The sequence below is a fragment of the Dromiciops gliroides genome, chromosome 2, assembly GCF_019393635.1.
Source record: "Dromiciops gliroides isolate mDroGli1 chromosome 2, mDroGli1.pri, whole genome shotgun sequence".
NCBI lineage: Eukaryota > Metazoa > Chordata > Mammalia > Microbiotheria > Microbiotheriidae > Dromiciops > Dromiciops gliroides.
Window position 1 is genome coordinate 73,546,459 of NC_057862.1, and position 126,067 is coordinate 73,672,525.

Consider the following 126,067-nt stretch of genomic DNA (forward strand, 5'->3'; position numbering starts at 1 on the left):
GGTCCCAGGTAGTATGATTTAAGGAGGAGCAGGTTCTTCACTCACCTGGCCTGTTCCCTGGTCTGTAGATGACCCCAGACCAACTTGCTAATCAACCAGCTTTGTGTGTTGTGGTTGTAGTTCCGATGAGCCTGTGACCCTCCCCTACCTGGGCCACTGCTACTCAAGCCTACCTCCTGGTTCCCAGCAGGGGTGAAAAACCTAAGTTCTGCCTCAGCACCAGCAGAGACCCCCATAATGTCCCCCCTGCAAAGAGCTCAGCCCACTCACCAGACTGTGAGCTTAGTTCTAGATGACACTGGCACTACAGAGGCTCTGGGGGTTTCTTTCTCTGGCAAGGCCTTCCTGGGACTGGATCTGTGTCAGTGTGACTGTGGGGTTGGGTTTCACTCCCATCTCAGCACAGCAGTTCCCTCCTTCTAACCTTCCAAGCCATCCTTGGTGGGAAATGATCTCAGCACATTCTTCTGTGGATTTTGCTGCTCAAGGAATTGTCCTATGGCATTATTTGGATATTTTTTGGAGTGATCATGTTGTGAGTTCAAGAGCTCACTGCCTGTTCTCTGCCATCTTGGCTCTGCCCTGGAAGTCCCCTCACTGATAAAATTTCAAGAACAATTTCAATACCCCTTAATAAAAAATCTAGTCTAACCTGCATGGGATGGAGACTGAGTATACCGTTCTTACCATACCACACCCCTTGGTGATGAGGTCCTAGAATCTTTGAAAGGATCTTTTATGACTTAAATGACTTTAGAACTGCTACTATATTACCCTGATCTTAGGGATGCAAGAAACTTGACATAGGCACCACAGGAGGAAAGAAAAAGGGGAAAAGAAACACAGCAAAACCAATAACAAAACACAACATAAAGGATGATAAGTAGTGTAATCGTTTCTTGAAAGAGTGCCCAGTTGTGGAAGGACAAAGACCAGAAATCCCAAGCTTCTCCTCACCCCTTTTGGTTGAATCTTGGATCTAAAGCATCTGGTCCATTTGGTGGGTGATGCCAAATCTTTGTAGGTCATAGTAGGTCTTCTAAAGTGGTGATGATGAATAGGAGAAGCCCCAGAAAACATTAGGGCTTCAGGTCAGACAAGAATATTCCCTACAAAGTCATCTAGCTGGGGGCAGCTAGGTGGCACAGTGAATAAAGCACTGGCCTTGGATTCAGGAGGACCTGAGTTCAAATCCGGCCTCAGACACTTAACACTTACTAGCTTTGTGACCTTGGGCAAATCACTTAACCCTCATTGCCCCACCAAAAACAAACCAAAAAACCCCCCAAAACAAAGTCATCTAGCCTCATCTTGGGTTAGGGACTTTCTAATAAGGTGGCTAAGAGATCATTTTCCTCCTGGGTGCATTCTGGTCCAAGCTCAGGGCTGATACCAAGAATCTCCCTGTACCATCTGCCAGAATGTCTTCTTCCCTCAAAGATACCTAGAAGGAATACCAGATATTTACCCTACTAGAGGTCTCTTCTGAGGGACTGCTTCACTTCTCCCATAGATGAGGGGAAGACAATTTTACCTCTTCCCTGTTGTCACAAATCAAGTTACCTTCCAACAACACTCCCCCTTGCTGCTCTAAGGGATAAATGTTGCCTTCCAACAGTAGGAGTTCTTCAATGACGAATGGATGTCACAGTGGAAGCATTATGGAAAGATACCATCAGTTCCAGATTCCAGTGAGCAAAGGGCTACACAGGACCTGTCTTTGTCACTGTTCTTAACAGTGAAAAAAAAATCATTCTCCAAAGCAAGGGAATAAATAAATTTTCAATTTGCTGTTCTTGTCTTGGGAAAAAACAAATCTCTCCCCCTCCCCACCACACACCTAAACTTACAAAAGGATCATGGTGAGGTTTGCACCAGTATAGCCATTTACCTACAGGTTAGAGAAGGGAAGGAAATTAAAATATGACTAATAAAGACTGAATAGACATGGACACATTCTGAGGCTAACTGAGGCTAATCTCTAAAGATTAACCAGAGTAGTAACATAACAAAGGAGCTTGCAAGAGAACTAACATTTAATTTGTCCTTTGCCTATGATGATGCAATCAAAAATAACTTAAAGCCCACATTCCACTTGCTTTTAGGATTGCAGACTTGCCATTGGCTGATTAGTCCCACCCCTTATTTGCTACCAGTCATGACTACTTTGGGGTTGTAACTTGGCATTTCATTAAGCCCACTGGCTTCCATGGATCCGTGGGGCTTCACCACTTTTGCCCTTGTGGCTGTTGTCTTTTTCCTGTTTTTCCAGTTAATATGGAGCAAAGGATACAAAGCAAGGCTCCCTCCAGGCCCAACTCCTCTTCCCATCCTTGGGAACATGATACAGTTGAACTCCAAGAATATCTTCACAGTTTTAGACAAGGTAAGGGGGCTTTATCCTGTGGTTCAATGGTAGCAGGTGGGCCATCCCTGGGTAACTCCCATGAGGATTAGAAGTCATGTTAAGGGTCTCAAATTTAATTATTTCAATTCAATTCAATTTCAATAGGGATTTAAGTGCCTTCTATGTGTCTGACACTACTCTGGACACTGGGGATACAAAGATAAAAAGCCTTCAAAGCCTTCTTGCCTTCAAAGACTCTACCTTCTATTAGAGAAAGACAACACAGAAAAGCAACTGCAAGTTGTATACTAAGTAAAAACAAAATCATATGGGGTGGAGGGTGAACTCTAACAATTAGGAGAATTAAAAAAAAGGTTCTATATCATTGAGCCAAATACTTAGAGCCAGAAATAATCTAAGCGCTTATGGAGTCTAATGTTCTCATTTTACAGATATAGAAACTGAGGCCTCAAAAGGTTAAATGAATTGCCCAAGGTTACAAAGATAACAAGTGGGGGGAGCAGTTAGGTGGCGCAGTGGTTAGAGCACTGGCCCTGGATTCAGGAGGACCTGAGTTCAAATCTGGTTTCAGACACTTAACACTTACTAGCTGTGTGACCCTGGGCAAGTCACTTAACCCCAATTGCCTCACCAAAAACAAACAAAAAACCAAAGATAACAAGTGGCACATTCAAAGCCAGTGTTCTTTCTACAATACCTCTCCTTAGAAGACTGTTTCAGCTGAACTTTGAAGGAAGGTAAAGGTTACAAGGAGCAAAGGTGATGACAGAGAACACTCAAGATATGGTAGATTGCCTATACAAAGATGGAATGTCAAGGATGGGGAACAGCAACAGGGATGCCAGAACACACCCTTGTGGCACATAAGGACAGAGTGCAGGAACCATTCTAGTGAGCAGTAGATCAAATACTTAGAGCCTCAATGGACACCTAGCCCAATCCTCTCATTTTACAGATGAGGAAACTGAGGCCAAGATAAATGAAGTAACAAAATGACCAGGGTGAGATAGTTCTTTCTACTCTCAGTGTTCTACAGAGCCAGGATTCCTCTAAGTTTCCTGGGAGGGAGAGATTATTTAACTTCTATTATATACAATAAAACTCAATACAGTTCCTCATGTAGCTTATTCCAAAGAATAAGTTTATGGTCAAAACAGCATGGCAGCATAAGATCCTGGAGGGCAGACACTGTCTCACTTTTGTCTTTGGATCCCAGCCTCTTGCACAGCAATTGGCACATAGTAGGTGCTTCATGGATCCTTGTTGATTGATTGATAGCAAGGGGAGTATTTTCCTAATCTCTGGATTTCCCCCCCCCCAAAAAAAAGATCAAACCTAATAACAGCAAAAAGATGGTTTCTTGATGTTTTTGCAGCATTCGTAGACAGAGCTACTCTACTGAAATTAATCAGTACCCCTCTTTTCATAACGTTTGACTCAGAAACTTTGCTGCTGGAGATACACCCCAAAGAGGTCAGAGTCTGAAAGAAAGGTTCTACATTGCCAAAGTATTCATTGTAGCATTTTTTTTTCATGTTCACATGAAACCTAGAAACAAAGTCAGTGGCCATAAGTTGAGTACTGGCTGAACAAATTGTGAACTTGATGGATTTTTTTTTTTTTGTCCTGTAGGAAATGACAAAGATAAGGAACTTAGAGAAATGTAGGAAGATTTGTAGGAACTGATAGAGAATGAAGTAACAGGACCTGAAAAGTAATACACAACTCTAATAATGGAATAAAAAGGCCAGTAAAGTGAACACTAGTGCTAGGTTATTTTAAGGACTAATCTGAGTCCTGAGAAGAGATGAGGAAATATACTTCGCTCCTTTCCTTGGATAAGTGTGGGGGAATGGGCTCGAAAGACTGCATGTACTGTCAGTCATGCTTACTGTGTCAGGTGGATATGTTTTGTTATCAAGGAAAGCCCACTGAGTGGATGAGAGTGGTGTATTTGGAACTAATGGCTATGTCAAAAAAAAAAAAGACATCAATAAATATAATTAAATGAATTAATGAGTAGACAGACGGGGCCAAAAAAAAAAGGGAGAAGTCAATCAATTACTCCCCATGCTATACAAGAAAAGAGTTTGGGGGGCAGCTAGGTGGTGCAATGGATAGAGCACCGGCCCTGGATTCAGGAGTTCCTGGGTTCAAATATGGCCTCAGACACTTGACACTTACCAGCTGTGTGACCCTGGGCAAGTCACTTAACCCTCGTTGCCCTTAAAAAAAAATGATAGCATCTCCCTCCCTCCAGGGTTGTTGTGAGGATCAAATGAGATAACATACTGAAAGCTGTTATATAAGAATAGAGCTTGAATCCCAATGGCTAATTTTGATATATGATTGTTTTCCAAAGTCTAACTATTAAGGGCATGAGGATGACTGGCAAGGACTAGGGAGGACAAATTCTTACCATCTCACTCTTTTTTTTTTTTTGGTGAGGCAATTGGGGTTAAGTGACTTGTGCAGGATCACACAGCCAGTAAGTGTTAAGTGTCTGAGGCCGGATTTGAACTCAGGTCCTCATGACTCCAGGGCCCTTGCTCTATCCACTGCGCCATCTAGCTGCCCCTACCATCTCACTCTTGCATCTCCAAATGTTAGTATACATGAGAAGCTTAGAGACATAAGAAGGTACCCACACTTTCTGTTTGTTTTATGTAATAGACTCTAGTCTCTCTAGTATACCTAGACATGTCTGAGATGGAATTTGATGATGATAAGCTAGCATTTATATAGTACCTACTATGTGCCAGATAGTATGCTAAGCATTTTTTACAAATATTATCTCACTTGAATATAACAACAAATTTGGAAGGTAAGTGCTACTATTATCCCTACTTCGTAGTTGAAGAAATTGAGGCACAGAGGAGTTCAGTGACTTGTCCAAGGTCATAGATTTAGTAAGTGTCTGAGGCCAGATTTGAACTCAGATCTCCCTGACTCCAGGCTCAGTGCTCCATCCACTGCGACACCTAGTGCTGCTCCAGGGCTTAAGATGCATTATGTTTTTTAACTAGCATCTGACAGGAGAATTGATTCTACTGGACCTCTTCTCCCATCTCAGGTCAAGAAGTTTACCTTTACTGCAGTCCATACTTATTCAAGATACGTAGTAACAGTCAAGTCCATCACTGGAATAGCCATAATTAAGACTCTGACAAAGTATATGCTTCTTCCTTAGGGGCTCCCCTAATCTCTTCTGACCAGCTCACCTGATTGATGGTGAAGCAAGTCTCAGGTTGAACTTTATGGCAGCAAGAAAGGTTTCTGTATGGATAAATCTCAAGAATACCAACTCCCTAGAGGTTGGGACTCTTATAATCCTAATCTTCTGACCCAATTTGATTCTTAGGACAGCCTCCTGGCTTCCTTAATGGGAAACCACACCACCTATATAAATAAAATCAATAAATCCTTTTCCTAGCATATACCATCTCCAAAACTGGAAAATATTACCCTGTTCTCCTGTGAAACAGATTTCTCTACCAGTATATTTAGGGGACTAGATAGTAGGAAAAGAGGAGAGAGTGGTAGGCTGGAAAAATTGGAAAGAAAGTCAGTAGTGTAGAAGCCTGGCTCCCCCAAGTCACCCCAAGTCATGACAGTGGATAAGACTGTGTGGGGCCAAACTTAATATATGGAGAGTTAATTGAGTGGCTCACCGTAATATTGGGGTCCCGGAAATAATGAGGCATCTCTAGGTCCAAAGCTCCCTCCCCTCTGAACTGCCTTTTTAGATATTTCTCCCAGGCCAATAAGAAAGGAGCCTAACAGCCTCTTTTCCACAAATGAATCAGGTTTTATTAATGGGAATGAAATAAACAGCAAAGGTGAAATTAATAAAATCAAAGATGAGGGAATAGGGAAAAAGAATATGGATAATCCTCCTAACTCTAACCTAAGTCTATACAATTCCCAAACTTGCTTCCAGTTCAGCTAATTCAAAAGAGCAGGGCTCTTATGTTAACTCACCACCTGGGTTCTGTAACTTCAATGGAAAATCAGCTTTGCCACCAGGGCCGCAGGACTCATCTACTCCTACTGCTCGCATTACCAGAAGAGAAATTCACTCCAGAAGAGACTGAGCTCCCCTCAGCGAGTGTTTACTTTTCCTCCCCCAAAAGGGGAAGTCCTTCAAAACTGCCTGTGGAGAGTGGTTTCTCCTGCTGACATCAGCAGCACATGTCACTCAGGGCAGGCCAGGTGTGGCTCATCCCAATCAGTCTGCCAAATTCCAATAATCTTACCACAACTGCTTGATATTATAGGATACTCTGAAAATACAGTTCAGACTGATTTCTGCCCATCAGTTGGCTGCCATCCCATATCTAGAAAGGAGTGTGTTCCTAAACCATGTGGCAGTGATTATTATTATTTTTTTTTGCAGGGCAATGGGGTTAAGTGACTTGCCCAGGGTCACACAGCTAGTAAGTGTCAAGTGTCTGAGGCCAGATTTGAACTCAGGTACTCCTGAATCCAGGGCCAGTGCTTTATCCACTGCGCCACCTAGCTGCCCCCAGCAGTGATGATTTTTAATAAAAGCTTTGTGAATTTCTATCCATGCTATGTGACTGGAAAACTACTTTTGGATCTCTTTTCAGCTGGCTGAAAAATATGGCTCTATTTACACTATACACCAGGGGCTGCAGAGAATTGTTATATTACATGGATATGAAGCAATAAAAGAAGCTCTGATTAACCAGGGAGATGAGTTTGTATACAGAGAACAACTACCAATATTTGAGGAAGCCTTCAAAGGAAAAGGTAGGTTTCAGCCCTGAAAGGTTACCTAAAGTTAACTTCCTCCTCCTTTTTTCTTCCTCTTCCTCTTCTTCTCTTCCTCCTCCTTATCCTCTTTCTCCTCTTTCTTCTCCCTCTTCTTCCAACAATCCCCCCCCTACATCCCTCCCCAACCAACAAAATCCCTTTCTTGTAAGAAACAGGTAATCAAGAAAAACAAATCTATGTAGTATTGATCATATTTGAAAGTGTATATTTCATTCTTTACCTACAGTCCTTCCCTTCTCTGCCAAGAGGCAGAATAAATACTTGTGGAGTTTTGATTGGTCATTTTATCAATCAGATTTCTTGTCTTCAAAATTGTTGTCCTTTACAATGTTGTAGTCAATATATAAATTGTTCTCCTGATTCTGTTCACTTTATTCTGTATCAGTTCATACAAATCTTCTAGGGTTTCTCTGAATCAGTCTTTTCCATCATTTTTAGGGCACAGTGATGTTGCATTATATTCTTCTGCTAATTATTTATCCATTGTTCAATTAATAGGCACCAATTTTATTTCTAATTCTTTGCTATAACAAAATAGTTGCTATTTAAAAAAACATTTAAGTCCATTCTCTCTATCTTTGGTCATGTACAGTCATGTATAAAGTCTGGTAGGGGTACCTCTGAGTCAAAGTATATGTACAGTTTAGTAACTTTGGGAGTAACAAATTGCTTTCCAGAGTGAATGTACCACTTCATAGGTCCAACAACAGTGCATAAGTAAGCTCTAAACAGATTCTATAACAATTTTCAATTTCCTTCTTTTTCTCTTTTTTTGCCAAGCTACTGAATATGGGTAGAACTATGGAAATATTTTAATTTTCATTTTTCATGTAACTGGTGATTTGGAGCCTTGCCCCTCCTCCATGTGCTTATTAATAACTTGTATTTTTCTTTTGAAAAGTGCCTGTTCATATCCTTTGACCATTTGTTAAATGGAGATAATTTATTTAGTTTAGAAATGCTATCTGGGGGCAGCTAGGTGGCGTAGTAGATAGAGCATCAGCCCTGGAGTCAGAAGGATCTGAGTTCAAATCCGGCCTCAGACACTTAACACTTACTAGCTGTGTGACCTTAGGTAAGTTACTTAACCCCAATTACCTCACCAAAAAAAAAAAAATGCTATCTGTAGGGGCAGCTGGGTGGTGCAGTGGATAAAGCACTGGCCCTGGATTCAGGAGGACCTGAGTTCAAATTTGACCTCAGACACTTGACACTTACTAGCTCTGTGATCCTGGGCATGTCACTTAACCCTCATTGCCACACCAAAAAAAAAAACCAACACCCCCCCCCCTTGAAATGCTATCTGTAGCAACAGGGTCAACAGAAGCAATGAAAAGAACAAGGAAAGGCAAAAGAGAATGGGAAAATATAACCATTTGTAAATGAATATATGATGGGCAGCTAGGTGGTAAAATGGATAGAGCACTGGACCTCAAGTCAGGAAGACTCATCTTCATGAGTTCAAATCTGACCTCAGACATTTACTAGCTGTGTGACCCTGGGCAAGTCACTTAACCCTGTTAGCCTCAGTTTCCTCATCTGTAAAATGATCTGGAGAAGAAAATGGCAAACCACTTCAGTATCTCTGCCAAGAAAACCCCAAATGAGGTCGCAAAGAGTTGGACATTACTGAAACAACTGAACAACAATAACATTAACAATTATGGCATATTTAGAAAACTTCAAAGATTCAAAATATATAATGATAATAGCCAGCATGTATATAGTGCCTGAAGATTATTAGCAAAGTGCTTTTAAAATGTTATTTAATTCTCCCAACAACCCTGTGAAGTGGGTGTTATTATTCCTATTTTACAGATAAGGAAACTGAGGTTAAGTGGCTTGCCAAGGGCCACAGAGCAAATAAATGTCAGAGGCAGAATATGAACTCAGATCTTCCTGTCTTGAAGCATCCCATGCACTGGACCACTTAGCTGAGACAATAAACGATTTTGGTAAAATAGCAAAATAGAAGCCATGCCCACCCCCCAAAAAAATCAGGAAAAAAGAAGATAGTAAAAGACCATTTGTAATAATGACAGAATGTTGGGGGCAGCTAGGTGGCGCAGTGGATAGAGCACCGGCCTTGGAGTCAGGAGCACCTGAGTTCAAATCTGGCCTCAGACACTTGACACTTACTAGTTGTGTGACCCTGGGCAAGTCATTTAACCCCAATTGCCTCACTAAAAAAAAAAACAAACAAACAAAACAAAAATAATGACAGAAGGTACCACGTTTTTAGGGGTTGAGCCACCACAACACTCACAGGACTTAAAGCAATAAAATTATGAAATAATGCTAGGGGGCAGCTAGGTGGCACAGTGGATAAAGCACTGGCCCTGGAATCAGGAGGACCTGAGTTCAAATTTGACCTCAGACACTTGACACTTACTAGCTGTGTGACCCTGGGTAAGTCACTTAACCCTCACTGCCATGCAAAAAACAAAAACAAACAAAAAGAAATAATGCTAGCAGAAGTGAAGGAATAATTGCTTAATTGGATAGAGGTGCACAGTATTTGATCTAGCTAACTAATACAAGGATGATAGCAATATTGTTGTTCAGTCCATTTCAGTCGTGTGAGACTCTTCATGATCCCTTTTGGGGTTTTCTTGGTGGAGGTACTAGAGTTGTTTGCCATTTCCTTCTCTAGCTCATTTTACAGATGAGGAAACTGAGGCAAGTAGAGTTAAATGACTTGCCCAGGATCACACAGCTAGTAAGTATCTGAGTTCCGTTTTGAACACAGATCTTCCTGACACCAGGTCTTGGCATTCTCTCCACTGGGCCACCTAGCTGCCCCATTTATTCGTAGATCTGATGCAATAAGCAATCAAAATCCCCATGGACAAATTTATAGAATTGGATAAAACAATATGTTTTATGTGTAGTAACAAATGATCAAAAATGCTGAGAGGAATCATGGGGAATTAGGGGAAAAAGGCAATTCTGTACAGTCAGATTTGAAAGCAGGTAATTAATTTTCTTTTTTTCCCCTTTTTAAAATTGATTTTCAAAACTCTTTGCTACTAGATAAAAAACGGAACAGCAGAGCAGGACGGGATACAGGGAGCAGTCCCAAAGTTCAGAACTCTACCCAGTAGAGAGGAAAATGACCATCCCTCTAGGGACCTTAGAGATCTGCTACCTCTAGCCTCCATTTACATCAGTGCTATAGAGAGCGAGATTATAGGTGTCTGAATTTCAAGAACACTTTCTGTGGCCTCTGGAAAAAGAATTTAGGTGTAACCTGAGCTCAGAACCTTTGGTGACCAGCCTGTTGAAGCAAGACATCCGTTACCAATGGACCAGTCATCAGAAGTTCTGGGCTCCTATTCCACATCAGCACTTTATCCCGTAGGAATTTTCAGGTCCATTCTACTGTCACTGAGGTCAATTGACACTTGGAGTACAATATCTCTTCTAGCCACCAGAGGGTACACTAGGATCTGAATAACCATCTTAGTACCTACAAGACATGAGTAGGATTAGGGAGAGCTAGGTTCTGAGTCCCTTTTCCAGGCCATTCACATATACATGGATAGGGTGGATCCTTTTCCTTTAGATGCTTTTGCTAGGGTTTCTTTCAGATATAAGGCTGCAATTTAATCCCATAAAAATTCATGACTTGGGACAGCTAGGTGGTGCAGTGGATAGAGCACCAGCCCTGGAGTCAGGAGTACCTGAGTTCAAATGCGGCCTCAGACATTTAACACTTACTAGCTGTGTGACCCTGGGCAAGTCACTTAACCCCAATTGCCTCACTTAAAAAAAAAATTCATGACTTACTTGGATCATGCCCCCATACCCAAAGAATTTCTGTCTCTTTCTCTGTCACATGACACCTGTGTGACCTTTGGTATTTAGGTTACTATAATCCTCTGAGACTACTCAGTCCCATAATCCTTTTCTCTTTAGTGCTCAAAGGGTATACAGAGCAAAGGTTGAACAAGGGCCCCTGTGGCTCATGAGAGACTGGATAGCAGGCAATATAAATGGGTGGTAGTGGCTTACCTCTGTAGTCCAGGGAAAATACTGTCAGAGTCTATTTGTCCAGTTAGAACTGTGGCCCCAGACCTTACCCAACAGGAAAATTCTGCCATGTTCCTCTGTTTGCTATGTTTCCGATGAATCCTAATCGGTAGACTTGGCATAATGGAGTTTATCACTAGCATGGGTTAATTATACAGTGTTTACAAATGACCAAAGAAATAGAAAGATTAGAATCAAAACATGTTTTTAAAAAAATTTCTGGGCAGCTAGGTGGCGCAGTGGATAGAGCACCGGCCCTGGAGTCAGGAGGACCTGAGTTCAAATCCGGCCTCAGACACTTGACACTTACTAGCTGTGTGACCCTGGGCAAGTCACTTAACCCCAATTGCCTCACTAAAAAAAAAAAAAAAAATTCTTACCATGCACCCACAGCTTCTTCCAGAATCACTCTGCTCACAATCAGTCTATAGGCAGGTCCACAAATGGGTTGTTTCCAGGCACAGTTCAGATGCCCAGATTCATTTGTATCACCAGGGGCAGCAGTCAACCCAAATGCTGAATTTGGCAAACATCCACAGCCTTTTCCATTCACAACCTGAACACTCCCTGGGTACTCCTCCACGTGGGGAGTCAAGTGACCCACTCAGTTCAGTCGCTGGCAGCAACCTCTGGTTCAAGGCTGCTAGTCATTAGGGCTATAAATTACTTTTTGTTTTTTTAATTACTAGTGGAGTGAGATAGTATACTCAAGGTCAGGCCAACTTTGGCCCCTTCCTCTTCACTTTGAGATACCACCCTTTAAAAGTTCCCGACAGGGGCAGCTAGATGGCGCAGTGGATAGAGCACCAGCCCTGGAGTCAGGAGTACCTGAGTTCAAATCTGGCCTCAGACACTTAACACTTACTAGCTGTGTGACCCTGGGCAAGTCTTAACCCCAATTGCCTCACTTTAAAAAAAAAAAGTAGTGAAAAGTTCCGGACAGCCCACATCTACCATCATTTCTATCTCCAGCACCTCTACTCTTGGGCCTTTGTTCTCTCTTCTCAAGATTTATAGGTAGGGCTGGCCCATAGCACAGGGGCCAAAGGTGAAAGCTGATCAAATTGGGAAAGGGTAGATATTACTCCACTAAACTCCCCCAAACCCTTGGAAATAGGTACTATTGTCCTTAGTGTACCAGCCAGGAAGTAAGATCTCATACATTAGCCTATTGTCACATATCTAGTAAGAGGAAGAGAAATGATTTGAACCTAGTCCTCTCCTTCCTCTAGGTCTAGTTCTCCTTTCATTACACTGTATTGCCTTTTTTTTCCCGGGGCAATGAGGGTTAGGTGACTTGTCCAGGGTCACACAGATAGTACGTGTGAAGTGTGTCTAAGGCTAGATTTGAACTCAGGTCCTCCTGAATCCAGGGCTAGTGCTTTATCCCCTGTGCCACCTAGCTGCCCCACACTGTATTGCCTCTTGATGTCCATGACCCAAACAGGCATAGCTCTGAGGAGGCATTTTATTAATGGAACAATTCTGATGGTTCACTGATTCCAGGTTTACCTTGGTTTTGCATCTAAAGAGCCAACCATGAGATCACCCAATTGATGGCTTAATCCCTACACCCATTGTCCTGGCATTACCATCATCATTATATAAATGACAAGCGGGAAAACAACTGTTATTTACATAGCACTTTAAAGAGCTCTATGTCTGTTATTTCATTTGAGCCCCTGCCACTCTGAGGAGTAGGCATATAGATGTTATTATCCCCCTTTTGTAGGTGAGAAAACTGAGGCTTTGGGAGGTGAAATGATTTGCCCCAGGTCATTTGGCTAACAAGTATATGAGGTAGAATTTGAATTCAGGTCTACTGGACTCAAAACCAGCATTTTACCTACCTTACTACCTTGCTGCCTAATGAGATAATTGCTAGGGGACATTAAATGTATGCTCTATATACATATATGGGGAATTTAATAGATATTATGTATGTGGAACCATTATGTAATATAAGGACTCACAGATTCCCTTCCATGTGTCCCATTCCCTATTTTCTCCCATCCAAAAAAACCTCTCCAAGCACTTGGATTTTGCCCTCCCTCAAGTTTCTCATCCTCTGAGATGTCACACCATGAAATTACTTCCTGCCTGCTCTATTGATTGTTTGTTTCCCCAGGTGTCCTTTCAAGCAATGGTGAAAAGTGGAAGCACATCCGACGTTTCTCACTCATGACCATGAAGAACTTTGGGATGGGGAAAAGAACTGTTGAGGAGAGAGTCCAGGAAGAAGCTCGGTATCTGGTGAAAGAGATCCAAAACACAAAGGGTTGGTTTACATTGTTCATCTGCTGGGAATATGGCACCTGCCCACTCAACCATCCCGAATTTCAAATCTCCGTGGTGGGAGGATCTCATTATCTGCCTAAAGCCACTGACTGCTATTATTCATTCATGCAATTATTCAATTCATCAAGCATTTTATAATGTAGGAGGGCAAGGTAGTTTCCTAGAGAGGTGCTGCTGATACAGTGCCCCAACATAAGATGGCCTTACCTTCAAAGAGCTTACAATATACTGGGGCAATAGAACATATACAGAAAAAAGTACATACTATGTGTAAATAAATACATGTTATAGACACACATTAATTTATTTGTGTGTATGTGTGTATAGAAGGTAATACAAAGTAATTTCAAGATGAAAGTGGGACACTAAATCATAAAAGCCTTTGTGTAGAGGTTGACACCAAAGCTGAGCCTTGAAAGGAGCTGCAAGAAATCTTATAACAACAAATGTTGAAAACGATCTCTACATGTAACTGGAAAATAATAAAATACTTTTATAATTAAAAAAAAGAAAGAAAGAAAGGAGCTGGAGATTACAAAAGACAGAGGGGAAAAGGAAGTAAATTCCAAGCATAGAAGCCAATGTGTACAAAGACACAGAGAGGTTAGAGATATAGGTGATGGACTGTTGTATATCAGGAATAGAAATTATTATCTAATGCTAATGTCCTAATTAAGACTAAAGGAGGGGCAGCTAGGTGGCACAGTGGATAGAACACTGGTCCTGGATTCAGGAGGACCTGAGTTCAAATTCGACCTCAGACACTTGACACTTACTAGCTGTGTGACCCTGGGCAAGTCACTTAACCCCAATTGCCTCACACACACACACACAAAAAAGACTAAGGAAACAGTCCTGGGGGAAATATTTGGTCAATCTTAAGAAATCTGTAACCAGTATTCAGAACTAAGGTGGAGAGAAGTTGAATCCTTGCCCTCTTGGTGCCAGATGATCAGGAACCATGACATTAAGGCTGTTTTTCCTTTGATGGCTTCCTGGCCCATTAGGTCAAGCCTTTGACCCCACCTTCATCCTCGGCTGTGCTCCCTGCAACGTGATCTGCTCTATCCTCTTCAATGATCGCTTTGACTATGATGATAAGAAATTTCTGCACCTGATGGAAATCTTAAATGAAAATTTTAGGCTCTTAAACACGCCATGGGTCCAGGTGAGGTCAAGGTTGCCTTGTGGTGAAATGACTGGGCAGTGCATTACTATAACTGTTTAAGTTGTGGGCTGGGGAGACATCAGCTCACTGAGAAGTACACTTACAGCCAGATCTCCATACCATTATGAAAAAGGAGTACATAAGAAGGGGGAAACTATATGAGCTTACTTCACCCCATAGAAGAGTGTCCTCCATTTCCTTCTCATTTATATGAGGAGCTGACAAGGGTGCTACGGATCAGTCACACAGTCTCAGTTTCCAATGACCTCTAGGGTCATCCTATGAATGGAGGCAATCCCAAAGCCCCCAAAGAGAAGGAGTCATCAAATCCCTGAATTTCAAAGTTTCAAGAGACTTGATTGTCTATCCACCAACCCTCTGTTAGGAGTGCTGATCAGCCTCCCTCTCTTGGCATGGGGTATCCTGTAGGATATAGCTTCTTAAACTGTGGGTTTCGACCCCATTATGAGGCTGTGCAACTGAATGTGGGAGTCACAAAAATTGGGCAACAGTAAAAGGTTATGTCTACTTATTTTATATGCCTATATATCTGGGGTCCCGTGAAAATTTCTCTGGCAAAAAGGAGTCATGAGTGGAAAAAGTTTCAGAAGCTCTGCTGTAGGACACCTTCAGAATGCCCAAGAGGACCATTTCCTTAGATGGTGGCTGAGGATGCATATTCGGGTGGTTGGTTTCAGACACTTATAAGGTGGATCCTCCACCTATAGCCTGAAACAAAGAAATGGGCTGGAAACAATTTCTGCCATGACAAGAAACAACTAATGGTGAACAATATATTTTTCTTTATTAAATCTTTTTTTGGGGGCGGGGGGTTTGGTGGGGTTGTGTTTTCTGCCCTTTTAGCTCTACAATTTTTACCCTTCGCTCATAAAGCATCTTCCTGGAAGTCACAGGACCATCATTAAAAATATCAAGCAAATCATGGATTTCATAATGGAGCAGGCGAAGAAGCACAAGGAAATCCTGGATCCAAACAACCCTCGGGACTACATCGACTCTTTCCTCATCAAAATGCAACAGGTACAGTAGAAGCAAGTAGAAGCAAGAACCCCACCTTTTGGCAATTCTGGGTCTTGGCTGAGCCTTCATAGAATAAGCTTGAGTTGTGAAACCATTATTTTCATTGAAGTCTTTTTAGAGATGGGGCAAGCCCATTGGAAACCACCATCAGGGCAGGAAACAGAGTCCCTGGAGCCCCAAGAGGGCCTGATAGGTAGGTTAGGATGGGTCAAGGGGAGGGCATTATTGGTCCAGGTCATTCCATAGCACAAGGCAACTATTTATTATAGTAAATAGTGTTAGACTTGGAGTTAGGAAGACCTGAGTTCAAATCTCACCTCAGATCTTGCTAGGTGACCCTGGGCAAGTTAACTAACATTCCTGAGCCTCAGTCTCCTTCATTATAAAATAGACATAATATTGAATTAACATGTTTGTTACAAAAATCAAATGAGGCAATCAATATTGGTAAAGTACTTTGCCAACCTTAAAAGAACTATATAAATATTAGGTAATCATAAACAAATTAAGAGAACATGGAATAGTTTATCTGTCATATTTATGGACAGGGGAAGAATTTAGGACCAAAGAAGATATAGAGAGCATTACAAAGTGTAAGATAGATTATTTTGATGATATAAAATTAAAATCTTTTGCACAAACAAAACCAATGCAACCACAATTATAAGGAAAGTAGAAAACTGGGAAAGATTTTTTGCAACAAGTATCTTTGATAAAGGCTTCACTTCTCAAATATATAGAAAATTAGTCCAATTTATAAAAATACAAGTTACTCCACCAATTAATAAATGGTCAAAGGTTATGAACAGGCAGTTTTCAGACACAGAAATCAAAGCTATCTATAGTCATATGAAAAAATGCTCTAAATCACTATTGTATTGATTAGAGAAATGTAACTTAAAAAGTTTCTGAGGTACCACCTCACACCTATTAGAGTGTTAGATGTTGGAGGGGATGTGGGAAAACTGGGACACTAATCCACTGTTGATGGAGTTGTAAATGAATCCAACCATTCTGGAGAGCAATTTGGAGCTGTGCCCAAAGGGCTATAAAACTGTGCATACACTTTGATCCAGCAATATCACTGCTAGGTTTATATCCCAAAGACATCCACAAAAAGAGAAAAAAGATCTATTTGTACAAAAATATTTATAGCAGCTCTTTTTGTGGTGGCTAAGAATTGGAAATCAAAGGAATGCCCATCAATTGGGGAAATGGCTAAACAAGCTGTGGTATGTAATTGTAATATAATATCATTGTGCTATTAGAAATGACAAGCAGGGGGACAGCTAGGTGGCACAGTGGATAAAGCACCAGCCCCGGATTCAGGAAGACCTAAGTTCAAATCCGACTTCAGACACTTGACATTTACTAGCTGTGTGACCCTGGGCAAGTCACTTAACCCTCATTGACCAGCCGAAAAGAAAAGAAAAGAAAAGATATATATATAGTAAAGTGAGCAGAACCAGGAGAACATTGTCACAGTGACAACAATATTGTTATCATAAAAAAACATAACTCCAAATGCCCTATGCCAGTGAGGAAAAGAGATGTAGATTAATGAATTCTGCAGAAGATCCTAAAACTTAATCTTCCCTAGTAATTTTGACCTTTTCTTCCCATTAATTATCTGTATATAAATCTTGACATAGTTATAAATATACAGTTGCATACACTTTTTATATTAATACACTAGGTTATGCTATTTATATAAACATGTACAAAACCTAATTTTATCACCATGTGTTCTTTTTAAAAAAATTATTTTTTTGTGATTTATTATATTTTATACATATATCAAACATATAGTATATGCATACGTACATATGACATATATAATGTAAAATTTCCACATTATTACATTTAGATATACCTACATATATTCTAATACATATAACTAAGTATTTAAAATCTTTAAGTAACTGTTGTATAAATAACAAAATATCAATTTATATAAATAATGTATATGACAAATTTGTTTAAATATAATTATTATGTAAATAAGACCTAAATAACTCATATATGTACAACATATATATTTATGTGTGTATATAAATACATATATACCTCCTGAACCCTTCCTAGTACACCCCTTCTCCACCTTAAAAATTTTTTTTTCCAGATTAAACATTTTTATTTAGATTTTTCTGTTCCAATCTCTATCTCTCCTTCCCTCCCTTCCTTCCCCCCTCCCCGAGGCAACAAACAATCGGATATGGGTTATACATATATGATCAATTAAAACATCATCATATTTGTCACTTAATGAAAGAATGTGAAAAATAGCATGCTTCAGTCTGTTCCATCAATATCAGTTCTTTCTTTGGAGGTGGATAGTATGTTTCATCAATATTCTTTTGGGATTGTCTTAGATTAATATGTTGTTGAGAATAGTCAAGTCATTCACAGTTCTTTACTGAACAATATTGTTGTCTCTGTGTACGGTGTTCTCTTGGTTCTGCTCACTTCCCAATACATAATTTCATACATGTCTTTCCAGGTTTTTTTAAAGTCACCCTGTTTGTCATTTCTTACCACACAGTAAAATTCCATTGCCATCGTATACCATAGTTTGTTTAGCCATTCCCCAATTGATGGGCATACCTTTGATTTCCAATTTTTAGCCACCATAGAAAGAGCTGCTATAAATATTTTTGTACAAATGTCTTTTTCTCTTTTTGGGGATGTCTTTGGGATATAAACCAAGTAATAGTATTGCTGGATCAAAGGGTATACACAATTCTATAGCCCTTTGGGAATAATTCCAAATTGCTCTCTAGAATGGTTGGATCTTTTCACAACTCCACCAACAATGGATTAGTGTCCCAGTTTTCCCATAATCCCTCCAACAACCAATATTTTCCATTTTTGTTATATTCGCCACTCTAATAGGTATAAGCTGATATCTCAGAGTTGTTTTAATTTGCATTTCTCTGATCAATAATGATCTAGAACATTTTTCATGATTATTGATAATTTTGATTTCTTTATCTGAAAACTGTTCAAATCCTTTGACCATTTATCAATTGTGGAATGACTTGTATTTTAAAAAAATTTTATGCAGTTCTTCATGTATTTGAGAAATAAGGCCTTTGTCAGAGATATTTGTTTCAAAATTTCTTTCCCAGTTTTCTACTTGCCTTATAATCTTGGTTATATTAGTTCTGCTTTTGCAAAATCTTTTTAATTTTATATAATCAAAATGATCTATTTTACAATATTTTACAATAATTCTTATATTATCTCTCTTGGTTCTGTTCTCTAGGTCAGTTGTTTTTTCAGTGAGAAATTTTACATTTTCTCCCATTTTTTTTCTTTTCTTATTTTGTTTTACTGTGTCTTATAAAGTTACTAGTTTCCATTTGTTCAATTAAAATTTTTTTCTTTTTTTAAATTTTAATTTTTAAAGAATTATTTTCTTCATTGACTTTTTGTAATTCTTTTTCCATTTGGCTAAATCTTTTTTAGGGAGCTATTTTCATCAGTAATTTTTTGTATTTTTGTTTCATGGTTTTCCTGCATCACTTCCAATCTTTTCTCAACCTCTCTAATTCTATTTTCAAAGTCCTTTTTAAGTTCTTCCAGGAATTTATTTTGGGCCTGAGACTAATTTGCACTTCTCTTTAAAGGTTCACCTGTAGTCATTTTGTTACTGTCCTCCTCTATGTCTGTGTCTTGATTTTTCCTATTATTTAAGTAGCTGTCAATAGTCAAACTCTTACTCATCTTTGTGGCAACAGCTTGCTGAGTTGCTAAAGGGGGCCTTGGAGGGTAATTTTGTTGCAATCTGCTGAATCCCTGTAGCTGACTTGCCCTGGAAATAGTCTCTCTGCTGGGAAATCACAGGGGTGGGAATCTGTTGCTGACCTGCTTGAGTGGGGCTTCACTACTGTTCAGCAGGCTCAGAGGTCTGCTGTAGGCTTCTACTGAGAGCCCAGAAGCTGTTGCTGTTGCTCTTGGACCTCTCCTCCCTCCCACCCAGGTAAGACAGACCTTTCCTGCAGGGCTGGTAGGTTGTTTCCCTGCACCTCGGTGAGTTCAGAGGCAGTTTTATGTCGGTTTAGAGGGGAAATCTGGAAGGGCTGCCATGGGTTGCTTCCTCATTTGGCCATCTTGGTTCAGTATCCGTTCTTGCAAAGCCCATTCATGAGGTGAACCATTATAACTTGACTTCCCTCCCCTACTCCCACCCAGGGACAATGCTATAACTGGGAATTTCCCCCCTGCCAAACATTCAGCATCATATAAATCAAAGATATGGTCAGAAGAACAAAAGATCCAACAACTATAATTCTCAAAAAATTATGCTGAAGGTCCTTTAAAAAGGGCAGTAATGTATTTCATATATTGATTATATAAGGGACCTCAGTTTGTATCCAAAGAAGAAAAAAAAATCTTGTCACCATAAGAAATTAGATTTAAAACTCATGAATTAATTACAATTAATAATGACCATTTCATTAATAATAATTTGTCTGTTATCTTAGATATAAAAAGCATTTTTGACAAATGACCTAGATGGGCTTTCCTCCACATAGATGTATGTAGACAGACAGATAGATGGATAGATGGAAAAATGGAATAGATAGAATTAGATGCATGAATGGATAGATATAGAGAGATACACACATATAGAAAAATGTTTATATGTATGTATAATGTTAAACATAAACATACATACAAAAGAAAATATCCAAGAAATACGGGTGGTCCAAAACATGGATAGCAGGAGAGAGGTCAAGTACAATGAGGACTGAGAAAAGGCCTTTGGATTTAGCAACTTAAATGTTTTTGCTCTCCTCAGAGAGAGCAGCCCCACCTGTCACCCAATAAAGTATAGTACATCACAGTCAATAGTTGTCCTGGTCCCAATGGGACCTACCTGGACACGAGATCATGAGAATTCCTCAACTTGTAGAGAGAAGAGTTGGGCTTCCATTACTCAACCTAGCTTCAGATTGGAGCAGAACCAAGGCAACAAAATTAGGGTTCTGCTCCCTCCTGGCTCCCTGGGAGAGCATGAAACAAAGACAAACCTGTCTTGAACTCCCAGGAGGGAAAGAAAGGACAGAAACAGTTCCTAGAGGCAAGTATTCTTGTCTACAGCCAGAGAAGAGAATGTAAGCCAAGTCAAAATCAAGACGTCAGAAATCCTGTCTGATACTTGTTGTTAAGTTAGGTTACATACTTGTAATCAAACTGACTCCTCGGCTCCTTTCCCCAAGGGTGAAACAGTGCCTACTGACATTGGAAACTGAACCAAGAAAAAAAGGGAATTTGGGAATGAGAGGGAGTCTCATACCCTTAAAGGAATATATTCTTACATCTCCTAATCCTTGTAGTTCCTACTATCCTCCCCTGTTTTACAAGGGGAAAATGGTCCCCTCAACCTGCATGATTCATTTATCTGCTAGTCTGATAGATAAGGAATTTAATGAGGTGAAGGTAGGACACAATCTTCCACACCTTTACTCAAAAGTCAGAGGATTGTAACTATTAATTCTGACATTGTTAGAGATAGCAAGGAGCTGAAATCACCTCATCGTACTTCTCTACTTAGTGGGCTGTTATGCCTCACATATAAAATCATGTTTCTACCATCTTTTCTATTATCCATAGGATTTGCAGGTTAAGTCTTCTGCAGATTAAATCAAGAGAAATTAGCTGGTAGTCTATAACTATACTAACATTGAGAAACATAAGCTATAGTCATTAATAATATGTATATATGTTCACATACACATGCATATATATACACATATACATATGTGTATGACATGCATAATCTCAGAATGTCTAGGTGGAGTGAGAAGTCTAGTTAATCTCATCAAAACATCTTGATAGGGCAGGGGGTCTCTATACTCTCAGAATGTCCAGATGTGACCATAGGCCTAGCTAATCTTATCAGAATGTCTAGGTGGGATCAAAGTCTAAGGCAATGGAGGATTTGACCTCTTTGAGACAGAATCAGACTAGAATATGTTGTTGTTGAATCATTTTTCAGTCATGTCCAACTCTTTGTGACCCCATTTGGGATTTTCTTAGCAAAGAAACTGGAGTGGTTTGCCATTCCCTTTTCCAGCTCATTTTACAGATGAGGAACTGAGGCAAACAGAGTTAAGTGACTTGCCCAGAGTCACAGCCAGTAAGTGTCTGAGGCCAGATTGGAACTTATGAATTTAAGATGTTCTAACTCCAGGCCTGGCACTCTATTCACTTCACCACCTAGTTGCCCAAGGCAGGACCAAGGAGGTCTCCCTTTGAGATCAAATCAGAATAGAATATAGACAGAGAATATGTCTTTATATATACAACACTGCAGGCTCCATTTCTTTGTCCTCTAAGAAGGTTACTTTTAAATATAGGAAGGGGGAGAGAAGATCGTTCCCTTAACCTCCAGCATACAGGCTCTATTAATTTCCTCCACATAGCCATTAGATCTTCTGTAGTTGAAATCTTTAGATCCATATGACCCATCATCTAAACATGTTCATAAGGGGCAGCTAGGTGGCACAGTGAATAAAGCACTGGCCCTGGAGTCAAGAGGACCTGAGTTCAAATCCAGCCTCAGACACTTGACACTTACAAGCTGTGTGACTCTGGGCAAGCCACTTAACCCCAATTGCCTCACCAAAAAACCAACCAACCAAACAAACAAACATTCATAAGGGTGCTCGTTAAGTCATATTACATGTAAAAGAGTCCCAAAGTGGAAGATCTTTGGGACTTCACATGTATGCTTCTTTGCTGCATTTAATAATGCTACTGTTTCAGGAGAAACTGAATCCACAGTCAGAATTCAGTTATCAGGAATTGGTGGCTACTGGATCCAATTTATTTGCCGCCGGCACAGGAACAACAGCCAGCACTCTGAGATACGGGCTTTTACTGCTCATGAAATACCCAGAGATACAAGGTAAGAGAAACAATTCACTGTGACCTCTACAATTGAGAGCACATCAAGATGGTAGAGAGAGAGCATGTTAAGCCCTGGCCTTGGTCCTGACTAATTACTGTGAGCCACAATACTACACCTGGTACAATGCCTTACGTATAGCAGGTGCTTAACATGTCCATGTTGTTGTCTCAGGGGAAATGTAACCAGTAAATAAAATGAGGTCATTTCTCTGAGCATAATCTATTTATTAATAGGGACACATAGGGGCAGCTAGGTGGCGCAGTGGATAAAAAGCATCGGCCTTGGATTCAGGAGTACCTGAGTTCAAATCCAGCCTCAGACACTTGACACTTACTAGCTGTGTGACCCTGGGCAAGTCACTTAACCCCCATTGCCCCACAAAAAAAAAATAGGGACACATGATCTATTAATAAAGCAAACATCAATGGCATCCCTCCATTTGTGCCAAAGACCCTGAATGAGAGCAGTGGGGTCTTTTATTCCCCTGGAAATCCCACATTGGTGGACATTTTAATGAGGAGGTTTGGACTAAGAGTGTTCTTTGTTGTTCTTTGGTCTTCCTTCCCCACCTAACCCCCAAGTCCTGTCCAACTTTTCTTGACTCAATTTAGGGTGGAGGGTTTTTTTTGGCAAAGACATTGGATTGGATTGCCATTTTCTTCTCTAGTTCATTTTACAGATAATGGAAACTGAGGCAAACAGGGCTAAGTGATTTGCTGAGGATCACACAGCTGGTAAGTGAATGAAGCCAGATTTGAGCTCAAGAAGAGGAGTCTTCCTGACTCCAGGTCCAGCACTCTATCACTGCACCACCTAGTTGCCCTAAGAGTTCTCAGCTCCTCCCTGACTTTGGGAGGAGGGGAGGCAGTGGGCTGGCTCGCAGATGTGACCAATTATGCCCTTCTCTAACTCCTAAGGAATGCAAGTTGCTCGAAATCTTAACTAGAAAAACATAAGCCATCTCAATCAGGTTTTCACTGGTTTGTTCTCCCCTTTGTAGACCAGGTCATGCCAAACTTTAATGAAGGGAGCAAGGACAAAGCTCATACTCCCTGGGGGTGGGTCTAACTCAAACTCTCAAACTGAGTCCTGTTTATAGAGCAAACAGATGGCAGTTTCCCATTTGGGTGGGGCCCAGACCAAACTACTTAAGGAGCAGTTGCCTCATGCCCTTCAAAGACAGCCCTGCCTTTTCAGGAGGGGGCTCTTGACAAAAATAGGAGGAAAAAAGGTGGATCCTAAATTAATAATTGGTTATTAATATGATAGTAGAATATTAATCACACTCATTATTGAGCTGATTACAACTCATACTTAAGGGTTTTTGTTGTTGATGGTCATGGTGGTGATGATGATGGTTTCAGCTGGCCTGTCAGAAGGTTAAGTAGTTGGTTAGCAAGGTTAACCAAAGTTGGTTAGCAGCAACTTAGAGTCACTGGACCTCAAACCAATTTTTCCCAAACACATAACAAAAGGTGATCAAGACTGAGAATCGGGGCAGCTAGGTGGCGCAGTGGATAGAGCACCAGCCCTGGATTCAGGAGAACCTGAGTTCAAATCTGGCCTCAGACATTTGACACTTACTGACTGTGTGACCCTGGGCAAGTCACTTAACCCCAATTGCCTCACCAAAAAAAAAAAATTTTTTTTAAAAGACTGAGAATCGTGAGATAGCAGTTGTAGTCTTTGCTCTGGCAGTAAAGAGCTGTGCTATTTGGACAATAAAGCCTTAGCTTTTTTTGGCCTCTTTATTCTCATCTATAAAATAAGCTTATCAACGAGGACTCTCCAAGGTTTAATTTCCTATGAAATAAGATTATGAATATAGAAGACCTGGGTTCTGATTAGTCATTCTCAACAAGTAAGCTTAAGGAAAACTGGCTCTAAAGCAGGAATTCTTAACCTTTTGGGGGTCAATGACCTTTTGGAAGCCTTAGTGAATCCTTGGGACTCTTCCTCCCTATAATGTTTTAAAATGCATGACATCAAACATAGAGGATTACAAAGGAAACCAATTTATATTCAAATGAAACTATCAAAATGTTTTTATAAATATTTTAAAACAAGTTCAAGTACTCTATGTTAAGAAACCCTACTCTAGAAGAATAGGTCATTCACAAAAGGATTTAGAAGAATGGGGTGGTAATTCCATCTCGTTAGAATGATTATTGATCATTTCTTGTACATTGATACTTTGCAAACAGTTTTGTAGAAGTTAGGAGCAAAAACCCAGTCCCTGACCAATACATATATACAGACCCACGCACATATAGATACACAATGGCATTTGTAAGAACAGAAATAAAAAATGAAGGGAGAAGAACCCATACTTTGGGGTTTCATAAAACACTACCACTTATTAATCAATGAAGAAGCCACTTTGTGTAGAGTTCATTATTTTTCTGGGCTAGTGGGAAATGCTAAGTTTGAATAAGGCTTAGTGCCTCTCCCTAGGGAGATTAAATTCTAATGTCCTTTGACTTAACACCAGCAAAGGTTGCTCAGTGCATAGAGTACCAGGCCTGGAGTCAGGAACTCCCGAGTTTAAATCTGGCCTTGGGAAGTTACTAGCTAGATGACCTTGGGCAAGTTATTTAAACTCCGCTTCAGTTTTCTCATCTGTAAAATGAGGGTAATGATAGCATCTACCTTGTAGGGTTGTTATGAGGATAAAATTAGATAATAATTGTAAAGCATTTAGCATAGTGCCTGGCATATAGGAAGCACTATATAAATGTTAGCTGTTGTCATCCTGTATTAACACCAATTCAGGGGGCAGCTAGGTGGTGCAGTGGATAGAGCACTGGCCCTGGAGTCAGGAGGACCTGAGTTCAAATCCAGCCTCAGACACTTAACACTTACTAGCTGTGTGACCCCGGGCAAGTCACTTAACCCCAACTGCCTCACCAAAAAAAACCCCCCAAAACACCAATTCAGTGCCTATCATGCCCATTCCACTAGCATCTCTCGTATCTCACCCCTTCCCTCCTTTAACTTTGCTATTACCTCAAAATAGGTCCTCATCACCTCATTTCCAGACTATTACAATAGCCTGCCAGTTGGTATCCCTACCTCGAGTCTCTCCTCACTCCAGTCTATAATCCAATTAGCTTTCAAATTGATCTTCCTAAAGCCCAGGTCATAGCACCCCAATTTAATCGAGATGAGTAGCTCCCTTTTTACCTCCAGGATCAAATATAAAATTCTCTATGTGGCTTTTAAAGCCTAGTAAAGCTTCAGGATTCATTAAGACTTTTGAGACATGCTATGCTGTATTTTGTTTATATATAGTTGTGTGCATTTTGTCTTCTTCATTAGACTGAGTTCCAGCAGAGTAAAAACTATATTCTTTCTTTGTACTCCCAGCACTTAAAACAGTGCCTAGTACATAGTAGGCACTTAATAAATGCTGCTGTCTGACTAATCAATAAACATGCTCATTAGACTTTGCCATCATCTGAGCTATTCATTATCATTTATCTCAATATAGCCAAAGTTCATGAAGAAATCGATCGAGTGGTTGGCTCAAGCAGAGCGCCCTCCATGCAGGATAGAGTCAAGATGCCCTACGTGGATGCTGTCGTGCATGAGATACAGAGATACATTAGTCTTCTCCCCTTCAGTCTTCCCCGATCAGCACCCTGGGACATCCATTTCAAAAACTATGTGATTCCCAAGGTCAGATGTGTTTATTTTCATTATGATTTTCACAAGACACAAAAATACCCTTGTTTGCAGTGAGCACAGAATGTCAGTTCTATTTGCTTACTATGTAATATGAAGATGCATAGAGAACCAGTTGAATCATAGAGAATAGAGGGCTGGCCTCTAGAGACAGGAAGAGCTGTGTTCAGGTTCTGCTTCTAACACGTACTGGCTGCGTTAACACATACTAGGCAAGCACCTTATCTCTCAGGGCCCTAGGCATCTGAGATTCTAAATTGTAGGGTAGGTGTCAAACTGCATTGGCAGAGGGAATTTTCTCAACTGTCTCAGTTCTGATTTCCCAAGGGAAATCCCAAGTCTACTTTTCTGCCAAATGGGGAAACCTTTCATTCTGTTTACTGATACAAGAAAAGCATTATGTTCTATTGGCTCTAGCCCAAATCTAAGAGTTAGGAGATCTGGGATATAATTCTGTTTTTACTACTCACTAGCAGTGGAACTGAGGGTAAGTCAAATCATCCCTCTGGGCCTTGAATTTATCTACAGGAGGAATGGCTTGGATAAATGGTCATTAGCATCCAATATAGCTCTCATAACCTGTATATGTGTAACTCAAGCTAAAGCAAGTCATTTTTAGCAAGAATGATATAGGAGGGGCAGCTAGGTGGTGCAGTAGATAAAGCACCATCCCTGGATTTAGGAGGACCTGAGTTCAAATCCGGCCTCAGACACTTGACACTTACTAGCTGTGTGACCCTGGGCAAATCACTTAACCCTCATTGCCCTGCCCCCCCCCAAATGGTATAGGAGCTAAGATCTGTTGTTTTCCTATGGCAGGAGGAAAAACAGGGATTAGGAAACCTATTATCAGCTCCAGTGGGTAGGGAAAGATGAGGTGAGCTTCAGAGTGAAATGGGCAAGGTCATGATTTTTTGTTGTTGTTTGTCCTTTATTCTCAAAGAGGACCATGACATTGGGGAGATGTCATGACTTTCAGTGAATTGGATTTAAGTGAAGGAGGACTGTGCAAGGTCACCAACCTCACTCTCTCCTCCAGAGCCATCTGAGTCCAGTGGCAAGATATCTATCTATCTATCTATCTATCTATCTATCTATCTATCTATCTATCTATCTATCTATCTATCTATCTATCTATCTATATCAGGATGACTGGAGATGGCCCTGGATGTTTAAGGCAATTGGGGTTAAGTGACTTGCCCAGGGTCACACAGCTAGTAAGTGTCTGAGGTGAGATTTAAACTCAGGTCATCATGACTCCCTGGCCAGAGCTCTATCTACTGTTCCACCTAGCTGTCATCTCTAAGCTTTAGTTTTATTACAAAAGAACTGACAAGAAAGATCTAGCATATGATGACTATTTCATGCCTGGAAGATATGAAACATTAATATTTAATTAACTTTAAAGTATCAATTGAATGTTAATATATTTTATGTTTTAAAAAAGACACATAACCCTTGGGATAGACCAATGCCCTAATATTGAAAGCAGACTCTTTTTTTTTTTGTGTGTGGGGCAATGAGGGTTAAGTGACTTGCCCAGGGTCACACAGCTAGTAAGTGTCAAGTGTCTGAGGCTGGATTTAAACTCAGGTCCTCCTGAATCCAGGGCCAGTGCTTTATCCACTGCCCTGAAAGCAGACTCTTAAAAAACATCAAGGGTATGTACAAAACTCGTCTCCATCTTCCGTGACCCTCATATGTCAATGTTGTATACAAACTATCAGTTACTACATATTTTATCAAAATCACCCTTTGAAGAACAGTGTGAGATTTAAAATTGGATATTAGATCATAAATCTCCCCTACTTAATCTTTCCCTTAATTTATCTCCCAGACTAGTAAATGGAAGAAGCTTTTGGTTTTCTAGATACACCTTTTATTGTTATGGTAGTCACAAGGTGATGTTGATTAGAAGGATAGGAAAGTAGAAGCACAATACAAATCATCTTAAGTCTAAGCTTAGTCTATATTCCTTACAAAAAACTCACCAAAACCGAAGGCCACCTTTGGAGAGAGAGACCGTCTGTGCAGCGCAGTCAGGAGACCAGCAGAGCAGGAAAAAACCTCACTTCCGTTCTCTCCTTGCCTTTTTTGCTTGCACCCCGGAAGTCTGTACGTAGCAGGCAGTCTGACGTGCGCAGCAAGCGGACTGTTGGTCTCCTCCCCAAAAGGGTGGTCCTTCAAAAACTGGAGTCTTTCAGTTATCCTAACCGACTGTTAAAAAACTTTCATATTTTTTTACCACAACAGAGACATCACCAGATAGAATGCTGGTCATATAAAGTCTTGATTTCAGTCATTTGCTCTCACAAAAGTGATTGAGGATAGAGCACTGGCCCTGGAGTCAGGAGGACCTGAGTTCAAATCCGACCTCAGACACTTAACACTTACTAGCCTTACCAAAAAAAACCAATTCATGTTAGACATTTTATAATACATGTATGTACATGACAATATCTCAGCTACAACCCTAATTTCTTGATTCCAGGGCACGACTATATTCCCTTTGCTCCACTCCATCTTGTATGATAGAAAAGCATTCCCCAATCCATACCAGTTTGACCCACAGAACTTCTTGGACAAATCCGGCAACTTTCAGAAGAATGACTACTTCACACCTTTCTCTTTGGGTAAAAAACAATGCGTGCTTCTTTCCATTTATCAATTTCATTGACTATACCATGATAGAGATATTGGTAATCAAACCCCAAAGGGGATTGATGTAATTATTGGAACCACAGAAATATTCAGACAGACTGAATACAACATGGGTTAGTGGAAAGCAGGCTACATTTAGAACGAGGGGATAATGGTTTGAATCTCAACTTTGATACTTTTAATGATGTGACCATGGTCAAATCATTTCATCTCTCAGCCTCAGTTTCCTCAGACCTCAGATGAAAAATAAGGATAATAATGCCTGCATCTTATAGTTGTTTGGGGAAGTGCATGGGAAATATTAGAGCATTATATAAAGTGAATTATTATTATTAGTTTATTCCATTCATTAAGAAAATTGCATCGATCAACTAACTACTATTCAGACATCAAGGTACTGTTTGGTGATTAACAGTTGTTCCAGTTTAAAGGCCAATGTAGGAGCTCAACACTTGCTGACTGATTGTTAAGAATGCTGAATTTGGAATCAGGAGAAACTGGGATTTTAATCCTATTTCATACATATATTAATTACATAACCATGTGCAAGAATGTCAGATTTTAATATGATCCAGCTGTTCTCAACACCCATATTCATAGAAGAGAGGTAGCAAGAGGCATAGTGAACAGAAGTCCTGCCTCAGAAACATAATCTCTATGTGTCTGTGCCTATGGAGAAAGTCACTTTTTCATGTCCCTAGGGAAGTCTTTAAGACTTTCCATTATGGGGGGCAGCTAGATGGCACAGTGGGTAGAGCACCAGCCCTGGATTCAGGAGGACCTGAGTTCAAATCTGACCTCAGACACCTGACAGGTATCAGCTGTGTGACCCTGGGCAAGTCACTTAACCCTCATTGCCCCACACCCCCTTCTTCTCTCCCCAAAAGACTTTCCATTATGGAGGATTTGCCCACCTGTACCTGTGAAGGGAGTCATGAAATCACAGGTCCAGCCCCTGCCTCCCTCCCCAAGGACATGACTAGATCACAAAGGAATTTGCCCATCTAGCTCCTTTTCCCTCAAGTGCTTCTTTCTAACTACTGCTTATTCTAAGAAGAAAAACTCACCAGATTTTCAGTTATTTTGAAAATATTGCATAGGAATGTCATTTCTCTGATTATGATACTTGAAACCCCCAGGAGCACCTCAGCCATCTGGATTAGCACCTATTTCCTTCCCTGCTTATCTGACAATAGGACCAACAGATAAGCTTGGCCTCTCTAGAATAAGACAGTTCACTGCTATCTCTACTGGCCATCAGTGAGAACCTAACATGAGATAACTCACCATGCCTCATCTCTCTCCTTGAAGTTTTCTTGATCAATATGTTTAAGTCTCTCTTGGTGGTACAGTTTAATGAAGCAGACTCTGGCTTCTTTTAGGAAAACGCATTTGTCTTGGAGAGAGCCTGGCTCGGATGGAGTTGTTTCTATTCCTGGCTACTATTCTGCAGAACTTTACCTTGAAGCCCTTGGTTAATCCAAAGGAACTTGACATCACCCCACTCAAGATTGGATTTCTCTGTGTCCCCCCAATTTTTAAATTATCTCTTCTTCCTAGATAAATGATGTTTTGTGGCCACACAAATCAGCTTCATTGCTTGGTTTCCACAACACATTCAATTTCTATTTTATATTAAATTCTTGGTGTTTGGTGTTGGGAAGACACTTCTACCCTCTCCAGGTTAAAAACAATGTCAGGACAGTTGCTGCAAAAGAGACATACACGAATAATGGAATCACCACAGCCTAATACTTGGACACTCTTCCTTGGCAGCAGCAAAGAACTGCATCAAAGGGAAATCATATGCTTGATTCAAGGCTTTATTTCTAATCTTAAGAAATTCTAAAAAGTTTGCAAATTGTCTTTCATGACCTGGAATTGTTAATAAATTTTGTTGGGGCAGCTAGGTGGCACAATGGATAGAGCACCGGCCCTGGAGTCAGGAGTACCTGAGTTCAAATCCAGCCTCAGACCCTTAATACTTACTAGCTATGTGGCCCTGGGCAAGTCGCTTAACCCCAATTGTCTCGCTAAAATTAAAAAAAATAATAAATAAATAAATTTTGTTATAGTGCTGTTTACAGAGAAATAAAGGAATTACATCTTAGAATTGTTTCTACCCCCCAAAAAAGCCTCATGTTTCTATAAGACTGTAAATATGTGTGTATATGTGTGCATATATGTGTGTGTGTACAATATGTAGATATGTATATATGTGTGTATACACACACATAAGCAGATGTAGCCTGACTAAGATGGTAGGCTAGTGTGTGTGTGTGTGTGTGTGTGTGTGTGTGTATTTAGTATAGCCTACTATCTCAGGTTGTAACATCTGCCTATCAGTGATGTAGGGTACCATGAGTGATCTGTGATGTGTCTCTTCTATTTTGCCTTTGTCTCAAGCCCTGACATAATGCATTCCCTCTCTACTTATTACTGTTAGCATCACTAATACACAGTCCCTGGCACATAGTAGGCACTTAATTAATACTTTTTCACTCTCTGTTTTGTGTTAGTGCTTAGCCCCGGTTTCATTTAATCACTTAAGATCAATTAATTTTCACAAAGGGTTATTAACGTCAAAGATATAGCAAGAATAAAGTACAAACTTGCCCCCCCAGTACAACCGGGATGTACTTTCTCCCACAGCACCTTGGTCTTTAGGTAAAGTAGGCTCACTCTTGGCATAGTTCCTACATACATATATATGAATTCATTCCCAGCAAAGCACCACATTACTCTAGAAGGAATGTTGTGAACAAGATGGAGAGATGGGTGCTATACAATAGCATATTTAGGTAGATTCAAAACTATTTGAATGACTGGAACCAAAGCATATAGATGCTAATTCTTCCACCTCAAGGGAAAAAGGCACCTCATGGAGTACCCCAGTTGAGAGAAAATGCTGATGTGTGGCTCTTCTCAGAGATAAGGAAAACAGGAACAAGAAGGGAAGACAGGGGGCAGCTAGGTGGCGCAGTGGATAGAGCACCAGCCCTGTAGTCAGGAGGACCTGAGTTCAAATTCGGCCTCAGACACTTAACAGTTACTAGCTATGTGACCCTAGGCAAGTCACTTAACCCCAATTGCCTCACCCCCCCAAAAAAGGGGGGGGAGACAGGCTTGATAGGTATCTAGAACCAGTTGAAAGTGGTCCAGGCCAGCAAAGTGGGCAAGTTTGAACTTTTGGTGAACCCAATGGCTACTGTGAAGGCTTAATCAGTATTAATGAGTTCATGAATATTATCTTCTCCACCTCTGCGCAGGATTTGACAGCCATTTTTTGAACATGCAATGTATGGAAATGTATGTAACAAGAGGGGGGAATTATATCAAGGGTGAACATAGGTAGATTCGAGGGAAGATTGTGAACCTCCTGTCTCGCATCCAATTGGAGAAAGGGGGGGGACCTTATTCAATAGCAGTAGGGATATAAACTTGTCTGTGCCTTTGTTCAAATACACTCCTCTGAGCATAAACAGGGGTGCCCCTTCTCTTGAGAATGCAATAAAAAGCCTTCATCCATACTGGTATGCAAGCCTGATTATCTGTAAGTATTCCCCACTTCCAACACAGGACAATCTGATTGACCATGTATTATTAACATTTTTGTCAATAACTTGGATAAAATCAAAGACAACATACTTACAAGGTTTGCACGAGACAGAAAGTGGGGAGGAACACCTAGTGACCACACTGGACGACAGAGTTAGGATTCCAAAAATCTTGGTCCGTTAGGACATTGGATTCTATCTAACAAGATGCAATGAATTAGGCATAAATGTAAAATCTTACAACTGAGTTTCAAAGAATCCAACTCCCCAAGGATAAGATGCAGAAGGCATGACTGGACAGCAGAAAAAAGGTCTAGGAGGTTTTAGTGCTTCATTAGGAAAGGCCTAGTGTTGTGGACCGAGGTGATAGTCCCATTGTATTCATCAGACTCCCACACACTAGGGGAAACTCCTTGATCTGTGGAACAGAGAAGGGCAGGCAGGAGTTCAGATGCTCTTGAGATCACGCGGTATGAGGGATCTGCTGAAGGAACAGGAGATGTTTAATCTAGAAAAAGATGGAGATGTGGAGAGGGCTAGGCCAGCCATCTTCCAGTATCTGAGAGGCTTTGCCAGGGATTAAGGGGTTGACTTGTTTGCAGGGCTCCAGAAGGCAGAATTAGAGGCAGGTCTCAGACTTGCCACCTTCCTTCAGGGAAAAGCTTCCAGACAGTTAGAGCTCTCTAGCCAACGCAGAAGGGGCTGTCTCTGAAGGGGGCAGGCACCCTTTTGAGTAGAGGCCTTCCAGCCAAAGACTAGGAACCCACTTGTCAGGGTGCAGGCGGGATTCTTCTCTGGGGAAGGATTGGACTAGATGGACACTGAGGGTTTGTTCAAGAGAATGGTTGTTGAAATCTCAGCATGTCCTTACTTGGAATTGTCTGGATTCTTTTTTTTTTTTTTTTTTTTTGGTGAGGCGATTGGGGTTAAGTAAGTGTCAAGTGTCTGAGGCCAGATTTGAACTCAGGTCCTCCTGAATCCAGGGCTGGTGCTCTATCCACTGTACCACCTAGCTGCCCCAATTGTCTGGATTCTTTGACCTATCCCTTTTTATCCTCCCAGTGAGAGGTGTGAGAAAGAGCTAGTGCCAAAGGGGTACCTAGGAATACCACCACCAATTGCCATCTCCACCAACACCAATGCCGACACCACCACTGTCACCACCACCACCACCACCACCAATGCCACCTCCACCCTTTCCAATGGGCACCTAGGTGGAACAGTGTGCTTGGGGGAGACTTGTGACCTGGTTTGGGGGGCTAGCTCACCCAAAGAATTGGAAGTTCATCATGAATCTTGTAAAATAAAAAGAGATTTATTAGGACAGAGAAATATGGCTGGAGGGGGAACAGATCACCTTGGTTACTGTCTAGCTCTGGAGTAAGGGTAGACTGGTCTTTTGTATTTTACCAGACAAAAAGGAGGGAAGGGCATTACGAAGAACTGGGAGGGAAATGTAACTACAGGGAGGGGATTTTTGGAATAATAGGGCATCAGTAAAATATGTAGCACCTATCCATATCATGCATATCATTGTACCAGGGTAGAGTACCAGGCCTGGAGTCAGGAGGACTCATCTTCCTGAGTTCAAATCTGGACTCAGACACTTACTAGCTGTGTGACCCTGGGCAGGTCAATTTCCTCATCTGTAAAAAATGAGCTGAATAGACAGTCAGTAATAATAACTGTGAATGTGAATGGGATGAACTCTGCTATAAAATGGAAGCAAATTGCAGAGTGGATTAAAAACCAGAATCCTACAATATGCTGTTTACAAGAAACACATTTGAAGCAGAGAGATACACACAGAGTAAAGGTAAAAGGCTGGAGTAGAATATATTATGCTTCAGCTAAAGTAAAAAAAGCAGGGGTAGCAATCCTTATCTTAGACAAAGTGCAGGCAAAAATAGATCTCATTAAAAGAGATAAGGAAGGAAATTACATCTTGCTTAAAGGTACTATAGATAATGAAGTAATATCAATATTGAATATGTATGCACCAAGTGGTATAGCATCCAAGTTCTTAAAGGAGAAGTTAAATGAGTTACAAGAGGAAATAGACAGTAATACTATACTAGTGGGGGATCTGAATCTCCCCCTCTCAGAATTAGATAAATCTAGCCAAAAAATAAATAAGAAAGAAGTGAAAGAGGTGAATAGATTACTAGAAAAGTTAGACATGATAGATGTCTGGAGAAAATTGAATGGGGATATAAAGGAATATACCTTTTTCAAAAATTGACCACGTATTAGGGCACAAAAACATCATAGTTAAATGTAGAAAGGCAGAAATAGTAAATGCATCCTTCTCAGATCATGATGCAATAAAAATTACATGTAAGAAAGAGCCAGGGAAAAGTAGAATGAAAATCAATTGGAAACTAAATAATTTCATTCTAAAGAATGAATGGGCCAAACAAGAAATCATAGAAACAATCAATAACTATATCCAAGAAAATGACAATAATGAGACAACATACCAAAATCTATGGGATGCAGCCAAAGCAGTGCTTAGGGGAAAATTTATAGCTCTAAATGCTTACATGAATAAAAAAGAGAAAGAGGAGATTAATGAATTGGGCATGCAACTTAAAAAGCTAGAAAAAGAACAAATTAGAAATCCCCAATTAGATACTAAATTAGAGATCCTGAAAATCAAAGGAGAAATTAATAAGATTGAAAGCAAAAAAACTATAGAATTAATCAATAAAACTAAGAGCTGGTTTTATGAAAAAAAAACAATAAAATAGATAAAATATTGGTTAATTTGATTAAAAAAAAGAAAGAAGAAAACCAAATTACCAGTATCAAAAATGAAAAGGGTGATGTTACCACCAAAGAAGTGGAAATTAAATCAATAATTAGGAATTATTTTGCCCAACTGTATGCCAATAAATTTGACAATCTAAATGAAATGGATGAATATTTACAAAAATACAAACTGCCCAGGTTAACTGAAGAAGAAATAAAATCCTTAAATAAACCCATATTAGAAAAAGAAATTGAACAAGCCATTAATGAACTCCCTAAGAAAAAATCCCCAGGGCCAGATGGGTTTACGGGTGAATTTTACCAAACATTTAAAGAACAATTAATTCCAATATTGTACAAATTATTTGGAAAAATAGGTGAAGAAGGAATTCTACCAAATTCATTTTATGACACAAATATGGTGGTGATACCAAAACCAGGCAAAGCAAAAACAGAGAAAGAAAATTATAGACCAATTTCCCTAATGAATATTGATGCTAAAATCTTAAATAAGACATTAGCAGGGAGATTACAGCAAGTGATCACCAGGATAATACACTATGACCAGGTGGGGTTTATACCAGGAATGCAGGGCTGGTTCAACATTAGGAAAACTATTAACATAATCAACCACATCAATAAGAAAACCAACCGAAATCATATGATTATCTCAATAGATGCAGAGAAAGCTTTTGACAAAATACAACACCCATTCCTAATAAAAACACTGGAGAGTTTAGGAATAGGGGAAGCTTTCCTTAAAATAATAAACAGTATCTACCTAAAGCCATCAGCAAGTATTATATGCAATGGAGATAAATTAGAGGCCTTCCCAATAAGATCAGGGGTGAAACAGGGATGTCCATTATCACCCCTATTATTTAATATTGTACTAGAAATGTTAGCTTTAGCAATCAGAGAAGAGAAAGGAATTAAAGGAATTAGAATAGGCAAGGAGGAAACAAAACTATCACTCTTTGCAGATGATATGATGGTATACTTAAGGAATCCTCGAGAATCAAGTCAAAAATTACTTGAAACAATTAACAACTTTAGCAAAGTAGCAGGATATAAAATAAATCCACATAAATCATCAGCATTTCTATACATGACCAACAAAGTCCAGCAGCAAGAGAGAGAAAGAGAAATTCCATTTAAAGTAACAGTAGATAATATAAAATACTTGGGAGTCTATTTGCCAAGTCAAACCCAGGAACTCTATGAACACAACTACCAAACACTCTTCACACAAATCAAATCAGATCTAAATAATTGGAAAGATATCAATTGCTCATGGATAGGCAGAGCTAATATAGTAAAAATGACAATACTGCCTAAATTAATTTACTTATTCAGTGCCATACCAATCAGACTACCTAAAAATTATTTTATAGAGCTAGAAAGAATAATAACAAAATTCATCTGGAAAAACAAAAAATCAAGAATATCCAGGGAAATAATGAAAAAAAATTCACAGGAAGGTGGGTTAGCAGTACCAAACCTGGAGCTCTACTATAAAGAGGCAGTCATCAAAACCATCTGGTACTGGCTAAAAAATAGAGTGGTAGATCAATGGAATAGGCTAGGCTCAGGAAATGCAGTAGTAAATGACACTAGTAATGTAGTGTTTGATAAACCCAAAGACTCCAGCTTCTGGGATAGGAACTCAGTATTTGACAAAAACTGCTGGGAAAACTGGAAGATAGTATGGCAGAAATTAGGCATAGACCAACATCTTACACCTTATACTAAAATAAGGTCAAAATGGATACATGATTTAGACATAAGAGGTGATACCATAGGTAAATTAGGAGAGAAAGGAATAGTCTACCTATCAGATCTTTGGAAAGGAAAACAGTTTTTGACCAAACAAGAGATAGAGTATATTATAAAGTGCAAAGTGGATGATTTTGATTACATTAAATTAAAAAATTTTTGTACAAATAGAAGCAATGCATCCAAAATTAGAAGGGAGGCAGAAAGCTGGGAAACAATTTTTGAGTCCAGTACTTCTGATAAAGGCCTCATCTCTAAAATATATAGGGAACTAAATCAAATTTATAAGAACCCAAGTCATTCCCCAATTGAGAAATGGTCAAAGGATATGAACAGGCAGTTTTCTGATGAAGAAACCAAAGCTATCTATTCCCATATGAAAAAATGCTCTAAATCTCTAATGATTAGAGAGATGCAAATAAAAACAACTCTGAGGTACCACCTGACACCTATCAGATTGGCTAAAATGACAAAAAAGGAAAATAATAAATGTTGGAGAAGCTGTGGGAAAATTGGAACACTAATGCATTGTTGGTGGAGTTGTGAACTGATCCAACCATTCTGGAGAGCAATTTGGAATTATGCCCAAAGGGCGATAAAGCTGTGCATACCCTTTGACCCAGCGATGCTACTTTTGGGTCTTTTTCCCAAAGAGATCATGGAAGGGGGAAAGGGACCCACATGTACAAAAATATTTATAGCTGCTCTTTACATGGTGGCAAAGAATTGGAAGTTGAGGGGGTGCCCATCAATTGGGGAATGGCTGAACATGTTGTGGTATAGGAATACAATGGAATACTATTGTGCTATAAGAAACGATGAGCAGGAGGAGTTCAGAGAAACCTGGAGGGTCTTGCGTGGGCTGATGATGAGTGAGATGAGCAGAACCAGAAAAACATTGTACACAGTATCATCAACACTGAGTGTTGATCTACTGTGATGGACTATATTCTTACCAATGCAATGGCACAGAAGAGTTCCAGGGAACTCATGATGGAAGAGGATCTCCAAATCTAAGAAAAAAAAAAAAGAACTGCGGAGTATAGATGCTAAATGAACCATACTATTTCTTTTGTTTTTGATGCTGTTGGGTTTTTTTTCTATTTTGAGGTTTTCCATCATTGCTCTGATTTTTTTCTCTTATAACATGACTAATGCAGAAATAGGATTAATGTTATTATGTGTATATATATATAACCTATATCAGATTACCTGCTGTCTAGGGGAGGGGAGAGGGAGGGGAGGGAGGGAGAAAAATCTGAAATTGTAAAGCTTGTATAAACAAAGGTTGAGATCTATCTTTACATGTAATGGAAAAAAAATACTTTATTAATTAAAAAAAAATCTTTTCAAGTCACCTAAAGGAATAAATAATTCTTTAGTGGATGAAAAAAAAAAATGAGCTGGAGAAGGAAATGGTAAACCACTCTAGTATTTTTTGCCAAGAAAACCCCCAATGTGGTTATGAAGAGTCAGACAACTCAGAAAAACTACTCAACAGCCACAAATACATACCTTAATGTTGGCAAAGCCATTTACATAGCTTATCTCATGGATCTTCACAACAAGCCTGAAAATTTGAGCTATTATTATCATCCCCATTTCACAGATGATGAAACTGAGGCTGAAAGTGCTTAAGTGGTTTGTGCAAGGTCATACAGCTAGTAAATGTCTGAGCCAGAACTGAAACAGTTTTTCTTTTCTCCAAGTCTAGCCATCTAGACTTAGATGCAAAGAAAAACCATTAAGATATACATAAGCTGGGGCAGCTAGGTGGCGCAGTAGATAAAGCATCGGCCCAGGAGTCAAGAGTACCTGAGTTCAAATCCAGCCTCAGACATTTAACACTTACTAGCTGTGTGACTCTGGGCAAGTCACTTAACCCTGTTTGCCTCACTTTCCTCATCTGTAAATGAGATGGAGAAGGAAATGGCAACCCCCTCCAGTATCTTGCCAAACCAATTCAAAATGCAGTAGGACCCCACTGAAAACAAGCTAACAACAACAAACTCAGGGATCTTACAGGTCCCGGTTATACAGGGTGTCAGGTAATAATTGAGGTCACTGAGTGCCTCTGAAAAGAGCATTTCTAAAGACAGTCTTCAGGACAGAAAGCTGGGAGGGATACTAAAAGATCAGAATTTTCCACATCCTGAGTCTCCTAGTCCAATCCTCTCACCAAAATTTTATTTGGCCTGTGTTCAGGCATAATAGCACTACTATTAGTAGGGGCAGACTTCTAGCTTTTAGCTCTTTCGTACTCCCCACCTTCTTCCTAAAGCTGAAAGTAGTTTAGCTGGAAAGTCTTGGATAGAAAAAGAGCATTTCCCTTATGTTAACCTGGAAATTAAGGAAACAATCAATATAGGAGAAATAAGGTCTTTAATCGGGGCAGAGGAACTATAGCTTGCGGTATCGCAAAGCTCGGAAGCTAGGAATACCCAAAGATGGGAACAGAGGACAGGGTTTTTAATGGGGTAACAGAACAAAAAGGGAACCAAAAGATTGCTCCAGAGTGACATATACCTAATTAATGTAAATGAACCTTTGACAAAAGAAATAATAGAACAGCTCCTAATTTAAGTATAGGCGTTACTGACTCTGAATAGAAGCTACTTTTTACATAATAACATAAAGTCCAGGGAGTAAGGTGGGGAACATTGGGTGGGGATAAATTGCTTGGGGGAAGGTCCATAAGTCCATCAAGAGTCTGGAAATGACAAAGACAGTCAGCCCCAGGCAATTCATTTGCCTGGGAAAGAGGGGACTGGGTGGGGAATCAGTTCTCAGTAAATTTTGCAGTTCTCACCTTATCTTTGTACGAGGCTGTGCTAAACTTCCAGAATTTCACACTAATACCTCAATTGAAAGGAAGTTGCGATAACAGCTGATAACAGCTGCAAAATCTGCCAGAACAATTTCCTTGAATGGAGTCCTGGGGTAGGGATTCTCATTCTAATCTCTGGAGAATGGGAACCAGCCCAAAGGACAGGTTCTTTAAGGGTGTGGTGAAAAAACAAATTCTTACTTCCTGGGAAATTGACCAAAGAGTCCCTCAACTTGGGGGGTGTGGGTGTGGGTGGGGAGGGAGAAGGGGAAGTTGGAAGAGAAGAAACCAAGGAATGGATTGGAAAACCACATCCTGGGAGCTGGAAGAGTTGGTCAGCGCCACACAATAGCCAGATCAGGCCATGAGCACTGACCGGAAAATGAGAACTGTCTGCCCTCTGTCCTCTCTGTAAACACCCACTCTGGACCGCTTAATGAGCGCTGTTCACCAGAGCCAGGCAGGGCTCTGTAGATGACTACTTTTTACTAAAGCTAATTCAGCTGGATTCAACAAACATTTATTAAGGGCCTTCTCTGTGCAAGACTCTGTTAGGCAGAGTCCTCTGCGTGTCCTCAGAATTCTAACAAAATCTTGAGGCAGTGAGGTGGTACAGTGATTACAGCCCTGGCCCTGGAGTCAGGAGAACCTGATTTCAAATCCAGCCCCAGACATTTACTAGCCAAGTGACTCTGGGCAAGTCACCTAATTCTGATAGTCTCCAAAACAGCCCAAACAATTCTAGCAAAATCTTAAATCCCATCTTCTGCAGTGGTAGATCACAAATTTAAAGGGACTTTAGAGGTCATCTAGTTCAATCCCCTTGTTGGGGGGACTTGCGACCTGGATGGGGGGTGGGGCTAGCTCACCTAAAGAATTGGAGGCTCATCATACATCTTGTAAAATAAAGAGATTTATTAGGAGAGAGGAATATAAGGCCAGGGATCCAATCACTATAGAAAGCTGTCCCACTTGAATGAGAGAAGACCTGGTCTTTTGCATGTTTACAAAACCAAGGGAGTGATGGGCATAATAACTGGTAGGGGATCTTTGAATAATAGTGATATAGTGGGAAAATGGGTACGGGTTGGGGTTGGGGTTCTTGGGAATTCCTCTTTAAAGAATTACACCCTCTTGCACACAAAACTTAGTTAGAACAAGGTGATAGTTTATTTAGGGCCAAGGGAAGGGAAGGGTGGGGGAAGGGAAACCATGAAAGAAATCCTTGGACTTTTCATGGGGAGATTTGGCATAAAGCACATGGCTCAGAGGTACCAAATCTCCTCGAACAGGAGACCGGAAGGTACTTTTATAGAGGACTGATGGGGGTGGACCATCTGCCCGTGAAAAGTTCCTTTAATGAAGGTGGACCATCCCCCACTGGTGGTAGCTGGGGGAATTGGGTGAGGAGTGGAGGACCATCCCCCACTAGTAGTGACTAGAGGAATTGGGTGAGGGGTGGCTACGGATCCCTCTTCAGAACACAAAGGCCGAAGCCACACCCAAACTTATCTCCCCAGGATAAGGGAGACCAGAATGAAGGGTAGGAATCCCAAGCTAGCTCAGTCCAATTTGGTTCCTCTAGGCCTTATCTGTCCTCTGGTTTAGTTTCTCAAGGAGAAGATTCCTCGGTGTGCCCCAGAGAAATTCTGGGGTGCTCTGCGCCCCATGACAATAGGGTATCAGTAGGTATGCAGCATCCATCCATATCTTGGATACCATCTTGCAGAGCTTGGTATAAGTTCACTTACTTTGGCAGTATACTTTTCAGGGATGTACACACTGATGAGGTTGACACACACATTGCCAAAGCTAGCTCAGTGTTTGGGAGGCTCAGAAGGAAAGTGTGGGAGAGAAGAGGTATTAGACTGCCAACCCAACTGATGGTCCACAGAGCCATTGTGCTGACCTCAATGCTGTACACCTGTGAAACCTGGAGAGTCTACCAGTGCCATGCCAGGACACTGAATTGTTTCTGTTTGAATTGTCTTAGGAAGATCCTGAAGATGACCTGGCAAGATAAAATACCAGACACTGAGGTCCTTTCTCTAGCTGAACTGTCAAGAATTCAAACTCTACTGAAGAGAATGCAAGTCCAATGGGCTGACCACATTGTTAGAATGCCAAACATAGGGGCAGCTAGGTGGCACAGTGGCCCTGGAGTCAGGAGGACCTGAGTTCAAATCCGGCCTCAGACACTTAACACTTACTAGCCGTGTGACCCTGGGCAAGTCACTTAACCCCAATTGCCTCACACACACACACACACACACACACACACACACACACACACACACACACACACACACAAAAAGAATGCCAAACATACATTTACCTAAAAGACTGTTTTATGGAGAACTCACACAAGGCAGGCCCTCACTTGGAGGTCAGAAGAAGGGATACAAGGACACTCTCAAGGTCTCTCTGAAGAACTTTGGAGCTGATCAAACATGGGAGACACTAGCACAGGTCTGCCCAGTGTGGTGTGCCTGCGTATAAGAAGGCCCTGTGCTCTGTGAACAAAGCAGAATTTGCAATAGCTCAAAGGAAACGTACAAATTTCCAAATGTTCATGTGATTTATTTGCCCTCAACCTGTGGCGGAACATTCCAAGCTTATATTGGTCTGATCAGCCAGAGTTGGACACACTATACCAGATTTGAACCTAGGTTCTATATATCCAGAGTCAGTTCTTGTTGCACTAGCTTCTGACTTGAAAATGCCTCATTGGGGGTGGCTAGATAGCACAGTGGATAGAGCACTGGCCCTGGATTCAGGAGTACCTGAGTTCAAATCCAGCCTCAGACACTTGACACTTACTAGCTGTGTGACCCTGGGCAAGTCACTTAACCCCCATTGCCCCGCAAAAAAAAAACCCCAAAAAAACAAAACAAAAAAAAAAAGAAAATGCCTCATTGCTGCTCCTCACCAGGAATAGTGACCTCTGGACTCCAGAATGACCTCCAGAGACCATTTCCTTCCTCCAATACAACCTCCCAGTAAATCCGCTCACCAGCCAAGTTGCCAGGATAGTATTGTCCTATTGGAATGCAATGCCACTTATGTGTTTGCGTTCCCAGTGCCTAGCATGGTACCTGAAACACAGGTACTTAATATGAAATTATTAATTCGCTCATCCATCCATTGATCCATCCACCTACCCACCTATCCATCCATCCATCCATCCATCCATCCATCCATCCATCCATCCATCCATCCATCCATCCATCATCCATCCATCCATCCATCCATCCATCCATCCATCCATCCATCCATCCATCCATCCATCCATCCATCCATCCATCCATCCATCCTTTGCTTCCTTCTGATGAAGAGAGGTATTTAGTGGTGGTGTGTGGTAGGTTACTCCAGCAGTAATTTGAACGTAATTTTTCAGAGCAGTGCACTATTCACCACCACCATTACTACTACTATTACTGCTATTGCTGTTGCTGTTGCTATTATTACTAACTAGTATTTATATATCTCTTTGGGGTTTGCAAGGCATTTTACATGTTGTTTCACTTGCTACAGTATATAGGGAGATCAGAGAAGAAAGCTAGCCAGTCTTAGTGAATAGAGGACTGGCCTTAGAGTCAGAAAGACCTGGGCACCTTTGTGGTATAGTGGGACTAGTAACAAGAACAATTAACTTCAAAACTGGCCTGGGGGGGGCATCGAGGTGGCACAGTGGATAAAGCACCAGCCCTGGATTCAGGAGGACCTGAATTCAAATCTGGCCTCAGACACTTGACACTTACTAGCTGTGTGACCCTGGGCAAGTCACTTAACCCTCATTGCCCCCCCAAAAATCCCCTAAAAACTGGCCTTGGACACTTACTGGCTGTGTAAGTAATCCTGGGCAAGTCATTTAATCTCTGGCTGCCTCAATTTCTTCAACTATAAAATGGGGGTAATAAGAGTACCCATCTCCCAGGGGAATCATATGAGATATTTGTAAGGCATTTAGAACATAATAAGAACTTAATAAATGGTTGTTTCTTTGCTCTCCTCTCCTTCCTTCCTTTCTTACTCCCTTCCTCACTTCCTTCCTTCCCTCCTTTCTTCTTTCTTTCTTCCTCCCTCCCTCCCCTTTTTCCTACCCTCTTCTTCCCTTCCTTCCTCACTTCTTTTCTTTTTTCTTTTGTGGGGCAATGAGGGTTAAGTGACTTGCCCAGGGTCACACAGCTAGCGTCAAGTGTCTGAGGCTGGATTTGAACTCAGGTACTCCTGAATCCAGAGCCGCTGCTTTATCCACTGTGCCATCTAGCTGCCCTCCTCACTTCTTTTCTTCCCTCCTTTCTTCTTCCCTTCCCTCCCTCACTCCTTCCTTCTTTTCTTTCTCTCTCCCTCCTCTTCCTCCTTACCTCCCTTCCATCCTTTCTTCTCTCTCTCTCCCTCCCTCCTCCCTTCTTTCTTTCTTTCCTTTCTCTCTCCATCCCTCCCTCTCTCCCTTCTATCCCCCTCTCCCTGTACAAGTTATGTGATCCCATATAGAAGACATGGAATCACAAAAAATTGGGTTCGAATCCTGGCTCTGACATTGAATTATTTCTGTGACCTTGAACCAGTCATTTACCTTCTCTGAGGCTCTATTCCTTCGGTGACAAAATAAAGATACTGTGAGATTTAAAATTGGATATTAGATCATAAATCTCCCCTACTTAACCCTTCCCTTAATTCATCTCCCAGACTAGTAAATGGAAGAAGCTTCTGGTTTTCTAGATAGAGCCTTTATTGTATATAAGGTGTTGTTGATTAGAAGGATAGGAAAACAGAAATACAGTACAAATCGTCTTAAATCTAGGCTGTCTATATTCCTTATAAAAACTCACCAAACCGATTTAGGCCACCTTTGGAGTGAGTCAGACCGTCTGTGCCGCGCCGCCCGGAGTCCCGCCAAGCCGGCAAAAAAAAGGCTACTCCCCTTCTCTCCACCCCGGAAGTCCAAAAAAAACCCGGCAGGCAGTCTGACATGCGCAGCAGGCGCACTGCACCCGGCAGGCAGTCTGACATGCGCAGCAGGCGGACTGCACCCGGCAGGCAGTCCGACATGCGCAGCAGGCAGACCGCTCATCTCCTCCCCAAAAGGGTGGTCCCTGAAAAACTGGCGTCTTTCACTTATCCTAACCGACTGTTAAAAACTTTCATATTTTACCACATTTCCCCCCTTTGCTTCCCCAAGAAACGGAATGTTTCCTTGATGGAACAGTAAAAAGAATATAATAACTTTTGCTGACTAATAATATGCGAACAACAATACAGAAAAGGAAGAGAGGAAAGTTTTGTCCAGAGGGGCGATTTTTTTTTTTTCCTCATGAACCGACGCTTTGACATTAGTCTTGCAAAGGGAGAGCCTCTGCAGAGAGTACATGCCACAGATAGTATATAACAGAAAGGAGATAGTAAAAGCTAATAAAGCAAAACAGTTCATATAAAGTCTCTGAGTTCTCTTGTCTTCTTGAAGTGGTAAGATGTCATCAGGAGGAAACTGGATTCTGGTCTGGAAAACTGGATTCTGGACTCTGGTCTGGAAAGCTGGATTATCTTCTTTAACTGTTTGAATTGCTGTATTTTTAAAACCTTAGCATAGCATTGTCAATGATCAAATTAATAAATTCCATTACATTCCCTCCTTTATATGGTTAGACTTGTAATAGAGGGTTGAGGTAGTTATGCAATGTGTAACACTTTTTACCACCATGTGTCTGGATCAAAGCCAAATTTAGTATGTGTTCATGACACCTGAAAATGTTATGGAAAGGTTATCATACCATATCTCATGGTTCTGAGACAGCCAGTGATTGTGCTAGGCCACAGGTGAATTCAACTGAGTGAGATAAAAAGATAAATAAGTTCAGTTAAATTAGGTTAAATTAGGAGGGAGAGAGGATGAATACTGGACTGTGCCTAGTAATTGTGCTCTACATAGTCACCATCATAAGCAAACCATGGACTTACGTATACCTGTCTCTCCTTTTGTTGCACATATATTCTCTCCAGGGCCTGCGTCAGAGTTCACAGCAAGTTAGTCTCTGAAATGATAAGTTTCCATATTTCTGAAATCTCATTAATTTCACCAAAGACAATATGATGGTAAAAATGTGTGCTATGCTGCATAACTGAGAATATATTAGTGATATATACAATAATTCCAAACCATACCCAGAGTATAATGACATATAAATAATAAACGAATGTAAATAGCTGATTATATTAGACATTGTTACATAATCTTCTTTTAGACATTATTACATAATCTTCTTTTAGCAAGTAGACCACATCATCTTATACATGAATTCTCTGGTATAACAGTAGCAGATACTTAAAGTGGTGATTAATTCATCAAAAAGAAATAAGACTTCAATTAGCAAGATTCAATATTCAATGTTTTCAGTGAGGTATCAAGCAATTTCTGGTACTTTTTAGTTAAACAGAACAACATACAAGAGAAAGGAGAAAAATAAATAAATAAAACAAAACTCATTAGAACTCATGGTTCTCTCAAAAAGAAAGAGTAAATAAAAAAAAAGAAGAATTCTGGTAGCTTCTGAGGCCCGATAGCCTCACCCACAGCATATACTTAAAATGTCTTTGAATAATCACTTAGTTTACAAAATTTAGTTTTAAAGAAAAGCAAAAGAAACAAAAGTAAAAAAAAAACCAAAGCAAAACCAAAAATAAAAAATAAAAAGCAAAAGATTCGCTAAGCACCCTTTTGTGCTCTTAAAGAACTTAAAGGTGCAGTCAATTCCAGGTCTTTTCAGTGCCTTTCAAAAGTCAAAACAAAAACAAAAAAAACCCAAAAATTAATAAAAAAAAAAATAGTTGAGGTAGGCCAGAAAACTAGGCCATGTACTTCAGTGCTTTTGCCTGTAGAAGGAAATGCTTGTTAAATTATAAGGTATTTAAGCTGCTAGAGTTTGGGGTATGCCACATTGTTTTAACTGGTTCCCCAATTCTCTGCATGCCAAAGTGGCAGGGGTTTCTGAATTGTCATTGATCTTTCTAATGCTGTCATAATGTTCTTTATGGTAGAAAATGTGGAGTTCTGTAGCATCAGTTTTGTCTGTGCCACTGATTTTCAATAAAGGCTGATTTAATTGATGAACCACAACATTCAGCTGATGCTGCTTAGCAAATGCTACAATTGTATCATTTCCTCCCCACTTTCCAAATTTCTTTAATTCATCAACATATTCTTCAAAAGGGGAGTCATTTACTATAAAAGACTCAAACTCTTGTCTATGGTTAATCATATAAGAAGCAGCTTCTTGTCTGTGTCTGAGATGATTTCTACAGTGACCTTCTAGCTGGTCTGCTAAAGCCCTAAAAAGGCAATTTCCGTCTCCTGATACTTTACGAAGACTGAGTCCCAAAGCATTTAACTGATCAGTGGGATTCTTAAATGGGAACTTCCTGTTTCCTCTGAACTTTCTTTGCTCTTTAACAGTTGCTATCGTTAGGGTTTTTACCTCTTTAGCGTCTACCTCAGGTCTATCTGAAATCTCTTCACCTATGAATGGTGCAGGCTTTATATGAGAGCAATGAATCCATGAGTCTTTTTCACCAATTTTAATGGCGGTAGGAGTTGTCAATAATACCTGAAAAGGTCCTTCCCAGGCAGGTTGAGTTCCACTGGTTCTCTGAAAATTCTTTACATATATTTTATCTCCTGGGTTGAAGTTATGCAATGAAAAGTCTAATGGTCCTGCCTGGACCACAGCTCCTGCCTCATGGAGTTCACGTAGCCTGGTCTGTAATTCCTGTATATAGGAAGCAACAGAAGTATCACCTCCCACCAGTGATGTATAAACTGGGGAAAAAGTTTTAGCTTGGATAGGAGGGTGACCAAAAAGCATTTCATAAGGAGATATATGAAGTTCTCCTCTTGGTCTACTTCGTAGATAGAATAATGCCAATGGTAGAACATCAGGCCATTTCAAATGGGTTTCAGTACATAATTTGCCAATCATACTCTTAAGCTCTTTATTCATACGTTCGACTTGGCCTGAACTTTGTGGATGGTAGGGCGTGTGGAATTTTGGAGTCACTCCCAAGAAAGAGTAGATTTGGGATAAAATCGAATCAGTGAAATGTGTGCCTTTGTCAGAATCGATGCGGGCTGGTGGGCCAAAACGAGGTACTATCTCTTTAAGAAGAATTTTGGCAACAAAGGCAGCTGTGGCTCGGGGGCTGGGAAAGGCCTCCACCCACCGAGTGAGCTGATCAACTATAACAAGGCAAAATTTATAATGTCCTGCTTTTGGCATAGTAATATAATCAATTTGTAAGTGCTCAAAAGGTGTATATGCTAGAGGACGCCCTCCATAAGCTTTGACCTTAAAAGCATACTGATTATAAGACTGACATGTGGAGCAGCCCGAGCAGATTCGAGATGCTGTATTAGTCACACCTGGTGCTATCCAGGTTCTCTTAATAGAGTCTACAATGCCTTGTGTACCAAAATGGCCTTTTCTGTGAACAGAGAGGCATACCTGGTGGTAGAATTTCCGGGGAAGAAATGGCTTACCTTCCGGAGACACCCAGATGCCATTGATCTGTTTCGCCTTAAATTTCTTTTTCCACTTTTCTACTTCAGAATCGTCATAGGTTAGGTTGGAAGGAATATCCTCAGAAGGTGAAAGGTTAAATACATGTTCAGGAGCTTCTAATGCAGCAAGCTTGGCTGCAGAATCGGCTCGTGCATTTCCCTTTGAAACAGGATCACTATTCCCTGTGTGGGCAGGGCAATGTACAACGGCTAGGGAAGAAGGCAGTTTTAGGGCATCTAAGAGGTCCTTGATAAGGTCCCCATTGGCAATAGCCTTGCCCGAGGATGTTAGAAAGCCTCGTTGACGCCAAATCATACCAATAAAGTGGCATATGCCAAAGCCATATTTCGAGTCAGTAAAAATGGTGGCACTCTTATCTTTAGCTATATTACAGGCCTGTGTAAGAGCCACAAGTTCAGCAGCCTGTGCACTAAAATGGGAAGGCAGAGAAGCTGCCCAGAGGGTGTCATAATCAGAAACTACAGCAGCTCCAGTAAAACGGGTTCCCTCTCTCATAAATGAGGAACCATCTGTATAGAGGACAAGATCAGGATTTTCTAAAGGTGTATCAAAAAGATCATCACGGGGTTTTTCAGCCATATCAACTAAAGAAGCACAGTCATGCAACGGTTCCCCCGAGAATGGTAAGTTAGGGAGTAGTGTTGCTGGATTAAGAACTGTGCAGCGTTTTAAAGTGATATTCTCATTACCTAACAGGGTTATTTCATACTTAGCCAGCCTTTGATCTGAAAAGGCTTGTGTCCTGTGACGTAGTAAGAGAGCCTCCACTTCGTGAGGGCATTGCACAGTTAGAGGGTTACCTAGGACCAAATCAGAGGCTTTTTCTACCAAAAGCGCTGTGGCCGCCACTGCTCTAAGGCAAGGTGGCGCTCCAGCCGCTACAGGGTCCAGCTGAATTGAATAGTAGGCTATAGGACGTTGGTTAGGCCCCAGTGACTGAGTCAGGACTCCAGAAGCCACCCCCCTTTGTTCATGCACAAAGAGAGTGAAAGGCTTACTATAATCTGGCAGTCCTAGGGCAGGTGCTGATAACAAGGCCCGTTTTAATTCTTTTATGGCTGAGAGATGCTGGGGATCCAACTGTAAACTGTCTGGAACAGAACTTTTTGTAAGAGCTATGAGGGGTTTAGTAATTTCACCAAAAGAGGGTATCCATTGTCTACAGTACCCAGCTGCTCCCAGAATGGCTCTCAACTGCCTCTTAGTAGTGGGGGCAGAGAGTTGTTGAATGGCCTGGACTCTCTTAGAAGAGACAGAGCGAGTTCCAGCAGCCAAAATAAATCCTAAATATTCTACCTGGGGCAAACACCATTGTACCTTTGTCTTGGAAACCTTGTGTCCTCTCTTGTGCAGCTCCAGCAGTAAGTGACGGCTATCTTCCTGACAAATTTCAGCATTAGGAGAGGCCAAAAGTAAGTCATCTACATATTGTACTAGTGTGGAGCCCTTAAAGGTAATAGAGGCCAGATCCTGCTGTAAAATTTGGGAAAATAATGTGGGACTGTCTACAAATCCCTGTGGGAGTCTAGTCCAGGTCCACTGTCTATTTTTCCAGGTAAAAGCAAATAAATATTGGAAGTCCTCATGTACTGGTATGGAGAAAAAGGCAGAGCAAAGGTCTACCACTGTGAAACATGTAGATTCATAGGGAATTGAGGAAATTATCATAGCCGGATTTGCGACTATAGAATGTCTAGGAATAACATAATTATTAATCGCTCTAAGATCTTGCACAAAGCGATAAACAGGTTTACCATCTGGCCCAGGCTTGGGTTTTTTAACTGGCAAAATGGGAGTATTGCATGGAGAGTGATGACATGGAATAATAATACCCTGGCTTTTCAAAGCCTCAATTATAGGGGTGATCCCTTCTATTGCTTCCCTAGACAATGGATACTGTGGAATGGAGGGGGGTGGTCCCCCCTTAACTTTAAAGGTAACAGGCATGGCAGACTTAAGGAGCCCCACCTCATTAGGGGATGAGGCCCATAAAGACTCAGGAATGTCAGAGGGGATTTTGGATACCTCCCCTGCTGTTCCTTGAGCTTCTGTAAGTAAAATTGGTAATAAATGAACAGTATCCTCTGGCAATTGTAAGGAGACAGCCCCATCTGGAGCACAAGATATGGTTGCTCTAAGCTTGCAAAGGAGATCACGACCTAATAAATTTACAGGGGCATCAGGCATGAGTAAAAATGAATGTTCCACTGTTAAGGGCCCCATAGATACCATGCGAGGATTCAATTTTGCCACTCTCTGGCTCTTTCCTGAGACTCCCACTACATTCAAAAATCCTACAGGTCTACACCCAGCATCTGGTTTGCTTACTAATACTGATTTAGAGGCTCCTGTGTCTAGCAGACAATCATAATAAGTCTCCCCCACTTTTAAGGTGACATGTGGTTCATTACTCTGGGGAGGTGAATGGACTGGCACAAGTGCATTCAAAAAATCTGGATCTGGGAATATATGGCTTTCATTATCTATGTTCCATTCCTCCCCAAGACACCATCATTCCTGTGTCCTCTTCTGAGGGGGGTCTTGGTTACCATTATTCTGGTACTGACTTTCTTTATTCCTCCAAAAAGATCTATTTCTATTTTGATTTCGCCTGTAATTAGAATTAGAATTTCTTCTCCAAGTCCTACATTCTCTCAATTCATGCCCCTCCTTACGACAGTAACAACACACCTTAGTGTCCTTGTTCCGGTGTCCACATGGCTGACTAGGAATCGCTGGTGCCAGAATGCTCTGTTTAGGGTGATCTGGATCTTCCTCACGTGAGTCAAAGACATAATTTGCAAGTTCCTTAATTCTATCTACTGAGAGATTTCTCCAGTCTGGACATTGTTTCAGAAAGTATCTGCGTATTTCTGGCAGTGAATTATAAACAAATGTGTTGAGAATGATACAGGAATCTCTTAAATCTACTGGATCCAATCTGGTGTACTGTCTAGCGGCCTCACAAAGTCTATCATAAAATCTGTTTGGTCTTTCATTAGCCTCCTGAGGTAGGCTTAAAAATTTCTGCCAGTTTTCCGGTTTTCTAGAGCAAGATTCCATTCCCTTCAGAAGTGTTTCTCTAGCATCTTTTAATCTTTGGAAATCCCTATCATCATTATAATTCCACTCTGGATCCTTTAGAGGCCATTCCACATCGGCCTTACCTTTCGCAACAAGGGCATTTCCTGCTGAGATAATATCTGTAATCTCAGTTGGGGACAGTAAAGTTTCCAAAAGGCAAGTAACATCAGCCCAACTGGGTTGATATGCATTAAATATAGTCCTTAACTGTGAAATTACAGTGTTTGGATTTTTCTCAAAACTAGGGATGATTGATTTCCATGCGCTCAAGTCACTTGGTCTAAAGGGGCTATATTTTCTGACTTGAATTGGCACTCCCTTCTTACTATGTTCTATAGCTTCCTGCAGAGGGAGTAGTTTCTGCTGATCTGATTCTGAACTTGGATCATCTCTAGTAGAAACAGCCATTTTGAGGTCTCTCTCCATATGTGAGAGTTTCCCCCACATCATAACAATGATAATAACAAAAACAATGATAATAACAAAAACAAAAAAAAAACAACAAAAAAAAATAAAATCCTTAGTCGTATGAACTATGGATGTGGTATTAAAAGGTATTTCAATTGCAGGCATAAAATTTCTACTTATATTAAACGTATTTTCCCAAAGATTCTCACGTATACTATTATACAAAAAACTTTTTGCTGCCTGAATGAGGAAAAAACCAATAATGTTATGAAGGACCATTGAATAAACTATTCCTCTAAGTCGGGATGTTATGCTGTCCCAATACATTCCGATGAGAAAAATCAAAGGGATGGTAGAATATTCGAGCATCTTGCCCTTTAAACTGGGCTGGCTTTTCTGTTTAAAGCAAGACTTTTAGAGGCTTAAAGTCTTTAAGGGAGATTAGACAAAGGGAAAGTCCGCGGGGGGGGGGGGGGGGGGGGGGGGTATTTGGAAAATCCACCGAATTAGCCGGCTTATGGCCAAACTAGGGAGGGTGGGAGGGTCCTTAAGGTCCCTTCGGGGTCGCCAAACTGTGAGATTTAAAATTGGATATTAGATCATAAATCTCCCCTACTTAACCCTTCCCTTAATTCATCTCCCAGACTAGTAAATGGAAGAAGCTTCTGGTTTTCTAGATAGAGCCTTTATTGTATATAAGGTGTTGTTGATTAGAAGGATAGGAAAACAGAAATACAGTACAAATCGTCTTAAATCTAGGCTGTCTATATTCCTTATAAAAACTCACCAAACCGATTTAGGCCACCTTTGGAGTGAGTCAGACCGTCTGTGCCGCGCCGCCCGGAGTCCCGCCAAGCCGGCAAAAAAAAGGCTACTCCCCTTCTCTCCACCCCGGAAGTCCAAAAAAAACCCGGCAGGCAGTCTGACATGCGCAGCAGGCGCACTGCACCCGGCAGGCAGTCTGACATGCGCAGCAGGCGGACTGCACCCGGCAGGCAGTCCGACATGCGCAGCAGGCAGACCGCTCATCTCCTCCCCAAAAGGGTGGTCCCTGAAAAACTGGCGTCTTTCACTTATCCTAACCGACTGTTAAAAACTTTCATATTTTACCACAATACTGAGGCAGCTGCCTGAAGATCTGGTTGAACCAGGCATTGATCTCGTGAAGGAAGGCATCATGCCCAGCCTGAGAGAAGACTCAGGGGAACCTGGGAGTCATGCTGCAGTATCTGTAGGGCTCTTCTATGGAGGAAGGATTGGACTTCTTCTGTTTGGTCCTAGGGGGCAGAACCAGGGGCAGTGGCTGGAAGCTGCAGAGACCAGTGTGAACAATGAAAGCCACCCCCAAATGGAATGGGCTGCCTCCTCGTGGGTTCCCCCTCCTAGGAGGTCTTCAGTTTAGATGACCGTTGGTTGGGTGTGTTAGGTTAAGGATCCCTGTATATGGTTTGGACCAGAGGACCACTGTGGTTCCAGGACCTCCCCAAAGTCCAAGAACCTGGAAAACTCCTGATAAATTGTTCAGTTACACCCAGAAAAGAATTTCCCACACGGGGAGTTCCCTACACCAATGGAATTACAAGCCTGATTCATCCCTTCACTTCCCATTCTTCCCCAAAGAGTCATTTTTTTTTTTTGTTTGTTTTTTTTAAGTGAGGCAATTGGGGTTAAGTGATTTGTCCAGGGTCACACAGCTAGTAAGTGTTAAGTGTCTGAGGCCGGATTTGAACTCAGGTACTCCTGACTCCAGGGCCGGTGCTCTATACAAAGAGTCATTTTTTAAAAGCCACTTTCCTGAGCTATTTTACTACAACTCACTGGAGCTGTAGGGTAGAGTACAGGGCGAATTCCCGCCCCTGCTCCCCCCCCCCCAACTTTCCAGAGTCAAAGGGTTATGAGCAGCTCCAAAAGCCTGTTTACAAGGCAGTTAATCAATGAACCAGAATCAGTGAAACCATCCAAGTCTGGGGAAATGTCTCTAAAAACCTTTCCGGAGATCTGGAGGGGGAGGAGATATTGTCAGGTCACTCCCATCTATCAGTCATCCCAAACCTGGAGTGGGGGAGGGATTAAAAGGCGGGCCCGAGCTCCCCTCCTGCCTTCAGTTAGGGCTGGGGCTTTCTCCAGGACCAGCCGGAGGAAACTGACTTGGGTGTCCTTGGATTCCAGCTGGAGAAGAAGGCCCTGGAAGATGTCAGAAGTGCTCTCAGCCCTCTTCCGGCTCCTGCTGCTGTTCTGTGGGGTGGCTTCTGTGACATTTCAACATCATCGGTATGATGATCTCATGAGGACCTTATACAAGGTGCACAATGAGTGCCCCCATATCACTAGAGTTTACAGTATCGGCCGCAGCGTCAAGGGAAGACATCTGTATGCCCTGGAATTCAGTGACTTCCCTGGAATGCACGAGCTCCGTGAGTACTGAACACTTATTGGACACGGTACCACTTGGGGGAGTTGGCCTGTGGGATTTCAGGGGCAGGAGCCTTGCCCAGAATAATACCTCTCTCCCACACATCATCACTAACATCTGAACTTCTCCCAGGTACTCCACCCAGGCCCATAATCTGGACCTTTCCCTCATTGCTTTTGCTCCTCAAAATCTCCCTGTCCCAGTTTTATTTCCTCTGGGCCTAGCTAGTCTCAGTCTACTCTAGTTTCTCTGGCTTTGCTCAAAAACTTTAGCTGCACTCAGATGTCTTGAGGGGAAATAGTGAAGGGGCTGGGTTTTGGGAAAGGGGAAATAGCAAGGGGGAATGTAAACAACCCTTTAGACTCCTGAAGAAAATTGGCTTTTTGATGCCTTCCCTGTGAGCTTAAGAACGAAGGTTCTTTTCTCTGTGCAGCCGTCAGTCACCCCGAGGTCAAGGAGTGATTTGGAAGTCTAAAGGGACAAACAAGCAAAGCACCAGCATGGGAGACCGTAGGAGTGGGGCCTGGTAGCAACTGGGCAAATGCCTCCTGCCCAGAGAGCCTCTTGGGCAGGCCATAACTGAAAATGACTTCAAAACTTGATAGTCCCACATGCAATCATTGGACCTGGAAGTGGTTTCTAGAGATCATTGGCCCAGTCCCCTGATTTTAGGCACGTTATATAGTTCATAACAGGAATAGGGGACTTTTTTCTCTTCAGGAAGCCCAGGGTGAAGATGGGGGTCACTACTACAGGTAAAGTATACCGGGGAGGGGGCAGCTAGGTGGTGCAGAGGATAAAGTACTGGCTCTGGATTCAGGAAGACCTGAGTTCAAATCCAGCCTCAGACATTTGACACTTACTAGTGTTAACCTGGAAATTAAGGAAACAATCAATATAGGAGAAATAAGGTCTTTAATTGGGGCAGAGGAACTATAGCTCCTGGTATCGCAAAGCTCTGAAACTAGGAATACCCAAAGATGGGAACAGAGAACAGGGTTTTTAATGGGGTAACAGAACAAAAAGGGAACCAAAAGATTGCTCCAGAGTGACATATAGCTAATTAATGTAAATGAACCTTTGACAAAAGAAATAATAGAACCGCTCCTAATTTAAGTATAGGCGTTACTGACTCTGAATAGAAGCTACTTTTTACATAATAACATAAAGTCCAGGGAGTATGGTGGGGAACATTGGGAGGGGATAAGTTGCTTGGGGGAAAGTCCTTAAGTCCATCAAGAGTCTGGAAATGACAAAGACAGTCAGCCCCAGGCAATTCACCTGCCTGGGAAAGAGGGGACTGGGTGGGGAATCAGTTCTCAGTAAATTTGGTAGTTCTCTAGCTGTGTGACCTTGGGCAAGCCACTTAACCCTCATTGACCCCCCAAAAACAAAACAAAAAAAAATATACCGGGGAGAGAGAAGAATAGAGAGGAAGAACTAGAGACCAGGCCAAGGAGTGGAAAATAAACAAAGTTTGGGGGTGGGAGAAGAAAGAAGAGAAATTGAAGAAAAGAGGGAGGGAAAGGAAGTGCTTAGGTTTTATAAATATTGACTTTAGAATCTTAAAAAGCACCATGTCCAGGGCAGCTAGATAGCCCTTGAGTCAGGAGAACCTGAATTCAAATGCAGCACACTTATTAGCTGCGTGACCCTGGTCAAGTCACTTAACTCCAATTTCCTTCAAAATAAAAAAAAGCACCATTTCCATATGTCCTTCTGAGGCACATTCTTAAGCCCTCACCTGCAGCTTGGCATAGAGGATAAAGTGCAAGGTATGCCCACTGAGAGAGATACCTTCCAATCCTGAGATTCTTTGGTTTTGAATTCTCTAAATCAGTGAGCCAACTCCATCTTTGGCACTTCTTAGCATATGATTTTAGGCATACGTGATCTATCTAAGCCTCAGTTTTCTCATGTGCAAAATGGGGATAAAATACCTATAGTCCCTCCCTTTCCTGGGGTTGTCCTGAAGTCCCACAGAGATCATGTATATATTATTTCTCTCTATTCAGATTCTAAAGCATTTACTCTAATCCCTACTTTGTCTCTTGGGTCTGGTCAGTCCCCGGAGCAGTGCTTGATATCTATCTGCCCACTCTGGAGGTTGGAGCAATCTGCTTAAGTCTCTTCTTCCCACTGTCATTCCACTGTGCTGAGTGCCCCAGTTTCATTTAACCAATTAACATCAATTAGCATTTACAAAGGGATAATTACTGAGAATAAAGATCTAGAAGTACAAACATACCTCCCCCTCCATGCTCTGCCTCTGTCAAATCCTGGTACGAACTCCAGTTCCTGGATTTGGGGGGCTTTGCTATTTCTGATTTATAGGCCATCTACTTGTGCTGATGGGGATGGGGATGGGGTGTGGGGTTGTAAAGGCCTGAGGCCCCTTTCTCCACCTGGAGGCTTAATGGCATTCCTCTGCAGAACGCTGCCCTGGAGGAAAGAGAAAATGCCCAGCTGAGGAAATTCCCTTTGAATACATTCTCAGTTCTGGCTCCACCTCTGATCCAAAAGGCTCCTCTCCTTCACTTGGGTCAGTGGATTGGAAATTGTCCGAATACTTGTGCTTTCTTTGAATTGTGAAGGTTGCTTGCCCTAGACTCCTATGTGGGCTGGCAACTAAGAGTGAGTCTCCATTAGCTATCCATTCATTACATATTTATTCAACGATCACTGTCATTTATGTTGATCATTCCCAAATCTAGATCTCCATTATGTAAATCTTACCCATTTATATTATTAAGACCTTTTCACTTGGATATCCTGCTATGCCTAACTCAATGTCTAAAATCAGATTCATCATTTCCCTCCTTCCTTCCCCAGAAAACAACTTGCCAATTTGTTTAGCAATAACACTTTTATTATAATCTCTTAAAATCCCTTATGCTTTTGTCATGGGGAAAATGGGGTAGGGAATTTGGGGTCCTTAGGAATTCCTCTTTAAAGAATTACACCCTCTTGCACACAAAAGCAGTTAGAATAAGATGGTAGTTTATTTAGGGGCAAGGGAAGGGAGGAGAAGGGAAACCATGAAAGAAATCCTTGGACTTCTCATGGGGAGAGCATGGCTCTGAGATACCAATCTCCTTGATCTGGAGACTAGCAGGTACTTTTTTGTTTTGTTTTGTTTTTTGTTTTTTTAGTGAGGCAATTGGGGTTAAGTGACTTGCCCAGGGTCACACAGCTAGTAAGTGTTAAGTGTCTGAGGCCGGATCTGAACTCAGGTACTCCTGACTCCAGAGCCCCTGCTCTATCCACTTCGCCACCTAGCTGCCCCACTGCGCCACCTAGCCGCCTCTGGCAGGTACTTTTATAGAGGACTGCTGGAGGTGACCATCTGACTGTGGAAAGTTCCTTTAGTGAAGGAGTACCATCCCCCACCAGTGGTGGCTGGAGGAGTTGGATGAGGGGTGGCTGCAAATCTCAAGCCATCTCCTCAGAACACAAAAAAAGCAGCCACACCTAATCTTATCTCCCCAGAGTTGAGGGAGACTAGAATGAAGGATGGGGGTCCCGGAGCTGGCTCAGTCCGAACTGGTTCAGCTTATCTCTCTAGGCTATCTGTCCTCTGGTTTAGTTTCTCTAGGAGAAGATTCTTCTTTTTTTTCTTTTTGTGAGGCAATTGGGGTTAAGTGACTTGCCCAGGGTCACACTGCTAGTGTGTGAGGTCAGATCCGAACTCAGGTCCTCCTGACTCCAGGGCTGGTGCTCTATCCACTGTGCCACCTAGCTCCCCAAGGAGAAGATTCTTTGATTTGCCCCAGAGAACTTCTGGGGTACTCTGGGCCCCATAACACTTTTTGTCTATTATTTCAAATTCAACCTTTATTTTACTCCTCCAGAATATTGGTCAGATCCTCTTCATTTCTTTTGCTACCACCTTAGTCTAATCCCCATTGAGTTATTTCCTGGTTTACTTTATTCTTTCCACCAGTCCACTGGTACTGAAATTACTTGTAGAGGTAGTTCCAAATCAGTGGTCTTTTCTCAATCTTCGCTCTCTTTGACCTCTGCAGCCTTTGACACTGTTGATCACCCTCTCATTTTGATACTCTCTTTTCTCTAGTTTTTTGGGACATGATTCTCCTGGTTTTTTACCTGCTCATCTGACTGCTCCTTCTCTGTTTCCTCTGCTGGTTCCTCCTCCAGATCATGCTCTCTAAACATAAGTATCCTTCAGGCTTCTTTCCTGGGCCCTTTTGTCTTCTTGAAACTCAAATCTTCAACTGCCTTTCAGATATCTTGAACTGGGTGTCTAGTAAACCTCTTAAACTCAATATGGACAAAACAGAACTCATGATTGTTCCCATTATCATGCTATCTCCCCAGTCACTCAGGCTCCCAACCTGGGATACATCTTCAATTTCTCTCCTCCCCACCTTCCATCCAATTTCTTCCCAAGGCGTCTCAATTTCACCTTTGTAACATCTCTTGACTATGCCCCCTTCTCTCCTCTTGATACCGCCACTCCTGTAGTACAGGACTTAATCACCTCACTCCTGGATTATATTTTAATAGTCTTCTGGTGGGTCTGCCTGCCTCAAGCCTGTCCCTACTCCAGTCCATGCTCCATTCAGCCACCAAAGTGATTTTCCTCAAGTGAAGATCCTATGATGTCACTCCCCCCCCCCCCAATAAACTCCAAAGGCTTTTTTTTGGGGGGGAGGGGCAATGAGGGTTGGGTGACTTGCCTAGGGTTATATAGCTAGTAAATATCAAGTGGTTTTTGAGGCTGGATTTGAACTCAGGTCATCCTGAATTCAGGGCTGGTGCTTTATCCACTGCACTACCTAGCTGCCCCCTCCAATGACTTTTTTTTTTGGTGAGGTAATTGGGGTTAAGTGACTTGGCCAGGGTCACACAGCTAGTAAGTGTTAAGTGTCTGAGGCTGGATTTGAACTCAGGTCCTTCTGACTCCAGGGCCAGTGCTCTATCCATTGCACCACCTAGCTGCCCCCTCCAATGACTTTCTATTGCATCCTGGAGCAAATACAAAATTGTTCTGTTTGGCATTCAGAGCCGTTTATCACCTAGCCCCTTCCTACCTTTCCAGTCCTCTTACAGCTTAATCCTTCATACATACCTTTCAGGCAAGTGGCACTGGCCTCTATGTTCTTTACAGGCATTTTCTCTGGCTGTCCCTCTTACCTAGAACACTCACTCTCCTTTGGCCAGACTACTGACTTCTCCCTGGCTTCCTTAAAATCTCAACTAAAATCCCATTTTCTTTTTTTTATATGCCAAAAATCCATTTATTTTGTTTTATTATTTATTTAGCATTTTATTTTCCCCCAATTACATGTAAAGAGAATTTTTAATGTCCATTTTTAAAACTTTGTGTTCCAAATTCTCTCCCTTCCTCCCTCTGCACCCCACTCTCCCAGCACTTTGAGAAGGCAAGTAATTCAACATAAGTTATACCTGTGTAGTCATTCAAAACACTTCCATATTAGTCATGTTGTGAAAGAAAACAGACCAAAAAAAACCTCAAGAAAAATAAAGTTAAAAAAGAAATTATGTTTCAATTTGTATTCAGATACCACCAGTTCTTTCTCTGGGGATTTTTAGCATTTTTTTTTTTTTTTAGTGAGGCAATTGGGGTTAAGTGACTTGCCCAGGGTCACACAGCTAGTAAGTGTTAAGCTTCTGAGGCCAGATTTGAACTAAAGTCCTCCTGAATCCAGGGCCGGTGCTTTATCCACTGTGCCACCTAGCTGCCCCCCCCCCCCATAAGGGCTCTTCTTATCCTTTCTCCCCCAGCCTCTAGCATATCACTTTGCTAGTAGTGGCACTTACTTAAGAATTGGATGTTGAATAAATGAAGAGAGCCTTACTGAAGGTCAGATTGTGACTCAGAGGTCACAAAAAGCTCTGAGTGGAAGATGGAGGTTTGGAGATTGAGCCCAATTGCAACCTTGATTCTTCCATGAGCTGACCTGCAGAGTGGGGCAGAGGAAATGAGAAATGACTTTTCCCCTTCCAGGAAGTTGCTATTTTATGCTCCAGGTACACTTAGCAGCTAACTACTGAAAAATCTAAACCAGAGGCAGCACTGTTTCTAAAACAAATAGAGAAAGTGATTGTGAATGGCTCCAAGATCATAGAGTATAAATTGCAGGAAAAAGATTTTGAGTTCCAAATTTTTCTCCCTTTCCTCCACCCTCCTCAAGATGGCAAGCAATCTGATAAAGGTTATATATGTGCAATCACATATAGAACTGATCCAGAGGAAGTTAGTTGGAGAAAGCTCTATGGAGGAAGTATGAGGGATGGCTGGAGTTTAGATTTAGGCATCATTGAAATTAAGGGAGGAGGGAATTTAAAGACGATGTGGCTGGTTGTGTCACCAGTAGGGGAGAAATCAAAATGTAAGAATTGAGAACAGTTTAGTGTGTTGGGCCAAGAGGAGATGAGAGGACCTTGATCTGTAAGGGGGGAGTCTATAAAATCTATCTGATCTCATGATTTTACTAATACCACAGAGGGCAAGTGACTTACCAAAGGTAATAAAGGTATAGAGAGAAATGTAATAATAATTTCTCAAATATATAGAGAAATGAGTCAAATTTATAAGAATACAAGTCATTTTCCAGTTGATAAGGGGCCAAAGGAAATGAACAGGCAGTTTTTGTTTGTTTTTTTAGTGAGGCAATTGGGGTTAAGTGACTTGTGCAGGGTCACACAGCTAGTAAGTGTTAAGCTTCTGAGGCCGGATTTGAACTCAGGTCCTCCTGACTCGGGCCGGTGCTCTATCCACTGCGCCACCTAGCTGCCCCAAGCAGGCAGTTTTTAGATGAAGAAATCAAAGCTATCAATAATCATATTTTTCATATGCTCTAAATCACTATTGATTAGAGAAATGAAAATTAAAACTATTCTGAGTACCATCTCACATCTATCAGACTGGCTAATATGACAGAAAAGGAAAATGACAAACGTTGGAGGGGATGTGGAAAAAATTGGGACATTAATGTACCAACAGAGAATTGTGAATTGGTCCAACTATTATTTAGCAATTTGGAACTATGCCCTTTGACCTGCAATACCACTACTAACTAGGTCTGTATCCCATAGAGATCAAAGAAAAGAGAAAAACAACCATTTGTAGTGTTGGAAAAATTTCTAAGTCTGATGAAGAAACGTAAAGCAAAGTCTCTAAGCCTTAAAGATAGGTTTATTGAGAGAGGGTACTGGTCTCACAATAAAGCTGGTCAGTCAGGGGTAGGACCTGAAAGACCCCAAGGTAAGGACTCAACAGGATTTTATACTCCTACAGGGCTTAAATGCTCAGCAAATATTATTTTTAGACAATTTTCTTAGAATATTAATTTTAAACAATCTTCTTAGAAAATATCGAAACTGCTTATGTGACAAAATCATCATTTTCCAATAATCTTATCAATCTTCTTGCATCAACAGATCACAACTTTATGGCATGATCCCTGGTCATAACTGATGCATGACCCCTTCGTCAAGTATATCACTTATGATTTCTAAAATATATTGCTGACTATGATATCCTATTGCTGACTTGCTGACTTGCCTATGATATCATCTGGTATTACTTATTGCTTAATATTGGAAAATATCATTTGACATTGTTAAGTGAGATAGAGACTTAATTTACAAGTACACTAAGATATCTAAATATAATAAATCACAATTTTTAGTTAATATGCTGATTATTATAATAATTAAATCCCTTTAAATCTCTTATAACTAAGTGGTGGGGAAAATCTCACTCACATTATAAAAATATTTATACTAGGTTTTTTTATGGTGGCAAAGAATTGGAATTGGAGGGGGTGCCCATCATTGGATAATGGCTAAACAAGTTGTGGTATATGAATTGTGATGTTTAAAATCTAATGTGTGTTCACCTTACCTGCCCCCCCCCCAGTGTGTGTGTGTGTGTGTGTGTGTGTGTGTGTGTGTGTGTGTGTGTGTGTGTGTGTGTGTGTGTGTGTGTGTGTGTGTTTAGGGGGGACTAGATAAGATTTACGGATAAATTCGGCAACAGTTTAGGCTTTTAAGTATTTATTAAAGTATATTAGAAGTTAATGAAAAAAAAGTTAATGAAGAGAGAGGGTGTGAGCATAGGTCTCTGAAAGAATGGAAAAACCTAGCTCAGATCTATGTGGGATAGAGAGAAAAACCAGACTACACCTAGCAGCTCAAGCTTTCAAAGAGACAGAATCCCCACCGGTTCTCCCTGAAGCCCCCTGTGGAACTGGAAGAGGGGCGGTCCCCATACACAACTCCAAGTTAATTGGCTGGTAGCATTCAAGTCCATTGATTGACATGACTTGAAGGTGGTCCATGAATTGTGACAGACTTCTGCACACTGCGATGACCTTAAGAAGGTCACCTCATGTATTTCTCAGCAGGAAGTGCCATCCTGGTTCTCACAGAATGTAATGGAATACTATTATACTATAAGAAATGATGAACATGATGCTTTCAGAAAAGCCTGGCAAGACCCACATGAACTGATGCAAAGTGAAGTGAGCAGAGCATTGTATTTGGTAATGGTGAAATTGTATGAAAATCAATTGTGAATACCGTAGCTATTCTCATCCTTCAAAGACAGTTCTGAAGGACTTATGACGAAAAATACTATCTACCTCCAGAGAAGGAACTGATGGGGTCTGAATGCAAATTGAAGCATACTTTTTAAACTTTCTTTATTTGGGGGTGGGGGGTGGTTGGTCTGTTTTTTTTGTTTAGTTTTTGTTTTTTGTTTTTAGTGAGGCAATTGGGGTTAAGCGACTTGCCCAGGGTCACACAGCTAGTAAGTATTAAGTGTCTGAGGCCAGATTTGAACTCAGGTACTCCTGAATCCAGAGCTGGTGCTCTATCCACTGCGCCATCTAGCTGCCCCCTGGTCTGTTTTCTTTTGAAATATAGCTAACGTTTCAGTAAGACTGTGAATGTATAATCTATTTCAAATTGCTTGTTTTCTCAAGGAGAAGAGAAGGAGGGAATGAATTTGGAACTCATTTTTTTAAAAATGTAAATTATTTTTATAGGTAATTGAGAAAAAAATCCATTTAAAAAAAGTAATGATCTTCATATGGAGCAGCAGAGTTAATTAGGAGAACAGAGAATTCCACAGAGAGAAATGGGAAAAGGTCTGGGTAGGGGGATGCATGTCCCTGTTGGAAGGTAGGGACTATCTATTGCTTTTTTTTTTTTAATCTAACACTTAGCACAGGGCCTAGCACATAGTAAGGAAATGATAAATCCTTGGTGACTGACTGGCTATTCCTATCTTGGGTGCATGGTCTATTCCCTCTTTCTCTGTATTTTTCCAGTCACCTGTCATCAACCTGATTAGATGGTAAGCTCCTTGAAGGCAAGGGAGTGGTTCAGTTTTGTCTTTGTATCCCCAGTGAATGAATGAATGAACTAAGAAAATGAAGTTAATAGTATTCATTTTTTCCTATTTTTAATCTATAAATTAATGAAACAATATAGGAGAAATAAGGTCTTTAACTGGGGCAGAGGAACTATAGCTCCTGGTATCTCCTAGCCTAGGGAGATGCTAGGAATACCCAAAGATGGGGGAAATAATTAAGAGAGGGAATGCACCTGAAATAACAGGGTTTGGGGAATGTTTCCTGTAGGAGGTAGAGATGAGAAAGAGCATTCCTAGTGAGGGAGACAGTGAAAATACCTTGTCTTGTTCAAAGGCCACTTGGATTAAATGTGTGGAAGTGGGGTGGGGCTAGTTTATGAAGGGCTTTGAATGTAAAACAGGATTTTGCATATTAGTTTACTTTAAGATCCTAATGACAGGTTTTGTTTTGTTTTTTGAGGAGCAATGAAGGTTAAGTGACTTGCCCAGGGTCACACAGCTAGTAAGTGTCAAGTGTCTGAGGCTGGATTTGAACTCAGGTCCTCCTGAATCCAGGGCCGTTTCTTTAAATACTGCAGCACCTAGCTGCCCCCTAATGACAGTTTTCAAGGAACTTTAGATACTTGAAGGGAAGCTAGGTGGCTTGGTGGATAGAATGCCCAGCCTGGAGCCAGGAAAACCTGAGTGCAAATCCTGGCTCAGACACTGGCTGTGTGACCCTGTTGGCCTCAGTTTCTTCATCTGTAAAATGTGCAGGAAAAGTAAACAGCAAGTTCATTTTTATATCCTTTTTTTTAAAATCTGTCCTTCATATCAATGCTTATGTAATCTAATTCTCTGCTTTGATTACATTATTCCAGTGTGACCTTCCCAGGTTCCCCAGTCCTCACTGAAGAGAAGATACACTCCTTAGCCAAGCATTCACAACCTTCCACAAACAGGTTCCAAGCAGTTTCCCAAACTTACTGCACACAATTCTTCATACATTCTATATTCTAGTCAACCATACCATGTCTTGATCCCTATTTTCTCTTCTCTCTGCCACTGCTCATGCCATTCTCTATGCCTTGCACCCCTAGCTCACCATCTCCCTGCCACTGATATTCAAGGCAATGAATTGGGAAACTTATAGGTGATGATGTGAAGAAAATCCCTCTGTTTGTGAGAATTTCATTTACCAAAAGTGAGGCAGATCATCCTCTTTGATTTATATCAGTCAAAGCCATATCCATTTCTTTCTTTCCTTCCTTCTTTCCTTTCTTCCATATCTTCAGGCAAATGGACTCCTTAGAGAGACCAAAAGTTTTTTAAGAAATTCATGATTCTGGGTCTTGGCAAGCCTCATGTGGATGTAAATCATTTGAGGCTAACTTTAGAACTTGTCATTAAACATTCGACTTTAGACTACATTCTGTAACCTGGACAGGAAATACAGTAATGAGAAATCAGGAAGATAGATGGGGGTGAGGGGTGGGGTCAAAACTTGTTGAAACTTAGCTTGAGAGGTTCCAGAAAACTTTCTCCTGAATTCCTGAAAAAATATCCAAGCCACAGTCGCCCTGACATAAAACACAAAGGCTGAGCTGGCTCTTTATTTTTTTAGGGACTGGATGAGGAATTTTATTAAGACAATTGGCTCAAGTAGTGGCTGGATGACCATTTATAGGAGATAATATAGAGGAGATACTTGGTTAGGTATGTGCTATACTGGACAGCATCTTATCCGGGGTCCTTTCTGAACTGAGATTTTATTATTCTCTGGAGATGGTAACCAGGAGGAGAGGAGGAGGAATAATTTTATATGGTTTTTACTATGTTCCCCAGGCACTGTTGACAAATACTGTCCCATTTAGTCCTCACCACAACCCTGGCTGGTAGGTACTATGCTGTATCATTTGATAATTGATATTTCTCTGTAATTCTTCCTTTTTCCCATTCTGTCAAAATGCTTCTTAGCCTAGCTATAGGAGCTCTCCCAGTCCAAAGGTGAGGAATGTGATCACCCCCTAGCCCCTGGGGCATCTGCTTGCTTACCAGTTTAAAGTAGGACCCTGGCTTTGTTTACCAGTAAAGTGAGCACCAGCTTGGGCCAGGCCCTTCCCCAGGGGACGACTCTCCTGTCCTTGGCTGTTCCTCATCAAAGTTAGGAGTGACCTGGTCTCCAAGGGGAAGGCTTACCTGGAGATCCAAATTGGAGTGGTTTTGTTTTTAGTCAAGATCACTACAGACAGCTGATGCCCATACTGCAATTAACATTCCTTAATTGCCAGAGAGGGGTGTGTGATCATCCACATCTAAAGGGCAACTCACCTACCAATGGGGATTGTCTTGCCTTTGTCAGGTTGAAATGATGTACTGTCAGGCCAGTCAGAAAGAAGATGCAGCCCCCCAGGTTGGAGAGAGATACAGATACAGATACAGAAACCGAGACGATTTCTCGTTTACTGCTAAACCAACCCAGCCTTTTCTGTTATTATAAGGATATCTTGGCCTTAGAAAACTATTTCAGCATCATTTTTACTCACTACTGTACTATTCCAGGAAACTGAGGCTAATGAGGGTTGAGTGAGTTTTCTGAGACTGGATTTAAACCAGTCTTCCTAACTCCAGACCCAGCATTTTATCCTTTGCTACACTTAGCTGCCAAGGGTGTTGCAGTTGGTTTGTTTTGGCAGGGCAGTGAAGGTTAAGTGACTTGCCTAGGGTCACACAACTAGTGAGTGTCAAGTGTCTGAGGCTGGATTTGAACTCAGGTCCTCCTGAATCCAGGGCCAGTGCTTTATCCACTGTGTCACCTAGCTGCCCCTCCAGATAGTTTTAGAAACAAAATCTAAGCCTAGAGTTTCCTCATTATAAATCCAGCACCCCATCCACTATGCCATGCTAAGGCTGGAATTCGAATCTTGCCTCAAACACTTCATAGCTGGGTTTTTTTGTTTGTTTGTTTGTTTGTTTTTTGCAGGGCAATGAGAGTTAAGTGACTTGCCCAGGGTTACACAGCTAGTATGTGTCAAGTGTCTGAGGCTGGATTTGAACTCAGGTCCTCCTGAATCCAGGGCTGGTGCTTTATCTACTCCACTACCTAGCTGCCCTCATTTCATAACTGTTTTGACTCTGCATGAATCATTTAATTACTCTTAGCCTCAGTTTCCTCATCTCTTCCCCTCCAGTCCTAGAAAGTGACAGCTAACTATTTTGTCTTTTTATCCCCCAATAACTGCATGTAGTAGGTGCTTAATAAATGTCTTTTGGACTAGATTTAATTCACTCTATGAAGGGAGTAGTAGGGATCTTCTTCTTCAGCTTGCTCAGCTAGTAGTAATTACAGCTAGCATTTATGTGTCAATTTAAGGTTTGCAAAGTGCTTTACAAATATTTCATTTGGTCCTCACAGAAACCCTGGGAGGTAGGTGCTATTATCACCCCCATCTTGCAGGTGATATAGCTGAAGTAGAGAGAGCCATCAACATTTCTTTATTTCATTGGGCAATAAACCTGGCCAAAGTGTAGTTTCATCAAATAAGGAAGTAGAGGCAAGTAATGTGTAGATAGATTAGGAATAAGGACACCCAGGTTCTAATCCTGACTGTACTGTGGAAACTCACTGTGCACCATTCATTAAGTATGTCATTTCACTGCTATGGGGCCTGCTTCTCTCCTCTTTTATTTAAGGATTTGCATCAAAACAGAGGTTCTTTAATATTTTGGAGAGGGCATGAAGCCCTTTGGCAATCTGGGGAAGCCTCTGGGCCTCTTCTCAGAATAATGGTTTATGGCCAACATTCATAATTAAATTTCAGTGAAAGGTTAGTGAAAATAAAGGTGTAAGCCCCCTTCCCCCATCCAAGTTCACAGACCCCTGAAACCTCCTTAGAGGTTAGGAACATATGTACTAGATGATGGCAATTTAAGGATCCTATAAATTCTAAGGCTCTTCCCCATCCTGGCAACAGTCCTGCCCTGATGGAAACAGGAGATTGAAGTGCCTTAAGTATTGGGGAAAGTTAAGCTTCTAATGGGGTGATCAACAGCCACCAGATTTTTAGGGAAAATTTTAGAGTGGGGATTTGGGACTGACCCTCCTTCTATTCTTACAGATCTATTATAATGTTAATAGTCTTTGATTACTGGCATAAAGGAAAAAAATCAGAAAGGGAAGGATTACAAATGGGTGAGAGGGGGCAGCTAGGTGGGAGTAAGATGTCCCAAAGGAGTATAAGGCATGATTTGATTTGACTTGTTTGAACAGCAAGAGTCAGCATGGCATAATGAATGGGGTGCTGGATTTATAATGAGGAAACTCTAGGCTTAGATTTTGTTTCTAAAACTATCTGGAGGGGCAGCTAGGTGACACAGTGGATAAAGCACCGGCCCTGGATTCAGGAGGACCTGAGTTCAAATCCAGCCTCAGACACTTGACACTCACTAGCTGTGTGACCCTGGGCAAGTCACCTAACCTTCACTGACCAAAAACCTATCTATCACATACCTGCTTGGAGCTTTAGGTAACCTTTGAAGATATAAGTTATAGATACTTAGGGCTAGAAAGGAACTAACTTAAAGGCTATCTGTTTAATCCTCCATTTTTCAGATGAGGAAATTGAGTCCCCAAGAGGTTAAATGACTTGGTCACACAAATAGAATCATAGCATCATTTTGAGCTGAAAGGGACCTTAAAGGTCATCTAGTACAATCCCTTCATTTTTTTTTTTTTTTTAGTGAGGCAATTGGGGTTAAGTGACTTGCCCAGGGTCACACAGCTAGTAAGTGTTAAATATCTAAGGCCAGATTTGAACTCAGGTACTCCTGACTCCAGGGCCGGTGCTCCATCCACTGCGCCACCTAGCTGCCCCTGAACTCAGGCCTTCTGACTCCAGGCCCCATGGTCTATCCGCTACACTACCTAGTTGCCTCTATTTGTAGCCTACCCATAGAGCATGTTATTTCTAAAATAAGATTGTATTTAACAAAATTTTCTGTTTGGCTTTTGCTAAACATTTATAATGTGTTCAGTGCTGTAGAGCTTAAGTATAAATCTCTAGTCTATCTAACCCAGCAGCTCTTAACATGATGTCTCTCTCTCTAGTTGCCCCCAATCCCTTCATTTTTAAAGGTGAGGAAACTGGGACCCAGACAGATGAAGTGACTTTATCCAAAGTCACTCAGATGGTAAATGGCAGACTTGGGGTTTTTGATCTTAAGTCTGCTGCCTTAAAAATCAGAATTACTGTGATCTGCCCATTGAAACCCCCCCCCCCCCAAAACCAAACTGCTTTTGTAAGATTGAGTGTTTATCCGGGAAGATCCCATGTCAATTGAATCTCTTTTCTTGCTTTCTCAGCTTTAAGAGTAATGTAGTTTTATTACAATTACAGTGGAGCCAGAATTTAAATATGTGGGAAACATGCACGGCAATGAAGTGCTGGGGAGAGAGCTGCTGCTCCAACTCTGCGAATTCCTTTGTGAAGAGTACCGCCAGAGGAATGAACGCATAGTCCGGCTGATTCACAACACCAGGATTCACATCCTGCCCTCCATGAACCCGGACGGCTATGAGATAGCTGCAGAGCAGGTACTGGGTCTTCATAATAGCAAACATTTATTTACATGGTGTCTGATGCTTATCAAAGGGTTCCACTGTGTCAAATCTTTGAACTTTGAAAGGCAAAACAGATCCTAAAATTCTCCTGACAGGTTAGAGCATTGGACTGAATCTGATGAGGTAAAATTCAGTAGGGATTACTAGTCCTACCCTGGGGTACAAAAATATTAACTCTACAAACAGGCGGCAGAGGCATGGATATATAATTATCCTTTCTACATCTTGATTTTCCCTATCTCGGTTTCAATATACTGCGGGTCTACATACTAAATTAAATGGGAAATTTGGGGAAAGTTTTGCAGAAACTGCAGACAACATAAGAAGGCCAACAGATGATGGGGTCTAGGGCCAAATACTTAACCCAAATTGTGCAGAGGTACTGTAAACACCCCATAAAAGAAAAGGGAAAAAAATTCAGACTTCTGGTATGAAAGGAAGGCCAAAAATTTTACACATTTTTCACATCGTGGAGGTGCTATCCCCCTAACTCCCATGATGTGGAGGGGAGAACTGTAATAACTAATGTTTATATGGCACAAATTATGTGCCAGGCATGGTCCTAGGCATTTATTATACAATTGTCTCAGAAGAAGACTGTGACTTTGTTTACCTTAGACTTGTGCATTTAGGTTGTTCCTGTGTCTTAGTGATTAGATATACATTTCTTGGATACATAAGCCCTGATGCTTTGATCATAGGTTGTCCTTAGAATCATATAACAGAATATTAGAGCTGGGAGGGAACTTAAATTTCATCTAGTCCAGTGCCTTCATTTTATGACTTAAAAAACCCCACCCTAAAATGAAAAGTGACTTGCCTGAAGCTTCTGCACAACAGCACAACAGTAATGGATGGATCTTTGTTGTGAAGTATAAAATCATATGGTTCAAGAATTCTAGTGGCCATCCATACATTTTAATTTCTTCATGGCAGTAAGTCTTTTTTCTTGTTTTGTTTTGGTTTTTGGTGTGGCAATTGGGGTTAAGTGACTTGCCCAGGGTCACACAGCTAGTAAGTGTTAAGTGTCTGAGGCCAGATTTGAACTCAGGTCCTCCTGAATCCAGGGCCAGTGCTCTATCCACTGTGCCACCTAGCTGCCCCGAAGTAAATCTTTTAATTAACTGGAGTTGATTGTGGCATTGCTTTGAATTGAGGCTGCTCCTGAATAGGCCTTATCCTAAAAAGGGTTAATGGATTCAACATACAATTTTTAAAAAAATAGAAATGTTAGGGCAGCTAGGTGGCACAGTGGATAAAGCACCGGATTCAGGAGTACTTGAGTTCAAATCCGGCCTCAGACACTTGACACTTACTAGCTGTGTGACCCTGGGCAAGTCACTTAACCCTCATTAACCTGGAGGGGGGGAATAGAAATGTCAACAGACAACAAATGTAAATAGATCACTGATTCATCAATTTTCTACTTATTCTTTCCTGCTGGAAGAATTAGAAATTATTTCTATTTATCTTTTAAAGAGATAACATCCCAGAACCCATTCCTTTATGGTAGAGAGTGATCTGTTTCTTTTGTATCATTCTCAGTAGAAAGGAAACTGACCCACATTTTGGGTTGTTGTTTTTTAAATTGCTTAATTAGGATTTGTGCTAGGGTGAATATAAAAGAATATGTCAAAGTCAAACTTTAACAGTTTGACTTGGCTGTTGCCCATGAAGGAGACACAGAGAATCACAGAATAGCAGAATTTTTTCAATCTGGAAGAAGAGTCTTACTTGATCCCTCCTTGACTCTCCCTGTCACAATTTAGAGGAGGTCATCATTATGAGGATCAATGAGGGTGGGCACAGTGGGAGGTTGAGGCAGAATAGTATAGTGGAAAGCACGTTGGGTTTAGACTCAGAGGACCTTTGTTCAAATCCCAGCTCTGCCACTTACCAGCATGATATTGAATAAGTAATTTAACCTCTCTGGACCCCAGTTTCTTAATCTGTAAAATAAGTCAGACTAGATTGCCTCTAAGGTTCTTTCCAGCTCTGAATCTATGATTTTAACGATTCAATCCAGCTCAAAAAAATCAAAGGACTCTGGAAGGCCAGCTTTTCTACACCTGGCCAGGTTTAAAAACAAAGTATGTGCCCATAGAACATGAGGGCATGAGGTTTTTTCAGATTGGTTGAAATTTATTATTCTCAATCTCTCCTTCATATCCTTGATACTGGATAACCTGAAGCCTGAAACTGGATATATTGCCTCTTGGATGTCCCATCAGGTCAAGCCTGATGCCTGATGGGACCATGCTTATTCTTGGATGCCACTTTCTACTTCTGTCCCTTAAGGTCTAAGGCCTGTATCCCAGTTATTATAACTTGGCATAAAGTTAATAAACTTGGCATAGGGTGTGTCAGGCTGTACTTAGATAGAAATTTCTTATCTTCGGTCTCCCCCCACCTACCCCCCACCCAAATACACACCCCAATACCCAAACAAAGAAAGTATCAACCAGGCCTGTGGAACCTGTTCTTCAGCAAGTCATGATGGATAATGATCCCAGCCCTGCCTCTTCTCTCCTACTCATTCTTTCACCTGAGTTGAGTGTCTATATCCCCAAACCTACCTTTTTTTTTTTTTTTTTTTGGTGAGGCAATTGGGGTTAAGTGATTTGCCCAGGGTCACACAGCTAGTAAGTGTCAAGTGTCTGAGGCCGGATTTGAACTCAGGTCCTCCTGAATTCAGGGCCGGTGCTCTATCCATTGTGCCACTTAGCTGCCCCCCCCCTTTTTTTTTTTCCCTAAACCTACTTTTAAAAGGCAAATTTCAACTCCTCCCCTTCTGGAAACTCAAGGTCTTGGGGGAGGGGGATTGGTTCTTAAAGATTTCTTTAAAAGCTAGTAATACATAGAGGCAGGATGGCATAGTGGATAGAGAGCTGGTCTTGGAGACCGAAAGATCTGGGTTCAAGTCTTGTCTCTGACTAATACTATGCCAACTGGGTAACTCACTAAGACTGTCAAGTTGCTCATTTTAATTGATAGAAGGAATTTCCTAATCTGGAATTCCCAATGAAATCACAGTCCCCTTCTTCACTCCTTCCTTCTCCAGTAAATAAATTCAGGGACAGGAATGGGGATAAAAACAAGTGAAAAGAAAATGTTACAAGGATTGTATTTTGCACTTTTTTTCCCCTAATTTGAAGGAGATGAAGTGGTACCTTGTTCTGAGGAGAGCATTCAAATAGTCGTTTTGTTCTACAAAATCAAACAACTTCTTTAAACCAATTAAGTACAATGGAATCTTACATTCTCCATACTTCTCAGTTAGTTGGGTGACCCATAAGAATGTAGTTTGGTTTAGGGAAATGGCTGTGAAATCCCGCTCTCTTTCCATTCCACCACTGAGAAGAAACTTATGCATGCTTAGACTATTCTCAGACTATAGAAGTGAGAGCCAAGAATGAAGGCTGAGGCTGCTGGGATAGCTTGAGCTCCTGTGCCAAGGCTTGAAGAGAGAGAAAAAAGTTTGGAAAAGCCACTCTGGTGAGTGGAGAGTGAGTTCATTAGGGAGGTGCCAAATTGTTGGCCTTATTGCCATTAAGGGCTCTTGAGATGTTGCAAAATAAATCTGTAGTGGATCCAGTTGGTATGGTTTTGTGATTTTTCTTCAGCTTCATTCAGTAGCAGGTGAAGAAAAAACTAAGGGATGGAGGGATTGTGGAGGTCATGGTGAAGATAAAGAACAGAGTTGGGGTAGCAAGGCAGAGAGAGAGGTGGAATAAAAACAGGTTATAATCAGATAAAGGTAATTTTTTACACTTCATAAATACAGAAGGGAAGCGTGTCCATTATACACATGAAATCATGCAAAACATTTCCACATTTGCCATGTTGGGGAGGGGGAGCAAGAAAAATAAAAAAAATGCTTCAATCTGTACTCAAAGTCCATCAATTCCCTATCTGGAAGGGGATAATATCATCACGAGTCCTTTGGAATTGTCTTGGATCACTGTATTTATCAGAGTAGCTAAGTCTTTCATAGTCAATCATCATTACTATATGGCTGTTACTGTGTACAATGTTCTCCTCCATGAGTGAGGGAAGAAACTCTTTACTAAGGCAGGTTGGCCAGCTTCTCTGTAATTTAAAGATCTGGCTTAGAGCACCAAGAGGTTATGTTCGCCACAATCAAAAAATTCCCAATTTATGGGCATCCCTTCAGTTTCCAATTCCTTGCCACTACAAAAAGCTACTGTAGCTATTTTTGTATATATAGTACCTTTTCCCTTTTCTTTGATCTCTTTGAGGGTACAGACTTATTAATGGTATTGTTGGATCAAAGGGTATGCAGTTTTATAGTCCTTTAGGTATGGTTTCAAATTATTCTTTAGAATGGTTGGAACAGTTCATAGTTCCACCAAAAGTATATCAGTGTACCTATTTTTTCACAGCTTTTCCGGTATTTTCATTTTTCCTTTTCTATTACAAATCTGATGGCCATGAGGTATTATCTCAGAGTTGTTTTAATTTATAATTCTCTAACTATTAGCAATTTAAGGTATTCTTAGTTTTTATTTCTTCTGAAAACTGCCTGTTCATATCCTTTGATCTTTTGTCAGGTGGAGAATGACTCTTGTTTGTTTTTGTTTTTTTACAAATTTGATTCATTTCTATATCTATATACCTCTATCTGAATTGAGACCTTTATCAGATAAACATTGTAAAATTTTTAGTTTTGTTTGTGCAAGACCTTTTAAATTTATGTAATCAAAATTATACATTTTATATATATCCATTTTTTTTTTGTGGGGCAGTGAGGGTTAAATGACTTGCCCATGGTCACACAGCTAGTAAGTGTTAAGAGTCTGAGGCCAGATTTGAACTCAGGTACTCCTGAATCCAGGGCCGGTGCTTTATCCACTGCACCACCTAGCTCTTATTTGTTCACGAACTCTTCCCTTATCTATAGATCTGATGTATTTTTTCCATACTGCCCTGATTTGCTTTTGACTTCATCCCTTAAATCTAAATCATGTATGTCTAAGTCATTTTGATCTTTCTTTGGTACATGGTGTGAGATGTTGGTCTATGTCTAGTTTCTGCCAGATTGTTTTCCTGCTTTTCCCAGAAGTTTTTGTCAAGTGAGTTCTTGATCCAATAACTGGGATCTTTGGATTATCAAACACTAGGTTATTGTGGTCATTTGCTTCTGTATATTGTGTACCTAGTCTATTCCACTATTCCATCAGTACCAGATTGTTTTGAAGAATACCACCTTGTCATATACCATAGTTTGAAATCTGGTACAGCTAAACCACTCTCTTTCATTTTTATTTTCATTCATTTCCTTGATATTCTTGACTTTTTGTTCTTCCAAATGAATTTTGATATTTTTTCTAGCTCTATAAAATAATTCTTTGGCAGCTTGGTTGGTTTGGCACTGAATAAGTAATTTAGGTAGTATTGTCATTTTTATTTGTCATCAACATCATCTTTGAATGAATACCAATTGAAGGCTACAGAAGCAGAACGTGAAAAGTGAGTTTTTCAAATGTAAACTTTTATTTGAAACTTACATTTCTATCTCTTCCTTTTCCCTCTAGGGCCCAGACACCAATGGGTATCTTACTGGTCGGAACAATGCCAATGGAATAGACCTAAACCGAAACTTTCCAGATCTTAACACCTACATGTACTACAATGAGAAGAGTGGGGGAGCCAACCACCACATACCCCTTCCAGACAACTGGAGAAATCAGGTACAGAGCTGAAATATTTATCCACAAAAATACTTTGTGGGGGGAAGGGGAAGAATTACATCTTCTCCTATCTACCTTTATTCTAACTCAATTCAGCAAGTATTTAATAAGCATTAACTCTATTATATTTATATCCCCCATAGGGCAAGGTTTTTGTTTTATACCTTTTTGGTATCCCTAGAACCTGCCCCAGCACCCCACACTTAGTAGTGGATAGAGATAGGAACTAGACCTATAATTTCATTAGTAGTGGGATGAATGAGGAAAGAACCTCTTTACTAAGGCAGGTTGGCACCTTCCCTGTGACTTAGAGATCTTGTTTAGAGCACTAAGAGGTTCTGTTCTGCCCAGGATCACACAGTCAGTATGTATTAGACCTAGGTCTTCCTGGCTTCCAGGCCAACGATTCCATCTCTTCCCACCCCTTAGCTGAGAATTCCATGTTTAGTTAGATTCCATAAATATTTGGTGATGGTGATGATAATAGTTATCCAAAAATCTACAGATAACACCCTTTCACATTTATTTATTTATGAACACATGTCCCCTAAGTGGAATGCAAACTACTTGAGAACATGGATTGTTTCACTTTTGTATGTGTATTCTCAGTTCCCAGTTCAATGCCTGGCACCTATTAGGTGATTAATAAATTCTTATACATTGATTGACTGATTGGAGTCATAACTTACATCTGTCAGAGAGAATACATGGCTTCTAGTCTTGTTCCTTCCATCTTTGCATGCTGTTCAAATCAGTTAGTTAGTCAACAAGTATGGAAATAAGTCATCAGTACAGCCTAGAAAGGGATGAAGACATCTTTGGCCTGGATCTCCTCCTTAAACTGAATGCTTTGGGAGGACCCAGTCAATTAGAAAGTAAGGTCTCAGGGATAGAGAGAAGTCTTGTGTCTCTCTCAATTCCAATGTAATAGTAGTCCAGGGTGGAGTGAGCTTCTATGATGAAGAGGTTTGTATGGCATGATAGAAAAAGCCCCATGGAGGGGCAGCTAGGTGTCACAGTGGCTAAAGCACTGGCCTTGGATTCAGGAGGTCCTGAGTTCAAATCCAGCCTCAGACACTTGACACTTACTAGCTGTGTGACCCTGGGCAAGTCACTTAACCCTCATTGCCCCGCCAAAAAAAAAGAAAAAAAAAGAAAAAGTTCCATGGAGATGGGTTAGCAGGTTAGCCTCGAAAGGGACACAGGGTTGCCTAGTCGTGCCTTACCTCACCTACTCGGTTTCATTCCCCTTGGTCTAATTAAAGGGTTGGAGACTGAGAAAACAGTAGTACAGAACACAATCATGCAGCCTTCCTTTCTTCATCTTCCCCCTTGAACTTTTCATCATTAGGATGGGGAACCTTTAGATGCCTATTTGTGTGAATTTTGTAATTTCTTTTGTATGAATGTAGCTAATGAGTAGTTTGGCACCTGGCATCCCCTTGGGTCCCTGCTAACTCTTTGCCCCCATATAGGTGGAACCAGAGACGGAGGCTATCATACTGTGGATGGAATCCATCAACTTTGTTCTTTCTGCCAATCTTCATGGAGGTGCAGTGGTAGCCAATTACCCATATGACAAGTCCCGTGAGCATCGGGTTCGGGGTTTCCGTCGTACTGCTGAGACTCCCACTCCAGATGATAAGCTTTTCAGAAAGGTGAGGAGAAAGGCGAAGTGAAATGTCTAGCAGAGAGTGGGGCCTATAGAGTATGGGAGGTCCCAGAGGTGGGAGCATCAAATCAAGTCAAGAAATCCTTGTTAAGATGTTACCAGGTACAGAGTACTATGTGAGGTGCTACAGGGGATCCAAGCATTCCTTTCCTTGTAGGAGGCAGCATAATAACCATGGGAGGGAAAATGGGCTCTGAAGTCAGAGGATGTGGGTTCATATACCACTTCTTTTGTTTGCTATCTACATGACCTTGGTAAAGTCACTTAACCTTCAAGGGCCTCAGTTTCCTCACTGGACTAGACGGCTGCCAAGGTCCTCCCAGCTCTAGATCTATGAGCCTATAATCTTTCTATGAGCTTACAATAGTCCAGTAAAGAAACAAAAAATTAACCCACAAAAAGGTTAAATAGCATACAATGTCAGAATACCTGAGGTTTTTTTTGTTTTTGTTTTGCCAGGCAATGAGGGTTAAGTGACTTGCCCAGGGTCATACAGCTAGTAAGTGTCAAGTGTCTGAGGCCAAATTTGAACTCAGGTCCTCCTGAATCCAGGACCAGTGCTTTATCCACTGCTCCACCTAGCTCCCCCAGAAGACCTGAGTTTGAATCCTGCCTCAGATACCCTGGACCAGTCAGTTAACCTCTCTTGGCCTCAGTTTCCTCATCTGTAAAATGAAGATAATAAAAATAGCATCTATCTGACAGGGTTGTAGTGAGGATCAAATGACATAGCACATGTTAAGTCCTTTGTAAACCTTAAAATGCTATATAAATGCTAGGTATTATTATTTATTTACTTTTGTTTTGTTCAATTAAGGTTAAGTGACCTGCCCAGAGTCACACAGTTAGTAATTGTCTGAGGCCAGATTTGAACTTGGGTCCTCCTGATTTCAGGGCTAGTGCTCTATCCGCTGCACTAACTGCTCCTTTACTTTTTTTTTTTTAAAAACATATAGAATAACATTGTATGTTGTGCTACAGCAAGTCTGCTACACAGTCATTTAATAGTTTAAGACAGGGGCGGCTAGGTGGCGCAGTGGATAGAGCACCGGCCCTGGAGTCAGGAGTACCTGAGTTCAAATCCGGCCTTAGACACTTAACACTTACTAGCTGTGTGACCCTGGGCAAGTCACTTGACCCCAATTGCCTCACTAAAAAAAAAAAATAGTTTAAGACAAAGAAAGATGTCAAGAAATTGTCCATAACTGATTTCCCAATGCAGTATCCAATTGAAGAATTCAGAGGAAGGAGTGGTTGTATCAGGTGAGGGTGGTTACTAAGATTTCACAGAGATAAGTTTGATGCCAGAGCTGTAAGACTGGATAGGTATATATATCCAGTATACCAGAAAGATGCATCACACATATTCACTTTGCCTTAAATGGCATGCATAAATTCCTGTTAAGGTATTATATATGTGATGATATTGGATTATAAGTACTTGTTAAGGTATTTATGGCATGCATATATTAAGGAAGACTTTGCTTTCCTTTTGAGCTGCCCCAAGGGACAGAGAATACCTCTAAGAACTCTTCATTTGCTACTAACCTATAAGACAAGAGAAAAATAGATTTAGAGCTATGGGTCATCTGGTCCAACCCCTTCACTTTACAGATGAGGTAAGTGAGGACTAGAGAGGTTAAGTGACTTGCCTGAGGACACACAGATTATTGGTAGCAGAACTGAAATTCAAACCAAGGTCCTCTAATTCCAGGCCTCCCTATTAAAATATACTCTGATAGATCTGTGAACTGATCAGTGGGGGTACTCATTCATTGGTTCAAAGAGTAATCTATGCCTTCTCATCTTGTTTGTGCAATTCTTTTTTTTTTTAAACATAAAAGTATTTTATTATTTTCTAGTTACATGTAGAGATAGTTTTCAACATTTGTTTTTATAAGATTTCTAGTTCCAAATTTTTCTCTGTCCCTCCCCTCCCTCCCCCCTCCCCAAGGCAGCAAGCAATCTGATATAGGTTATATATGTGCAATCACATTGTTTGTTTATTTATTTATTTGTTTATTTATTTATTTTTGAGGGGAAATGGGGGTTAAATGACTTACCCAGGGTCACACAGCTAGTAAGTGTCAAGTGTCTGAGGTCAAATTTGAACTCAGGTACTCCTGAATCCAGGGCCGGTGCTTTATCCACTGTGCCACCTAGCCTCCCCCTGTACAATCACATTAAACATTTCTACATTAGTAATGCAGTGAAAGAAGAATCAGAACAAAAGAGGAAAACCTCAAAAAAGAAAAACAAAGAAAGTAGAAATAGTATGTTTCAATTTGCATCAAGATTCCACAGTTCTTTTTTCTGGATTTGGAGACCATTTTCCACCATGAATCAAGTCTATCACAGTTGATCAAAACATAATGTTGTTGATACTGTGTACAGTGTTCTCCTGGTTCTGCTCATCTCACTCAGCATCAGTTCATGTTAAGTCCTTCCAGGTTTCTCTGAAATCTGTCTGCTCATTGTTTCTTACAGCACAATAGTATTCCATTACATTCATATACCACAACTTGTTCAGCCATTTCCCAATTGATGGGCATCCCCTCAATTTCCAATGCTTTGCCACCACAAAAAGAGCAGCTATAAATATTTTTGTACATATGTGTCCTTTTCCATTTTTATGATCTCTTTGGGAAAAAGGCCTAATAGTGGTATTGTTGGATCAAAGGGTATGCATAGCTTTATAGCCCTTTGGGCATAGTTCCAAATTGTTCTCCAGAATGGTTGGATCAGTTCACAGCTCCACCAACAATGCATTAGTGTTCTAATTTTTCCACAGCTTCTCCAACATTTATTATTTTCCTTTTTTGTCATATTAGTCAATCTGATAGGTGTGAGGTGGTGCAATTCTTTCTTTTCCATATCTTTCTGTAAGTCATCCAGAGAGTATCTAGCCAATGCTTTGGATGCCTTCCTTGGAGCCATTTAGTATTTCACTAGTAACTACAAAACTTTGTGTGTATGTCTCTCTCTTTTTAAAAATTAAAAAAAAAATTTTTGTTGTTTCTTTTATGTGGGCCAATGAGGGCTAAGTGACTTCCCCAGAGTCACACAGCTAGTGAGTGTCAAGTTTCTGAGGCCAGATTTGAACTCAGGTCCTGCTGAATCCAAGGCCAGTGCTTTTATCCACTGCGGCACCTACCTGCCCCATATGTCTCTTATCACTAACTCTCACCACATAACCAGTGCACATCCTTTTTTTATTTTTAAAGTTGTCTTCTATGCTATTTTTAGTGCAAATCATTCTAGATTACATACATCCACCATGCATTTTTCTACTGTCCTTTAAGGCACAATCTAATTAAAATATTTTACCAATGGAATGTAATATTTAGCCTAGTGGAACACTTTGAGAGGTGGTAGATTCCTTCTCAGTGGAGTACTTAAGGTAGAGGCCAGAAGGTCATTTTTCAAGTTATTTTAGAGTGGAGATTCCTTCCAGATACGGGCCATTGAACTTCCTTCCAGTTCTCCAATTCTGTGTATACAACTGCCAATCAAATATTACCCCAAGTGTTATCATCCTTACCAGAATCATGAAAACAAAATGATACACCAATGTTGAGTTTCCATTAAGTAACATCAAAGTAACATCAGTTCATTCTGATGCTTTCTTTGCTGTGAGAGCCTATGGCATTCTCTTTTGAATATTTTCAGTAGCAGTAGCTTGGTTTTAAGGAGACAACTAAAGGTTGCTGAGCCATAGGTAATCTTGTTTATGGTGTGAATATAGTGATGGGAGAGGTTCTCTACTGTGGTTAATGAATGGTCCTGATGGTGAATTTTAGTCTCTCTCTCTCCCCACCCCTCACTCCAGGAGTGAGCTGGAGTTGTTTCAAGTAATAGTTTGTATCACTTGGTCTAGCCTCTAAAGAACATCAACACTTGAAAGCAATGTTCTCACTTGGATATGTGAACATCCAACAAGGTTGGTTGTTTTTTAATGGTTTCATCACTTTATGTTTACATCCCTCATCTTTTCTTTCTAGCTAGACTATCAGCTAGGGGGTAGGAACTGTGTTAATGGGTGGTTTGTTTTTTTTAGTCTTCCTACTTATTCCATAAGTATTTGCCATATAAGTTCGAGGCTATGGCCAAAACTGAAAGATAATTACCTGGAATAGCAGGAGACAGGCAGGAAATTTCCTATGCTCTTAGTCTTTGTGAATAAAGTGCCCCAAATAAGCTTGGTTCACAGGCAGGGAGAGATGGATGTATAGGTATCAGTGAGTAAGCAAGCCTCTATGAATGTTCCATGCATTGTGCTAAGCTTTGGGAATACAAATATGAAAAAGATAGTCCCTGCCTTCAAAGAGCTTACAATGTAATGGAGAAAGACAACACAGAAAAGGAAGCTGAAAAAGGGGAGGAGAGGAAGGTACACAACTGCTGGAGAAGACCAGAGAAATGCAGCTGGGTATAAAATGAAGAGAAGGTTGGCTTGAGTCTTCTACTTTTTTTTTTTTTGGTGAGGCAATTGGGGTTAAGTGACTTGCCCAGGGTCACACAGCTAGTGAGTGTCAAGTGTCTGAGGTCAGATTTGAACTCAGGTCCTCCTGAATCCAGGGCTGGTGCTCTATCCACTTCGTCACCTAGCTGCCCCAGAGTCTTCTACTTAAATGGACGTTTTGGGGAAGAACCTTCTACCCTCCAATCAGAAGGAGGGGCTCCAGGAGCTCAACTATGATGGTTAACATTGTAATGTACTTATAGTAAGCCAGTATAATATATTAAAGCCTTCTGCCTTTAATTTAGTAATTTTTAACATAGTAATTTTGTAATGAATAATTTTTGTCCTTGAGGCCAATTTATTGGGGGATATGGATGGTGATAGCATGGAGAATGGTTTGATCATGAGGGCACTTATGACAGGAGAGTAGGTGGCTTGTCCCGCAGAGAAGAAGATGGATGCCAATTGTCTTCTGCTAATCCTTCCTCCAACTAGGGAGTTAGGAAGCCAGGATTCTAGTCCAGGTTCTGACAGGCATACTCCATGAATTTGGACTTAAGTGACCTAGCCTTTCCAGGCTTCCGTTCCTTCATTAGTAAAATGACCGGGCCCCTTCCAGCTCTAGAATTCTATGTTTCTAAAAGTTTAAGAAACCTCAGATCAGAGTCATTTTGTGCTTGCTTGTTCCAAAAAGCCTTTTCTGATAGAATACTTCTCTGCCCTGTCCTAGGGAGAGCAGCAGAACCCCAGGAGGCACAGTACTGTTTGAGTTGCCATTAACCACAAAGATGAGTTTACACAAGTTAGTTTAGCACAGAGTAAGTAGGTTTGGTTTGATCCCTGTATCTGGAAGTTCTCTCAGTTAGAGGTGTAGCATCAGCAGTTTGGCAGGCAGGCTGCTTCAGCAGGAAGAGGAAGGAAGCTTATCTCTGGACAGCTGAGAGCTGTTCATTCAGCCTCGCCCCCAGACAATACCTCCGAGCTGTTGAAACACCTGGATCAGCTAAAGTTCATCAGATTTCTTTAAAGGGCAAGGCTCGTCCTCAACCAATACGTCTTAGTGTCTATATCCAAGAGGTCATTTTCTTGCCCACTTTGGGTTCTGCTTGGCTGTGTGCCTTCCATAAGGGGATAGTTAAGTCATCCTCCAGGTCAGGGATGGACCTATTCTTCTGAGTGTCAATCCTCTCTCATCTTTTCTGCTCCACTTACCTTTGCTCCACTCTCCTTTGTTTGGGTTCAGGCCACTGGAATTCTGATACTTTGGGGGCTTCTCACAATTCCCAATAAGCCATTTCCAATAAGCTTTTATTAAGCCCTACTATGTGAAGAGGGGGCATCCAGGTGGTGAAGTGATAGAGCACCAGGCTTGGAGTCAGGAAGATCTGAGTTCAAAGCTGGCCTCAGAAACTTATAAGCTGTGTGACTCTGGGCAAATCAATTAAGCTCTGTTTGCTTCAGTTCCTAATTTGTAAAAAGAGGACACACTGGAGAAGGAAATCACAGACCACTCCAGTATCTTTGCCAAGAAAAACCCAGGGACAAAAGTCCTTGAGGTCACATAGAGTGGGACAGTTGAATGACTAAACAAGAACAATTGTGTACCCAGATGGTGGCTAGATGTGTGGATAATACAAACGTGATTTCTGCCCTTAAGGAGTTTACAGTATAGTAGGAGAGTAAGCCACTAATATATGAAATTGTAATGTACAATGCCAAATAATGAATGCTTTATAGAATTGAAAGACAAAGTGCTATGTACCGGCTGAGAGTGAAGGGGGGGCTCAGGGAAAGCTGAGTGGAGGAGGTGGCATGTGAGTTGGGCTTTAAAGAGTGGGAAGGAGACTGTGCTGGCTGGTTAACTAGCAAGTTGGCTTTGAGGTAACCTTTGGACCAGAGAACAGGCCGGGTAGAGAAAAACTTGCCTTCCCTCAAACCAAAACACCTGGGACCCTCTAAAGCTTGGAACAGTGTAGCTTGGAAGTAGTGCCCCACTGTAAGAGGGAGGTAAAAGTCAAGTAAAAAACGGCAAAATGAGCAAGCATAGAAAGTTGAGAACCATAGAAAGTTTCCTTAGCAACAAGAAAGATCAAGGTACACTCTCAGAAGAGGATAGCAACCTCAGGGCCCCTACATCCAAAGCTTCCAAGAAAAATATGAATTGGTCTCAGGCCATGGAAGCATTCAAAAGGGACTTTGAAGAGAAAAGTAGGAGAGATGAAAGATTTAGAGAGGTGGAGGAAAGAATGGAAAGAGAAATGAGAGCAATGCAGGAGAGCTATGAGAAAAAGTCAACAGCTTGAAAAGTCAAATGGAAAGGGAGATAAAAAAAAGCTGTCTGATGAAAACTAATCACCTAAGAACTAGGATTGAACAAATAGAAGCTAGTGACTTTATGAGAAACAGACACAGTAAAACAAATACAAATGAATAAAAAAAATAGAGGGCAATATGAAATATTTCCTTTGGAAAACAACTGACCTAGAAAATAGATCCAGGAGAGAGATAATTTGAAAACCATGACCAAAATAAGAGTTTAGACAGCATCTTCTAAGAGATTGTAAGGGAAAATTGCCCTGATATTCTAGAAGCAGAAGACCAAATAGAAATCGAAAGAATCCACTGATCACCTCCTGAAAGATCCTAAAAGGAAAACCTCTAGGAATGTTATAGCCAAATTCCAGAGTTCCCAGGTCAAGGAGAAAATATTGCAAGCAGCTAGAAAAAAGGAATTAAAATACTATGGAGCTACAATAAGGATAAGACAAGGTTTAGCAGCATCTACATTAAAGGACTGAAAGGCTTGGAATATGATATTCCAGAGGGCAAAAGAACTGGGACTACAGCCAAAAATCACAAACCCAGCAAAACTAAGTATAATCTTTCAGAGGAAAAAATGGGACTTTAATGAAAAAGGGTTTTCAGGCATTTGTGATGAAAAGACCTGAACTGAATAGAAAATTTGACTTTCAAAAACAAGACCCTGGAGAAACATAAAAAGGTAAGCAGGAAAAAGAATTCATGAGGGATATTAAAAGATTAAATTGTTTACATTCCTACATGGGAAGATAATACTTTGAACTCAGTCAGGAATTCAGAGGACACAGGTCTGAACTGAATATGAAGGGATGATATCTGTAAAGCATTTATGTTTTGTTCTTTGTGAGGCAAACAGGGTGCAGTGTCTTATATCTGGGGCTGGATTTGAGTTTGAGGCCTCCTGGGTCCAGGGCTGGTGCTTTGTCCACTGTGCCACCTAGCTAACCCATGATGGGGTTTTTTTTTTGTTTTTTGTTTTTTGCGGGGCAATGGGGGTTAAGTGACTTGCCCAGGGTCACACAGCTAGTAAGTGTTAAATGTCTGAGGCTGGATTTGAACTCAGGTACTCCTGAATCCAGGGCCAGCGCTTTAACCACTGCACCATCTAGCTGCCCCCGCTAACCCATGATGACATCTTTTTTTTTTTTTTTTTTGCTGGGCAATGGGGGTTAAGTGACTTGCCCAGGGTCACACAGCTAGTAAGTCAAGTGTCTGAGGCCGGATTTGAACTCAGGTACTCCTGAATCCAAGGCTGGTGCTTTATCCACTGCACCACCTAGCTGCCCCAATGACATCTTTAAAATAGGGTTGAGGGGTAGGAGGAATAGATTGGGGGAGGAAGGGAAGTATATAAAAGTTATGATGAACAGTTTGCTATCAGAAAAGCCTGGAAAGAGCTACATGAACTTAAGCAGAGTGAAATGTACTGTATACAAAATAACAGAAATAGTGTAAGATGATCTGCTGGGAAGCATGTGGTTATTTCCAGCAAGGCAATGATCCAATATAACCCTGAAGGACTAACAAAAAAGAAAAAAATAAAGAATGGGAAGGAATTCAATAAGAGAAGAAAAAGAGGGAGGGAATTCCAGGTATATCGAACAGCCTAAACAAAAGTATGGAGGCAAGAGATTATAGACTGTTTGGGGAACAATGCATGAAGTAAGCATCTGTGGGCTCTTTCTACTTTTATTTCTACTATCCTTACTCTAGAGGTCTCTACCCTCTCCAACCCACCTTTTATATCCCTGTCAGGATAATGCTTCTTATACATAGAACTGGTCATGTTGCTTCTCTATTCAAAACCTTTTAGTGACTCCCTGTCACCTTTTGAGCAAACTTAAAACACCTCGGCCTGGCCTGCATGGCTTCTACAACATAGAAAGCCACCCCTTTGCAAATGAAAAAAGTCAAAACCAAGATACTAAATGAAGGCGGTACTGCAGGTAGAGATGGTGGAATCAGAAGGAAGGACAGATGCAGGTAGAGAGGTCATGGGCTTGGATCAAGACATGTAGAAGTTTAGATTCAAGTGGGACATCTATGTAGCTGAAGACACAGGTCTAAGCTGCAAATGAGATTTGAGCATAGAACTCATGACTGAGGAGCAGCTAGGTGGCTCAGTGGATAAAGCACCAGTCCTGGATTCAGGAGGACCTGAGTTCAAATCCATCCTCAAACACTTAACACTTATTAGCTGTGTGACCTTGGGCAAGTCACTTAACCTTCACTGCCCCTCCCTCCCCCAAAAGAGTCATGATTGAAGTTGTGAAAATGGGCAACACTTCTAAGGGTAGAGCCAATACCTTTATTAAAAGGTCCAGCAGAAAATTAGGACTCAGTCACAATGACAGAGGAGAACTATGAAAGACCAATGTCTCTAAGGTCAAGGTTTAGAGCGTGAGCCGGGGACTAAAAGTGTCAGAAGCTTCAGAAGGCAATAGGAGAATTTATTCAGAGATACTCATTGTATCTGGTGACAAGAGGTCATGGGTGACCTTAGAAAAACGTTCATGTCAATCTTGACTCCTTGGTCTCCTCCTCACATAGACAGTCAGTTGCCAGATTTTATTGTTTCTATTGCCACAACATGTCACATACATCTCCGCTCTATGTATACAGTGACCCTGATCAAGCCTCATCACCTTCTGTCTTTACTATTGCAGTAGCTTCCTACTTGGTCTCCTGGGCTCATCTCTCGCCTAATTCCAATATGTTCTCCACAAAGCCACCAAAATGATTCCTAAAGAGCAGCTCTGATTACGTCACTCCCTTACTCAATGAAGTCATATGAACAGACACAAACTACTCTGTTGGGTATTTAAAGTTCTTGACAACCTGGTGCCCTCTTGCCTTTCCAGTGTATTTTTTTTTTAAACAGGGCAATGAGGGTTAAGTGACTTGCCCAGGGTCACACATCTAGTGTCAAGTATCTGAGGCAAGATTCGAACTCAGGTACTTCTGAATCCAAGGCCAGTGCTTTATCCATCTAGCTCCAGTGTATTTTTTTGTTTGTTTGGGTTTTTTAGTGAGGCAATTGGGGTTAAGTGACTTGCCCAGGGTCACTCAACTAGTAAGTGTTAAGTGTCTGAGGCCGGATTTGAACTCAGGTACTCCTGACTCCAGGGCCCGTGCTCTATCCACTGCGCCACCTAGCTGCCCCTCCAGTGTATTTTTTAAAAAATTATTTTTAATTTATGGAATAAAACAAGCACTTGCATGCATAACATGGTATGATAAAAAAGACGATTGCATGAAACTGCAAATCTATTATGTATAACCTCCTATTCCTTTTAAATATATAATGAAGTTAGGTAATTTTTTTCTCTCCCCCCCCTTAGAGATAGGCTACCATTAGGCACAAATAGGTGCGTATGGAAGGGGAGTTTATACATACACACAGACACACATTTCTTTTTTATCAGTTCTTTCTCTGGATGCAGAAAACATCTTCCTTTATAGTTAGTTTGGGTATTTATAATAGTCAAAATTACCTATTTGCTCAAAGTAATTTTGTGTGTGTGTGTGTGTGGGGGGTGGGCAATGAGGATTAAGTGACTTGCCCAGGGTCACACAGCCAGTAAGTATTAAGTGTCTGAAGCTGGATTTGAACTCAGGAATTCAGGTCCTCCTGTATCCAGTGCTGGTGCTTTATCTACTGAGTCACCTAGCTGCCCTGAAAGTCATTCTTAAAACAATATTGCTGTTACTGTATACAATGTTCTCTTGGTTCTGCTCATTTTGTTCTTCGTTATTTCATGCAATTTCCACATTTTTCCAAGATCTTCGAGCTCAACATTTCTTATAGGACAGTAGTATTGTGTCACAACTTGTCCAGTCTATTTACATGTCAATCCCTTCTGCATCCTCTGGTTCATCTATACTGGCCTTTTGTCTTTTCCTTGATACCCAGTTGACTCTGACTTTATACTGAATGTTCTGTAAGTCTTCTTCCATACCTCTAATGCTTGGAATCATTGGCTTTCTTTGAGACTCAGCTCAGGTACCATAAGTGACCTTTTCTGGTTCCCTCCACCCCAGGAGCTCCTCCAAGATTACCTTTAATTTGACTTGTATGTCTTATAATATGTCTCAAAAAGCGTTATTTCAGTTTTAAAGTATTGAAGCTTAATAGACTGGGGGGCAGCTAGATGGCCCAGTGGATAAAGCGCTGGTCCTGGATTCAGGAGGACCTGAGTTCAAATCTAGCCTAAGACACTTGACACTCACTAGCTGTGTGACCCTGGGCAAGTCACTTCACTCCCATTGCTCTGAAAAAAAAAAGCATAAGAGACTTGGGTATGGGCTCTCTCTATCTAGCTATCTATCAATCAATCATCTCTTTCTCTATCTTAGACTGGATTAGAACCTAAGTCCTAGGGGCAGCTAGGTGGCGAAGTGGATAAAGCACTGGCTCTGGATTCAGGAGGACCTGAGTTCAAATCTGGCCTCAGACACTTGACACTTACTATAAAATAAAGAGGTTGAACTAAATGATCTTGAAGAAGATCCTTTAACCTCTGAACACTATGCTTCTATAGGTTGCAAGGGGTGGTGGAGAGAGTGAATAGTGAGGAAGTGGTAATGTTTTACACAACCCATGTATAACCCATATCTGATTGCTTACCACTGGAGTTTATTGAATGGGAGGGTGACATGGTCAGATCTATACTTTAGGGGGACAGCCAAGTGAGTGGTGGAGAGACGTGTCAGGGAGACCCACCAGCAGGCTATTGCAATAGTGCAGGTATGAATTAATGAAGGCCTGCACCAGGGTGTCAGAGAAAGGGGGAGAGGCCTGGAATTCAAATGAATATGGGGTTGGTGAGAGAGAGTAAGGTAAGTGGGAAGATGGTTGTACCCTTTGATAGTAACAGAGAAGTTATGAAGAAGAGAGGTCCTGGAGAGGGAAAGATAATGAGTTCTGTTTTGGACTTACTGAGTTTACCTACGGGACATCCAGTTTTGTTTTTTGTTTTTTTCATCATCAATTAATTAATTTAGGATTTCCCCCACTTTGCAGGTAAAAACCCCAAATTTATAACATTGATTTTTAAAAAACTTTGTGTTCCAAATTCTCTTCTTCCCTCCCTCCCCCGGTTAGGAACTCAAGCCATTCAATGTTATACATGTGCAGTCATGCAAAGCATTGCAGACCAAAAAAAAAAAAAAAAAACTTGAACTAACAACAACTGTACTGTATTCAGATACCATCAGTTCTTTCTCTGTAGATGGACTGCATTTTTCATAAGTCCTTCAGAGTTGTCTTGGATCATTGCATTGCTGAAACTAACTAAGTCATTCACAGCAGATCATCTTAAGATATTGCTGCTATTTTGTATACAGTACATTTCACTTTGCATCAGCTCATGTAAGTAAGTCTTTCCAGGTTTTCCTAATAGCGTTCTGCTCATCATTTTTAAAAAATAGTAAACTACACTTATATAGTACTTTAAAGAGATTTCCTTACAACACACCCATGAGACAACCATGCATTTTATTTTATTTTTTTGGTGAGGCAGTTAGGGTTAAGTGACTTGCCCAGGGTCACACAGCTAGTAAGTGTTAAGTGTCTGAGGCCGGATTTGAACTCAGGTCCTCCTGACTCCAGGGCTAGTGCTCTATCCACTGCGCCACCTAGCTGCCCCAACCATGCATTTTAAACTTACAAAGAGATGAGGGAGTTAACAAAGTTCATAGAAGGAATGTTTAAATATCTTTTCCCAAAAATCTCCTGGAATGTCCCTGTGTTATGAAGAACAGAGAAGAACAACAACCAGCACATTCCTTCTCCTTCTCTCCCTCCTTCCTTTGTTCTAGTAATAACCTTAATCTTCCTGGATAAACTATTTTTTTTCACCTTTGGTGGACTCTGTAACTCCTACCCCATAAGACATCCCCACTGGGAACCATTTTCTTCCTTTGTGTGTCCCTGAAGACTATGCTTTTTTTACCCCCCCCCCCCCCAGCCTTTCTCAAAAGGCTTAGTATTAGCCTCAGGCACTGGGGCCCTGGCAAATTCTCTCATGTTGAGAAATATGGAAATGGTTCTATGAAAATTAATCAATGGGTCGAAGAATTTCTTGACTAAAAAAAAACAAAGGCGTCACCTTGTTATCCATATGCATGTTTCAGTTATTACTATTTTTATGTTGTTTTAAGCAGTCTGCTATTTGTTATGTCCATGTATGTCTGATCTCTACAGCACAACATAAATGCTATGTTACCCCCAAAATTGACCATCAGAGTAAATGAAATCACATCATAGAAGAAGGATGGAATAGAGAGCTTAATGAACTTGGAGGCAGGAAAGCTTAGGTTCTGGTCCCTCCTGCTAGTTATTTATTAGCTGTGTGACCCTAATCACTTAACTTTCCTGAACCTCAGTTTCTTCATCTGAAAATTATAGTTAATAAGTTCTGCAGTGCCTGCCTCACAAAGTGATGTTATTGTGAGGCTCAACTGTGAGCACCATGACCACATGAACATGCTGTATGTTAAAACATGGCGTCCAAAAAAGGTTATTGTTACACTGTTTCAAAAATCCTGCTTCCAGGGTGTGTCAATTTAAGACTAGTAACCTATATTGGAAACATGAATATTATCATCTCTTCCTAAGTTCAGTGCCAAAGTAAATAAAGACTGATAAAGCTGAAAGGTGGAGACCACCTAGTCCAGAGAAGCGATTTACTCTAGTTTACAAAGTGGGGTTAATAGCAGAGCCAATACTAGAACGCAGGGCTCTTTATTTCTCCACCCATGATTTTCCCACTATCTTGCTTCAACCCTGCTGATTAACACAGCTAATTGAGTGACTTTTGGCTTCACCCCCAATTCTAGGTGTGAACATTCCCACATAAATTTGGTATATTCTGGGTCATGTTTCCTACCGTGCTTTCCCCTCAGCTGGCCAAAGTCTATTCCTATGCACATGGATGGATGCACCTGGGCTGGAACTGTGGCGATTACTTTCCTGATGGCATCACCAATGGGGCTTCCTGGTATTCTGTCAGCAAGGGTAAGGGGCTTTCAAGGAAGAGCTGGAAGCGGAAACAGGGGCTTCATTATCCTGACAAACAGGCAGTGTTATTCACAGAGAGGGAAGGCAAAAGGATGCAACAGATGGTAAGCCTAGAGACTTGGAAAGCAAGTCTTGGGGGTGGGGGAATGGTTAAGGGAGTCACTTGTTAAACATCTACCAGCACACCACTGCTTGATCTCCACTTTTGATAAGGACTGAGCTGATGGCAAGGATAACCTTTGTGGGAAAAGGGGTGAAGGGAAAAGAATGGTGAATTTAAGGTTAAATGCGCTACATTTAGCTGTCTCCTTGCCATCTAATAGCAGGTTTTCCACTAGATGAACTTTCTCAGGGCTTTCTATGCTTTAAAAAACACTGAATTAGATTTTTATGAATTTAAATAATTATGTTGTTACTAAAAGACTTTGAAAAAATAACAGTTTTGAATGAGGGTTTATTAATACCTAAAAATACCATCATAATATAAGAATTATAAGTGCTAATTTCACACTATTTGAAATCATTTCAATGTAACCTTTTAAGAAGCATTATAAGTAATGCAAAATAGGTCACGGTTAGGGACCCAATATCATAGAATTCCTTCAAGTTCCTCCTAAATAGATTATTTAAAAACTTTAAAGACAATTTATACTTAGCAGAATCAGAATTAAGGAAGAGTGACTGGGGCTCTTCTCTAGGATGCTAAAATTTACAGGGCTGTATCCTGAATGAATTCCCTCAAGTACAACCTACCCACATGCCCCGCCCTGATCCCAGGTACAAAAATTTCTAGTTATGTCTTTGGCTTAGTACCCAAGAAGTCTAGAACATCTCATTTAGCATCTAAGAAGTGATGAATACCTATTAACTGAGACCAACAGAATATTAGAGGATAAGAGATTTAGAACTTGAAGGGACCGTAGAGGTTGTTGAATCTAACCTCCCCTTCATTTTACAGATGAGGAAACTGAGGCCCAGGGACCAGGGACCTTATGTGACTTGCCCAGGGTCACATAGCTAGTGAGTGTCTGAGGCAGATTTGAATCCTGGAGCCATCCTGACTCCCAAGTCCAGTATGATCCCTATTATATCACTCCATAGTGGAGATGACAGAGAAAATCAATCTTGTTATTTTTGAAAATGCAGCAGACATAATTTCACCTCTACAAATATATCTTTTCAAGAAGATAAATATAAAGAGTACTCCATATTGCTCATTTGAGATGGTCCTATTGCCTCCCTTGTTTCTTCTAAGAGGTAGAGCTGGGACTTCTAGCAGTGTAGGATACTACCTTTTCCTATGCTTAGACTTTATGTGACTTGTCCATAGTCCCCCAGCTAAAAACTGTCAGAAGTGGGATAGTTTAGCTCATTGGGTCATTGATATAGTGCTTGAAGGGACCTCAAAGGTCATTTAATCCAACTCCTATGTTTTATATATGAGAATATTGAGGTCCAGGTGGTTCTAATTCTGGTACCTTTCTACTGTGCCAGGTCACTTTTACAGAGTCATATAATTCAACTAAAAAGATATAAAAATAAATTGATACTTTTTGGGGTGGTGGGGCTATCAGCGTTAAGTGACTTGCCCAGTTACACAGTTAGTGTCAAGCATCTGAGGCCAGATTTGAACTATCCACTGTGCCACCTAGCTGCCCCCTAAATTGATACTTTTTAAGATGTATATTGTTGGGCGGCTAGGTGGCGCAATGGATGAAGCACCAGCCCTGGATTCAGGAGGACCTGAGTTCAAATCCGGCCTCAGACATGTGACACTTACTAGCTATGTGACCCTGGGCAAGTCACTTAACCCCCATTGCCCCGCAAAAAAAAAAAAAAAAAAAAAAAAAAGATGTATATTGTTTGTCTTCCTGATATTAGGCCTTTCCAATAAGGAAAGGTAGTATGATATCATAAAGCACCCAAATAATGAAGAAAAGAACTGGATTCTAGTCTCAGTTCTGTTAAACTCTGTTTTGTTACTTTATCTTCTTGGGGCTCAGGTCCCTAATCTTTAAAATAAAGGGGTTGGATGAGACTTTATTTAAAGCATTTTCTAGTTCTAAGATTCAACAAACAAGAATTTGCTTTTTGTAGAAAGAAATAATTCTATCTAGCATGATTCCCAATAATGCATGACTCCAGGACTACATTGTAGGTTCTACTTAGTGAAACTAATTCATCAAAAACCATCTCTGAAAGCCAGTTCATTATGGTTGGTTTCCTCTGTTCACAATCACCACATTTGCTTGGATTTTCCATCCCAAAGCAAATCTGTTCCACTAAAAGTGATATGCAAATGATCATCTTATTTCTAAGCAGGGGTTTAGTGGAGCCAGATTTTACTGACTGCCAATTGTTAAATTTTCAGTGTGAGCATTTACACCTCAGAAATTGGCAAATGCTATAAATCAGAGCTTCATTTATTGCATTGTTCATTGTCTAGACTTAAGAAAGTGGTGAAAAAAGTAGAATAATGCTGATTAAAAACAACATGTGTGACGAGAACTCTTCCCCCCCTCCCTCCAACAACCTCCCACTACCACTTGGGCCCCAGAAACCAATTGTTAAACATTAACCAGTAAACTCCTGGTTCTAAGGCACTGGTATTAAGGAGATTTGGAGAATGATTAGGAAAGAGTAAATTTTAAGTCAGTGCAATGGAAAAGAAATATTAGGCCATTTCATGGTGATGGGTGTTGCTTTAGAAGGATAAAAAGAGGGAAAGACATTGGAAATTGGGGGAGAGGAGAATATTTTGTGAGGAAAAAATACTTTAGAGGCCAAGATGTAGAAGAGAAAGCATTAGGGGATGGAAGAATTTCAGTTAAGGAGAGGTAGGATAGGGTGTTCAGATGTACAAATCTACTACTGCCCCCTTTCTTTCATAGGAATGCAAGACTTCAATTACCTGCATACCAACTGCTTTGATATCACTCTGGAATTGAGCTGCAATAAGTTTCCACGCCAGGAGGAGCTGCAGAGAGAGTGGCTTGGCAATCGCGAGGCACTGATTAGTTTCCTGGAAGAGGTAAAATCAGTATTTCTGAGCAGTCCCAACTTTTAATTTCCATATTTGTACCACATAAAGGAGAGATTTCTTAGTTCTAAACAGCGTAGGATTTTTTTGGGCGCCCAAACACACCTTGTCTCTCCGTTTGCGGATTTCTTAAAGTGTAGAAGATGTTTCCAATGTGATGTCCTTAGCCCTTAGATCTTCCCTCTACTTTTTCTTAAGTTTCCCATCGATATTAATTCATTTATTCATCATGTTTTTGTCTACTGTGTCCACAACAACATTTTCTTCCCAGTTTTATGACTTTGGAGATGTCTCTGCCTTTTATTCATGCATATTTACCCCCTTCCCACTACTAAATCCCACATCTGATGGTTAATCATCATCAAGTCCTAATAATTACTCCTTTGTGAAACTGATTTGATCCACGCTTTCTTCTTCATTCCCATAGCTACTGCCCATATTCTTTTCTCCAGTCTCCTTATTTACAATCCTACACACAGCAAGCAACCAGGCATCATTTTCTTTCTTAGGAATCATTCTTTCTTCCTCATCACCTCAAATATTTTAAGCACCTAATGGCATGTGATGTTTCTAAGTACTCTGCAGAAAGATTTGGTTGGCCTTGGAAGCTGATAGTCAATGTCAGAGTGAAGGGGCATAAGGAAACCTACTTGCCTTGGGGTTTCAGGATCAGAACACAATGATTCTAGCTTTTTGCACCAAATAGAAATAAGGCTGGCTATTGCCACTTGGGATCTTTGGTTGTAGAAAGAATAAAACAAAGAGAGAATTTGTGGAAGTTCTTTATGGAAGAGCTCTCTTACTCTCCTTTTCTTCCAAGTTAGACCCCCCCCATGGGTGTGGCTTAAATGAATGGGCAGTAGTTCTTACCCCACTGTGACTTCTTCTGGCAGGTTCACCATGGCATCAAGGGAATGATACTTGATGAAAATAACAATGGCATTGCAGAAGCAGTCATTTCTATTGATGGGATTGCTCATGATGTCACTTCAGGTAGGTATCCACTGCTCCATTTTGTCAGTACTCTCCAATCCCCTCACCTCCATCATGGGTATGTCAGCAAGGGAGATTGTGAATTGAAAAGCTGAATGAGGTAATCATAATTTTCCTTTAAAAAAAGAAAAATCAAGCACACACATATTGCTGCTAAGGCAAGTGTCCAAAGACATGGGTATTGGAAAAGCAGCAATTCTATGCAATGAGAGTTTGGAGCTTTTTTTTGCAATAATGTTTTCATTATTTCACCTACTAGATTTTATAGTCCTCAAGAACAAGGAAAACATAAAGCAAAGTGACATCCTCTCACCCAAAGGTATTTGACACCATCATGGAGGAGGTCTAGCCTGGAATGCAAATGGAATAGATGCCCTATAGATGATGGGGTCCTTCAAATGTTTCTATGTGAGGGTGACAATTGTGCTGATTACATCAAGAACTGCAAGGAATTCATGAAAAGGCATTTATTAAGCACCTACTACCTTGTGCTAGGCACTGGGAATACAAATACAAAAGATATCCCTTCCCTCCAAGAACTTTTGGTCCTAATAGGGGAATATATCATATAAGAAGTGGTGGATATGGGAAGAACTTTTAGTCTGGAGAGTCAAAGGGATTGTCAAGGAAGCCATAGGGCAATTGGATTTAGCAGTGGTGATAGTATTCTTAGTTACAATTCTCAGAGAGCAAATGAAGGACAGGTTGAGGATAGGGAAGGGCCTAGATTGGTGGCAGAGCAGATGGTCCCTGGTTCCATGGCAGATGACTGAATGGTATGTGAAGTGTGGTCTGGGAGTAAAGACATGGTCTTTGGAGGTTCTGGTCCGGAGATTTGATATTCCAGGTGATAAGGTAGACAAAGTCATGGCAGATGGCAAGGTTCCCAGATAGGCCCAGGTTTTCTGGTGGGTGGCTAGATAATAAAGGAACATTTCAGAGTCTCCTAAATGAGACCCATAATCGAGGAGTACAGCTAAACTAGCTACATAGGATTAAAACCAAAGGGATAATGAATGTCTACCATGGTAAATGAATGTCCAGACCACTAGCTGTATAACCTATAGAGCTGAGCCACCAGTACATACATATTGCTTGATGCTACAGATGGACAATGATTTTAACCCAGAATTAAAGAGACAGAAAATGGTGTGATGGATAGTCTTTTAATGGTCTCAAACATCTCCCTGAAATACAGGTCTATTCATTTAATATCATACTTCTGGTACTTTGGATATAAAGCATGAAACTACATAGTTTCTGACGAACTTATACTGTGGACCACCCAAAGGACAAATTCATGACTAGAAAAGGGGGTGGATCAAAAATAGCCACTGAATAACTTACATGCTCAGTTAATATCTATGTAATGTCAAGAAATTTAGAGGAAGACATTAGCATAGTGGTTGGTCTCCTCACAAGGAACTATGGGAAGACACAGATACATGGATAAGACTGAAAACAATGTTCATAGTATCACCCATGTCAATGAGATCCTAGCACCAATGCTTTTCATGTAGTAGATGTTTAGTAAAATGTTTAATTAGTTTGAATGTTGTTTATAGGAAATAAACAACTTCTATCATCAGGTATTCAGAATCTTGTGAACATAAAAATTCTTAATTAACTATAATTTCTGGATTATAAGCATTAGAATCTTAAATATTGAGATAAAGATGGAGCAAAGAAGAATTTTTGCATCTAGATTTTGCAAATACTACAGTCAGTATGGAGCAGATTCTTAGTGGGGAGATAGGGTGGGAAAGAAGAGCAGAGTAGGGAGGAGTTCACTACAGCTTCCCATTTTAACTAATTATTTTTGCTAATTAGGTTCTAAATTCAATTGTTTCTCTATGGTTGAACTGAAAGTGCTATTAGAACCCTCTAATTTAAAGTCTCAGTCACCTCACTCTAATTATGACGTATTAGAGAGACAAGAAGGTTAGTTAAATGAAAGGTTGTTCATGCCTCAGAGAGAAAGATTTGGTCAGGAAAAGAGACAATTAGAACTAGCATAAAGAAAAACAATTAGGGGAGGCAGGTTGGCATAATGGAAGCCTAGATTTGAAATCATCAGGTTTGACTTCAGATTTCAGCTCTGAATCTTACAACCTAAGTGATCCCTTAAGGAAGTGATTATCTATAAAATGAAGAGCTGGATTAGATCAGAGGTTCTTAACCTTTTTATGTCATGGACCCCTTTGGTACAGTATGGTGAAGCCTATGACCCCTTCTCAGAATAATTTTTTAAACGCATAAAATAAAATACATATGATTATCAAGGTAACCAATTAAAATACAGTTATCGAAATATTTTTAAACACAACAAATTCAGGGACCCAGGTTAAAATCCCTCCCTGAGCCAGATAATTTCCAACTTCTTTTCTAGCATTAAATATATAGTCACTTGCTAATGGCATAGAATGACCTACATAACTGCTTCAGGGTAGAGTGCAAGGTGTTGATGTAATAAAGCAATACATTGTTTTGGAGGGAGAAAGCAAAAAAGGAAAAAGACAAACAGAAGAATAAATAAAATATATCATTCAGATATATCAGTATAACAATTTCATATTATCAGAAAACCAAAACAAAAGGTAGGAAAAAGAAAGTTGAGAAGGGAAAGGGTCTTGGTCAACCCCCCCCCAAAACCCTGCTGTAGCAGGGTTCACAAAGGTGGGGGGAGAGTCAAGCTCTAGGGAAACATAAATTGAATAATACTTAACTATGAGTAACAAAGCAGAGCTAGACATATATCAAGGACTCAATAAATGCCTGTTAATTTGATAATAAAACAGGATAGTTGATACTTTTTTTTTGAACAAAATAAAAATCATTATAGAAAACAATTCCTAACAGATAGCCATTTGCCTCTGCTTGAATATTTTTTGGTTTTGTTTTTAGTTATTTATTTAGTATTTTATTTTCCCCCAATTACATGTAAAAACAATTTTTTTTTAACATTTGTTTTTGAAATGTTGAATTCCAAATTCTTTCCTTCCCTGCTCCCCTCATTGAGAAGGCAAACAGTTTAATATGTTATACATGTTTAGTCATGTAAAACATTTCCATATTAGTAATGTTGTAAAAGAAAACATCTCCCCCCCCCAAAAAAAAATACCACCACCACCCAAGCAAAACAGCTTGCTTGAATATTTTGTCAGTCATTCGGTCAACAAGAATTTATGAAGGGCCTACTATGTATGTGTCAGGTGCTGTGCTAAGCCCAGGGGCTAAGAAGAACAGTTTTCAAGGAGCTGCTAGTCTAATGGGGGGATACAACATCCACACGCCTGTGTACAAAAAGATACAGACAGGAGAAATTGAAGATAATCAACAGGGGGAAAATGTTTGTGTTAAGGGGTGTTAGGAAAAGGTTATTGCCAAGATGGTATTTTAGCTGATACCTGAAGTAAGTCAGAGAGGGAAAGAGGCAGATGAGGATGGAGAGAATTCCAGGCATGGGGAACAGCCAGGGAAAATGCCTTCCTTGGCAGATGGAGTATCTTGTGAGAGGTGCAGAAGGAAGGCCAGTGTTACTGCATCCAGAGTATGTGGGGGTCAGTAAGGTAGATGGAGCCTGGAAAGGCAGGAGGGGGCCAGCTTATGAAGGGTTTTAAATGCTAAACAGAGGATTTAATGTTTGATCCTGTAGAAAATTAAAATATTTTTTTAAATTAAGAAAAAAGATGCCCAGAATGGAAACTTTTGCTTCTCATATGGTTTGACCATTGCAGAGTATAGCGGAATTAATATTCATCTCTGTGATTGGTGCTTTCTTTTAATGTCCTTAATTTGCATTGTTATGACAGCTATGCTACCTTTCTCGAGGCATACATTTTGTGGTCAACGAAGACCTTCAAGTTTTTCTGGCTCTGTGTTTACATTTGGGTCACTGGGTCACTGTATAAGTAGGTTTCTAATTTACAGGTTGAATCTTACCCTTGTGATTTTTAGGTAAGCAAGGTGATTACTTTCGGCTGCTACTCCCAGGTACTTATGCTGTCACTGCCACAGCACCTGGGTATGGGTCAGAGACAACGACTGTGACGGTTGGACCTGCAGAGGCAAAGCAGGTGAGTTGGGTAAATGTTTTGCAATGTCTTTTTTGTTGTTGTATAAATTTTACTGATTAAAGTTCTAATTAAGTTCATGACCCTAATTTTTGCCAACCTCCTATTTTACCTCTTTCTAACTTACTTTCTTCACATCCTATTTTTCTTCTGTACCTCCTTCTCCAAACTATCTCTTCCCTGCTTCCTTAACACCTTTTTGACTATGGAAGGGAACACAAGTCCAAGTTTAAATGGTACCTTTCCCTAAGTCCATTTTGGCTCTGATATGAACTATATGTTTTGGGGCAAACCACCACCTTTACCTTTCACTGTAAGGAGGGATAAAATTCCCACTACCTATTTTATGGGGATGTTATGAGGAAAGCATTTTATATAGTAAAGTGCTATGAATAACTTCTATCAGATTGCTTGCTATCTTCAGGGGTGGGGAGAAAAATTTGGAACTCAGTCTTATAAAAATGAATGTTGGAGGGGGCGGATAGGTGGCACAGTGGATAAAACACCGGCCCTGGATTCAGGAGTTCCTGAGTTCAAATCCGGCCTTAGACACTTGACACTTATTAGCTGTGTGACCCTGGGCAAGTCACTTAACCCCCACTGACCTGCCAAAAAAAAAAAAATTAATGTTGGGACAGCTAGGTGGCACAGTAGATAAAGCACTGGCCCTGGATTCAGGAGGACCTGAGTTCAAATCCAGCCTCAAACACTTGACACTTACTAGCTTGTGACCCTGGGCAAGTCACTTAATCCTCATTGTCCCACAATAAAAAAAAAATAAATGTTGGATATTTTTTGGTTTTGTTTTTAGTTATTTATTTAAAAAAATAAAATGCCACTTACCATAAAAAACTCCAAAACAAACCCCAATTCACTGAAAATTAATTTTAAAAACCAAAATTAAATAAAATGCTATAGAAATGTTAGGTGATATTTATTTTTGTATCATCCCATAGCCTCTAAGGATCCCTTCCAGTCCTAAACCTATGATCGGTGGTCATTATGATTACTATCACTGGGAAATTTTACTTCATGGCTTTACCAAGAAGATCCACCAGGTGGCTCCACCAGTGCTCCCTTTATCCTGGCACTGGGCATCCTTTGGCCACGCCTATTATCTGCACAACTGAGGACACATTTGGCACTCTGAGCCCAGTTGAATGCTATAAACGACTTTTATTTTTTCATCTAGTAAGAATTATAGGGAATATAGCCAGTCAAGGTTCAGTTTTAGCCACAGAATCATAGAAACAGAACTGAAAGGGACTTGAGAATTCCTATAGTCCAATACCCTACATTACCCCATTTCCATTATACAGATAAGCAAACTGGGGGTGCAGCCCCATATGTACCACCTGCTCTGCAGCCCACCAATGAAGTCTACAGTCTCCTTAGCTTCTCCTAGCCCACCTCATCCCCAGATAGGCTTTCTCCCCTGACTATACTCACCTTACATTATATTTTACCATCCCTTAGTCCAGGGTAAAGGTTAAAGAATTTTTTTGCAGGGCAATGGGGGTTAAGTGACTTGCCCAGGGTCACACAGCTAGTAAGTGTCAAGTGTCTGAGGCTGGCTTTGAACTCAGGTCCTCCTGAATCCAGGGCCAGTGCTTTATCCACTGCGCCACCTAGCTGCCCCAAGGTTAAAGAATTTTGTACTAAGGTCTTTGACTTGGACAACACTAAGCTCTTTATATATATAATTTTATTTTTTATTTTTTTTAAATTAAAAAAAATTTTTTTAAATTAGTGAACTAGCTGGGTGGGATCAGAACTTTGGCTTGGTCATCTTCTTTCCTTCCTTCTCTTCTTTCCTTTTCTTTTTTTATAAATTTGTTTCTTTGCTTCATACCAAATTCCCCGAATAACCTTCTATAGAGTATGGTTCCTAAAAACAAGTAAATAAAACAGTGAGAAATGAATCCTAAGAAGAAAATGTGAGACCACTTTCCTCATCTGTAAAATGTGGGGGTTGGATAAGGTAATGTGGAAGGCTCCTTTCCAGCTCTCTGTGTAGATGTTCTACACTGATAAACTTACCACATTTTCTCCTACCAATCCTCCCGCCACCAAACTGCTTCTACTGCCACATCAGAGACCATTTTTTGAGACTATTTTTAAAAAGTCTTATTTTCTTGTAGCTTATCATTCCCTCTCTTTTTTTTTCTACCTTCCATTGACACTTTATGCATCTTATGAACTGATTTTATATACATAATATCTCTCCCACTTGAATGTAAACTGCATGAGAACAGGGACCATTGTTTGCCTTTCTTAGAAAACCAGTGCCTGGTACAGAATAAGTGCCTAATAAATACTTGTTGATTGATTGATTCTCTAAGCCTCTCGTGTTGTTTCTCTTATTAACTCCTATTTTATTCTCATTTTTCTTGTTTCTTTTCATATCAATAAATAATTTATAGAGAGTACAGTGTGATATAATCCTGACTCTCAAACATCTTACAGTTTGGCCAAGTATACAAAACATTTCTATTGTACAGGGTTACAATCAAATAATAGACTTTATAGATGATATTGTGTAATTTAAGATTCTAAATGTGGATTCTAATCTGTTCCCCCAGTTTTTGGGGAAACTGACTAAAATCATTGATAAAACAAGTTTAGGTTTTTAAGGGTTTATTGGAAAATAGAAAGAAAAAGATTGAGAACAGAATTCCAACAGCCTGGCATTCCTATCTTTCCTCAAATTTCCTGTGAAGTCCTCTGCCGCCACCACCATCAAGTCAGGAACCCAAAAAGCCCCCAGAGCTCTCCGCACAGGCTCCCTTTCCTCCTTCCTGTCTCCTCCCAGAAAATAGGAGGCTCCTCAAGTTGATTGGCTGGTAGCCTTGATAGACAGCACCCATGAGCAAACGTCATTTCCTGACGCCAAGGAAAAGCCACAATGTCTCTGAGGCATTTTCCTCATGGTGGAGCTTTCCCACAGCAAGTCTCCAGTAGGTGGCATCATTCCAATCATTACAATATAGACTAGGGGTCAAGAAATTACATTCTATGGGCCAAATTCTGCTTGCCACACCTGTTTGTGTATGGGCAGGATTGGGTCTTCAGTGATAGTTTTCTGACCCCTGGTATAGACTATAGAAATGAGTCAGAGCCATGTAAACTAGAGAAGGGAGAAAGAGAACACTGCAGGCTACAACAGTCAGAGAACGTTTTTGAAGGATGGAAGATCTCAAGTGAGCCTTAGAGAAATCTGTAAGAGTTGGAATGTTAGCAAGAGGAGAGAAAGGGATGAACTTTCTAATGGAAGAAAACTCCAATGAGCAATTACTGGGTCCCTCTTTTCTCATCATAGCCACATAGGTCTGGAATTAGAAGGGACCTTAGAACTCATCTTTTTTCCAGAGGCTCAGAGGGGCTACGGTCCAATGGTCAAAGAAGTAATAAAGGGCAGAGTTGGATTGGAATTCAGTCCCTATGACTTCAAATTCAGCCTTCTTTCTACCACAAGGATAGATAAGAATCAAGAGCAAGGATTTAAAACTGGAAGGCACTTTAGAGATCACTGAATCCTCACCCACTGATAAGTAGTCCATCAGAAGCCACTTTACTTTGCTCAAAAAAAATATCATTGAGGGGCAGCTAGGTGGCGCAGTGGATAGAGCACCGGCCCTGGAGTCAGGAGGACCTGAGTTCAAATGCAGCCTCAGACACTTGACACTTACTAGCTGTGTGATCCTGTGCAAGTCACTTAACCCCATTTGCCTCACTTAAAAAAAAATCATTGAATGTTAGGTAGCTTAGGATAGAGTATGAGGCTAGAGTCAGGAATACTTAACTTTCTTCAGTTCAAATACAGCCTTAGACACTTACTAGCTATGTGACCCTGACCCGGTCATCTAACCCTGTTTACCTTAGTTCCCTCATCTGTAAAATGAGCTGGAGAAGTAAATGGCAAACCAATTCAGTATCTTTGCCAAGAAAATTCCAAATGGGGTCATGAAGAATCAGACACAAATGTAATGACAGAACAATGACAACAAAAACAATATCAATGCCTATTTAGGCAACAAAACAGACAGTCAAGTCCATGTTTGAAATAAAAAATGTGATCCTATTTTCAAGTGACTTCCTCCTCCTCTACCTCATTTGGACTTCTGTTTGATAAATTGATAGGTGGTTAGAGATATAAATGGGTAAATAGATAAAGCTCTGGAGTACAGTACAGAGCCGTCTCTGGAAGAGATGCATCTAGAACTGTGTCACCGATCTTTTTGAAATGCAATCGGGTAGACTTAGGGAATGGTTGAGTCTCCTTTTCCTCTCCTCTCATTTGCTGGGACGGTTATCTACTTTCTTCACACCTAGATGGCAGCATGATATGTTCACCTGGCACTGGAGCCAGCTCTCCCTTTGAACTAATGGTTCTTCTCATTCACCTGCCCCAAGACCCAACACCCTGAAGGGGGCAAAGAAGAATACAAACACTCCCACAAGATTTCTGGACTGGTTGGTACAATGTTGATGTAGACGCTTTCCTGGCTCTATTTTCTTTCTCTTCCAGGTTAACTTTCAGCTCAGGAAAGATACCAGTAAAGAAGCCACTGAGCAAAAAGCCCCAGTCAAGGCTCCCAGTGGCAAAACCCTACTAAAGAAGGTGGCATCCCGAGAAGCTGGCAAAGAGTCACGAAGAGGCAGGCCTTGATCATGCAGCAAGGTGCAGCTAAATCCTGCCTTAAAAACCAGTCACCTAGGCACGATGAGTAAGGAGGCCAAGAGGCACACTTGATAAGAACCTGTTATATCTGATATTAAATAAGATGAAGCTATCTATTTTGTTACCTGTGAGGTATTTAAATACAAAACAAATTCAGAAAGAATGTGGGGTGTTCTTATTTTGTCTCAATGGTAACCATTTCTAAAATTGTTACTAACATTATCAGGACCTATTTAATTAGCATGGTGTCATAAGGATCTATCAGATGGTTCCAATTCTTCAGAGTTTGATTCTTTTTTTTTCATTCTAGGACATCCCCAGAAATGAATTAAGCTCTACAAGGGTTACAAGCCAAGGGATAGTTATAAAGTAACTAAAATCAGCAGACAGGTTTGATATCCCTTACACAAGGAGTATCAACATTCCATGCTGTCAACAATAATGTTTCCACATAAAGACTCCCAGAGGTAGCAAATTCAATATTCCCAGAGAACTAGTTTAACAGTTCGTTCAATTCAATCAGCATTTATTAAGCACCTGCTATTTGCAAAGCACTGTACTAGGACCTGGGAATACAAAAGCAAAGATTGAAAAAGTCCCTGTTCCACAAGGAGCTTTTAGTCTACCAGTTTCAGAATATACCCTTGTATCCTTTAAGCCTGTTTAATCCAAACTTCTGGGAACTGATCAAATGCAAAACAATGGCTATTAGAGTTCTTGTCAGTTCATTTAAGAATGATCAGTTTCTGAGGAATTTATGCATGCTGACCAGACTCCATAGAAGATTGACTCATAAAATAGTGCCAATTTACTTTGTAGCTTTATAAACTCTGAATCCTCCTTCAACTCACACACACCTTGATGAATCATATCCCCCAGTGCAAGGTTAAAATCCATTCTTCAAGGTTCTAAGAGTACCACTGAGGGGGTCTGAGTGTCTGTTGTAAGTCCCCAGTATCAATTACTAGTGATCATCATCCCACATTCATTTAATCAGTGAGCTTTCACAAAGGGATACTTATTGCAAGGGACAGCTAGGTGGCACAATGTATAGAATGTCAGGTTAGGAAGACTCCCTGAGGTCAAATCTTGCCTCAGACATTTACTAGTTGTGTGACCTTGGGCAAGTCACTTAACTCTTTGCCTCAGTTTCCTCATCTGTAAAACGAGCTGGAAAAGGAAATGGCAAACTATTCCAGTATCTTTGTCAAGAAAACCCCAAACAAGATCACAAAGTTGGAAACAACCCGAAAATGACTAAACAACATTTACTGCAAAAATATAGCAAGAAGAGGGCAGCTAGGTGGCAAAGTGGATAAAAGCCCTGGCCTTGGATTCAGGAGGTCCTGAGTTCAAATCCAGCCTCAGACACTTGACATTTACTAGCTGTGTGACCTTGGACAAGTCACTTAACCCTCATTGTCCCACAAAAAGAAAAATATATAGCAAGAACAGAAATTACAAAGCATTTTCTCCTACCTGCATCTCCCTTTCCCCACTAACTAGGAATCACTCTGTCCTATCTATCATCTAAGGCTCTGGGAAGAGTAGATTCACACTTAAAGTAGTTGCTACAAAACATTTGTCCTACCAAGTTCACTTCCAAAGGCAGCAGAGCTGATGGATGACTATGAGTCTCTTATTATGTCTGAGATGTATCAAGAAGATCCCTCTTCAAGACCTCAGGTACTAGCTCACCTGTGCTCATCTTTTATCAAAGTGGAGCATGAACCCTGGAGTCATTGATACTGATTACTCTCTTCTTGATACATTCTAGCTTTTCATAACATTACTCTTTTCTAGTTCTCCCTATCTGACCATCCCTTCTCAGTCCTCTTTGGTAGTTCTTCATCCAAGTCATGCTCAGTAACTATGGGTGTCTCACAGAGCTCGGCCTAGGGCCCTCTTCTCACTCTATACTATCTCACATGGAGAAAATCCTGTTTGGCATTCAAAGCCTGCCCTTCTCCCCCCACCACTTTCCAATCTTATTACACCTCCCCCCCTCCCCCCACATACACACACACAAACACATAATCTTCCTTGTTTTCTGTTTTTCCAAGAAACTTCGATATATTTTACATGATTGCACAGTATAACCTATATTTAAATGGATTGCCATCTTATAGGGAAGGGAGGGAGGGAGAAAAATTTGGTCCCTATAAAAATAAGTGTTGAAAATTTTCTTTACATATGATTGGAAGAAGAAAATAAGTTTTAAAAAATTAAAAAGAAACTTAAGGGGGCAGCTAGGTGGCCCAGTGGATAGAGCACTGGCCCTGGATTCAGGAGGACCTGAGTTCAAATCCGGCCTCAGACACTTTACATACTTACTAGCTCTGTGACCCTGGGCAAGTCACTTAACCCCAAATGCCTCATCCAAAAAAAGAAAGAAACTTCAACTCCCAATTGTGGGCATTTTCACTGGCTATCCCTGTGCTTGAAATGTTCTTCCTTTTCATTTCCACCTCCTGGCTTCCCTGACTTCCTTTAAGTCCCAGCTAAAATCTTACCTTCTACAGGAAGCCTTTCACACACACACACCCTTAATTCTAGTGCCTTCCTTCAGTTTCTTATTTCCACTTTCCTGTATATAGTTTGTTTACATAGTTGCTTGCATGTTGTCTCTGTCAGACTGAACCCCTTGAGAATAGATTATTGACATTCTTTTGCCTTTCTTGGTATCTTTTGCATTTAGCATAGAATCTCCCTTATAGAAGGCACTTCTTACTATGTTTATTGACTCACTGATGGGCACTCACTAATCTAACCTTTTAAAGCTCATAAGGGGGCAGCTAGGTGGCACAGTGGATAGAGCACTGGCCCTGGATTCAAGAGTACCTGAGTTCAAATCTGGCTTCAGACACTTGACACTTAGTAGCTGTGTGACCCTGGGCATGTCCCTTAACCCCCATTGCCCTGCAAAAAAAAAAAAAAAAAGCTCATAAGGTTGTATCTACCTCCAGTACTCTGCCTAAAAGCCAGAGGTATAGAAACAACAGGGCCATGCATTCACAGGCCATGTGACAGCAGTCCCAGTGGGGAAACCTCAGGCCTCTCCACCAGTCATTTATAACAGTCTTGCTTCCTCATTCCAACACATCCAGGCAGCAAAGAAAAAGAGATTCATTTTGACCAGTTAGTCTTTTGAATACCTCTCATTCCCAACTCAGAAGCCAATTCAAAGTCTGACTCTTCCCTGCTGGAAAAGACGAATCAGTTGCAGAATGTATGCTCCAAAGTCCATGTGGAAATTGTATCAGTTGAACACATTGTACATACTATAAAGGCTGAGTTTGCCAAATTTCCTGTTACAATTAATTGACAATGTAAGGAATTCCTGTCATGACAGCTGACATTTTTCTGGGAGGCAATGTGGAAAAGTATAAAGAGTACTGGGTTTGGTATTAGGGCATATGTCACTTAGTGCCCATGTGAAACATTCCTTGACCTCTAATCCTCAATTTTCTCTTTTGTAAAATGAAGGGATTAAGGAGACTAAATGACAGTTAAAGTCCCTTTGACCTTTCACAAAAGGTAACCCATTCTTATTTCTGCCAAGAAGACAAAATTACAAAAATCTATAATTTTTTAATAAAAGGAGTTATGTTTTTCATGATTCTCTTGTATCACTCTCATTTCTTTTCCCAGTTTTTCCTCTCCCTCTCTTATTTGATTTTGGTGGGGAGTTTTTGTGTGTGGAGGACTGAGGGTTAAGTGACTTGCCCAGGGTCACACAGCTAGTAAGTGTCAAGTGTCTGAGGCTGGATTTGAACTCAGGTCCTCCTGAATCCAGAGCTAGTGCTTTATCCACTGTGCCACCTAGCTGCCCCCTGGATTTTTAAAATCAAATAAGAGGGGCAGCTAGATGGCGCAGTGAATAGAGCACCGGCTCTGGAGTCAGGAGGACCTGAGTTCAATTCCAGCCTCAGACACTTAACACTTACTAGCTGTATGACCCTGGGCAAGTCACTTAACCCCAACTGCCTCACTAAAGAAAAAATCAAATAAGAGAGGTTGGGGGCAGACACTTGACACTTACTAGCTGTGTGACCCTGGGCAAGTCACTTAACCCTCATTGCCCTGCAAAAACAAAAAACAAAAATCCATTACTTTTGGGTCTGACACCAATTCATACTTTTTCTTTGAGGCTTTGTATATAGCCATCTGGACACTATTGTCCTGAGTTTGTGTTTTGATTTTCCCCATCACCATTGTAACTTCTTATGGTCACATTCTTTTTTTGTTGTCATTTCTTTTACTCACTTTATTATTTTTTTCTTTTTTTTTTTTTTCAGTGAGGCAATTGGGGTTAAGTGATTTGCTCAGGGTCACACAGCTAGTAAGTGTTAAGTGTCTGAGGCTGGATTTGAACTCAGGTTCTCCTGACTCCAGGGCCGGTGCTCCATCCCTCCTTTCCTTCCCCCACTTCCCTTTGAGGCAGTAAGCAATCTATAGGTGATGCATGGGTCACATTCTTTTTGTTCTTTGCTCATTTTTTTCCAGACTATTTCTTGTCTTTTAAATTTATGTCAAAGTTGGGCTCTGATCCCAGGGTAAAGGGGGCATGGTACCAAGCTTCAGGTTTTTCTTGCTGCTGTTTTCAGAGCTAATTCTAGGAACCTGTAAGGTTTTAGTTTTTCCAAGGTGGTATGATCTAAGGAGAGGTGTGTTTACTGCTCTTATTGGCCTCTGCTCCAGTTTTTGAATAACCACAAGCACTCTTTTCCACCCTGTAACTGTGACTAGGGTCCCTCCCAGCTCCCCTGTGGCTTTGAACTCTAATGTGTTAGTGCTCCTCACCCTGAGCCTGCAACACAGAACTCTATGGGCAATGCAACAGAGTCCTGCACCCAGTGCCATCAGGTGTCCCCTGTAAACTCCTGGTCAATTGTTCAAACCTCTTACTGTCAGTGGACTGAGAGCTCTGGAAGGCCTGTGCTGGACTATGCTCTACTTTCACCCCAATAAGACTTTTCCTATCTACCTTCTATGTTGTCTTGGGCTAGAAAATTGTTTCATTCTTTCACTCCAGATTTAATTTTAAGGTATTATTTTAAAGTTGTTTGGAGGGGAATTTCGGAGAGTTCAGGCAAGTTCCTGTCCATACTCCACCATTTTGACTCCACCTCCAATATATCTTGGGTGTTCTTAAGTCATATTCTGATCAAGCTAAGTAGTCTGATGGATTGCCCTCTACTCAGGGAAATCCATCTTTGTCTAAGGAGCTTATATCAGTTACCAGAATTGATATGCCTTCTCTACTTGTCAGTATTGGACAAATCCTGACCGTTTCATTTCCTTGTAATAGGAGAAGGATCTATAATTTAATCAGTATGGAGAATTCTGTGTGTTGCAACTTCCACAAATAGCAGATCCCAACATTCAGGCTATTACAAGAAAAGTCCTATGGAGTGAGTTACCTGTGGCACCAAGATGTTACTTGACTTACCCAAGGTAAGCTAATAAGAGCTTCCTGTCTCCAAACTTGACAGTCTCTACTTTCCCACACTGCCTCTATGCAATAATCCTTACCAGCTACCAAAAATTTGGTAGGACCATGTGAGCTGGAATCAAGCTTAGAAATTGTCTAATTCAAACCTCCCATTTTACAGATGAGAAAATGAGGCCTGGAAAAGTTATCTAAGTCACTTCAAGGTCACATGGGGAAAAAAGCATGACCAGGGATTCAAGCCCAGATCTTCTGACTCCAGATAATGTACTTTTTCATATACACACATGCATATATACATATATAGATGGATATCTATCAATCTATCTATCTAGATATACACATATATAGCTAGGTACATGTTTATCTAGATATATATATATATATATATATGTGCATACATATGTATATTTAGATACACAGGTGTATATGTATACACACACATAAATTCCCACTATCTTTCCCCATCTGAGCAAATAAGATAAAGTCCATGATATATAGCTGCATAGTACAACAAATGTCCATATTAGCTGTGTCTAAAACTGCATTTTCCCTCCTGAATTTTAAGCTAATCACTTTTCTTTCTGAAGGTGTAAGTGGTATAATTCATCCTCATTAACTGAGACTTATGGCTTACTGTTTTCATCAGATGCTAGAGTCTTTCCAAGTTATTTTTCTCCACAATGTTATTGTACAAATTGTTCTCCTAGTGTTCTGCTTACTTCCCTCTATATCAGTTCATTGGGGTCTTCTCAGTTTCCTCTGAAACCGTTTGTGTCATCATTTGTTATGGTACAATAATAAATGTGTTCTTTCCATAGCACCACATGGCTTCCTATGTCACTAGAGCATTCATAACAGATGTTACAATTGCCAAAATAATAATTTATCATACATAAATTAAACATTCAGTCATATGTTCCTCTTTAGTGAAACAAACTAGGCCCATTTAGGAACTAACGCCCAAATTTATCAGCAACACCTTTAGAAAATGGGGGTGGGGGGTATGCAGAGAAGAGCAAAGATACTTCAGAGAGTGACATTTTCTGACTTTGTCTCCAATTTCTGGGGTTATACCCTATTTGAGCTGTATAGCACTTGCTAACTACACTTATTTTTCCCCTTTTTTTGCTTTTTTAAATAACATTTTATTTTCCTAATTACATATAAGGACAATTAAAAAATTTTTTTTTTAATTTATTTATTTATTTTTGTGGGGCAATGGGGGTTAAGTGACTTGCCCAGGGTCACACAGCTAGTAAGTGTCATGTGTCTGAAGTCAGATTTGAACTCAGGTACTCCTGACTCCAGGGCCGGTGCTTTATCCACTACACCACCTAGCTACCCACTAAGACAATTTTTAACATTTAAAATTTTGAGTTCGGAATTCTCTCCTTCCTTTCCTCCTTCCTTCCCTCCCCTCCCAGAGATGGTAAGCAGTTTTATATAGGTTATACACGTGCAATCATGCAAAACATATTTCCATATTAGTCATATTGTGAAAGAAGACACAGACTAGAAAAACACCCCCCCAAAAAAAGAAAAATACTATTTCTGGATAGTGCATTCAGACTCCAGTTCTTTTTCTGGAAGTGGATAGCATTTCTCATCGTGAGTTCTTTGGAATTGTGTTGGATCATTATATTGTCGTGAACAGCAAAGTCATTCACAGTTGATAATCATACGATATTGCTGTTACTATATATAATATTCCTGGTTCTACTCACTTCACTCTGCATCATTTCACATGTCTTCCCAGATTTTTCTGAAATAATCCTGCTTTTCATTTCTTTTTTTTTTGTTTTTCTTTTTTTTTGGGTGAGGCAATTGGGGTTAAGTGACTTGCCCAGGGTCACACAGCTAGTAAGTGTTAAGTGTCTGAGGCCGGATTTGAACTCAGGTCCTCCTGAATCCAGGGCCAATGCTCTATCTACTGCGCCACCTAGCTGCCCCCTGCTCTTCATTTCTTATAGGACAACAGTATTCCATTACAATTATATACCACAGCTTGTTTAGTCATGTCTCAATTAATTGCACCCCTTCAATTTCCAATATTTTTCCTGGCTACACTTATTGCTACAGCAACTCATTTAAGAATTCCTGTGCTCACCATGGTACTAGCATGGTATAACAGACAGAGAGCTGGCCTCTAAGGCAGAAAGACCTGGGTTCAAGCCCAGCCTCTCATAATATCTTTTGGCTGTGTGACTCTGGGCAAGTAACATAACCTCTACATGCTCTAGTTATCTCTCTGATTTTTTAAGTTTTTAAGTTTAAGAGAAAGTAATGCACACAGACTATTTTGCAAACCTTAAAGTACCATATAAGTGGTGGTTATAATTATTGCTAGGAAGGGGAGTTTCTTCATCTGGGACTCCTCTACACCAGTAAAATCATAGGTCCGGTCCCTATGAGGTCACTTTAAGCAGTTTCATAGCATATGAGGTCATATGAAGTCTATCTAGTTATCTCCATCAAAGTCTCTTTATACCTTGGAGGTAAGCTTGGGTTCTCAGGCTAGGTCAACAAAGGCAATCTCTAGCATGTCCTACCATGCTGGAAACATGTCAGATACAGCTCTGCTTTGAGCAACAGCTTAGCTACATGCAGAAAGGCCCCTTAACATCAGATTGGCTACTATCACAGCAACGCATAAAATTGCTTCACTTGGGAGGGAATACTCATGGATAAAGTCACACGTGTTTTGAAGTATTGCTCATTTCTCTATCAGTGGGTAGAAGGCAAAGAAGATGTAAACCCCGAAAATAAAACCTGATGGAAGCTTGATAATCTCAAAGTTTATCAATATTCATCTTGTCCCAGTTAGCCCAAATGAGGGTTCCTCCCTTTCCCAGTGCCCTTTCTCCTGTATTTCCTTTCATCATCAGCTTATCTATGTTGGAGAATATAGCAAGCTCTTTTCCCAGCCCAGCCCCCAAAGCTCCACCTACCACCCTGTCTTCATTGTTTCTACTGAGCATTTTAAGGGGGAAAGAGAGGGGAAGATAGAGCATTGCTTTCTGAAATAGGATTTTTTTTTTTTTGCTAAGCCTTGAAACATGAAAGAACCTTAGGAAAACTTTCAAACTAGACTTCAACTGTACTTTAAAAAAACAACAACAGGGCAATAAAGATTAAGTGACTTGCCCGGGGTCACACAGCTAGTAAGTGTTAAGTTTCTGAGGCCACATTTGAACTCAGGTCCTCCTGAATCCAGGGCCAGTGCTTTATCCACTGCACCACCTAGCTACCCCCCAAATGTACTACTTTTTTTTTAGTGAGGCAATTGTGGTTAAATGACTTGCCCAGGGTCACATAGCTAGTAAGTGAAAATGTATTTCTTTATGCAGTACTTTGGACAGCTAGGTGATAAAGTGGATAGAGCCCTGGGCTTGGAATCAGAAAGACTTATCTTCAGGAGTTCAAATCTGACCTCAAGCACTTACTGACTGTGTAACATTGGGCAAGTCACTTAACCCTGTTTGCCTCAGTTTCCTCATTTATAAATGAGCTGAAGAAGGAAATGGCAAACTACTCTAGGATCTTTGCCACAAAACCCCAAATGGGGTCATGTAGAGTTGGGCCCAACTGAACTGAATCAACAACAACAAAAACAAAAGCAGTACTTTGTGGTTTGTAAAGCACTTTAAAGACATCTCATTTGATCCTCAGGACAAGCCAGTGAAATAGATGCTGTGATGATGGTGACTATGATCATTTCCATTTTAGAGGAGAGGACTCCTCTGGTTACATCCATCCATAGTATCTGAATGTATTCAGCACAGTGCCTAGTACATAGTAGATCATAAATAGATGTTTGTTGATTAATTGATCCAAGCTCAGGGCTAATTTACTCTAAGACGTGATGCCCCTCTGCTTATATCACATTAATGATTGTTAATCCTTTTTTTGTGTCATGGTCCCTTTTGGCAATATCTGTTGAAACCTAGAGACCCATACTCAGAAAAATGTTTTTAAATGCATAAAATAAAATACATGAGATTAAGAAAATTATATTGAAACACATTATTAACATATTTTTAAAACGTTCTAATGACCTCAGGTTAAGAAACTTTGTTATAGAGAGAATAGAATGTCAGTCAAAATGGACCTATTGAGCTCTTCACAGTCTACCCAAAAAAATCATGTGGATCTAGTGTCAACAGGGGAAAAATAAGTAGGAAGAACTCCCGACCTCAGACTCATCATTTTTCAGAGCAGAATTCTCTATTTACAACATGACATTTTAGGTGCGTGTCAAAGACAAGGGGGAAAAATCTGTAAAGGAAATGAAACTAGCAAGTATTTCCTGTGAAAGACTGCTTGGTCAAATTCAAAGAGAAACAGATTGCTGCAGATGGTATACTGACTTAGAAAGCCACTCTATGTCCTATTGTATTTTTAATTTATTTTGTTAAACATTTCCCCATTATACTTTCATCTGGTTCTGGTGAGGGTTTTTTGTTTGTTTTGGTTTTTTTTGTGGGCAAGGAGTTTGACACCTCTGTGTAGAGAAAGGTAGAATAAATACAGTTATCCCTTTCCCATAGCTGGAGTTAGGGGTGTGGCTATCTCCACAATGTGGAAAATCTGAGTCAAATTTTTTGGCCCTCCCTTAATACCAGAGAAAAAGTCTGATTTTTTTTTTTCTTTTTTGGGTTGTTTGCAGTACCTCATTGTAAAATTTGGCATAAGTATTTGGTCATAGGCTCTGTGTCATCTGCTAACCATCGTCTCTTGTCTGAAACTTCTGCAAAATTCCCATTTAATTTCTTATGCCAATCTGTGATATATGGAAACTGATGGGAAAGTCACATGTGGAAGGGATAACTGTATTCTTTTTGAGAGGGAGCACAAGTTAGTGGATTGAATAGACTTGCTATCAAGAGACCTGGATTTGAACCCCACTTCATTTGTGAGCAAGTCATTTCCAATAAGTGAATGAATAAATGAGTGAATAGGGGAAGCTAGGTGGCATAGAGGATAAAGCACCAGCCCTGGATTCAGGAGGACCTGAGTTCAAATTTGACCTCGGACACTTGACACTTACTAGCTGTGTGACCCTAGGCAAGTCACTTAACTCTCATTGCCCCACAAAATAAAATTAAATTAAAAAAATAAATGAATGAATGAATTAAAAAGAATGTTAATAGCATACCACGTACAAAGTACTGTGCAGTGGGGATATGGATAGAAAAATCAGACAGTACCTGCTCTCAAGGAGCTCATGTTATAATAGGGGAAGATGATATATAGCAGAGGTTCCAGCTGCCAACCAGTTTGGAAAATCCCAGTGATCCATGCTGAGTAGTGGCAAGGAAAGAAATCCCAACAAAAAGGCATATATCAATTAGGCACCTGCTACATGTTAAGCACTTTACAAATATCATCTCACTTGATCCTCACAACTACACTGTGAGGTATGTGCTGTTATTACCCCCCATTTTACTTATGGAGAAACTGAGGTAAAAGGGTTTAATGACTTACCCAGGGTCACACAGCTAGTAAGTGTTTGGGGGTCACATTTGAACCCAGTCTTCCTGCCTAAATCCAGGCCCAGTGCACCACTCAGACAGATGGGAGTGCATCATTAGCGTCATTTTTATTAACAAAACCATTAGTTATTTCTGATGTCCAACCATTGGATGGTGGCAAGAACTTTGGTGAGGACTTTCTTTTCTGGGTCTTCAGTTGCTTTGGCTTCTGAGAAGGGGGTGTGTGTGTGTGTGTGTGTGTGTGTGTGAGAGAGAGAGAGAGACAGAGACAGAAAGACAGACAGACAGAGAGAGACAGAGCGCACCTGCAGTGGCTGTTGCCAGGTTGTGTTTCCTCAAAAGGGAGCAGGAGCAGGTCAGATGGTTTGGCTGTTACCAGGGGTCTTGGGCTTCCCTGTCCACCAATGGTACTTGGTGGCAGGCCTCTTCTTCCCAGGGGCTGCTTCTGATCGAACAAGCATTTAGCCAATAGTATCATAGTAAAGAGAAGAATGATGTCAACCTGGAGTCGGGGAGTCTTGGGCTAAATTCTACCTGCCACACAAATGCTGTGTGGCCTTGGGTATATCATCCAGCCTCTCAGGGTTGCCAGGTAACTCCTTTAAGACTCACTTAATAGTTGCTGATTTGCATTAATGGAGTGAGTTTCCTTCCCGGGAGCTCTCACAGCAAAGAAATGACACGTTGAGTCCATGTGTGATGTCCAGGGGAATGCAAAGATAAAAATGAGAAAGTGCCTGCTTTAAAGAAGCTTACATTCCTCTGCTGGGAGAGAGGGGAAGCGGGATAAATGGGGAAGATGGAGTGGATAGAACATGTGCATAGATAGATATAAGTAACACCCTGTCCTGTAAGTTAGCTCATTTTAAGTATGAGGGCGATATAATTGTTCCAAAGGTCAACTTGTTTCCCCTCTATTTTCCTTTAGAGAGTTTATTTTAGATGAAAAATTTTGACTTCAGTTACTGTCTCTCTGAGGCCCCACTTCGGAAAATTCCTAACACCTAGGTAGAGGCTGGGCTCTCTGCCTAACCTAATATCTCTATCTATCTCTAGTTAGCCCCTGGCCTCTTTGTGGTTGAGGTAAAATCCAGTTTACTGGAAACATTTGGGTAATGAAACAGCAGATTATTTTACAGTGTCAGATACACAGGCATCAGGAGGGGAAGTTGAGGAAAGAGTACACCTACACTTGGTACTTCCACTCTGAGATTCCTGTAGGACCAGTGACTCTCCTGGATGTCTCCCTTCTCTGACACAGCTCAGATCTCCTCCCTTTGCTCCTCAAAGCTGTGTGCAAAAGCAGGCTCCAACCTCTGGAACCCATACCCAGAATCTACTCAGCTCCTTTCCAGTTCTCAGATAGTTTATCTAATTAGATAATTATTATTATCATAGTATATATGCAAGCCTACCTTGGAGATAAGGCAGGTTAGGTTCCAGACCACTGTAATCAAGCAAATAAAGGGAGTCACATGATTTTTTTTGGTTGTTTTCCAGTGTATATGACTTATGTTTACACTATGCTGTAGTCTATTAAGTGTGCAATAGTATTATGTCTAGAAAACCACACATACCTTAATTTAAAAATACTTTATTGATAAAAAAACAAATGCTGACCATCAGCTGACCCTTCAGTGAATCATAATCTTTGCTGGTGGAGGATCTTGCCTCAATGTCGATAGCTGCTAACTGTGGATCAGGGTGGTAGCTACTGAAGGTTGAAGTGGCTTTGGTAATTTCTTCAAATAAGACAATGAAGTCATCGCATCAGTTGAATCTTGCTTTCACTTGAACACTTAGAAGTCATTGTGGGGTTATTAATCAGCCTAATTTTAATATTGTTATGTCTCAGGGAATAGGGAGCCCCAAGGAAAAGTAAAGAGACAGGGACAGACGGTTAATGGAGCAGTCAAAACACACACACACACATTTATCGATTAAGTCTCATATGGGTGCAGTGGTGCCCTGAAACAATTACAATAATAACATCAAAGATCACTGATCACAGATCTCCATTACAGATATAATAATTAAAAAGTTTGAAATATTCCAACAATTACCAAAATGTGACACAGAGACATGATGTGAACATATCCTACTTGAAAAAATGGCACTGATAGACTTGCTCAATGCTGGGTTGCCACAAACCTTCAATTTGTAAAAAAATTCAATATCTGCAAAGTGAAATAAAGCAAAGCACAATAAGGCACAGTATACATATAGCATATTTAAATATTTGTTACTTATAAAAATTAGAACTTCACCTGGCTGTCTTTTTTGGGGGGGTGGGGTGGGGCAATGAGGGTTAAGTGACTTGCCCACGATCACACAGCTAGTAAATGCCAAGTGTCTGAGGCTGGATTTGAACTTAGGTCCTCCTGAATCCAGGGTTGGTGATTTATCCACTTTGCCACTTAGCTGCCCTGATCCATCTGTCTTGATTGTTTGATTCAATCTAAATGTGCTCTCTCCTAATTAAGGTTATCAGAGTTAACATGGGGTGGTTTCAACCCTGTGCTTACATATATAAGGGGCAATTTTTTTTAAACACTTTTTTTTTTGGTGAGGCCATTGTGGTTAAGTGACTTGCCCAGGGTCACACAGCTAGTGTCAAGTGTCTGAGGCCAGATCTGAACTCAGGTCCTCTTGAATCCAGGGCTGGTGCTCCATCCACTGTGCCACCTAGCTGCCCCTATAAGGGGTGATTTTAGTAGGGAAAGGCTTCCTGTGGTGGCATATGAACTAAGCCTTGAATGAAGCTAGATAGTCTAAGAGCAGAGCTGAAGAAGTACATTTCAGGCAATGACACTGTATGCAAAATATATGCTGAATTTAGAGAACACAAGCAAGTCACTTTGCCTCTGACACAGATTGTGAAAGAAGCCTGGAATGATGGGGTGGAGTCAGACTGTGAAGAGCTCTAAATACTAAACTGAAAAAGAGTTATTTTGTGTGAAGAGACAATAGGGAATCATAAAAGGTTTTTGAGCAGGAGAGCGATATAACAACTAATATTTACATAACCAGGGAGGAGATATAACTGCTTTTACTCCACTCATCTGGACAAATGAAGAAACTGGGATTGACAAGAGATTAAGTGACTTGCCTATTGTCATACCTTATACTTATATTAAGTATCAGAAATTTGAATCCAAATGTTGACTCTTAAGTCTAACAATCTTTTCATGATTATCTCTTTATCCCTTGGGGTCAGTTCTGTTCTTTAGAAGTTATGTGAAGGATTGATTGGAAAGAAAGACTAAAAGCAGAACTATTTTAAACAACCCACTGCAAAAGTGATTAAGGTAGAGTGAACAGAGAGGGATGACTAGGAGAAAGATTAATTCCCTTTAGTTAGTCACTCATTGAACATTTATTGTTCAATCATGTTCAACTCTTCGTGACCCATTTGGGGTTTTCTTGGCAAAGATACTGGAGCAGTTTTCCATTTCCTTTTCCACTTCATTTTACAAATGCGGAAATGGAGGCAAACAGAGTTAAGTGACTTGCTCAGGGTCACACAGGTAGTAAGTGTCTGAAGCCAGATTTGAACTCAGAAAGATGAGTCTTCCTGACTCCGGGTCTGACACTACCCACCTTAATTCCTAGTTGCTCCCAAACATTTATTAAGCTCCTACTATGTGCCAGGTGCACTGTGTTAAGTGTTAGGGATACCAAAAACCCCTACCTTCAAGGACCTGTCAAGCTAATGGGGGAGATAACAATCAAACAAATATGATTAAACAAGTTATATGCAAGATAAATAGGAAGTAATTAAAAGAGGAAAGGCATTAGAATTTTACAGAGGTTGGAAAATACTTTTTATAGAATATGGGATTTTATTTGGTACTTAAAGGAAGGCAGGAGGCAGAGATGAGGAGGGGGGAGCATTATAGGCATGGGGGCCAGCCAGAGATAAGAACCAAAGCCAAGATACAGTGTCTTCACAGTATCACTGGACTGAAGAAGCCTAGAAAGGTAGGAGGGGGCTAGGTTATGAAGGGTTTTGAATGACAAACAGCACTTTGAATTTGATCCTGAAAGTGATAGGGAGCCACTGGAGTTTGTTTGTTTAGGTTGAGGCAATTGGGGTTAAGTGACTTGCCCAGGGTCACACAGGTAGTGCCAAGTATCTGAGGTCGAATTTGAACTCAGGTCCTCCTGAATGCAGGGCCCATGCTCTATCCACTGTGCCACCTAGCTGCCCCAACTCACTGGAGTTTATTGAGTAGGGATGGGAGTGGGAGTAATCAGACCTGCACTTGGGGAAAATTAGTTCTGTGGCTGTATTGGATTGGAATGGGGAGAGATCCGAGGCAGGCTGACCCACCAGCAGGCTATTGCAACAGTCCAGGCCAATGCAATGAGGGCTTGCACTGGAGTGGTGGCTGTCAGAGGAGGAAAGAGATGTTGCTCAGTCTCTTGATTGTAAGAGCACAGGTTCCTCTCTCTCTCCTACATAGTGAAATTGACAGGTCTTGGCAATTCCATTCCACTAAATCCTTCCCTATTGCTCACAAGACTAGCCTCATACAGCCAATTTAGGATTTGAACACACTTCTCCCACCCACTCCAGGGCTCCTTCCACTATACCACAATGTCTTTTTATTGTTGTCTACATCCTGATAGCAACTGGCTTTGCAAATCATTCAACCAGTAAGAGCCTCAGTTTCCTCATCTATAAAATGGGGTTATTGTGAAGATCAAATGAGATAGTGTCGGTTATTGATGTTATCCCCTTGCTCAAGTGATTCTCCAGTCGCTTAAGGTGACTCTAATAGTTGGTTTGACATAAGACCTCTTGAAACTGAAAATAAGAAAGGGTATATAGATCATGTGTTCCTCCCACTCCTACAAGATCACAAACAGTAAAGGAAACAGACCTGGAGACTTACGTGGCAAATAAGAAAGGAAATATGACCTCTTAGTATCTTTGACATAAGCTAGTTGGTGTCATTTCCTTTTCTGGATGGATTTAATGTTTTCATATTAAGCACAATAAACTTTTTCTTACAAAGGAAATACAGTAATATCTGTAACAAGGACACATCAGATAGAATTTCATTCCTAGGACATTTAATACTGGTCTAGATAAGATAATAGAAACAGTATATGGGGAACAGTTCCCATGTGAAGGTATAACTAAATTCTAACAACTCTAATTTATATTTCTACCGACCTTCATCTTTTAATTTTTGTAAATGAGACTGGGTCTCCCAAACTTGCTCAAGAAGGAAGTGCAGCAGTCACTCGGGGACCTGATCCCACTATTGATCAGCACTTTGATCTGCTCATTTCTGAGCTGGGCTGATTTGTCTCTCCTTAGGGAGCCTGGAGACAGCCCTCCTTCCCTCCCTGCTCCCCCACTCTGGACCCCACCCCACCTCCCAACTCCCAGGAGCTCATCATACCAGTGTCAGACTTAGTGTGGACACTGAATCAGCTATATCCTTTCTGCACTTCAGAATTCCTCAAGTATCCTTAAACCTCAGCTGACCTGGTTGCTGGGATTATAAACATGAACCGCTATGCCTGGTCATTTTTTCTGCTTTTAACTCCATCTTGGGCAATGCGATGGTATCTCAGTTTTATTGGTTAGAGAAAAGCATTTCAGTCCTTTAAAAATCACAATATTTTTTTTAAAGTAGAAACTTGACCACTTGGTCAATTGCTTAAAATCTTTTATTGATGTATTTGCTTTTTCCATCACCTTCCAAATCCACAGCTTTTCTGTTCTAAGGAAGCCACACTTTGTAACAAAGTAGAGAGAGAGAGAGAGAGAAGCAATTTAGTAAAATTAACCAACACATTCACTAAGACTGTATGAATGAAAACACTTTTATTAAGAGCTTGATATGTTTCAGGTTCTGGACTAAGCACTGGGCATACAAAAACAGGCAAGCAAAATAGTCCCTGCACTCAAGGAACTAAAATTCTTTTTTTTTTTTTTTTTAGTGAGGCCATTGGGGTTAAGTGACTTGCCCAGGGTCACACAGCTAGTGTTAAGTGTCTCAGGCCGGATTTGAACTCAGGTACTCCTGACTCCAGGGTCGGTGCTCTATCCACTGTGCCACCTAGCCCCCCCCCTTTTTTTTTAAGGAACTAAAATTCTAATGGGGAAGACAGCACATAAAGGGGAGCATGACTTAGAAAGAAAGAAGGGAAACAACCAGGGCAAGCTGGGAAGTATTGTGGCAAAGAAGATAAAAGCTCACCTGACAGTATATACGATATTCTATACCCACAGTCCAGCACTTCTGGAAAGAAGAGAAGTACATTTCCTTTTTTCCCCACTAATTATAACTACATAGCATTCAGTTTCTTTCTTTTGTTCTTCTTTTCCATTTTTATTGCTGTAGTCATTGTGTGAATTGCTTTCTCAGTTCTGCTTGCATCACTTTGCACCATTTCCTGTGTCTTTCAAGACTTTAAGCTTAGCTAATGCCTTCAGCTGAAGTAGTGTTATGTTATTTTAGGCAAAGGCAGTGACCCATAATTTAAGTTGGCCAAAGTCTTTCCAATTCTACTTCTTGGACAGGATCTTCTTCAACATTGCAGAATATTTTCTGCCTTTTCCCCCTTATTCTCAGCAGCAGATGGCAGTACAGAGCAAAGGATACTTTGTCCATTCATGCTTTTCAGAAGTAGTGGAAGGAAAACTTCAGCCTCTCTTTGGCTAGTTAAATCTGCCTGGCAACAAGTGACAGTGGAGAAAGAATTAGAGCCTCCCTAAAGTAAATTCTTTTACCTCAATATCATCTCGAATTATCAGCTTGGCAAGAGATCTCAACTTACCTAATGGTAAATAATTCTCATTTTCTATCATGAAGCCATAATCAGGTAATATATATCTGTCCCATAATCATAAAACAGCTCTGGTTTTCATATTTTCCCCATTATTCATCTCAGAATTCTCCTTTTTTTATGTACACATGAATCTTTGAAGTACAAAGCACTGAAGCAGCCTTTGTCCTCTATTCACTCCCAAGTTCTATAGCTTGTCACATGCAAATAAGCAACTGTTAGCCTGAGACACTGAGGCAAACTTAGCTGAGCAGTCACTCTCCAAAATACAGAAACAGACATGCCCCAGACAAGTGAATTTCACAGCTCCACCAACATCATGATAAAGTTGTTGTTTTTTGTTTTTTGTTTTTTAGTGAGGCAATTGGGGTTAAGTGACTTGCCCAGGGTCACACAGCTAGTAAGTGTTAAGTATCTGAGGCCGGATTTGAACTCAGGTACTCCTGACTCCAGGGCCGGTGCTCTATCCACTGCACCACCTAGCTGCCCCAAGTGATGAAGTTTTAATGATTTATAGTATATATAGCAAACTATAATAAAGTAAGACATGGCATTTTGTAGACATAGTAAGAAGTATCTAAAATATTAATATAATAATAATTACAGTAATAATAAAAGTATTTAGGTCCTAAGGTTGGGATGGAGGTTAGAATGATAGTCACTTTTCTTTCTTTCAATTAAAAAAAATTAATACCTACTATTTACAAGGTGATGTGCGATGCATTGGGGGATAGAATGATTTTTTCAAAAGTCTGAACTCTAGGAATTTACATTCTGGTAGGGGAGATAATACAAATAGTGTAGTAGTAGTCATTAAGGACTGTTTTGCTTTGGAGAGTCACAGGGGTGGTGAGTGGAACCATAGGGAAATTGGCTTGATGTGTAGCTTCTGCTAGCTATGGCAGTATTGGTTTGATTATAGTTTCAGAGCTGGTAGGGTGGTGGTAGTCATTTAGTAATAGAGCATATGGTAAGCTTCAGTCATCCAAGGGGTACATCAGTAAACAGGGTAGATGTTAATAAAATGGCTGGAATGGAATGTGACGCATGGTTGGAGCTAGCTTTAGCATAATTCCAAACTTTTCTCCAGGGTGGTTGGACCAATTCATAGCTCCACTAATAGTGGATTCCAGTGTACTATTGTCCTATTATTGTGACTCCAGTAGACCCCTAGTTGTCATATATTTTTTCTGATACTTCAACTATTAACCCAAGTTTTATAGTATAATGGTTTGGAGTTCAAAAGGAGAGTAAATTAAGACTGTTTACAGGATTAATGAAAAGCCTAAAGAAGAATCCTCACTGGTATCTTTTGATCCCAGGCTGGGCTTGTTTCTTCCATACCAAGTCCAGGTGATGGAGCCTATGCCAAGACTCAGACAGAGAGAAAATAAAAATATCTATTTTCAGGGAACGGGAAGAGAGCATGATCACTAGGTCTTGTAACTTGAGGTGTTGGGACTGAATTCAAACTGGCCATAACATAGTAGGATTGATGTGATACAGTACCACTCAGATATTCAAAAGTCAAACTCTGGGGAGTGAGTGATCTCTCTGAATTTCTCAAATGGGCAAAGAAGGTGAAAGGGGTTAATAAGAATACCTGCCCCAGGGGGCGGCTAGGTGGTGAAGTGGATAAAGCATCGGCCCTGGATTCAGGAGTACCTGAGTTCAAATCAGACACTTGACACTTACTAGCTGTGTGACCCTGGGCAAGTCACTCAACCCCCATTGCCCCGCAAAAACCCCAAACTCCCCCCCCCGCCCCAAAAAAGAATACCTGCCCTGTATCCCAAAGAGATCATAAAAAGGGAAAAGGACCTACATGTACAAAAATATTTATAGCAGCTTTCTTTGTGGTGGCAAAGAATTGGAAATCGAGAGAATGCCCATCAATTGGGGAATGGCTAAACAAGTTGTGGTATGTGAATAGTAATGGAACACTATTGTACTGTAAGAAATGATGAGCAGGCAGATTTCAGAAAAACCTGGAAAGACTTAAGTGAACTGATGCTGAGTAAAGTGAGCAGAACCAGGAGAACATTGTATACAGTAACAGTAACATTGTATGATGATCAACTTAGCTCTTCTCAACAATACAATGATCAAAGAACTCATGATGAAAAATGCTCTTCACATCCAGAAAAAAGAACTGTGGATTCTGAATGCAGATTGAACCATACAGTTTCTACTTTTGTTGTTGTTGTTGTTTTTTCTTTTTTGAGGTTTTCCCCTTGAGTTTTGTTTCTTTTTTCACAACACGACTAATGCAGAAATATGTTTAATGTGATTACATATATATATAACCTATATCAGATTGCTTTCTATCTTGAGGAAGAGGGAGGGAAGTGAGGGAGGGAGAAAAATTTGGAACTAAAAATCTTATGAAAACATGTTGAAAACCTTCTTTACATGTAACTGAAAGATAATAAAATACTTTTATGATAAAAAAATAAGAATACCTGCCCTTCTTTATTCGTTATTCTGTTCTGTAGTTTGGAGAGTACTCTCATTTTATTCTCAGCAGCACTTTTGTATAATATTAATAAACATTTTTAAAGTGTCTACTATGTGCTGGGCACTGTTAAGCATTGTGGATGCAAAAAGAAGGCAAAAGACAGTCCTTGCTCTCAAGGAGCTCAGTGAAAGAGTCATGCAACATTTTCCATTAGCTCTAGCTAGGTACCAAGTTCATGTAGAAGAAGTTAGGTGGTGAACTGGACAGAGCATTGACCTTGGAGTCAGGAAGACTTAAGTTATTGCTTCAGATACTTAGTAGCTGTGTGACCATGGTCAAATCAATTCACTCTGTTTGCCTGAGTTACCTTCTCTGTAAAGTGGGGATAATAATAGAATCTACCTCCCAGGGTTGTTGTGAGGATCAAATGAGATACTTTTAAATTTATTAGCACAGTGCCTGGCACATAGTAGATGCTTAATATACATGCTCATTCTATCTATTCATGTTGACCAAGGTCAGTACTCTCACTGCTCAAATAGGCAGAATAAAGTGTTGTCACTGGCCACTCTTGTTTTCATTTTATTTTTATTTTAAATTCTGAACCTATCAAATACAAATGATCATTTCTGTATATATTAGGACACAAAGGGGCAGGGACTGAAACATGAAACTATGAATTTCCATTATGTAGAGTTTGTTTCCTTTTTAAAGTATGTAATAAATTCAACATGTAACTTTTGTTATTCTTACAATTTTTATTTTGAATTAAACCAAATAGGATGGATATTTGCATATAAATAGAAATATGTGTATATATATATATATATATATATAAAATTGCAAGTCTCTTATAAACAGTCTGTTTTTCTTTTTTAAGTATATAATAGGATCAAGCTGCAGCCTTCAATGCTATTCTGCTTTCCTGGAATTACTTCTGGTCTTCCTCTGTTTTCTTCTCTGTGGGAGTTCTCTTCTCTTTTAGGGGTCATGGGGACCTCATTCTATCCCTCCTTTCCTTCCCAACAAATTCCCTCCCCAAATGGGAAAAAAAGAAAAGCAAAACCATTGAATATGCACACTCAACCAAAGCAAATTCCCACATTTGCTGTGTCCAAAAATGCTTGGCCCTTTCTGCATATTAAGTCCATAATCTCTCTCTCTCTCTCTCTCTCTTTTTTTTTTTGGTGGGGCAATGAGGGTTAAGTGACTTGCCCAGGGTCACACAGTTAGTGTCAAGTGTCTGAGGCGGGATTTGAATTCAGGTCCTGAATCCAGGGCCTATGCTTTATCTACACTGTGCCACCTAGCTGCCCCCCACCCCCACCCCCAAATCATGTCTTTCTCAGGAGTTGAGTATTATGGTTTGTCATTTCACTGATTAGGGTTCTTAAAGTCTTTCAAGGTTATTTTTCTTTAAAATGTAGTTATTGTATAATGAGGGCTGGGCAGTTTCTGTGCTAAGTGAACCCACTTCTGGAAGTACCTAATGATGTGGACTCTCCTAGGGGATTCATTAGGAGCATGCCAAGGTATTCCCTGACTGTTTCTGGTCTACATGTTGAAGAAACTGACTTTTTATTGGCTACTGAGCTAGAACTGGTTGTGCATTCAAAAGATGCTAACTGGCCAAAACAAACCTGTTTCCCTGTTCACTCAAACTTGACTGGTTTTCCTTCGTTTTACATGAGGCCCACAGAACATTTCCAAGATCCCTCAGGCTATTGAAACTCTCCCTTATGTAGTCATTCCAATTGTTCAAGGGCTTTTTTGCGCTTAGCCTAAGCCTGATGATTGATTATTTGAAACAAGTTCTCACCTGGTTATGGAGTCAGGCTGCAGCATTTTATCACTTGCGTTTAAGTGGGGTGAGGTGACTGGACTTATTCACTCAACCTCCACCCTTCTATTGGAAACTTGGTAACACCCTGTGGGGCCTTTATTACATAAAGCCAGGTTTGGGGTGGGGAAGGGGGGAGGGGGGAAGCAGACTGACAGACTAACAAATGAGAGATTTGGCTAAGTGCCTTTTTGAATGCACACTCAGTTCTAACTCAGTAGTAGCCAATAAAAAGTCTCCACCACATTGTTAGCAGACTGGAAATAGTTATAGAATACTATTCTCCATTTCTATTCCAAAATGGAGAACAAGTCTCCTTCCATTCCATGCCATCAGGAACTTCTAGAAGTAGGCCCTCATTGGCCAACCCTTCATTACATGCAGTTATGCTCAGTTCACCCTTCATTGGTTCATACAAGTCTTCCCAGGGTTCCCTGAAATTCTCCCTTTTGTCATTTCTTTCAGCACAAAGTATTTCATCATATTCCTACACTATAATGGGTTCAGTTAGTCCCCAATTTACAGGCACCAGGTTTATTTCCAGTTCTTTGCCACCACAGATAGTTAACTATAGATATTTTTGTACATATGGGTCCTTTTCCTTTTTCTTTGGTCTTCTTGGGGAGTTTAGTGACTTGGGGGCTCAGCTCTTTAAACTTTTTTGTAGAGAAGCTGGACCCGGCCACTGTTTTGTCTAACTCTCCTAAAGATAGACTC

At 40.6% G+C, this 126,067-nt stretch overlaps 2 protein-coding genes across 3 annotated transcripts; both read left to right on the forward strand.

The window, feature by feature from the left end:
• The first annotated feature begins 2,157 nt into the window (after positions 1–2,157).
• Positions 2,158–30,986, forward strand: LOC122741028 (cytochrome P450 2C23-like). 2 transcript variants are annotated; one of them, XM_043984050.1, is made up of 9 exons: positions 2,163–2,386; positions 6,979–7,141; positions 13,326–13,475; positions 14,503–14,663; positions 15,528–15,704; positions 22,479–22,620; positions 26,114–26,301; positions 28,799–28,940; positions 30,351–30,986. In XM_043984050.1, exons 1-9 carry the CDS (start codon positions 2,210–2,212, stop codon positions 30,530–30,532), a joined length of 1,482 nt encoding a protein of 493 aa, XP_043839985.1. In that variant the 5' UTR covers positions 2,163–2,209; the 3' UTR covers positions 30,533–30,986. The 2 variants fall into 2 exon arrangements, 1 of the variants encoding a protein (XP_043839985.1); XR_006354806.1 differs by lacking the exon at positions 26,114–26,301 and having other exon boundaries at positions 2,158–2,386; positions 30,351–30,484.
• A 23,039-nt stretch (positions 30,987–54,025) lies between these two features.
• On the forward strand, positions 54,026–103,461 carry CPN1 (carboxypeptidase N subunit 1). The gene is made up of 9 exons (XM_043981057.1): positions 54,026–54,361; positions 69,103–69,299; positions 74,882–75,037; positions 76,513–76,695; positions 90,397–90,508; positions 93,403–93,542; positions 94,445–94,544; positions 98,502–98,620; positions 103,146–103,461. Exons 1-9 carry the CDS (start codon positions 54,139–54,141, stop codon positions 103,284–103,286), a joined length of 1,371 nt encoding a protein of 456 aa, XP_043836992.1. The 5' UTR covers positions 54,026–54,138; the 3' UTR covers positions 103,287–103,461.
• Positions 103,462–126,067: the final 22,606 nt, after the last annotated feature.

Coding starts and splice junctions, on each gene's coding strand:
- LOC122741028 (XM_043984050.1), top strand. CDS start 2,210: ATGGATCCGTGGGGCTTCACCACTTTTGCCCTTGTGGCTGTTGTCTTT. Junction 2,387..6,978: donor TCTTCACAGTTTTAGACAAG/GTAAGGGGGCTT, acceptor ATCTCTTTTCAG/CTGGCTGAAAAATATGGCTC. Junction 14,664..15,527: donor TAAACACGCCATGGGTCCAG/GTGAGGTCAAGG, acceptor CTGCCCTTTTAG/CTCTACAATTTTTACCCTTC.
- CPN1 (XM_043981057.1), top strand. CDS start 54,139: ATGTCAGAAGTGCTCTCAGCCCTCTTCCGGCTCCTGCTGCTGTTCTGT. Junction 94,545..98,501: donor TGCTCATGATGTCACTTCAG/GTAGGTATCCAC, acceptor TGTGATTTTTAG/GTAAGCAAGGTGATTACTTT. Junction 98,621..103,145: donor GACCTGCAGAGGCAAAGCAG/GTGAGTTGGGTA, acceptor TTTCTCTTCCAG/GTTAACTTTCAGCTCAGGAA.